At 47.1% G+C, this 121,485-nt stretch overlaps 5 protein-coding genes across 5 annotated transcripts; 2 read left to right on the top strand and 3 right to left on the bottom strand.

Annotated features, from left to right (window-relative positions):
• The first annotated feature begins 2,803 nt into the window (after positions 1–2,803).
• Positions 2,804–30,339, top strand: LOC132567408 (uncharacterized). Its single transcript, XM_060233082.1, has 9 exons — positions 2,804–4,051; positions 6,908–7,452; positions 12,994–13,187; positions 13,500–13,639; positions 14,553–14,795; positions 17,546–17,577; positions 28,173–28,423; positions 29,491–29,546; positions 30,298–30,339. The coding sequence occupies exons 1-9, from the start codon at positions 2,804–2,806 to the stop codon at positions 30,337–30,339; spliced, it is 2,751 nt and encodes a 916-aa protein (XP_060089065.1).
• An 18,745-nt stretch (positions 30,340–49,084) lies between these two features.
• On the bottom strand, positions 49,085–55,052 carry LOC132567407 (bone morphogenetic protein 2-like). Its single transcript, XM_060233081.1, has 5 exons — positions 54,761–55,052; positions 52,495–52,634; positions 51,073–51,195; positions 50,764–50,962; positions 49,085–49,494 (listed from the first exon to the last, which is right to left on the bottom strand). The coding sequence occupies exons 1-5, from the start codon at positions 55,050–55,052 to the stop codon at positions 49,085–49,087; spliced, it is 1,164 nt and encodes a 387-aa protein (XP_060089064.1).
• Positions 55,053–60,756: 5,704 nt separating this feature from the next.
• Positions 60,757–81,339, bottom strand: LOC132567065 (uncharacterized). The gene is made up of 7 exons (XM_060232664.1): positions 81,269–81,339; positions 73,381–73,476; positions 70,236–70,378; positions 68,211–68,478; positions 66,401–66,582; positions 64,781–64,839; positions 60,757–61,051 (listed from the first exon to the last, which is right to left on the bottom strand). Exons 1-7 carry the CDS (start codon positions 81,321–81,323, stop codon positions 60,901–60,903), a joined length of 954 nt encoding a protein of 317 aa, XP_060088647.1. The 5' UTR covers positions 81,324–81,339; the 3' UTR covers positions 60,757–60,900.
• A 3,636-nt stretch (positions 81,340–84,975) lies between these two features.
• Positions 84,976–90,624, bottom strand: POLE4 (DNA polymerase epsilon 4, accessory subunit). The gene is made up of 4 exons (XM_060232665.1): positions 90,077–90,624; positions 89,196–89,280; positions 86,974–87,015; positions 84,976–85,231 (listed from the first exon to the last, which is right to left on the bottom strand). The coding sequence occupies exons 1-4, from the start codon at positions 90,308–90,310 to the stop codon at positions 85,218–85,220; spliced, it is 375 nt and encodes a 124-aa protein (XP_060088648.1). The 5' UTR covers positions 90,311–90,624; the 3' UTR covers positions 84,976–85,217.
• Positions 90,625–93,261: 2,637 nt separating this feature from the next.
• LOC132567062 (excitatory amino acid transporter 5-like) lies at positions 93,262–118,603 on the top strand. The gene is made up of 11 exons (XM_060232661.1): positions 93,262–93,533; positions 101,742–101,821; positions 106,553–106,765; positions 108,069–108,111; positions 109,771–109,993; positions 110,407–110,506; positions 112,011–112,244; positions 115,264–115,458; positions 115,870–116,004; positions 118,248–118,347; positions 118,467–118,603. The coding sequence occupies exons 1-11, from the start codon at positions 93,327–93,329 to the stop codon at positions 118,599–118,601; spliced, it is 1,665 nt and encodes a 554-aa protein (XP_060088644.1). The 5' UTR covers positions 93,262–93,326; the 3' UTR covers positions 118,602–118,603.
• The last annotated feature ends 2,882 nt before the right edge of the window (positions 118,604–121,485 follow it).

Genomic DNA, 121,485 nt, shown 5'->3' with positions numbered 1-121,485 from the left:
GGATGGAAGAGAGGTGGTAGATCAAGAAGGAATAAAAAGAGAATTCTTTAAGTATTATGCCAAGTTATTTAAAGGCGTTAAAATAAGGAAAGAAAAGATGGATGAGTAGATCAAGAAGGAGAACTGAGAACAAGGCCAGGGAAAAAGAAAATTATAAGGGAGATTACAATATTACAAACACAAATGAGACATTTGTTAAATAAAGAACTGGAATGGAATCTGAAAAGATTGCAGAAATCTTTTGAGGGATTTATAGTCTGTAGTCTGCAACAAATAAAGCGCTTGGTGGAGAATGACATTAAAACAAGGAATAAGAAAAGCAAACAGAAATGGAAAAAGTTCTGCTTGGAGACAACGAAAAATTAATTTCAAAATTATATAAATTACTTTTAAAATGGTCTACGGAAGATGAAGTAGTGAAATCTCAAATGATTAAGTGGCAATTAATGTAAATAAAGAAATACAGATGGAAACTTGGGAACATTTGTGGTAGAACTCTGAAGCTTTCGATGTGTCATAGTATTAAAGAGAACTGTTTTAAAATGATGTATAGATGGCACATGACTCCTAAGAAATTGGCAAAGATGAATAATAAGATGCCAGACAGATGTTGGAAATGTAAAAAACATGAAGGTTCTTTCTACCATATGTGGTGGACTTGTGAAAGAGCAAAAAAGTATTGGCAGATGTTTCAACAAGAAATTTCTAGGATCCTGGGATATGAATTTAAGAAAGTTGCAGAGACTTTTCTGTTGGGATTACAAATGGAAAAATTTCCAAAAGAAGATAGAACTATAATTTGGTGCTTGCTTTCAGCTGCTAGGACATTATATGCGCAGTTGTGGAAGCAACAAAAAATACCAGAGAAATGGGATTGGATTGTAAAAAGTTATGACATGGAGTGAAATGGACAAATTAACAAGAATTTTAAGAGAATATGATTTAGAAGTTTTTAAGATGGAGTGGGAAAAGTTCAGAAGATATGTGGAAAAAGAGTGGAAAATAAAAGGACATTGGACAATTTTTGATAATGATTAAGTCTTAGAAAAGAGAAGAATATTAATTTTTGTTTTTATTAGTTAAGGGTACCTTTAAACATTAGTAGTTTAAGTAAATAACACCGGCGGGGGTCAAGTAACGGTGGGAGGGGTGGGTAGAAAGTAATATATGGGATAGATAAAAAGTTATTAATGATGCAAGAAATATAATTTGTTACCATATGTTACCAAATAAAATTGTTTTAATTAAAAAGAAAGGCATGGAGGCAAACTGCCTTTTCTACAGGGCTTCTCTCCAGCAGCTCATATTTAGGGGTATACTGCCTCTGGCCAGAGATGTTCTATCTTGTATAATACAGATCAGGTCACAATCAACTTAATGTGACTCCAACTAGGGGCTTTCAAGGCAGGTAAGAAGCAGAGGTGGTTCACCACTGCCTTCCTCTGTAGAGCCTTCCTTGGTGGTTTCCCCATCAAAGTACTGACCCTGATTAACTTCCAGGATCTGATGAGATCAGGCTACAGTGCCAGGGTGCCTTGCCTTCCTCTTGTATAATAGCCATTGATATTTCCCAGTGAATCCCCTTCTAAAGGCATATAATAGATCTGGGCTAGCCAAACTTGCTTAATGGAATACATGTCAGAGGTTTGAGAGCCACAAGAGATGAACATCAGATGTTTAGGGGAGAGAAGGAGGAAAGAAAGGAGCTGGGAAGAGAGACGGAGAAGTGGAAAGAAAACACCTTTAAATGCATTATCCAAGCTGCTAGCTGCCTTGGCTAGGAGAAATGATTTAAAGAGGCAAATGCCTTTTCCAAGCCAGCCGACAGGGTGGTGGGGACTTCGAGAGCCACACAATATGTGTGAAAGAGCCACATGTGGCTCCCGAGCCACAGTTTGGCTGCCTCTGATATAGATAATATAAAAATATAAAATGTTCAGGCAAATATAAAAAGTTTAGGAGTTACAAAGTAGGTTACAATGATGCATTAGTTTACTGGTCTAAATCAAATTGGTGAGAAAGTATGTAGAAGAAAAAGAAGATGAAGATATTGGATTTACATCCCGCCCTCCACTCTGAATCTCAGAGTCTCAGAGTGGCTCACAATCTCCTTTATCTCTCTCCCCCACAACAGACACCGTGTGAGGTGGGTGGGGCTGGAGAGGGCTCTCACAGCAGCTGCCCTTTCAAGGACAATCTCTGCCAGAGCTATGGCTGACCCAAGGCCATTCCAGCAGCTGCAAGTGAAGGAGTGGGGAATCAAACCCGGTTCTCCGAGATAAGAGTCCGCACACTTAACCACTACACCAAACTGGCATGTAGGGTTCCCGGAGATATTGTCATCTCATAAAACACTCAGATCCGTACTCCTCGGCCAACCTTTTTAACCACTTGGGGTTCTCCTGCTATACAAAATGCTTCATTCTCTCTTTCTTCCCATCCTGGTTTCCGAGCTTGTGCACTGATGGCAAAGACAGGAGGGTCAGAGACACAAGGAAGGCTGTACCTTCAGAAATAGCTCGTTGAGAAAAGGTTAACTCTATAATCTTATTAACGTTTTAAGAAGCTGCAGTCCGGTCGCTTCCAGTCTCACTATCATAAGTTCCATGGCTCGGTTTGAGAAGAAGCTGACTTTCAGGCATTTGGAAGGTGACTCGGTATGTACCCACCGGCCTTTACAGAGCTGCTGAAATTCTTCTCCGTGAACACACAATTCATGGGAACAGAATAGAGACTCTCCTGAACTCGCAACACAACCGGTGGCAGCAGCAGCAGAGGAACTGTTGGGCAAGCAGCTGTAGGTATGATGAGACTCAAGAGGCGCTTGAGTCTCTCAGCCAACTTGAAAATCGGGGAGTGCCACAAATGCTGCCAGACCGCCAAGGAGGAAGAAGCGTACATCCCCTTCGCACAGGAAAATCTGGTGAAGAAATGGGGTTCAATGACCGACATATATGATAGGAAGCAGGACAGAAACAATGTCCCATCTCGGCGAAACCAATTTGTCCTCAACCTCAACGTTGGGGGGAAATGTTTCCAGATCTCCTGTAAGATGGCTGCTAAGTACCCCAAAACGAGGATCGGCCAGCTGGCCCTCTCCAAGGACCTCACAAAGAAGCTGGAACTTTGCGACGACTATTCGGTGCTGAAGAACGAATACTTCTTCGACCGTGACCCACTCCTGTTCTACCACGTCTTCCACTTCTACCGCAGTGGAATGCTGTGGATCAAGGACGAGCTCTGTCCGGCCAACTTTGTTGACGAGATCGAGTACTGGGGCATCAAGATGAAATACGCTCAGAAGTGCTGCCGAATCCTCTTTGAGGAGAAACAGGACGAGCTGAACGAATATCTCAAAGTCCAACGGGAGCTGGAAGCAGAGGCGGAGCCGGTGAAAAAGGGAGAACACTTTGACGGCAAATGTATGGGCGATTTCCGCAGGGCCGTCTGGAACCTGATCGAGAACCCCTACTCCTCCATCCCTGCCAAGATCATTGCTGTCATGTCCAGCTTCTTCGTCCTTATCTCCATTGTCGGGATGACGCTGAGCACCGTCGAGGAGATGCAGCACAAGACCAGCAAGAACTGCTTGGAGCGCCTGGAGGCCACCTGCGCCATCTTTTTCACCTTGGAGTACCTCATGCGCATCATTTCGACTTCCACCCTCCAGCAGTTCCTGCGGGCGGCGTTCAGTGCCATCGACATGGTGGCCATCCTGCCCTTCTACATCCAGATGTTCTTAGAGAACCTGGGCGAGGGGGACATGGACTACCACGAGGAGTTGCACAAGATGCGCAGCATGGGCAAGCTGGGGAAAGTCCTCAAGCTGATCAAGTTGATGCGCATCTTCCGCATCCTCAAGCTGGCCCGCCACTCCACCGGCCTGCGGGCCTTTGGCTTCACCGTCCGGCAGTGCTACCAGCAAGTCTGCTGCCTCCTCCTCTTCATCGCCATGGGCGTCTTCACATTCTCTGCCCTGATGCATTCAGTGGAACATGACGTCCCTGGCACTGACTTCACCAGCATCCCCAATGCCTGGTGGTGGGCAGCAGTAAGTCACTATCCCCTCCCTTTTTCTATAGAGTATTGGCTGATCTATCCCTGTATTTTGTCCTGTGACTGACAGCGGCTTTCCAGGCACTTGAGCAGAGAAGGGCGTTTCCCTACACTTCCCCCTCAAGATCCTTTAACTGGAGGGGCTGCCAGGAACTCAACTTAGGCCCACCTACCTTCATTGGGTAATGGATCTCTGACCCACTTCTCTCAAAATGAACCATATGTGTCCAAATACAAAGTTAGATTGAGAGTCAGTGTGGTGAGAGCCAGTTTAATGTAGTAGTTAAGAGTGGAGGTTATCTGGAGAACTGGCTTTGATTCCCCACTCCTCCACATGAACCAGCTGGGTGACCTTGGGTTGGTCACAGTTCTCTCAGAGCTGTTCTCTCAAGAGCAGTTTCTGTCAGAGCTCTCACAGCTCCACCTACCTCACAGAGTGTCTGTTGTAGGGCGTGGAAGGGAAGGAGATTGTAAACTGCTCTGAGACTCAGGGTGAATTTTGAAGGGTAGGGTATAACAACTTCTTCTTCTTTTCCTTTTCCTTCTTGTCTTTTTCTCCACCACCATTAGTCTATTTAGCCCAAATTGGAAGCATCCTTTCCAAAGTCTTAGAAAGGTCTTGTCCCACATCTGTAACGGGTGAACTTTTTGTCTGGAAGTTTCTGTAGATTGAACCCAAGGCATTCTGGGCGACGGCTGTTATCTATTGGCATAGGGTTGCCAAGTTCAACTCAGAAAATATCTGGGGACTTTGGCGGTGGAGCCAGGAGACTTTCACATTCCCTAAAATAAATAAATAAATAAAAATACAGCAGTGCAGTTCCCCTGAATACAGTCCTCATTTCCTCATCCCCCAAGCAGCTGCACTGTCCCCACCTGCCTCTCTCTCTCTCACATACACACACAAAGCAGCCAAAATAAACAGTTTGCAATCCCACACTTCTGAGATCTTACAGGGGCAATTTACTCACAGAGTTGTTGAATGTAACCATCTGCTGAATATTCAACCAAGTTCTTCAGACTAACACAGGGAAACCCAAGGGTTCTAGTTTACTCTTTACTCTCTATTTTACTGAGCAAACAACTTCTGAAAGGAATGGTAAAACAAATCCTCTGTTTGCTGTGCTGCTTTCCCTTCCTTTCTAGCAGTTCACTGGGAGCAGCCATGTCGCTCCACTGGCTTGCCCTGCCTCCATTCAGCCTTGCACATATAGATTTAAAGGCACCCACACCTTCTAAAAAGCAAGCAGTTTCCAAGCTTCTTCTAGCCTTCCAAAGTGGAAAGGCACATGGTAGCTGTTGGGGCAGGGCTTCCCCCTGCTGGCCAGCTGACTGGGAGTGGGAAGGAGCCTGCAAACGAGGAGATCCCCCACTGGGACCTCGGGATTGGGAAGCCTATGACATGCTCCCCAAGGGCTCCGCATCTTCACAGTTGTGCTTGTAATATGCCAATATGATATATGGGGAATGCATGTCTGGGGAAAATGCTGTGAGGTTTCCCCCCACTTCCGATTCCTTATCAACAAAAGCTGGAAAATGGATTTAATAAATCAGCTAGTTCAGGCCTGTCCTGAATGCAATTGGCCCCATGTGTGCCATGTGGTTTGGGGAGGGAAACAAATTGTTGCAGGAATCCCCTGTCTGGGTATGGAGGGAGGGAAGAGCCAGCCCTTTTAGAGTGTATCTGATGCTTTGCATGTGTGGGAAGGGGCATGGGTGAATCATGACACAGCTAGGAGGAACTAACATTGGGTGAGGGACCTCAGGCAGTGTTCCCTCTAAGCTGGGTTAGTGTGAGCTAGCTCACAGTTTTTTAGCCCCCGGCTCACACATTTTTGTCTTAGCTCAGGAAAAATGGCCCCAGAACCAACACATTTATGCAGTAGCTCACAACTTTAATGCCAGTAGCTCACAAAGCAGAACTTTTGCTCACAAAACTCCACAGCTTTGAGGGAACATGGCTCACAAAGCAGAGCTTTTGCTCACAAGACTCCACAGCTTAGAGGGAGTATTGACCCCAGGTAGAGGATGGTGTCCTAGTGGAGCTTCTGGAGATTTTGGGTTAGTCACTAGCCTATCAGGATGCTCCACTCATATGGGCTTGATTCAACCATGTTCTGCTAAGGTACTTACTAAGAACGGATAAGCAACATTCATGGTAGAGGTGGAGAAGCCTGTGGTTAGCCGTGGTGGTTAAATGGAATCTGCATGTTCAGAGGCAGTCTACTACTTTTTTCTTTTTCTTTTTTTTTGCCAATTGCTGAGCTACAAGTGACAGGGGATGGCTGTTCGCTTCAAACTTTGCTTGTGGTTTTTCCTGGCAACATCTGGTTGATACCCATTGGAAAGAGGAGGCTGGATGAGACAGGCCCACCCTGGTCTTATCTAGTATGGCTCTTCTTAATACTAATTCAGAAGGGTGTATTCTAGGGGACCCAATGTGATACCTATGGGCACCATGGCCCCCTCCAAGGCCTTTCCTGGCACCTGCCAAAAGCTTTTAAAAAGTGAGCAACGACAGGTGGGGCATTTGCACAGCAAGACTTCTGGCTGGCTGTGGACATTAAAATGCATCCTGTTAAACAGAGCTTCTGCCTGAAATGTTGAAGAGGTGCTGTTAGAGTTATATAAAACCCCTCTCCCTGACATTTTGTGGTTTGCTCTGCCTCCCATGACAGCCATTTTGTGATTGGCTCCGCCTCCTGAGGCAGCCATTTTGTGATTGTGCCCACCGCTGTGCATCAGTGATGGCTGCAAGCTTAACAAAGTTGAGGATTCCTGGTTTATTCTTTAGGCCCAAACAAGAAAGCAGATGGAGCCCTCATTTTGTCCTCCTCTTCCCCCCTCTCAGGTCAGCCTCTCCACTGTGGGCTATGGAGACACAGTGCCAGACACAGTGCTGGGAAGGATGGTGGCCTTTGCATGCATCTCCTTTGGCATCATCCTCAATGGGATGCCCATCTCCATTCTCTACAACAAGTTCTCTGACTATTACGCCAAGCTCAAGGCCCACGAGTACCAGGCCGCCATCTCGCTCAAGCTCTCCCGGAAGCTCCACCTGAAGCGAAGAGCTCGGCGGAAATTCCTGGAGTGTTGCTGCCCGGAGGACTACCTCACCTGTCAACCAGCAGCAGGTCACCCCAGCGGCCAACATTCCACACCGCAGCTTGGCCATCCGGGACACCCTGTTATCCACCAACCACGGCACAGTCACCAGTCGCTACATGCTGTTCCTCACTCCCCCTGTCCTCATGGCTACCGTGATATCCACTACCCTGCCCACTGCCGGGGTCATCATGCCCACCTGGAACGTCCTCTCTCGCACCTATCACAATTGGGCCATCCCACCCATGACACTCTTATCCACCCACTGTTGCAAGCCAGACAATCTGGCCAGTAGTCCATAACTGTCAGTTTCTCAGTGGTGATAGTTCTCTGATGTCTCAGGCGGAGAGAGGCCTTTCCTGTCTCTGCTGTCTGGGAATCTGTCACTGGAGACTGAAGCTGGGGGTATTCTGGGTGCAAAGAAACTGACTCTAAAGAGAAGAGAACAGCAGGAGATTTTGCCTTAGGAAGAGGTGAAGGTGTCTTCTGCTCTGGGGTGTGATTGGGTGAAGCTCACCAAGGTTTTGGGCAGAATAAAGTATTCACTGTCTCCTAAAAATTCAAGTTCCTTTCAAGCAGAAAGGAATCACACCTGAGCAGGGCTTTTTTTTTATAGCAGGAACCCAAAGGAACGCAATTCCGGCTGGCTTGGCATCAGAGGCTGTGGCCTAATATGCAAATGAGTTCCCGCTGGGCTTTTTCCACAGAAAAAGCTCTGTGTGAAACAATGGTGATGTCAGGGGTATGTGGCCTAATATATAAATGAGCTCCTGCTGGGCTTTTTCTACAAAAAAAGCCCTGTACCTGAGCAGTCTTGGGGTAACCAACTTCCAGGTGGGATCTGGAGATCTGCTTTTACAACAGTTCTCCAGTCTCCAGAGTTCCCCTGGAGCAAATAGCTATCTTGGAGGGTGGACTCTATGGCACTGCACCATGCTAGGGTCCCTCCTCTTCCAAAAGCCTAACTTCTGCAGGCTTCACCCCCAATCTCCAGGTATTTCCCATAAGGAGACTGGCAAGCCTACAAACATGGTGGAAGTCAAGACCCTATATTAACTATGCTGCAGATGAATTTTTGGTGGGGCAAAAGAAGCCAAATTAGATAATATTAATTTTGATATTTCATAATCTCCTCCCCACAAAAAAAAAAATTGAGAGGAAACTCCAAAGATTTTTCTGTTTTTGATCTAGGGCAATTTTTCTCTTTTGGAATGAATAAAGAGCTTTGTAAGGAAAGATTTTAGCTGCTCAGAATATGTATGATAAATATTTTTATATAAGATTTGAGAGAATAACTCACATGTTTACTGTAGACATTTCAGAAAAATATATTGTTTACATGTGACTAATTTTATGTACAGTTAATAATCTACAATGTGTATAATGATCATACATTATCAAAGAGTTCCATTTTTAGTCTTATAAAAGATTATTTCCAAACATGCTGCTAGTTTTACTGTGACTGTATGGGGGTATTTCTCCAACTAATATATCTTTTCTGTTTACTACCAAATGTGCATTTTCTAATTTTCAATATTTACTTTTTTCTGCCTCTCAGATGACAAAATGAAAATATATGTGCTAAGGTAGCACAAGGGGCAGTGGTTTGTTGTTCTCTGAGGGATTCGATTTGTTCAGTTTTGTGTGGAAAATATCACATCCTTGCAGCTATCTTGAAGCTTCAGGTTCCATAATCCTGAGCTTCTTTCTAGCAGGTGTGTTAGCTCAGGAAATCTCCCTTATTTGGCTGAATCACAGCTTAACAACAACCATATATCCTGTGATCACTGTTCCCTCTAAGCTGAGTTATGTGAGCTAGCTCACAGTTTTTTTTAGCCTCCAACTCATAAATTTATGTCTTAGCTCAGGAAAAATGGCCCCAGAGCAAACTAATTTATGCAGTAGCTTACAACTTTAATGCCAGTAGCTCACAAAGTAGAATTTTTTTCTCACGTCTCCACAGCTTAGAGGTAGTATTCCCTGTGGTTTCAACAGCACTACAACAGCAAATTAAATAAACAATCAAAATCTATAGTTATCATAGATAGTATAATCACAATGAAATTAGACAGAAGTTCAGGGTTTCACTCAACATATGAATTGTTCAAAAACAAAGAAACAAGATTCGTCCTTCCCATGATGTATACATCACAGAACAATAAAAAAGCTAAATGTAGTCCCCTGTGTAAGCACCAGTCATTTTCAACTCTGGGGTGACGTTGCCTTCACAATGTTTTCACGGCAGAGAGGACCACTAATCACACTTAGGACTCTATCCTCATTAGGTACTACAGAAAGTCCATTGATATCAAATTGGAATCTTTCCTTTTGAATGCTGACATGTTTCCTAGATAATTTCCATGTTTCGAAGAGGAACCTTCTTCTAAGCAGATTCCACAATTTCTAAATCAACCAACAATGTCACTATTTCTTGAAAGAAAATCCCAAAGTTTCAAATCAGCTATGTCAATATTTCTCATAAGATGAGGCAACACTTCACGTGATAAAGAAACTGGTTTACAGCTCTGCAATCTCCATGACAGAAAATGCCTATGATTGAAAAGTCCCCGGCTGTCACAGGCTGGGACCAGGCCAGGCGAAGTCCAGGGTCAGTCCAAGGTCTGTAGCTGGGTAGCAAGGAGGGTCCAAAGCGCCAAAACCAAATCACCATCCAGGTATCGCAGGTCAGAGGTTCAGAAGCCAAAGTCAGGGGGTCCAGAAGCTGACGTCAGAAGCCAAAGTGGCTGCTAGAACATCAGGTAAGTGACTAGTTGCTTCCACAAAGCCTCCTCCCAAAGCCCACAGCTATATAGCCCTCTGCTGTCTGTTGCCCATTTGGGCTAATTGCTGACTCAGAGGGCAGCCAGGATCCTGCTGAGACTCAAGCACCCTCACTCCTAGAAGGGCCAGAATCCTTTCAAAACTCAGGGCTCAGGGAGCGTCTTGCTCGTGAGCGTGCCGCCCTCCTCCAATCCCTGAGGTCCTGACGGAGGCGGTCATGCACATGAGCCACCCGAGAGGGCGAGGCAGGGGGGCTTGGATCTTCTCCAGCAGGAGGCAGGGGCACTGGTGCAGGTGGCAGGGGCACAGTTTCTTCTGCAGGCTCGGCTTCTTCTGCAGGGCCCCCAGCACCCATGACACCAGCTGGCTTGGAGAAGTGATTTAAAGAGAGAGATCTCCAAGCCAGCCAATGGGGTGGTGGGGGCTTTGAGAGCCACAAAATATGTGTGAAAGAGCCACAGTTTGGCCACCCCTGCCCTCGGGCAACAAATTGGAATATTAACGTTCTTTAAAACACAATTTAATTCTCGTAGAACATTGTTTACATTGTGTGCAGGTGCATGTTTTCTCTCCTCCCCTCACTCCCAATTAATTGTCAGCTTTAGAACAACACTGAGGTGTCTGCTGGCACATTGTTCTTTGGAGCAATTCAGAGGATCGTGGCACAAAGCAGAGCATCTCTCTGTTGGGTAGCCGGAAAAGCTATACTTGGGGTAAGTAAGTAGCCCACAGGCTGGCATAGCTCTGCTGGGAAGCTCAACCAAGCCCTAGGGCATGAAGGGGTTACCAAAATGGGGTTGTTAACCTGGCTCACGCCATTCAGATTTACACACACGGACGAGGCACTCAGTTGAATGGGGGAGGAATAAGGGGAACCCTGCAAGGCAAATCAACTCCACCCGTTCTGCTCCTGCTTTACAAGAGCTGAGGTGGGCTTTTATTGTTGTTCAGTCGCACAGTCGAGTCCGACTCTTTGCGACCCCATGGACCAAGTCAAGCCAGGCCCTCCTGCCTTCCAGCATCCTCTGAAGTCAGCTCAAATTCCTGTGAGTTAAATCAGTAAATCAGGGGTCATTGTGTAGAAAAATAGGTGGTGGAGCTCATCCAGGGATTGTTATGCAGCTGCACCTATTAGTCAATGGACGAGATGGAACTCTCAGGAGGAGGAGGAGGAACTCTCAGAAAGGTTCAGGAGCTGTGCTCCTCTGAGCTCCCACTGAATCCGAGGCCTGCCAGTAATGCTGTCCGGCCATCTCATCTTTTGCCTTCTGTCTTTCCCAGTATCAGAGTCTTCTCCAGTGAGTGCTCCCTTCTCATTTGGTGGCCAAAGTATTTGAGCTTCAGCTTCAGCATCTGACCATCCAGAGAACAGCCATAGGGTCAGCCATAGCTCTCTCAAAATTGTCCTTGAAAGAGCAGCTTCTGTGAGAGCTCTCTCAGCCCCACCTATCTTACAGGGTGTCTGTTGTGGGGGAGGAAGGTAAAGGAGATATTGTGAGCTGCTCTGAGACTCTGAGATTCACAGTGAAGGGCAGGATACAAATCTTCCAAAATCTTCTTCTGTAAGCCCCTCTAGAGGCTGAGGTTAAGAATCAGTGTCTAGTCCAGAGGTGGCCAAACTCGCTTAACATAAAAGCCACATAGAATAAATGCCAGATGTTTGAGAGCCACAAGGATGGATGGAAGGAAGAAAGGCAATAGATGGGGGAAGGGAGAGGTGGAAATAAAACAGCTTTAATTTGTGGGCTTGGCTTGGAGAAGTGAATTAAATAGACAAATGCCTTCTCCAAGCCAGCCAATGGAGTGGTGGGGACTTTGAGAACTACACAATATGTGTGAATGAACCACATGTGGCTCCTGAGCCACAGTTTGGTGACTCCTGGTCTAGTCCTTCTCTTCCATCAACAACTAGAAACAGTTCCCATTGAGAAAATGGCTGCTTTGGAGACTGGACTGCATGTCCTTATGGGGTTCCTGCTCTTCCCAAACTCTGCCCTCCCCATAGGGTTGCCGGGTCCGACTCAGGAATTATCTGGGGATTTTGAGGGTGGAGCCAGGAGACTTTCGGGGATGTAGCCAGGAGCATGGTTATGACAAATATGATTGAACTCCCAAGGGAGTTCTGGTCATCACATTTAAATGGACCACATTTCTTTTAAATGCTCTATATCCATTGGAAATAATGGAGGATGATGGCACCTTCTTTGGGGCCTCACAGAATTGGACCTCCTGGTCCAATCTTTTTTAAACTTGGAGGGCTTTTTGAGGAGGGGTGCCATATGCTATGCTAAAAATTTGGTGCCTCTACTTCAAAAAGCCCCCCAGAGCCCCAGTTACCCACAGATTGATTCTCCATTATACCCTATGGGGATCGGTCTCCATAGTTTATAGTGGAGTGCCCAGCAGACATCTAGCCCCTCCTCCTTTGTGATAACCCTGAAGTGGGGGGAGGCCTTCCAAACCAGGGGGTCCCCTGCCCCCAACTGGGGATTGGCAACCCTGCCCCCCAATCTCCAAGTGTGTTCTGAACCAGAACTGGCAACGAACCCTAGGATACATCTTTTTTCCAGGATACCGAATCTCTGCAGAGCCTTTGGAGGGGCAGGCTCAAGCACATAAATTAGGAGGGGGCAAGCCTCATTTTGGGTAGGAGCTCATAGGAGCGGAGCTCCAGGACCTCTAAATTTTATTGTGCTCTTTCTCCCCCCCACCCTCTGGACACCATTGGTCAACCCCACTGTGAGAATTTTGCTTAGCTCTTAAGATCTGACAAACTTCCTAATATTGCCAAACTCCTAATATAGGAGAAATTCATCTAAAAAGTATGACCGGAGTAGGGTTTTATGATGACAATTATAATTCAAGAAGTATTTTAAGGTAGATGCTGAGCTGATATAATTTGGTACACTTTCCACTGATGTCAGGGGTGTGTGGCATATGTGAATGAGTAATGCTAACGAGTTGTGCTAATGAGAGGCGGCACCTCTTTTTCTATGAAATGACCCCTGGGAAGGGGTATCCCATCTCTTGCTTTCCTGCTTCCCGTTCTAGGCTCCAACTTGTGAAAAACCTCAAGGGGCGTTTTGTGAAGAACAAAGTGCACCCGGCCTTTGACGGCTTGGAGACTGCCGCCAGGGAAGGAGTAAGAAGTGTGGAGAAGGCAGAAAAGAGGTTTTCGCATATGAGAAACCTCCTGGGCCACTTCAGGAAGCACAAAGTGTACCCCGCCAGTGAGATGGAGGCTGGTGGGGATGGAGGGACGGGCAGATGATTCGAAAGGGCAGCACGGCTGCGCTCTGGTACTTACAAGCCACAGTTTGGCCACCTTTGGGCTAGAACATCAGACTAGGATCTGGGAGACCCAGGATTGAATCCCCATTCTGCCATGGAAGCTCTCTGGTGACTGTGTAACCTACCTCACAGTGTGGTTGTGTGGCTAAAAATGGAAGAGGAGGAGTAGAATGCCATAATCTCCTGAGAAGAAGGGTGGGGAGGTTATAAAACAGGCTGGTATTTTCTCTCACCACATTCTCAGTGGCCCTTTCTTTTCCTTTCAGCTTTCGAATGTGAAGAGGATGCTGTCCAGCCTTCTGCATTTGCAAGAGCGATAAACGTGCCTCTGACAGGACCCTTTCCTTTGGAGGGGTTTGCCCAATGGGACACCAGAGCACCCCCTGGGCTCCCATGTTCAACAGCAGTGAGAATCTTGGACTAGGGTAGAGGCCCCAGTATGGTGCCCAGGGGCACTGTGCTGCCTGCTGACACTTTTTAAAAGAAAGTTGATGTTGCCAGGTGGTCTCCTGCCCAGCAGATCTTTAGATTGAAATCTGATTGGCTGCCCTCAGCTGCCTCTACAGTGTCATCCCCTCAGCTTCGACTTCCTCTGTGGTCATGGTTGGCTTTGCCTCCCCTGGTGGCCATCTTGTGATTGCATCCACCATCCCGTGTTGGATTTTCAAATGTGCCCACAGGCTCAAAAAGGTTGGGGATCTGTAGTCTATGATCTGGGAGCCCCAGGTTCAAATTCCCATGCTGCCATGGAAGATCGCTAGGTGAACTTTAGCCAGTCACACCCTCTTATCCTGATCAACCTCATGGAGTGCTGGCTGTGAGGATAAAATGAAGGTGAAGAGAAGGATGGAAGCCATTTGTGGGCTCTCCCCTTGACAACAAAAATAAGGTATAAAATCAAATAACTAAATAATCTTCCTGGTTCTTCAGTCTGAGATGAAGCAGGATATGTCTTGGGGGATGCTAGCTGATTGCCCTTGACATGATGGATAAATTCAAGGGTGCCGGCTTATTGCAGGCCAGGGACAGAACCATTCCTCCCCAACTAAGCCTGACTCTTGCAGCTTCCAGAACCAAATGGAGAACATCTGCTTCTACTGCAAGGTTCTTCAAGAGATCAGACACTGTGTGATCTGCCCATGACCACCGATCAGCACGCCAAGGCCATTATGCTGAGTCAACACCCTTTCTAGAAGGGGACTGGGGGAATGTTAGCTGATTGCCCTTGACATGATTGATAAATTCAAGGGCACCGGCTTATTGCAGGCCAGGGGCAGAACCATTCCTCCCCAACTAAGCCTGACTCTTCCTGCTTCCAGAACCCAATGGAGAACATCTGCATGTACTTCATGATTCTTGAGGAGCTCGCCATTGACACGCTGCATGATCTGCCCACGATCACCAATCAACATGTTAAGGCCGTTATGGTGAGCCATAAACCTGATTGGAAGGGGACTGGATTTGGAACAAGTTCTGAGGAAGTCAAGCTGACAGGACCCCCACCACCACGCTCCCCCAAAATTCTTGGAGATGTGATTCATGCTTTAAGGAATTCTGTGAGGGTAGGAGCTGAGAGAAGGGAAAACAGATTAGCCCCAGTTCTATCCTCCAAAGCAGCCATTTTCTCCTGGGGAACTAGTCTTTGTGGACTGGAGGTCAGTTATCATTCCAGGAGATCACCAGGCTCCACCTGGAGATTGGCAACCCAAGTTTGGTCACCAAAACCTTTGGTTCAAGTTAGAGGGCTTTGCAGATTCTCATCCTTTTTGTGGGCACCAGGATTCAGCTCGGTGAACTCTCCTTCCTCAACCACACGATCTCACACTTCTTTCTTCTGGCCAGCAAATTCTCAACTCCCTTCACCTTTGTGAGAATCCATCCTATCCTGATCTGGATGCTTTTTTTAAAATCAGGATGCTAGAGTGAGGGCTGATTGCAGCAAGGTAAGTTCTTGTGGAGAATGTCACTCTGTCAGATATACTTGCAGGGTATCTGGGATGAGATTCTTCAACCTGGTGCCTTATTGAAACAGCTGAGATACATCTAGTCTTGCTTGGGATGCCCAAGGCAGGAAGAGCGCTGGCATTGCTCACCATTTCCATCTGCTTGTCCTGGATCCTGGAAAAAAGGATTTCTCCTTGGTTAGGTTGGACTACATTATATTTCTATTGAGTACTGCTCACCAATCAAACCCAATCAACAATACAGTGACAGCAAAAAGGGCTAGAGATTATCTTCAGTTAGGCTAGGGACTAGCGGATTATGGCAATAGACTGATATAACACTAGAGTGATCGAGCGATTCCTGATTTATAAAAAACTCCCCCCCACACACACACGCACACTCTTGGGGTGTATATTGGGGGGGGGGATGGTGGCCATTGTACGTTATGCAAGGAAAATGGAGCCAGTCTGGATTATAACTGAAAAAAATGTACATCTTCCCATCCATACAGGGTTCAAAGGCTAAAATCATTCCAAAAGATTGTTCCAAACCAGCAAGTTTGGGGTAGAGCACAGCAAAGGGAGATCACACTCACTAATAGATCTTTGGGTTTGGCACCCCATGTCAGCTGTAAAGCTGTACGTTCTGAATAAAACTTTGTTGCTCTTAAAGGTGCAACTTGACTCCTACTTTGTTCAGCTGTAAAGTATGTTTGCATTACATTTAGCTCTTCTCTTTCCCTTTGAGGATACAAGTAGCAACCCAACATGAGCAAGTAATTGTTGGGGGCAGTGCTGGATTAAACCCTGTGGAGGCCGCTAGGCAGTCAAAATCTCAGGACCTCAGAGTCAGAGCCATGGCTGGTGCATGGGAGTAGGGCGCCACCTGACCTAGCGGGTGCCGCCAAGTGCCTCCTCTCCCCACATGCAGCATGTGTGCTCCTTGAAGCCTGCCTTCCCCAATGGACAGTGCCTTTGCAGTGCACTCCTTGGAGTCTGGCAGGGATAAATTAACCAATTGTAAAAGCTGCAGAAGAGCCAATTACAGTCTCTAAAAACTGGCTCCTGTTGAAGTTGTATGCTGGCACTCATCCTTCCTACGCTACTTTAACAGAGCTATAGGGTGAGAGACAAAGCTCAGTGGTAGAGCATCTTTCTCACACGCACAAGGTCTTGTCCCTGGCACCTCCAGCTAAAAGGATCAAGTAGTAATCTCACGTTTAAAAAAAATATTAAAATTTAAAATAAAAAACTGTAAATTAAAAACGTAAATAGTTTCAAATTTCTTCATTTCTCCTATAATTCTATAGGATTTTTAATTCTGTACAATTTTTAAATTTGGGTGTGTGTGTGCTAGTGGGCGGCTTGCCTAGGGCACCAAAAACCCTAGCACCGGTCCTGGTCAGAGCACCGCCCACAGCCTCCTCTGCAGCCTGCAGGCACCTTCTCAAAAGCTCCTTTGACAAAGCTGCGGGAGAGAGGCAGAGAGAGGCAGCAGCCACACCAGGCAAGTCAGGCAAAGAGCGGCTCAGTTGCTGGCTGCGTGTGCAGGCTGGGAGGGCTGCAAGCAGGGGGGAAGCTGTGGGGGTGAGCTGGCCCGGGGCCCCTAAAGGTGTGGGGGCCCATAGGCCAGTGCCTACTTGGCCTAATTGTTAATCCAGCACAGGTTGGGGGCAGCAATCAGGGACTCTATCTGACCCACAACTCAGTGGGTGGCAGTGAGGGGGGTATGGTTTTAGTCAAGCACAGTAATTCCAATCTGTCTCTTCATAAAGGCAGCTCCAGGGCTTTTTTTGAACAGGAGCACAGTTCTGGCTGGCTTGGGGTCAGGGGTGTGGAATAATATGCAAACGAGCCCTTCCCCATATTACTGTGTTAAACTGTCAGACTAGAATATGGAGGACTCGGGTTCGAATCCCCACAATTCACAGAAGCTCGCTTCATGACCTTGGGCCAATGACACACTCACAGGCTAACCTACCTCCTAGAGTTGTTGTGAGACTAAAACTGAAGGAGAACAATATAAGCTGCTTCGGGGTCCCACTGGGGAGGAATGGCAGGGATAGAAATGGAAGTGAGTAAATACAAACGCTCACTTGAGCACCAGCCCGTAGTACCATTCGAAATTACCCTCTTTCTAACCCAATAGATGACAACGGCAAAGCTAACATCTTACTTGCACAACAGACCAGAATCTGAATTTCAAGAAAAGTGGGAGGGATTTTTTACATAAATTGATCAAAATTAGGTTGGAAAGGGGCGGCGTGGCATCGGCTCGCATGGAGGAAGACGCTTAGTAGCTCTGCTCCCTTCCTGACCATCCTGTTTTCCCATTCTAACACAGGCTAATCATCTTTTTCGATCCTTAGATTATGGGCAAGATGAACGGCAATCATCATGGGTCAGTTTCCACTAATTAAGAACATAAGAACATAAGAGAAGCCATGTTGGATCAGGCCAACGGCCCATCAAGTCCAACACTCTGTGTCACACAGTGGCAAAAAATGTTATATACACACATACACTGTGGCTAATAGCCACTGATGGACCTGTGCTCCATACACTGTGGCTAATAGCCACTGATGGACCTGTGCTCCATATTTTTATCTAAACCCCTCTTGAAGGTGGCTATACTTGTGGCCGCCACCACCTCCTGTGGCAGTGAATTCCACATGTTAATCACCCTTTGGGTGAAGAAGTACTTCCTTTTATCCGTCTTAACCTGTCTGCTCAGCAATTTCATCGAATGCCCACGAGTTCTTGTATTGTGAGAAAGGGAGAAAAGTACTTCTTTCTCTACTTTCTCCATTCCATGCATTATCTTGTAAACCTCTATCATGTCACCCCGCAGTCGACGTTTCTCCAAGCTAAAGAGTCCCAAGCGTTTCAACCTTTCTTCATAGGGAAAGTGCTCCAGCCCTTTAATCATTCTAGTTGCCCTTCTCTGCACCTTCTCTAAAGCTATAATATCCTTTTTGAGGTGCGGCGACCAGAACTGCACACAGTACTCCAAATGAGACCGCACCATCGATTTATACAGGGGCATTATGATACTGGCTGATTTGTTTTCAATTCCCTTCCTAATAATTCCCAGCATGGCATTGGCCTTTTTTATTGCAAACGCACACTGTCTTGACACTTTCAGTGAGTTATCTATCATGACCCCAAGATCTCTCTCTTGATCAGTCTCTGCCAGTTCACACCCCATCAACTTGTATTTGTAGCTGGGATTCTTAGCCCCAATGTGCATTACTTTGCACTTGGCCACATTGAACCGCATCTGCCACGTTGACGCCCACTCACCCAGCCTCAACAGATCCCTTTGGAGTTCCTCACAATCCTCTCTGGTTCTCACCACCCTGAACAATTTAGTGTCATCCGCAAACTTGGCCACTTCACTGCTCACTCCGAACTCTAAATCATTTATGAACAAGTTAAAAAGCATGGGACCCAGTACCGAGCCCTGCGGCACCCCACTGCTTACCGTCCTCCACTGCGAAGACTGCCCATTTATACTCACTCTCTGCTTCCTATTACTCAGCCAGTTTTTGATCCACAAGAGGACCTGTCCTTTTACTCCATGATTCTCAAGCTTTCTAAGGAGCCTTTGATGAGGAACTTTATCAAAAGCTTTCTGGAAGTCAAGGTAAACAACATCTATCGGGTCTCCTTTGTCCACATGTTTGTTCACCTCCTCAAAGAAATGCAACAGGTTAGTGAGGCAAGATCTTCCCTTGCAGAACCCATGCTGAGTCTTCCTCAATAACCCGTGTTCATCAATGTGCCTACTCATTCTGTCCTTGATAATGGTTTCTACCAACTTTCCCGGTATTGAAGTCAGACTGACTGGCCTGTAGTTTCCCGGATCTCCTCTGGAACCTTTTTTAAAGATGGGGGTGACATTTGCTACCTTCCAGTCCTCAGGAATGGAGGCAGATTTCAATGAAAGATTACAGATTTTTGTTAGAAGATCCACAAGTTCAACTTTGAGTTCCTTCAGAACTCTCGGATGTATGCCATCCGGACCCGGTGACTTATTAGTTTTTAATTTGTCTATCAGTTGTAGGACCTCCTCATTTGTCACCTCAATCTGACTCAGGTCTTTCAACACCCCTTCCAAAATTAGTGGTTCTGGGGCGGGCAAAAAGTTCTCGTCTTCTACAGTGAAGACGGAGGCAAAAAATTCATTTAGCTTTTCAGCCATTTCCCTATCCTCCTTCAGTAATCCTTTTACCCCATGGTCATCCAAGGGCCCCACTGCCTCCCTGGCTGGTTTCCTACTTCTAATATATTTGAAGAAAGTTTTATTGTTGGTCTTTATGTTTTTTGCAATATGCTCCTCATAGTCCCTTTTTGCCTGCCTGATCACAGTCTTGCATTTGATTTGCCACAGCCTGTGTTCCCTTTTACTAATCTCACTTGGACTGGTTTTCCACCGCTTAAAGGAGTCCTTCTTACCTTTTACAGCTTCCATTACTTTGTTTGTTAACCACGCAGGCCTTTTCTTATGCCTGTTTGTGCCTTTCCTAACTTGTGGTATGTATTTTATCTGAGCTTCTAGGATTATAGTTTTAAATAGCGTCCAAGCTTTCTCAAGGGTTTTGACCGTATGTACCTTTCCTTTCAGTTTCTTCCTCACATGCCTCCTCATCTCAGTGTATTTACCCCTTTTAAAGTTAAACGTGGTTGTGGTGGTCTTTTTGGACAACTCCCTATTTATACAAACGGTGAAATCAATAACATTATGGTCACTGCTCCCAAGCGGCGCAATCACTTTTACATCTCTCACCAAGTCTTGGGCATTACTTAGGACCAAATCCAGGATCGCCCCACCCCTGGTAGGTTCTGAGACCATCTGCTCCATAGCACAGTCATTGAGAGCATCAAGAAACTCAATCTCTTTCTCTCGACCAGAACACATATTGACCCAATCAATCTGCGGGTAGTTAAAATCACCTATTACAACACAGTTTTTACGTTTAGCCGCTATCTTTAAGCCTTCCATCATATTATAATCGTCCTCTCTCTTTTGATTTGGTGGGCGATAACAAACTCCCATAGTTAAATTTCCTTTTGGGCCCTCTATTTCAACCCAAAGCATTTCTAAAAGTGAATCTAATTCTCTGATCTCAGCCTTACTGGACCGTATATCCTCTCTGACATACAGAGCCACCCCACCTCCAACCCTTCCCTCCCTATCCTTCCGATATAGCTTATATCCAGGAATCACCGTGTCCCACTGATTCTCCTCATTCCACCAAGTTTCTGAAATTCCCACAATGTCTATGTTTTCTCCCAGCACTAAACATTCCAATTCACCAATTTTACTTTGAACACTTCTAGCATTTGCATACAAACATCTATAATTTCCCAGGCGAGCTAGGCCCGCCACCTTCCTCCTGCCGCCTCGAGACACTGGCAGACAGTCCATATTGTTTGTCACCTTCACAGTGGACAACTCCGGTCCGTTACCCGGTAGAAAAATAGCAGCTAACCCTTCATCTCTTTGAGACGAGTCCTCCCGAACCAGAGACATTTCATCTCCTGTCGGCTTTCCCCCAAGATTTAGTTTAAAAACTGCTCTGCCACCTTTTTGATTTTAAGCGCCAGCAGCCTGGTTCCATCCGGGGACAAGTGGAGACCGTCTCTTTTGTACAGCTCCCGCTTGTTCCAGAAAGCATCCCAGTGCCTAACAAACTTAAACCCTTCCTCCTTACACCATCGTCTCATCCACACATTGAGACTTCTAATTTGTGCCTGTCTCTCCTGCCCTGCACGTGGAACAGGTAGCACTTCCGAGAAGGCTACCTTGGAGGTCCTGGCCTTAAGTCTCCCGCCTAGCAGCCTAAATTTTTCCTCCAGGACCTCACGACTGCATTTCCCCACATCGTTGGTGCCAACATGCACCACGACCACAGGCTCCTCCCCAGCACTGTCTATCAGTCTATCTACTACACGCGTAATGTCCGCTACCTTCGCACCAGGCAGGCAAGTCACCATACGGTCAGTACGCGGTTTCGCCACCCGGCTGTCTACTTGCCTAATGATCGAATCACCAACTACCAATACCCCCCCTCTCCCCCTGCTCAGGGATGGTTCCTTGGCGCGAAAGGATTCCCGCTCACCGACCGAAGAAGAGGTCCCTTCTGAGGGCGCATTCCCCTTATCCTCAGCACGGTGCCCTGTTCCCTCTCGACCCTCACGCTCTCTGGCAGCAACGGGGCTGCTACGTTCAGAGCGGGGCTCATCTAATACGCCCCCGAGAGTCTTCCCCAAGTGCCTAACTGACCGTCTCTGCTTCTCCAGGGCAGTCACCTCGGCCTCAAGGGTACGAACTCGTTCCCTGAGGACCAGGAGCTCCTTGCATCGAGCACACACCCAAGACTTCTGTCCTTTGGGCAGATAGTCATACATGTGACACTCAGTGCAAAACACTGGAAAGCCCCCAACCCCCTGCTGGCATTCTATCTTCATTGTATATATATATATATATTAAAATATACAGTCCTCTTTAAATGCTGTTTAAGTGGCTCCCCTTCTGGCGGGTCAACTTACCTAAACTTACCTTATTGGGAACTTACCTTATTTGGAGAACAAGGAAGCCAGGGATCTGGGTTCCTGCTCCTTAGAGAGCCCCTAGGCAAAGAGCCACAGGCCAAGAGCCCTTTAGCTCTCGCCCTTCGGCTCGCGCCAAAGGCTCGCGCCTTTGGCAAGGCGCAGCTTAAAATGCAAAGAGGTGGAGCAGGGCACTCCTCAGCAATCACTCTCAATCAGCAGCAATCACTCTCAATCTCTTTCACCCTTAAGGCAGTCAACCAAACAAAGAGCAGTCAACCAAACAAAGAGCAGTTCCCCAGCTATCACACCTTAGAATTTTAGGCAGCCCCACAAACCTTAGAATGTAGTCCTTCAAAACTCAGAAATTCTCAGCAATTTCTCCAGCTGTCTCAGCTATCAGAGCTGCTCTGCTCTGCTCCTCCCAGACCTCTGTGAGATTCAAATGTTTTAAAGAACTTTCTTGAGTGTGGAACTCTAACTGCTAAATCCTTGGCTGTGCCAAACTCCGTTTCCAAGATGGCAACCGGCTCTGAAGATGCCTCCTTCCCAACTGACTTACTGACCATTTCGGACTTTCAAGACAAATCTGAAATTGTTTAAAAGTGATATTTTGGACAATATTAACACTATACTGAAACCTCTTTTGGACCAATTAGACTCTCTCCTAACCACTCTGTAGGAAGTGGCAGCTATGGCCAGTTTGGCTCTGCATACCGGTTTAGCTAACAAAGATGGAATGAAACAGCTTCAAATGCATGAAAAATGGGCTACTGAAAACATTTTCTTACTTGAAAACTGGTTAAGAAAGAGAAACATCAAGTTTCACGGTTTTGGGGAACAATTTGCCTGCTGAGACTGACATTGCTGGAAGAGAAGGACCAAACACTGTCTCAGCTTCAGACTCCAGAGGGAGGTTACAAGAGAGTCAGGCATACAGACGGGCAAACGGTGAGTTTTCTTCCTGTTTACACTTTCTGCTTCTGTCCCTTTAAGACTGATAACTCTCAAGGAATTGCTTCCTTCCTTCTGTTCACACTTCTGTCTTGCACACACACAAAGAAGGAGCACGTTTGCTCTCCATCTTTGGCACCGTGGGTGCAGGGATGCGCTTTGCATCTGCATCATCCTAGGCAGTTAGATCCTATTCTATCTCTCAGCTTTACTATCTAGAATGGAGTTCCTTAAAGAACTGACAAGGAGCTCTGTTTAACTCTGTTAACTGGCTAGCATGCTCAGAACTAAGAGAAGCTTTGCTGCATTTAGCCTTTGGTGCATCCTGCTACAACAGAATACATATTACTGGCTTACTATACTAGCGAATCCTCCACCAGATGACATGAATTCAGGACAGGACTAGGCTGTGGCAGGTGTCAAACAGTTTCTCCTCAAAAGATAAACAAAAACCATCTCTTTGCCAAGTCTCTGGGCACAAGCGTTTCAGAGAGGGTTTGAGATCCCATAAATTTTGTAAATTTCGGAGCAGAGAGATGTTATGCTTTATGCCACAAAGTCTTGCCTTGAAGATCCTCTGAATTGTTGCAGAGAACGATGTGCCAGCAGACACATCAGTGTTGTTCTAAAGCTGACAATGAACTGGGGGGGGGAGAGAAGAAAACATGCCCCCCCCGCACACAATGTAAACAATGTTGTACAAAAACTAAAGAAGAAGAAGACAAAGAAGACCATCGATTCATACCCTGCCCTTAACCACAGCGTGATGATGTCACTTCCCCTGCTGCAACAGTGGCAACATGGTCTAGGTCTTCCTCTTTTGCCTAGTAAGTCCCCCCTATCCACAGTTATTGCCCGGAGAGACCTGGCAACCCTGATTTTATATCCCAGTTAGGTCCCTATCCTCTCTCAGTTCCATCCCCAAATCTTCAGGAGTTTTCTATCCTGGATCTAGCAACCCTACTTCCCCCCTATTCCCAGCTGGAGGCCCTGGGTGGGGGGACCTAGCAAACCTAGATGGTGAAGTGCCTGGGCCAATACGATAAAGACTGGCTTTGTCTTCGGTTGCTCCTTTTTCTCTGCCTTCTTTCCTTTCAGAATTATTCCAAGAGCTATTTATTTATTTATTTTCTATTTATATCCCACTCTCCCTGCAAGTGGGCTCAGAGCAGCTAACAAGCCAAAGGTGGCATCGTGAAAACTGAACAATCTAACATAAAACAATATCAATATAAACCTATTCGACAATAGTAAAACCATAGTACATAAAATTAACAACTTTGGTGCTATTTCCACTGATACATAGTGTAAGAGGTAGGCGGCATTCCCATAGTTCTTTATAATTCTCCATAATTTCCAGATATGCTATTGGCCTAAGCTGATGTCTTACAGATGTGCAATGGTAGAAATTTTAAGAAAGCCGGCTTCCAGGCGGTTTGGCAGCTCTCTCCCATCTTGTTCTCAAATACATGACGAAAGGAGTTCCATGGCGGCGTTTGACGGAATGGCTGCTTAGGAATAGTGCTCTGTCCCTTCCTCTGACATCTCAGATTCCTACTATACTCCCGTGAGTCTAAAATCATCAACATTAATGGGGAAAGATAGCTGGTTAAAGATTGAACAAATTGTGGCCCAAACAAACAAGGTAGACTCTTACTTGAAGCCTGTTTCCAGTCAGGATTCATCTGCCTCTACCTCAACAGTTACTGAGGTAACTGACAAAACAACTGACAAAAACAAAAAAAAATCATCAGCATTAATGGGGAAAGATAGCTGGTTGAAGACTGAACAAATTGCGGCTGAAACAAACAAGGTAGGGTCTTACTTGAAGCCTATTTCCAGTCAGGATTCATCTGCCTCTACCTCAACAGTTACTGAGATAACTGACAGAACGGCGACTGGTTCTCCCAGAGACAAAAAATTTCCAATAACAACAGCAGACTTATCAGCAGCCTTAAACGAATTAGAAATCTCATTAAGAGACTCACTAAAAAAAGATACGGCTTCAATGTTTAAACCAAGATATGACCAGTTATACACAATGAAAAAGTCAATCTCAGATGCTAAAAAGACAGCAGACCAAGCACTAAACATCGGGCTAGCCCTTCAGGACAGCCTCCAATGATTAAAACTGGGGGAGGAGAGGCTTGAAAAAAATGCAAGATAGGTTACTAAATCTGGACAATTCTCTTTGTCAAAATAACCTCAAACTGAGAGGATTTGGGGAGCGATCAGAAGAGAACACAGATCTCCCTCTATTTCTATCACAATTGCAAGTCTCAAAAAAGGACTTGGAAAGGGATATTGTCCCAATGGTGACTAAAGCATATAGGATCGGAGCTCTAAATAAGCAGAGACTGTGGGAATCCAGTGATATCACCATCACTCTTATGGATATAGATTTAAGGGAAAAAAATCTTAGAGCTGGCAAGACAGAAAGGATACTTTACATTTGGGGGAGGGGGAGAGATCGAAATGTATCAAGATCTTCCTCCAGAAGCTATAGCCAAAAGAAGAGAGCTCAAACCAGTTACTGTGGTGGCCTGTGCTTGTGCAAGACACAGATTTGGAGATGTAAGTAAGAGCTCTAAAGGCATTTTGGCTCTATCCTTGTCCATAATGTTAGGGGAAGGGGTTTCTTCCCTTGCTAGGGGACTCTGATGGGATGGGTTGACCAGAGTTGCCAACTCCAGGTTGGTAAAATTTCTGGAGATTTTTGGAATTCCTAGATTCCGGTAGAATTGCCAGCCTCCAGGTGGTACCTAAAGATCTCCTTCCGTGACAGTTGATCTCCAGATGACCAGCATCAGTTCCCCTGGAGAAAATGGCTGCTTTGGAGGCTGGACTCTAAGTCATTAAACCCTCCGGACACGTCAAAGGGAATAGAGGCAGAAGAGTAAAGAGGAAGAACTATCTGGGAGAACTGTGTCTGATTCCCCCCGCCTCCTCCACTTGCAGCTGCTGGAATGGCCTTTGGTCAGCCAGAGCTCTCACAGAGTTGGCCTTGAAAGCACAGCTTCTGGGAGAGCTCTCAGCCCCGCCCACCTCACAGGGTGTCTGTTGTGGGGGAAGAAGATAAAGGAGATTGCAAGCTGCTCTGAGACTCGACGTGGAGGGCAGGGTATAAATCCAATTTTTCCGCCTTCTCCTCTCTCGCTCTGGAGGATGAGGCTAAGAGACAGCTTGAAGTCCAGGGGTGGCCAAACTTGCTTAACGTAAGAGCCACATAGAATAAATGCCAGATGTTTGAGAGCCACAAGACATGAATGTCTGATGTTTGAGAGCTGTAAGGATGGATGGATGGATGGATGGATGGATGGATGGATGGATGGATGGATGGATGGAGGGAGGGAGGGAGGGAGGGAGGGAGGGAGGGATGGATGGATGGATGGATGGATGGATGGATGGATGGATGGATGGATGGATGGATGGATGGATGGAAGGGAGAAGGCGATATATGGGGGACGGAGAGGTGGAAAGAAAACAACTTTGAATCCAAGCCATTCTCCCAGCCACTGGCTAGGAGAAGTGATTTAAATAGACAAATGCCTTCTCCAAGCTGGCCAGCGGGGCAGTGGGAACCTTGAGAGCCACACAATATGTGTGAAAGAACCACCTGTGGCTCCTGAGTTGCAGTTTGGCCACCCCTGGTCTAGTCCTTCTCTTCCATCAACGGCCTGCATCAGTTCCCCTGGAGAAAATGGCTGCTCAGCCCTGTCCCCTAACTGACATTCTACACTTGCATCATGGAATCATAGAGGCCAGTTCTGTGATTCTAGCGATTTTAATGGGGAAAGATAGCTGGTCAAAGACTGAACAAATTGTGGCCAAAACAAACAAGGCAGACTTTTACTTGAAGCCTATTTCCAGTCAGGATTCATCTGCCTCTACCTTGACAGTTACTGAGGTAACTGACAAAACAACTGACAGAACGGCGACTGGTTGTCCCATAGACAAGAAATTTCCAATAACAACAGCAGACTTATCAGCAGCTTTAAACAAATTAGAAATCTCATTAAGAGACTCACTAAAAGAAGATTCTGTGATTCTAGTGTAGAAAATCAGTTTGGGGATAGGGCTGAACCAGGATTAAAGGTCTAGTGCAGAACTGTAGTATGTCATAATCAATGCTCCTTCTAAGTTGTGGAGTCTTGTGAGCAGAAATTGTACTTTGTGAGCTACTAGAGTTAAAGCTGTGAGCTACTGCATAAATTAGTTTGCTCTGGGGCCATTTTTGTGAGCTAAGACAACACTGTGTGAGGCTAAAACACTGTGAGCTAGCTCACATCAGCTCAGCTTAGAGGGGATGCTGGTCGTCATATCTTCTTGGTTCCTCCTCTCCCCAAACTCTGCCCTCCCCATAAGGTTGCCAGGTCCGACTCAGGCATTACCTGGGGACTTTGGGGGTAGAGCCAGGAGCAAGGCTGTGGCAAGCAAGAATGAACTCCAAAAGGAGTTCTGGTCATCACATTTAAAGGGACCACACTTCTTTTAAATTTCTTCCCTTCACTGGAAATAATGGAGGATGGGAGCACCTTCTTTGGGGCATCACAGAATAGGACCCCCTGGTCCAACCTGTTTTAAACTTGGAGGGCTTTGTGAGGAGAGGTGTCATATGCTATGCTGAAAAATTGGTGTCTCTACCTCAAAAAAAACAGCCCCTCAGACCCCCAGTTACCCACAGATTAATTCTCCATTATACCCTATGGGGATCGGTTTCCTTAAGGTATAGTAGTCTGCCCAGCAGACATCAACCCCCTCTCCTGCTTTGTGATAACCCTGAAGTGGGGGAGGGCCTCCATACCAGGGGATCCCCTGCTCCCAACGGGGGATTGGCAACCCTACCTCCCCAGGTACCCTCTCTGCCCAAAAGAATAGCCAGGTGTGTCCTGAACAAGAACTAGCAACCAACCCTGAGATACCCCTTTTCTCAGGATACTGAATCTCTGCAGGGCTTTGCGGGGGGCAGGCTCAAGCACATATTAGGAGGGGGCAGGCCTCATTTTGGGCTGAAGCTCACAAGAGCAGAGCTTCAGAACCTCTACATTTTATAGTGCTCTTTCTTTCTCTCCCTCCCCCACAAATACTTGCTTCTGGACTCCATTGTTCACCCCACCCACCCCCTGAGAATTCTGCTGAAATCTTAAGATTCGACAAACTCCTAATATTTTTCCCTACAAAAAAGAGGGAAAATAACCCACAAATATAAAGCAGACTGATGGAAATCTTCATCATGCCACGATGGCCACATAGGAGATAGTCATTTAAAATGTATGATGGTAGTAAGGTTTTATTATGACAATTGTAATTCAAGAAGCATTTTAAGGTAGATGCTGAGCTGATATAATTTAGTACTCCTTCTGGGGATGTCAGGGGTGTGTGGCATATGCAAATGAGTTGTGCTAATGAGCTCCGGCACCTCTTTTTCTATGAAATGACCCCTGGGAAGGATTATCCCATCTCTTGCTTTCCTGCTTCCTGTTCTAGGCTCCGACCTGTGAAAAACCTCAAGGGGCGCTTCGTGAAGAACAAAGTGCACCCAGCCTTTGACTGCTTGGAGACTGACGCCAGGGAAGGAGTCAAAAGTGTTGACAAGGCTGGAAAGAGGTTTCTGCAAATGAGAAACATCCTGGGCCACTTTGGGGGGCAGAAAGTGCACCCTGCTTGTGAGGAGATGGAGGCTGGTGGGGATGGAAGGACAGGCGGATTATTTGAATGGGCAGCACGGTTGCGCTCTGGTACTTACCATCTCCCCTCATTGAGAGGCCCCGCTGAAAGCCAGTATGCCATGATGGCTAGAACAGGGGTGGCCAAACTTGCTTAATGTAAGAGCCACATAGAATAAATGTCAGATGTTTGAGAGCTGTAAGACATGAACGTCAGATGTTGGAGAAACGCCAGATGGAAAAGAGGGAGGGAGGGGAAGGAGGAAGAGAGAGAGAGAGTAGGGAAGGAAGGAAGGAAGGAAGGAAGGAAGGAAGGAAGGAAGGAAGGAAGGAAGGAAGGAAGGAGGAAAGGAAGGGAAGGGAAGGAGGAAGGGAGGGGAGGGAAGGGAAGGGAAGGAAGATGAGGAAGGAAAGGAAAGGAAGATGAGGAAGGGAGAGGTGGAAAGAAAGCAAATTTTAAGTTGAAATGAGGGAGGGACGGTGGCTCAGTGGTAGAGCATCTGCTTGGTAAGCAGAAGGTCCCAGGTTCAATCCCTGGCATCTCCAAAAAAGGGTCCAGGCAAATAGGTGTGAAAAACCTCAGCTTGAGACTTTGGAGAGCCGCTGCCAGTCTGAGTAGACAATACTGACTTTGATGGACCAAGGGTCTGATTCAGTATAAGGCAGCTTCATATGTTCATATGCTCATTCCCAAGCCGCTGGCTAGCTTGGAAGAATTTATTTAAAGAAAGTAATGCCTTCTCCAATTCGGCTGATGGCACAGTGGGGGCTTCAAGAGCCACATGATATGTGTGAAAGAGCCACATATGGCTCTCAAGCCACAGTTTGGCCACCCTTAGGCTAGAACATCAGACTAGGATCCAGGAGACCCGGGTTCAAATCCCCACTCTGCCATGGAAGCTCTCTGGTGACTGGGAGTCAGTCCCACATACTCTCACTCTCTGTGTAACCCACCTCACAGTGTGGTTGTGTGACTAAAAGGAAGAGGAGAAGTAGAATGCCAAAATCTCCTGGGAGGAAGGGCAGGGAGGTTTATAAAACAGGCTGGTATTTTCTCTTACCACATTCTCAGTGGCCCTTTCTTTTCTTTTCTTTTCTTTTCTTTTCTTTTCTTTTCTTTTCTTTTCTTTTCTTTTCAGCTTTTGATCCTGAAGAGAATGCTCCTGCTGTCCAGCCTCCTGCCTTTGGAAGACAGGTTAATGTGCCTCTGCAAAGGGGCTTCTCTGACAGAGCCCTTTCCTCTGGAGGGGTTTGCCAAATGGAACAACAGAGCACCCCTTTGGCTCCATGTTCAGCATGGTGTAGCAGTGAGAAGGTTGGAATAGGGTAGAGGTTCCCAGCATGGTGCCCAGGGGCACTGTGGTGCCTGCTGACACTTTTTTTAGAATGTGGGTGGAGCCAGGTGGTCTCCCACCCAGTAGGGCTTTAGATTGAAATCTGATTGGCTGCCCTCAGCTGCCTCTACAATGTCGTCCCTTCAGCTTTGGCTCTACCTTCCCTGGTGGCCATTTTGTGATTGCGCCCACCATCCAGTGTTGGATTTTCAAAGCTGCCCACAGGCTCAAAAAGGTTGGGGATTCATGGTCTAGCCAGGTTCAGATTCCCACACTGTCATGGAAGCTTGCTAGGTGAACTTAGGCCAGTCGCACCCTCTCATCCCGATCGACCTCACGGCTCAACGGAGTGCTGACTGTGAGGATAAAATGAAGGTGAAGAGAAGGATGGAAGCCACTTGTGGGCTCTGCCCTTGGCAACAAACGTGAGGTATAAAGTCAAATAACTAAATCACTTTCTTGGTTCTGCAGTCTGAGATGTAGCAGGATATGACCTGGGGGATGCTAGCTTATTGCCCTTGACATGATGGATAAACTCAAGGGCGCCAGCTTATTGCAGGTCAAGGACAGAACCATTCCTCCCCAACTACGCCTGACTCTTGCTGCTTCCAGAACCAAATGAAGAGCGTCTGCTTCTACTGCAAGGTTCTTTAAGAGATCACTGTAAAGACACTCTGTGGTCTGCCCATGAGCACCAATCAGCATGCCGAGGCCATTATGGTGAGTCATAAACTTGATTGGAAGGAGACTGGATATGGGACAAGTTCTGTGGAAGTCAAGCTGACAGGAACCCTCCCCTCCCTCCCCCTGCAAAAAATCCTTGGAGATGCACTTCATGCTTTAAGGAATTCTGTGAGGGGAGGAGCTAAGAGATGGGAAAACAGATCAGCCCCAGTTCTACCCTGCAAAGCAGCCATTTTCTCCAGGGAAACTGGTCTTTGTGGACTGGAGGTCAGTTATCATTCCAGGAGATCACCAGGCTCCACCTGGAGATTGATCAACAAAAAGGGATCACAGTTAATAAGATAGGCAATGAAACAAACAAACACTGTGATGTGCTGGCTTTTTATATAAAACCATTTAAAAACTTTGTAAATTATCTTTTTATACTTCATATTATAACAGAGATCCATTCTCATATTTCAATATAACAAGAAAAGTCCCATGAGCACCCAGATGTAGGCTCATTTCGTCAATGTACTTCCTCAAGAGTAATCCTTCCTAAAATTCTTCCAGGGTCACCAGCCTCTTATAACAACTCAATATAAATGCTCTTCTGCAACATCTTTGAGATCCAATTATCTCATCCTGGAATAAACCAAAATAATAACAACAAGGCATACCACAAAGCTGAATAGAAATAGATAATTCTTAAGATTTTATATTGTTGTGAAAAACTTACCACTCAATGACACTTAAGTGCATATATTTATATTTGGAGCTTAAGCCAGTCCAAACTTATTCTTTTAACCAGCTGCACAAGCCTTCTGGAGTTTGCTGGCCTTTATAGCTCTCTACAATATTTTTATTAGAAGTAAGCTGTTCTTTTAGATGGCCAATTGCTCTTCTACTCTCTATTATTATCTATTTCTTTTTAATTTCGAGCAAACCATTCTTTTGACAGCAAATTAGCTCCAACCTACTGAAGTGTATGATTTTAAGCAGGCCAGTCCTGGGCTTCTACTGAATGCAAAAACCTCTTAGAAATGAGCCTACATCCGAGTGCTCATAGGACTTTTCTTGTTCCATTGAAATATGAGAATGGACCTCTCTTATAATATGAAGTATAAAAGGATAATTTGCAAAGGTTTTAAGTGGTTTTAAATGGTTTTATTAAATATTGCTTTATTAAAAATCACAGGGTTTGTTTCTTTCATTGCCTGTCCACCTGGACATTAGCAACCTAATTTCGGTCATCAAAATCTTTGGTTCAAATTGGAGGGCTTTGCAGATTCTCATCCTGTTTGGGGGCAGCTGGATTCATCTCAGTGAACTCTCCCTCCTCAAACCACATCATCGCATGCTTTCTCTTTCCTCTGGCCAGCAAATTCTCAACTCCCTTCACCTTTGTGAGAATCCATCCTATCCTGATCTGGATGCTTTTTTAAAATCAGGATGCCGGAGCGAGGGCTGATTGCAGCAAGGTGAGTTCTTGTGGAGACTGTTGCTCTGTCAAATGTACCTGCTGGGCTTCTGGGATTCTTCCACCTGGTGCCTTATTGAAACAGCTGAGATATGTTTAGTCTTGCTGGGGATGCCCTGAACAAGGCAGGAAGAGGCAGAAAGAGCGCTGGCATTGCCAATCCTTCTGGCGCACCGTTTCTATCTGCTTGTCCTGGATCTTGCAAAAAAGGGATGTCTCCCTGGATCTTGCAAAAAAGGTTGGACTACATTATATTTCCATTGGGGATTGCTCACCAATCAAATCCAATCAACAATACAGTGACAGCAAAAAGGGCTAGAGATTATCTTCGTTTCGGCTAGGTTGTGGCAATAGACTGATATAACCCTAGAGTGATTGAGCGATTCCTGACTTTCAGTTTTCTCATTTTTTGAAAGCCAGTTGGTTACTTTAATCTCCAATGGACATATTGTCGGAAATAAGTAGTCAGCGAGAATTTGTACAGTTAGGTTTTCTTTTGTATTATTTGTGTTGTTATTGAAATAAGACAATTCAGAAAATTAATAAAAATGTGTATAAAAAAATAAATAAAAAGCTCCGCCTCCCAATCCTCTGGGGGTGTATGTATTTGGAGGGAATGGTGGCTATTCTAGGTGATGCAAGGAAAAGGAAACCAATCTGGATTAGGCCTGCAAAATGTGTAATTCCCCCAGCGCTAGCTCTAGGGCTCTTGGCGCCCCAGGCAGGCTCCCTGCCTGCCACCCTCCCACTGCCACCCCTGCCACTGCTCTCCCTCTCTCTTTCCACAGCGCTGCAATGCAGTGCCGTGCTCCATTGCACCCCCCCATCAGAGCACACCGCGCCAAAGCTGGACTCTACCAGTTTCGATGTGGGCGGTGCGCCATCTAATACTTTGAAGCACGTGCGAGAGGCTTCTCCCCAACCTCCTTCCTGGAACCAGAAGTAAGGGGGAGTGAAGCCTTCTCCCTTATGTGCTTCAAAGGATTAGATGTCGCGCCGGTCGCATCGAAGCTGGTAGGGCCCAGCCTCAGTGCGCTCCTCTGATTGCACTGAGTGGGGGGGCGGGCAAAGTGCTAGGGAAGGTGGGTGGGCGGCAGAGGGGATGTAGGCAGGTGAGCAAACTAGGCAGTTGTCATGGGCACCGGGAGGGGGGCAGCCCAATTTGTCACTCCCTCCTCCTGGCACCCTAGGCAACCACCTAGTTTGCCTAGTGGGCGAGCCAGCCCTGATCTTCCCATCCATACAGGGTTCAAAGGCTAAAATCCTTCCAAAAGATTGTTCCAAACCAGCAAGTTTGGGATAGAGCACAGCAAAGGGAGATCACACTCACTAATAAATCTTTGGGTTTGGCACCCCATGTCAGCTGTAAAGTATGTTTGAATTACATTTAGCTCTTTTATTCCCCCTTGAGGATACAAGTAGCAACTCAACATGAGCAAGTAATTGTTGAGGGCAGCAATCAGGGGCTCTCTCTGACCCACAACTCAGCGGGGGGGGCAGTGAGGGGGTATGGTTTTAGTCAAGTACAGTAATTCCAATCTGCCTCTTCACAGAGGCAGTTCCAGGGCTTTTCTTGAGCAGAGATACCGTTCCAGCTAGGTTGGGGTCAAAGGGTGTGGCCCAATATGCAAACGAGTTGCTGCTGGGCTTTTTCTACAAAAAAAAGCCCTGTGCAGCTCTACCACTGAACCACAGCCCCTTCCCCATATTATTGTATTAAAGTGTCAGACTAGAATATGGAAGACTCGAGTTTCAATCCCCAGAATTCACAGAAGCTCACTACGTGACCTTGGGCCAATCACACACTCTCAGGCTAACCTACCTCCTAGGGTTGTTGTGAAGCTAAAACTACTATTCAATGGACAAGGTGGGAATGAGGAGGTGGAACTCTCAGAAAGGTTCAGGAGCTGTGCTCCTGTGAGCTCCCGCTGAATCCAAAGCCTGACTTTAGGTATCCACTGGCTGGGGATTTTCCTGTTTTTCAGTCCCACTGGTTTTCCTCCTTCCACCTGCCTAGAAATCTTTGCAGAGTACATCTCTTACAATCCTAGCTCCCTCACAGGGGAGGGAATTCTAGCCAGTTCTTTTGGTCCTTTCAGGAAACTATGTTCAGGAGTTGGGGTCTCCCAAAAGTAGCTAAATACCTCATCATTTTTGGACATTGAATAACACAGACTGCTCTGCTTGGATTCATGTTCTCTGGTGAGTCAAGTCCAATAAACAAAACGAGAGTGAGATTTATTTGGACAAAGGGCACTCTAGCGTGGAACACCAGCAGTTCAGAGTTCTGATGCATTTACAGTGGCTTACATACTTTCCAGAACATTCCAAAATGCCCTTCCCACATATGCATTATTATACAGGTTCAGTTAACATACAGAACTTCCAATTGGCTGCTGCTGCTTCCACAAACTTGTCTTGCTTTTCAAGCCACCAGCTGTGATGACAACAGCTTTCTAAAAGAGGAGGATGAAATTGGCTCACTAAGTCCCCCCCCCGCCAACCCTCCCCCCTTCGTTTGATCTTTACCTGAGATTTTTCTTCTTCTTTTAATATGCTGGGATGTAAAATAGATCCCCTGCTGGAATGGCCTTGGGTCAGTCATAGCTCTCACAGAGTTGTCCTTGAAAGGTCAGCTTCTGTCAGAGCCCTCTCAGTCCCACCTATTTCACAGGGTGTCTGTTGTGGGGGAGTGTAGCATATGGCGTTCGCAGAACGCAACTATTTCGTTATAATGAAACCATTTCGTTATAACGATCCATCGCAACAGCATTAGTCCGCTCAAACAGCGGAGGCTACTGGGGACACCCAGATGCCTCCGCACTGAGCGCTGGTCACCCGCCAATCACAGCCTGTGGTGGGAAATATAGCTGGCCGGCATTGGACCGGCCAGCAGGGTGAATAGTTCCGGCACTGTATATATGCGGGACCCGGCCCGCGTGTTTCCAGGTTCCATCTTGTTTTGTACCATGTAAATAAACTATGTTGCCCTACGCTCGTCTCCAAGACTGGTACATTACAGGGAGGAAGGTAAAAGATATTGTGAGCCAATCTGTGATTCTGAAGGGCGGGATACAAATCCAATAGATTGAATTCTATGTCATTCTACCCTCATGGGGTTCCTCCTCTCTCTAAACTCTGTCCTCCTCATAGAGTTGCCAGGTCCAACTCAGGGATTATCTGGGGAAGTTGGGGGTAGAGCTAGGAGCAGGTTTGTGACAAGCAAGACTGCACTATGAAGGGAGTTCTGGACATCACACTTAAAGGGACTACGCTTCTTTTAAATATCTTCCCTTCTCTGGAAATAATGGAGAATGGGGGCGCCTTCTTTGGGGACTCATAAAATTGGACCCCCTAGTCCAATCTTTTTGAAACTTGTAGTGCTTTTGAGGGGAATCTAACCCAGTTCTTCTACCTAAAAAAAACCAGCCCTCCAGAGCCCCAGGTACCCACAGATCAATTTTCCTTTATAACCTAGGTCAGGGGTGTTAAACATGTGGCCCGTGGGATGGATCAGGCCCCCAGAAGGCTCCTATCAGGCCTGAGAGCGACTCACTGTTGCTTGCTTCTGTCTCCCTCTCTGGTTTCTTTCTGCATCACAGCTTGCTTTGCCAGGCTTGCTCAGTCAAGCTACAGAGCACAGTCTCTATTTTCTCCATTGGTTGACCTGCACATGAAACAATTATGTGCGAAAGATCGCAATGTCCAACCATTTCTTTTCCCTTGAGTCTTAGGCTCAAAGCATTGACTATGAGATTCCTGTAATGAATGTCAGTCAATCAAAAGTAGGTTTGCAACTCACAGACACAGACCTGAGGAACACTTGAACAGCCTACTCAAGATTGCTACAGCACAGACATGGTTTCCAGATTTTAATGCAATAATTCAGACCAAGAGGTATCAGTTATCAGAGACAGAAATAAACAAAATATTGCATTATAAGCAAGTTTTATTAAAAGTTTTTAAAGCTACCTGGCATTACATTTTATGACGCAAATGGCCTGACCCTACAAGGTCTCATTTATGTCTGATCCGGTCCCCATAGCAAGTGAGTTTGACACCCCTGCCCTACAGGGATCGGCCTCCATAGGGTATAGTGGAATGCCCAGCAGACATACATCCCCCTTCCTGCTTTCTGTTAACCTCGAAGAGGGGGAGGGCCTCCAGACCAGAGGATTGGCCACCCTACTTCTCCAGGTCCCCCCTCCCCGCCAAAAAATCTAGATATGTCCTGAACCAGAACTGGCAATCAGCCCAAGGATTCTCCTGTTTCCTGGATACTGAATCTCTGCAGAGCCTTGGAGGGGGAGCAGGCAGGCTAGAGCACATCAATGAGGAGGGGGTATCCCATCTCTGATTTATCTGCTTCCCATTGTAGGTTCCGACTTCTGAAAAACATCAAGGGGCGTTTTGTCAAAAACAAAGTGGAGCCATCCTTTGACGGCGTAGAGACTGCCGCCAAGGCAGAAATAAAAACAGTGGAAAAGCCACAAAATAGGTTTCCACAGATGAGGAGCTTCCTGGGTCGCTTAAGGAAGCGCCAAGTGCACCCTGCTGGTGAGGAGAGAGATGGAGGCGGGTGGGGATGGAGGGACTGGTGGATCATTCCAATGGGCAGCACGGCTGCCCTCTGGTATTCACTGTCTCTGCCCTCATTGAGAGGCCCCACTGAGAGCCAGCATGTCATGACAGCTAGAACAGGGGTGGCCAAACTCGCTTAACCACCTAGAGCCACCTAGAATAAATGTCAGACATTTGAGAACTGCAAGACATGAGAATGTCAGATGTTCCGCCTAACGGAAAAGAGGGAGGGAGGGAGGAAGAGAGGAAGAGAGATAGAGAGAAGGGAAGGAAGGAAATAAATGAGGGATGCAGGGATGGAAAGAAAGCAACTGTTAAGATTAAATGCATAAAAGTGATTTAAAAAGAGTAATGCCTTCTCCAAGTCGGCTGACAGCACAGTGGGGGCTTCAAGAGCCACACCATAATGTGTGAAAGAGCCTCATGTGGCTCCCAACCCACAATTTGGCCACTCCTGTGCTACAACATCAGACTAGCATCCAGAAGACCCAAGTTCAAATCCCCACTCTCCCATGGAAGCTGTCTGGTGACTGTAAATCAGTCACACATGCTCTCTATCTAACCTACCTCACAGTGTGGTTGTGTGGCTAAAAATGGAAGAGGAGGAGTAGAATGCCAAAATCTCCTGGGAGGAAGGGTGGGGAGGTTATGAAAGAGTTCCGTATTTTCTCTCACCACATTCTCAGTGGCCCTTTCTTTTCCTTTCAGCTTTCGACTGTGAAGAGGCAGTGCCTGCCGTTCAGCCTTCTGCATTTGCAAGAGCGGTAAACGTGCCTCTGACAGGACCCTTTCCTTTGGAGGGGTTTGCCCAATGGGACACCAGAGCACCCCCTGGGCTCCCATGTTCAACAGCAGTGAGAATCTTGGACTAGGGTAGAGGCCCTAGTATGGTGGTTTCCTGCCCAGTAGGGCTTTAGATTGAAATCTGATTGGCTGCCCTTAGCTTCCACTACAGTGTTGTCCCCTCAGCTTTGGCTTCCTCTGTGGTCATGGCTGGCTCTACCTTCCCCGGTGGCCATTTTGTGATTGAGCCCACCATTCAGAGTTGGATTGTCAAAGGTGCCTAAAGGCTCAAAAAGGTTGGGGATCCTGGTCTTGGGTCTGGGAGCCCCAGGTTCAAATATAAAGGCAAAGAGAAGGACAGAAGCCACTTGTGGGCTCTCCCCTTGGCAACAAAAGTGAGGTATCAATGAAGTCAATGCCTGAATCACCTTCTTGGTTCTGCATTCTGGGATGTAGCAGGATATGTTCTGGGGGATGCTAGCTGATTGCCCTTGACATGATGGATAAATTCAAGGGTGTCGGTCTTTTGCAGGCCAGGGACAGAAGCATCCCTCCCCAACTAAGCCTGACTCTTGCTTCTTTCAGAACCAAATGGAGACCATCTGTGGATACTGTACATTTCTTGATGAGCTCGCAATTAACACGCTGAGTAATCTTCCAATGATCACAAAACAACATGTTAAGGCTGTCATGGTGAGCCAGAAACCTGATTGGAAGGGGACTGGATTAGGGATAAATTCTGTGGAAGTCAAGCTGACAGGAACACCCCCCCCCCCTCAAAAAACCCCCAAAACTTTTGGAGATGTAATTCTTGCTTTAAGGAATTCTGTGAGGGGAAGTTCTAAGAGATGGGAAAACAGATCAATTGTACCCTCCAAAGCAGCCATTTTCTCCTGGGAAATGATTTTTGTGGACTGGAGTTCTGTCATAACTCCAGGAGATTGCCATGCGCCTCCAACCTGGAGATTAACCATGAGAGAAGTCACTCCAGAACTTATAACTAAACACAACCCTCAGGTTATAGTGACAAATTAACTAATACATTACAACAGTTGTGAGAAATATAATGATAACCTTCAAGTCCCTAATAAAAGTCCTTATGGAAGTCTGTCTGTCTTTTGTCCCTGAAAGGACTAGCAATAGATGTCTTCTTAGGGACACAAAGTCTCCAACAACATTCCCTCAATAACGGCTCACTCACAACAAGCCTGAGCAGTTCTTGAGAGAACGTTGTTGGAGACTTTGTGTCCCTGTGAGTTTTGCCTTGAGAATGTGATATGTATTCTCTTTTGAAACTGTGGAAGATCCCTCGTTGACAAAGGCTTTCAACCAGATGTAGCAGAAGTCAATGACCTGTCCAGGGAATTCTAATTCCAATTGAGAAATTGCACAGTGGATGCATAAATAAGAAGACATCTATTGCTAGCCCTTTCAGGAACTAGAGACAGATGGACTTCCATAAGGATTGTTATTATTTCTTTTCTTTTATTTTTTAAATTTAAAATTTTATTAAAGAAGTTTAAATAACATTTCAATAACCAACAACACGCCCCAACATGGGGTCTACGACATTGCCTTAAATGTACCGTCACATTCGTTATTGTCAGCAGAGTTTAACAAAGGAGAAAGGATCTCTCAAGAAATACATACAGATCGGGATTTCAAAAAGCTATAGATTGCATCAGGTCAAAACTAATAAATCATAAAATTCACATATTTCGCTGGCAGTTTCCCAAATATAGTGTCGGAGCTATTTACGTAATCAAGGAAGCTGAACCATTTCTGTAAAAACCAGTCTCCTGCTTTGATATTATCAAGCATAGATATGGCAGTAGTTAGCTTGTCCTGGATCAAGACGTCCCACACTTTAGTGCACCATTTCTGGAGTGGAGGGGTATCCGGGTGTTTCCAGTATGATGCCAAAGTAATTTTAGCAGCCAGCAAAAGTAAAGTAACCAATTCCTGTTTTAATGTTGACAGCAATTGATCAGGCCATAGATTTAGCAGGACCACTACAGGGGTGCAAGGGACATTAACCCCTATTATTTTTGAAATTATTTCCAGAATAGACTTCCAGAAATCAGTTACCTTGGGACAGTCCCACCAGCAGTGGAAGAATGAACCTGGAAGCCCACACCCTTTCCAACATCGGGGGTCAGCCTTCACCTTTGCCTTAAAAAGATTAAGAGGAGTCATATACCATCTTGCGAATAACTTATAATTTTGAAGACGGAAATAAAGGGATTTGGATTTAAATAAAGGCGATGTCCAAAGCTGGCTCCATTGTTCTTCATTAATTGAGATTGCACAATCTTTCTGCCAATTGTTTAGATGGGTGGAGGGGCATCTCCATGTTTTTTGGTTTAGGAGAGTATAAATCATAGAAATAACTCCTTTTATGGTGCAGTTACCTATGTTAATTAATTTCTCGACCGGGTTTAGTGGCCTGTTATGCATTACAATGGGTATTATATGATGTAATGCATGGTGTACTTGTAGGTACTGAAACCATGGGATGGTGATCTTAAATTTACTTTCTAGCTGGGAGTGGGAACACAATTTACCATTCAAAGTAATATCAGTTAACTTAAAAATATTGTTCTCCCTCCAGACTCTAAATTGAGTTTTGTCTTTTCCCGGGGGGAACCAAGATTGCCCAAGGAAGGCCATAACTGGAGATGAAGCCGGTGTAATAGTATTCCTCCATTGATCCCAGAGTTGGAGGGTAAATTTTAAAAATGGGTTTGATATTTTAAGCTCCTTTCTGTCTGCTTTCGAGGACCAAATGAATTCGTGTAGAAGTAGGCTGGGCAAGTTTGCCTTTTCAATCTGGACCCACGCAGGGAGGGCGTATGGTGATGCATAGTAAACGATGACTCTCAGTTGTGCAGCTATAAAATATTTGTCCACTAATGGGGCTGCCAGGCCTCCCATGTTACATGGTTTGGTTAGTAAGGAAAGGGCAATTCTAGGTTTGCGTTGGTTCCATAAGAAGGATGACCACTGTGACTGCCACCGAGTAAGCTCTTTTTTGGGGACATTAATTGGTAGATTTTGAAATAGAAATAGTAAGCGTGGTAGCAAGAAGGATTTGAGAAGGTCAATTTTTTCTAGTAGAGAGAAATTAAGTTTGGACCAGGCAGATATAGAAGAGGTCATGGAGTTGGCCAAAGGACCGTAGTTGGCTTGGAATAAGTCCTCGAGTTTCAATGGAATCTGGATTCCAAGATGTCTCCAAGATTTAGAAACCCACTTGAACGGTTGGGATGATTTTATAAGTAACTGTAGGCTTTCTGGAATCCTAATAGGGTAAATTTCTGATTTGGAAAGATTTATGGTGAAGCCAGAGTGCTTACCGAATTCTTCTAAGTTTGCTTTAAGATGGGTCAACGAAGAGAGAGGATTGGTTAGATAGAACACCATGTCGTCTGCGAATAGGCTTATTTTAAATTCAGATTCACCCACTCGAATGCCGGATATTTTAGGTGAAGTTCTAGTAGTGTGTGCGAAAGGCTCTACTGAGAGAGCAAACAATAATGGGGAAAGGGGACACCCCTGTCTGGTACCTCTATATAAATAAAGTTCCTCTGACCTAAATGAGTTTGTAAGAATTTGAGTTGATGGGGCACTATATATCGCCGATATAGCTTTACGGAAGTTTGGGCCAAAATTCATGAATTGGAGTAGGGTCTTTAGGTAAACAACCTCCACTTTGTCAAAGGCCTTCTCTGCGTCTAACGAAAGAATCAGAGATGGGGCCGGAGACTTTTTTGCCATATAGATCAGATTTAAAGATTTACGGATGTTATCCGTGATGGAACGGCCAGGCATGAAGCCTGCTTGGTCAGGATGGATATAGCTTGTGATGATTCTTTTTAACCGTTCCGCCAACATAGTAGAAAAATTTTTAAAGTCATGATTCAACACTGATATAGGGCGATATGAAGCAGGATTAGACTTGTCTTTGCCTAATTTGGGAATCAGAATTGTTCGTGACTCCCGCCAACTAGGGGGTAGCTGACCGTCCTTTAGGACCGTATTACAGGTCTCAAGAAGAGGAGTCAACAACGAGGTTTTAAATAATTTATAAAACTCCGAAGGGAATCCATCCCTACCAGTAGCTTTATTATTCTTGCTTTTGGAGAGAGCCGCGGTTAGCTCTGTCAAATTGAATGGTCTATCTAAAAAATCTGCATGTTCTGTTGAGAGGATTGCGTTGAAGTTAATTGATTTTAGATAGTTTTCAATGTTCTGACCATTGGGTTTACCAGATTCATAGAGCTTCTTATGATAGTCAAAAAAAACCTCTTGAAATTTCCTTAGAGGATGAGTGAAGGATTCCCCTAGTGTCTCTTATGGCATGTATGGAGTTTGTGGGATTTTTTGGGGCAATACGGAATTTCAAGTATCTAATTGATTTGGAAGTTTTTGTTAAATACCTATGTTTAAGGTAAATAGAAGACTTCTGTATGGAGGAAGATTCTAGTACTTCCAGTTGTTTTCTAGTTTGATCTAATTTTCTTAGGGTTTTATTTCCTCCATAATTTTGATGTCTATTTTGGAGTTCTGCAATGCGAGCATTTAAATCTGTAATGGTTTTCCTACGAGCCTTATTACAAGCAGATGCAATAGAAATAAAATTTCCTCTCATGACTGCTTTGAAAGCGTCCCATATGATCGTTTGAGGGGCCCCGCAGTTGGTGTTGAACTCAAAGTACGTCTGAATTTGTTGTTCTATCTTCAGACGTATGTCTTCCCTAGACAGTAAAAGCCTATTTAGAGACCAGTTAGTACCCTTTCCGTCCGTGTCTTGAGCTGACAATTCACACTCCAATAGCGAATGGTCAGAGATGTTTCTAATATCGTATTCAGCGTTTGTTATACAATTAATTAAAGATTGGGAAACAAGTATAAAGTCTATTCTTGAATAGGAGTTATGTACCGGAGAAAAGAAAGAGTAATCTCTAGTTTTTGGATGTAAAGTACGCCACGTGTCCATTAAGTTGAAGTTATTGAGAATCGTGCCCAGATTTGAAGGTGGAGAGGTCTGGCTCCGTATAGCTCTATGTTGGTTAGATTTGTCTAAGAGAGGGTCAACCACCTGATTAAGGTCTCCGCCAATTAATACATTGCCTTCCTGAAATGTGTGCAGCTCTGAGAGCGTTTCTTTAAGGAAGTCATTCTGACCAGAGTTAGGGGCATAGATTGAGGCAATTGTAGTAGGCTTCCCATCTAGTGAGCCTTTGATGAAAATGAATCTGCCCTGAGAGTCAATTTTTGTTTGAGAGCAGACGAAAGGAGTGTTTTTGGAAATTAAGATAGCTACCCCTCTTGCCTTGGAAGTACCAGGAGCCTGGAATGACTGGACAAACCACCGTGATTTGAGAACGTTGGTGTGCTTCTCCTTGATATGGGTTTCCTGCAAGCATACAATATTGAGTTTTTTCTTTTCCAAATAATTAGATATGCGTTTGCGTTTTATGGGGTTATGAAATCCTCTACAATTCCATGTAGCTATTTTGATGTGATCGGCCATGTGACACTACTATGATTCACAGGGACCAAATGCCCTGATCTTAAATAACAATTAATAAATAACTATAACTTTTAACTTAACCTATCTCCTCTCTCAGTTCTGGAGGGGTGTATTGTATACCACTAACGAAAAGGTCTCAAAAATTGTTCCCTCCCCCTTTACTAAGTTCCAACACTCTGACCCCTAAACTTAGGGTCAACCTATAAAGGGATTAACTATAAGGGTCACTACCCAGCCTTTTTAGCAAATTGATAATACAAACAAACTCAACTACCCCACTAGTGGGGAAAGGTTTCACCACCCCTTATAAAAGGAGCACAAGGGAGAAATACACAATGTACCCCCTCAGGGTGAAACTACATAACTTAACGAAGGGAGCAATAAATATTATTGATGTATAACACACAGGTTAAAATGAAACACCGTCGCCACCCCCCTGTGGTCACATACTAGAATAACAAACCAGTCTTCTTCAGCTATCTAGTATGAGCAGGAACAGCAAACCTTATGACATCACTACCATTATGTACTTTCAGAGAAAAATATACATTCAGAACTCCTATACACTTCCATAGGTGCTGAACTGGTAGGAATATAGTTATAGATACGAGAAGATGTAATTAATAAAACAGAACTAATAACACCACTCAACTAGGTAGAGTCAGTTTCTCCCACACTCCCTCTATCTTAGGGTGAGCTACCTGGCATTATGTCTCATTAGTTACATATCCAGAAGTGGTTCATCAGTGTAACTTAACAAATTGGGGTTCATTAGTTAAGTTCTTATTCACTTGTTCGTTATGACATTTTCCCCTGGTCATTGTAAGGCAGCTCTTCCCTTTTCTTTTTAGCTAATATATTTTTTAGTTAAAACTTTAACCAATGCCTACGTCACTTTACCATATACACTCACACTTCAAGTCTACCATCCACTCCCCCCTCCCCTTTTCCCTGCCTCTAACCAACACTCATCCTCCCCTCTCTATATTTATCTCAGCCATTGCTGTATCAAACTTACCCCATTCATACTAGAAGAGAAGAAGAAAAAAGAAAAGGAACCTACAAACGCACTGTTGGCACGGCTACTTAGGCACTGATAGTCTTGTTTCTGACTAGCCGGCCTCCATCAATTCCATATAAGGCACTACATAGCACGCACCCATCCATCACCCTAAAACCTCTAAGCCAAGCATACTCAGATTCAAACCTCCCTACGTCATCCATATTAGTGTCTCGCTTTCCCCTCCAGTCATCCACACATCACTCATACCCACCACTATTGAAGCCTTCTTAGATTTCAGTTGCATAGATAATAGACCACAAGGGGGCCTGCGCGATCTCTCCTTCCCGATTCTATGACGTCGCTGCTGAACGGAGCGTTAGCGGGCTTGGCGCCAAGCGCATTTATGGACCCAAAAAACATTCCAAAGACTCTGGGAAGGTTAAAGCCTCTCGGACCTCAGTCAGCAGATTCTCCAGTCGAACACCATCCACTCCAAAAAGGGCTACACACCACACACTATATCCCACCGCTCTCAGATCTTCCACCCACACACGCGCACATTTAAACTTCCCGCCATCACCCACTCCGATACCCCTCTCTTTCAGCACATCACTCTCGCACCTCTCAAACCCAGCACCGGGGAAACAGCATACAAAAAACAACAAACCGGCCATAAAAAAGCACATAGTGGAAGCAGGCAGAAATATCAGTTCGCAAAAGGAGCCCAGCGGTCCGGCAAAGGCGCCGCTGGGGTGTCTTCCTCAGATGAAACGCTAGCTGTTGTGGCGCCAAGAACAAACATATTTAACACAATGCTTTAGGCACTTAGGAGGAAATAAACACCATCTAGGATCCCAACGGTAGATTTTCTTCGGCAGCGCTTTCCCTAGCCAGGGCTTCCTCTTCTGCTGGAGACAACTTGATAGCAAGAGAGTTCAGTAATTCTTTCCCGGTCTCCACGTTGTAAGCCTTAAGCAGGGCGCCATTTTTGAATACTAGAATATCAGACGACGGGCTCCATCTGAACCTAATATTCGTGTCATGGAGTTTAGAGACGAAAGGCTTAAGTCTTCTTCTTTTTGCCAAGGCTTCAGGGGGAAGGTCCAGGAGAGTCAAAACTGTTTTACCTTTGTAGGAAAGTGCCCCGTGGAGCCTCACCTCTCTTAGAATCATGTCTCTTGTTTTTGGGAACACGAAACTTACAAGAATGTCTCGTGGTCTACCACGCTTTGCCGCTGCCATTGCACCAAGCCTTTGTGCCTTGGAAATCGCAATTGGGGGACCCTCCTCCATTTTTAGTGTTTTGGTCAGCCATTTATTAATAAAAAATAGATAATTCTGAGTCTTTTTCCTCCCCCTCTTCAATTCCTCTAAATTTGAGGTTGCCAGCCCTGTGGCGATTTTCAAGTAGGACAATCCTGTTCTCCAGTTGGGACTCATAATTTTTCATTGTTTTAATGTCTTCTTTTAAACCCAGCGCACCCTCTGCTGCTTGCTCAGCCAGTTTGGCGGTAACAGTTAGTTCCTCAGAGAGCTCTTGCACTCGAGACTGAATGGGTTTTAGAAAGTTTTCCATGGACTCAGTGAAGAACCGATGTATATCGGATTTTAAGTCTTCTAGGTCCCTCTTACTTATGGGGGCTTCCTCGTCTTCATGCCCTGATCTCGGGGAGGGAGGGTTGCCGGCAGCCATATTTGCAGCCGATCTAGTTTGAGGGGGACTGACCTTTTCTGTTGATTCTGGCTTGAAGAAGTCAGCGACAGATTTTCCTCCTTTGGAAGTTGATTTCCTTTTGCTTTTGGTTTGCATTCCCATCAGAAAGTTTTCAAAATCGAAGTCTGGTGAGTTTAATATACCGATATACAGGGGGTAGCTCGGGAGCTCCTTCAGAACACGTCTGCCATGAACCAGCGACGCTCCGCCCCCTCCCTTTCTTTTATTTTTTATATTTATTATTAATTTGTCACTATAACCTGAGGGTTGTGTTTACTTATAACCACTTGGAGACTGGCAATGCAAGTTAGGTCACCAAAGCCTTTGGTTCAAGTGGGAGGGCTTTGCAGATTCTCATCCTGTTTGGGGGCACCTCAGGGGAACTCTCCCTCCCCAGACGACAGGATCTCACGCTTTCTCTTTCCTCTGGCCAGGAAATCATCAACTCTGTTAACGTTTGTAGAAATCCATCGTACCCAGAGCTGGAAGTTTTTCTAAGATCAGGATGCGAGGGTTTATTGCAGCAAGGTAAGTTCTTGTGGAGACTGTTGGCTGCAATCTTTCCAAAAGATCTTTCCAAACCAGCAAGTTTGGGATGGAGTCCAGCAAAGGGAGATCACACTCACTAACAAATCTTCTGGTTTGGCACCCCATGGCAGCTGTACAGTCTCTTTGCATTCCATCTAGCCAGGGCTTTTTTGGTGGGAAAAGCCCAGCAGGAGCTCATTTGCATGTTAGGCCACACCCCATGACATCAAGCCAGCTGGAACTGCGTTCCTGCGTGTTCCTGCTCCATCTAGCCCTTTTCTTTCCCCTTGAGGATACAAGTAGCAACCCAACACGATGAGCAAGTAATTGTTGGGGGCAGCAATCAGGGACTCTCTGCGGCCCACCACTCAGCTGGGGGCAGTGAGGGGGTATGGGTTTTTAGTCCAGCACAGTCATTTCCACCTGCCCTTTCACAGAGGCAGCTCCAGGGCTTTTTTTGAGCAGGAACGCAGTTCCAGCTGGCTTGGGGTCTAATATGCGAATAAGTTCCTGCTGGGCTTTTTTGTAGGATAAAGCCCTGTGTGAAACAATGGTGACATCGGGGGTGTGTTGTAATGTGCAAATGAGTTCCTGTGGGCTTTTTCTACAAAAAAAGGTCTGGGCAGCTCTGCCACTGAGCCACAGCCCTTTCCCCATATTACTGTATAAGAGTGTCAGACTAGAATCTGGAAGACCTGGGTTTGAATCCCCACAATTTACAGAAGCTCACTATGTGACCTTGGGCCAATCACACGCTCTTAGGTTAACCTACCTCCTAGGGTTGTTGTGAGGCTAAAACTGAAGAAGAACGATATCAGCTGCTTCGGGGCCCCACTGGGGAGGAAAGGCAGGGATAGAAACGGAAGTGAGTAAATACAAAAGCTGACTTGAGCACCATGGGTGAAGTGGGGAAGGAGGGGAAAATAGGCAGCCTTGTAGGCTCTTCTCTTGCACTACAGAGGTTGCCCAGAAACTTAGAGTGGGGGGGGGGGGGAAGTGCAAGAGCCAGGAGAGCCACTGGAAGGAGAGACTGAATTAAAGTGGGCAATGCAAGGATCCCCTTAAGTTTCATAGCTCTTATAGGAGCTGTGGTTACTAATCTTGGTGCCAAGACAAAGAGAGATGCATAATGATACAAATGGTGGTCAATGATTTATATGGCACATGTGTTTCCTTCTTTAGCATAGATGTGGGAGACAGCCAATTGGGAGAGGACCAGACAGGACTGTGGCAGGTCTGATGCAACTGAACTGGAAGAGTTTTTTTTTCTTCTAAGGGCCAAAAAACAACCATCTTTTTGGACCAATTCTCTGGGCCCAGAATCTTTCGGATCAGTTTCAAATAGATTTCATCCCATCGCTTGATCCAAATGGAAGCAGGATGCCACAAAGCAGCGACACGCATCTACATCTGATCAGGGTAGAATTGCCAGCTGGAGGAAGGGAGGGACTTCAGTGTTGAGACCACCTTCCAGAGTGGCCGTTTTCCCCATGTGAACTGATCTCTGTTGCCTGGAGATCAGTCATAATGCAAGAAGATCTCCAGTCACTACCTGGAGGCTGGGTGCCAAACTACAAGATTATACAGGGAAGTGCAACACAGTCCCAAAAAGATATCATAACCCAAATAACGAAAAGTACTATGCATATAGAACTGTATAATGATTTTTTTAAATTATATCTCAAAACATCTCATAAGACGTGGGAACAGTGCAAATTATTTTCAGAAACATTGTCAAAGAGAAAAATACCCTACTAATTCTATAATATAGTCCACAGCCATGGGATAGTGCATTGCAACAAGGAAAACTATTTCACCAACTACCCCCCACCCCTCAGTGGGTCAGTGCTAAGAGACTGACTGAGGTCCCGATGCTAAGCCTGCTTGTTTGAGAATAAGCCTGCATTAAGTTCCTCGACCTCCAGTTGCCACATAATATGTGTGAAAGAGCCGCATGTGGCTCCTGAGCCACAGTTTGACCACCCCTGTCCTAGGTTCAATCCCTTGCTTCTCCAGTTGAAAGCACCACGCAGTAAGTGACATGAAAGACCTTCGCCTACCTGGAGAGCTACTCCAGTCCAAGTAGACAATACTGGCCTTGATGGGGACCGATGGTCTGATTAAGGTAATCATGTGCCTGTTCACTGCCTCTGTGCCTGGGGGTTCTGTAGGACTGTCCTAACTAACCGTCACTGATGCTAGTTGGGGGTAGAAAGCTCACTGAATCCAGGGGATTAGAAGCTAGCTACCCTGTAAGCACTTTCTCTGGCTTGCGAGAAGGGAAACAATACTCAACTCAAATCCTATGTCTCACAAGGTGAACTTTGGAGGTACTTTTTAAATGATAGACACTAAGACCTCCTACGCACTGGGAACTATCACTTTTGTACTTCTATGGCACACAGATATCTCCCCCTCTCCTGCTTCCCTCCTCAAAGGCTATTTTTTTTTTGGGGGGGGGGAGAATCCACACACGTTACATGGCAAGACGCTGGCTTCATCTATTTAATATTGACAGGCGATTGGCAAGATTATACACAGCAAAATGATTACATTCATACTATACAGATATTTACAGGAAGTGCAATGTACAGGGAGGTTCCAGATATAACAAATAAATATTAGCACTTTGGATATATACAGTATGGTACAATCAGAAGCGAAGGGGCTCTTTGTGAGGGGTCGCAAGGGGTCTGAAGCTCAGTCAATGATGACTGAGTTCACTCACCAAATGGAAATCAAAGTATTTTTTTTTTTTTTAAGTAAGGTCAGTTGCTGGCAGCTTTAGGAATCAAAGAGAATCAAGGAAGAAAGATCTACTGCTTACTCAGGGATCTGGTTTCTGGAGACCTGGGCCCGAAACGAATACATATAATATTTTCTCTCCAAAGGGCAGAATAAGGGCAAGGGATGAGTAGTAAAATATGGGATCCTCAAAAAATAAGGACCCAGCCCTGATCTGGATAGACCGGGCAATATGGAGGGTCTAATGATCCAAAGCCATTGATGGTCTCTTAGGAGACTCACCATCCAGCCTCTTCCCTGAGGCTTGGGGTTTGGAGGGGAGGGTAGGATAGGAGATAAGGAGGGAAGTCTCCCCTCCTAAGGAGTTCAATGACAGCCACAGCTCCCAGCCACCATGTCGTCGTACTGCTTCAAGACCACATTTTCATCGTCATCGAAATAGAGCAGATTGATGGAATAGAGTTTATCGGGCACACAGCAGGGCCCACTGACGTCCTGACTGAGCTTCAGCGCATTAATGATGGACTGGACAGTGGCGTGGTTGGTGGGCCGCATGTTCTCCCCCAGTGGGAAGGGGCAGGAACCCCTGCAGTGGAAGGCGTTGTACCCGCGGGGAGAGATGATCCAGCCGTTCCATCCGATCTCCTCAAAGTCTACCAAAAGCGGGCGTAACTGGCAAGGCAGCCGCTGCTCATCTGCTGAGCGTGGGGCCCGTGTCCTGTTGCTTTGAGGGATTCCTACTTCCACGGGAAGGGCCGGGTTCTGCAGGGCTAAATCTAAGGAAAGGAAAGATCAGAGTTAGAATCAAAGCGAAGATTGTGAACCAGCAAAGGAGTTTTTTTAGCCTGGCAAGTTGTTAATGCTCAGATACTGTAATTGTAAAATGTGGTTTTGGCGTATCCATGAGGCCAAAGTGAGGCCAGCTCTGTGGAGAAGAAGGGTAGAGATCCCAGATGTATTGAAACCCCAACCAGTGTTCCCTCTAAGCTGAGTTAGTGTGAGCTAGTTCAGTTTTTTAGCCTCTGGCTCATACATTTTTTGTCTTAGCTAAGGAAGAATGGCCCCAGAGCAGACTAATTTATGCAGCAGCTCACAACCTTCATGCTAGCAGCTCACAAAGTAGAATTTCTGCTCACAAGACTCCACAGCTTAGAGGGAAATTGGGCCTCGACCCCCCTCAAATGACAGTGTATATTACAGAATGGATTTTGCGCGTGGCCTAATATGTAGAGGAGCTCCTGCTAGAAAAAGAGCCCTGTTCACACCATCCCTAAGAACATTTTAAGCTTGCAATTCCAGAAATATTTCCCTAGGAATAAGCCTCAGTGAATAAAATAGGACTTACGTCTGAGAAAGGTGCCTAGAATCATAGAGTTGGAAAGGGCCGAGGATGACGTAGTAAGCAAGTCCATTGGAAGGATTATTAGCTGGAGAGGGGGAGAGATCTCCAGGAATTACAACTGATCCTAGGATTGCAGAGATCAGTTCCCCTGGAGAAAACGGCTGCTTTGGAGGGTGGGTTCTGTGGCCTTATTCCCCACTGAGGTCCTTGTCCTCCCCAGGCCCCATCCCCAAATTTCCAGGAATTTCCCAGTCGGAATCGGCAACCAAATCCCGAAGGCCAATAAAGATTTCTGCTTTGTCCTCAAACAATAAATGTTGACAAATCTCAGATTGTGCCCTTGATAGTAGAAAACCTTCTGTCCTTTCCTCTGTGGCCCATAGCGAGGATGCACATTCATCCCACATTCCACGTAACGTCTGGTTTTCTGCATTCTCCCCAGTGTTTTTATTTGCTATGTGCTTTTAGAGTAATGTAGCCAGGGCTTTTTTGAGCAGGAATGCACAGGAACACAGTTCCAGCTGGCTTGGCACCAGGGAGTGTGGCCTAATATACAAATGAGTTCCTGCTGGGCTTTTTCCACCAAAAAAGAAGCCCTGATTGTAGCCATTCACTCCAGATTTAAAAACAGGTGGCTTCCATTTTGCTGCTAATGGGCAGGGGATTACACCTGAAGACGGATGGCAAAAGACACCCCCCTCACCTGAAAAAGGGCTTGTGGGCAACGCTGCTCCCCGCCGTCCATCATCGGTGAACAAAACCAGCATTGGTTTCTTGCTCTCGTGGTGATCTCGTCCAGAAGCAAACTGCACAGCGCCGGGTTCCAGCACTGCTCCGCCAAGACCCTGCACAGTCACCAGCAAGCCGTGGTTGCTGCTTTCCTCTTCTGTCCAGTCGCGAACCTGGAATGCCACATGAAGCTGGTGATGTTTGCCTAAAAATGACCACCGGCTCAATGATCTTTTTGCAGTCCTTACAACAGCCCTATAAGGCAGGCTATCAATCAACTCACCGCTTGTGTGATGCTGAAGACTTCCCAGCCATATCCATGCACAGCAAGTAATCTGGCAGAGAGCAGTTTCTTTCCCTCTGGGGAGTCCAGGTTCTGCTGGTCCAGGACTTGGTACACGCTAACCTAGAAGAGAATGAGTCCAGGGCTAAGTAACCAACATCCCAAATGGACCATTATTGTGATCAATACTCCCTCTAAGCTGTAGGGTCTTGTGAGCAAAAATTCTACTTTGGGAGCTGCTGGCTTTAAAGCTGTGAGCTACTGCATAAATTAGCTTGCTCTGGGGCCATTTTTCCTTGAGCTAAGACAAAAATGTGTGAGCTGGAGACTAAAAAACTGTGAGTTAGCTCACACTAACTAAGCTTAGAGGGAACACTGATTGTGATACTTTGAAAATCTGAGGTCAGAGTCATTAGCTCAAGTAAATACACAGCTTTTGGCTGCAATATCTCATTAATGACTTGGGTAGGTTCAGGCCTCATTTTGGGCAGGAGCTTACACCTCTAAATTTTATTGTGTTTTCTTTCTTAACCCCCCCCTCCCCCAATTTTTTTTTTTTGCTTCTAAGTGCTATTGTTCAAAGCCCTTGTGAGAATTTTGCTGAATTCTAACATTTGACAAACTTTCTAATATTTTTCCGTCCAAAAAAATAAAAGTGGGGGGGGGGGAATTAATCAAAACATATAAAGCAGATGGAAATCTTCATCATTCCACTGTGGCCACACAGAAGAAAGTCATTTCAAAAGTATGATGGGAGTAAGGTTTGATGATGACAATTATAATTCAAGAAGCATTTTAAGGCAGATGCTGAGTTGATATAATTTAGTACACCTTCTGGTGATGTCAGGAGTGCGTGGCATATGCAAATGAGTTGTGCTAATGAACCAGGAGACAGGAGGGGTGGAGCCAAGATCAAGGCTGTGACAAACATCATTGAACTCCAAAGGGAGTTCTGGCCATCACATTTAAAGGGACGGCACACCTTTTCAATGCCTTCCTTCCATAGGAAATAATGAAGGATAGGGGCACCTTCTTTTGGGGCTCATAGAATTGGACCCCCGGGTCCAATCTTTTTGAAACTTGGTGGATATTTTGGGGAGAGGCACTAGATGCTATACTGAAAATTTGGTGCCTCTACCCCAAAAAACAGCTCCCCCCAGAGCCCCAGATACCCACGGATCAATTCTCCATGATCTTCTATGGGAATAAATCGCCATAGGGAATAATAGAGTCCCCAGCAGACATTTCCCTCCCCTCCCCCCGCTTTCTGACGACCCTGAAGCGGGGGGAGGGCCTCCAAACCGGGGGATCCCCTGCCCCACCTGGGGATTGGCAACCCTACTCATACAGGATAAATCGTAACAGAACCCTTTCCCAAGTGGCTAGACCTCATGAAGGCAGGCTGAAGGCGAGCATTTTTACCTGGCAGAAGTGATGCCTGCTGAGGGGCCCATTGCTCGGCCTGCCCCGCAATTTGAACAGGTGCAGTTCAGCTGTCAGCACCTGCTCGTTCTTGGCAACGCTGGACAGGATGAACAGGAAATGCATCTGGCTGCTGTGGACTGCAATGCAAAGCAGTCGTGGTTATTGGTGTGAACTGGTACTTTCTCATGGCCCTTTTTTAATTTTTGTATTTATTTATTTAGTTTATTCAGTTTTTAGCCCACCCTTCCCGTAGAACAGGCTCAGGGCCGGTTACATCGTAAAAACAATCAACAATTAAAAACAATTAATATTTATAAAATCTCAAATTACAGAATAACAATAGAGACTAACATGGCAAATTCTGTCTCACAGACATGACCTATTGTCCAGGTCCAGCAGGTTCTACAGCACTGAGATGGAATGAAAGGGGGGAGGCCAATAACAAGTGACGTCCGCTGCCTCAGCTGAAAGCCTGGCGAAAGAGCTCTGTTTTACAGGCCTTGCGGAATTGAAGTAAATCCTGCAGGGCCCGGATCTCCAGGGGGAGTTCATTCCACCAGGCAGGGGCCAGGGCTGAAAAGGACTACAAATTTTTGGCCTACAAATTCCTTTAGCCAGAAGGAGGAGGAGGAAGAAGAGGAAGAAGAAGAGGAGGAGATTGGATTTATACCACACCCTTCGCTCCGAGTCTCAGAGCAGTTTACAATCTCCTTCCCCTCCGCACAACAGTCACTCTGTAAGTGGGGCTGAGAGCTCTGACAGAAACTGCTCTTGAGATAACAGCTCCGAGAGAAATGTGACTAACAACTCTGTTGTCCGGAGATCGGCTGTAAAAGTGGGAGATTTCCAGGCTCCACCAGGAGGTTGGCACCTGATAAGATAAAATGACTGGAGGACATTCAATCCCAGCCTTAATCTGTTCCTCCCAGACGTTTTCACAGCCTGTGGATTTTGAAAGAAAAGGCACTTCTCTTAAAAGTCAGTCCAGGAAGGAGGTTAATATATGTGGCAGCCTTCTCAATCAACATTCCTCAGGGCTTTCTAGACTGCTCTGAGGGCAGCTCTCAGACTGGGAATTCTCATGTCTGAATCGATCCACCCACCCGCCCACCATGGTATATCTAAAAATGCATAGATAAATGCCTACACAAACTTTGGCTAGCTCGGTCACACAGCACAGATGTTCCTGCAGAAAGAACTGAAAATGGGATTCAAATGGATTGCTTCCTTATGCAGTCCAGAATTGCAGCCTGAAATCAGATCTGAATAGGGTTGCCACTTGCCAGGTCTGGGTTGGAAAACACCTGGAGATATTGGGAGTGGATCTGGGAGAGGGCGGGTTTGAGGAGGAAAGGGGCTCAGCACGGTACAATGTCACAGAGCCCACCCTTCAAAGCAGCCATTTTCTCCGGGGGAGCTGATCTCTGCCAGCTGGAGATCAGTTGTAAAAGTGGGAGATCTCCAGGCCCCACCTGGAGGCTGGCAAGCCTGAAGCCCCTAAGAGTCTTGAGGCTACTGGAAGGCACTATGGAGTCAGAAACTAAAGTCTGATCCAGCAGGCTCAGCATCCTGTCTTTGACTGTAGCAACCCACATGTCCCCCAGGAAAGCCAAACAGGATATTTCTTTAGTTATTTGTTTAGTTTAGCATTGGCTCTTTCCCATACTTCCTCCCACAGAATTGATCTTCAGAGTTTGAGATATATTGCCTCTGAATGTGGAGGCTCAGGTTTTTTTAGCCACTGAACAATCTTCCCACCCCCAGCAATGCATTTATAACGGACTCATTCTTAGATTGCAAGTCACAAATCTCCCTTAAGTCAGCCCCAAGACTGAGCGCTTTTCGTTTTTACATTTAAAAGTTATATGGGGATATAAACAACAAGACGCAGCATTCGCAACAATGGAAATAAGATATTTGAAATTCACCATTTGAAATTCACCATTCCATTACCTCACGAAGAGTGCCCGTTTGTCAATACATTTGTTAGACTAAACCAGGGGTGGCCAAACTTGCTTAATATAAAAGATGCACAAAATACATGTCAGGTGTTTGAGAGACGCAAGATATGAATGTAAGATGTATGAGAGCAGGACGTGAGGGAGCGAGGGGTGGAATATGGTGAATAAATAAAATAAAATCAATGAAACAAGGAGGACTTTCTCTGGTAGGCTCTTCCCCCTCCTTTGGGCTGCCCAAGAAAGCATAATTTGCAACCAGCCTCTCATCTCTACGCTGTCCCTGCCAGAGTGGCGATACTCACATTTGTCCAAAAAGCTGCGCACCGTGTTCCCTTCCAAGATATCTGGGTCTTTGGTGACCCCATCAGCCCCAGCCACCGTGTTGTAGAGATCCACCATGTACTGAGGGGGCTCTTTGATCCCATGAGGGGACTGGGGGATGTCCATAATGCCGAAGACTTGCAAGAGTCTCTTGAGGGCCTCCGCTCGCTGGTCCTCAGAGCTGCCCGCTGCCAGGTGGGCCTGGGAGGGTCGGGCGGAGCAGGCTGGCACCCAGGCGAGGAGGAAACACAGCAGAAGTCGAGAAAGGGCCATGGCTCTTGTTTCCCTCAGGTTCCTCCACACCGACTCAACTCTCCCTGCCTGACAGCTAAATTTATAGCCAAAACAGCACTGAAATGAGGGGAACCAAGTAGGCCTTAACTCCCCCTCCCCCAAGAAACAATCAGGAAGGGTAAAGAGAGCTAATTGTGGCGCTAACTAGGTGCTAAATGGGTCCCGTTAGGGCCAGTCCACAAGCTGGAGGGCTCTTGTGTATTTACTGCCCCCCCTCCCCATGGCAAAGAACTGAAGAACCTGGGGCTGACAGGAAGGAGAGGGGGATTTGGCAGGTGTCCGCCCCCTCCGACATACGCCAGGTTTATTCGGTGGCAATGGATTGCAAAGAGTGCTGTTTGCCCTCCTTAGGAGGCTAACGGGCTTCTAATGGCGGGCCTAATGGGGCAAACAGGAGACGTTTTTGCAGGGGCGAATAAAGCGGATTGAGACAAATGGCAGGAGGCAGGGCAGCCCCCAAGGAATCAACATCCAAGAAGCCCACTGGAGCACCAGGTACTTTGGAGGAGAACACCACAGAAATTCCTGATCTTCCAGCCCCCTCAATCCTGCAAGATTACAATAACTCTTTTGCAGGAGAGTTATTGTAATCTTGAGATGCCATGCTGGATCAGGCCAATGTCCCATTCAGTCCAACGCTCCGTGCTATACAGTGGCCAAAGCCCAGGTGCCATCAGGAGGTCCACCAGTGGGGCTAGAACTCCAGAAGCCCTCCCACTGTTGCCCCCTGCAAACGCCAAGAATACAAAGCGTCACTGCCCCGAGTGTTCCACCTATACCTTGTAGCTAATAGCTACTGATGAACCTCCGCTTCACGTGTTTACCCAATGTTACACACAGACAAACAAATAACAAATATATTTTAAAAAAGGAAAAGGTTTTTTTTCACCAATACATCTTACTAAGAGCAGAAAGGTAAGGGGGGCAGGATCACTTCATATCTCAGAAGCTAAACAGGGTTTATTCTTGGATGGGAGATCGCCAAAGAAAGGCGATCAGTTGCCTTGAAAGCCCCTTTCTGGGGTTGCCATAAATTCCTTGTGACTTGACAATACTTACGTGCATAAGAGCAAAAAAAAAAAAAATACATAATATCTGCATGGGAGATATTTATTAGAGCAACATGAAGATACTCTTATTTTTGTTCATTTTTGAGATGGAACAAGGGCACATTGGAGCATTATGTTTTCACAAAAAGTGTGTGTGTGTTGCTAGCTGGCTGGTCGTATCCACCAACATTTCACAAATGCAAACTGTCTGCCTCCCTGCCCCCATTTTCTCCTGACTGAAAGCTCTGTTCTATCTGCTATATATGGTATTGATTGATTTTGGAAACAGGAACTAAGAAGGTGTTGACGATCCCAAATTCAAAAGGTACCTTGCCAGCCTCTGAAATGCACAGGGGTTCGATGTGCTGGATCTTTGCATGCATACGTGTGTGCACAAGAAACAAGATCGATCCACTCTCATCCCACCCCACCATTCCAAGATTTAGATTCCAGGGAAGGAGAATATCAGCAACATCCCTGACAGCATGCACATAAAAGCTTATACCAGAGGTGGCAAAACTGTGGCTCAAAAGCCACGTGTGGCTCTTTCACACATTGTATGGCTCTCGAAGCCCTCACCACCCCATTGGCTGGCTTAGAGAAGGCATTTCTCTCTTTAAATCACTTTGCCAAGCCAGCTGGCAGCTTGGAAAATGCAGATAAAGTTAAAGTTGCTTTCTTTCCACCTCTCCCTCCCCATCTATTTTCCTTCCTTCCTTCCTTCCTTCCTTCCTTCCTTCCTTCCTTCCTTCCTTCCTTCCTTCCTTCCTTCCTTCCTTCCTTCCTTCCTTCCTTCCTTCCTTCCTTCCTTCCTTCCCTCCCTTCCTCCCTCCTCCTTCCTTCCTTCCTTCCTTCCTTCCTTCCTTCCTTCCTTCCTTCCTTCCTCCCTCCCTCCTCCTTCCTTCCTTCCTTCCTTCCCTCCCTCCCTCCCTCCCTCCCTCCCTCCCTCCCTCCCTCCTTCCTTCCTTCCTTCCTTCCTTCCTTCCTTCCTTCCTTCCTTCCTTCCTTCCTTCCTTCCTTCCTTCCTTCCTTCCTTCCTCTCTCAAACATCTGACATTCATGTTTTGCTGCTCTCAGACTTCTTACATTTATTCTATGTGACTCTTACGTTAAACAAGTTTGGCCATCCCTGACTTATACCTGGAATAAAATGTGTTGGTTCTCAAGGTGCCATTGGACTCAGACTTTGCTCTAACAAAATTTTAGTGAGGCATTCCAAAAAGGCAATAAAAAAAATCAGCAGTGGTTTTTCAGGCATTCTAGGGATTCTAGAGGTGTAACCTGAGGCAATAGAGCTTTTGCCATAAGGATAAGGAGGTGACTGTAATCTTGAAAAATGTCAGCCTGAGCCATGGGAAATCTTGGGTAGGCAGAGCCAAGAGGAGTGTTTGAAGCACTTTTGGATGGAGTATGTCAACAACCCTCCACAGCCAGTGTGGTATAGTGGCTAGAGTGATGGAGAGAGAGTGTGTGTCTGTGTGCAAAGAGCCATCAAGTCACAGCTGACTTAAAGTGACCCTGTAGGGTTTTCAAGGCAAGACACATTCGGAGTTGGTTTGCCATTGCCTGCCTCGCGTCACAGACCTGGTATTCCTTGGTGGTCTCCCATCCAAATATTGACCAGGGTCGACCCTGATTAGCTTTTGATATTTGAAAAAAAAAAAATCCAAGACACAGCTGGAGTAGAAGAATAAGATCTGAGAAACTCAGGTTCAAATCCCCATGCTGCCATGAAAGCTTGCTGCGTGACTTCAAGTGACTCTTAGCTTAACCTTACCTCATGGGGTTGTTGCAAGGATAAAATGGAAGTGGGCCCCACTAAGACTGAAAGGTAGGCTACAAATGAAGGAAGTACATTTTAAAAATTAAGATGCTTTAAATGGACAGACTGATTCCAAACATCAAGCTCTTTCCATTCAAACAACTGAAAAGTTGATTTTCAAAAAAAGCTTCCAAGGTGGGGAGGTTTCAGGTGGGGTGGCGGGACACGATCCCCTGGCATCAGTCTGGCCCTGCCAAAACTCTCTGCATTGGCCCAGAGGTAAAGCCCACTGTGTTCTGCAGCTCTAACCTGATTAAATATAAAAGGGGTTCCCCTCCCACTTTTTTGAGCCTGCAGTTTGGAGGCTCTCTCCCCGCTTCAGAGTTATCAGAAAGCAGGGTGGGAGGGGGAGGGAAATGTCTGCTGAGCACTCCATTATTCCCTATGGAGACTGATTCCCATAGGGAATAATGGAGAATTGATACTCCACGGGTTTCTGGGGCTCTGGGGGGGGCTGTTTTTTGAGGTAGAGGCACCAAATTTGCAGTATAGCATCCAGTGCCTCTCCCCAGAATACCCCCCAAGTTTCAAAAAGATTGGACCAGGGGGCCCAGTTCTTTGAGCCCCCAAAGAAGGTGCCCCTATCCTTATTTTATATGGAAGATATTTAAAAAGGTGTGCGGTCCCTTTAAATGTGATGGCCAGAACTCCCTTTGGAGTTCAATTATTCTTGTCAATTATTCTTGCCCTTTCTCCTGGCTCCACCCCCAAAGTCCCCAGATATTTCTTGAATTGGACTTGGAAACCCTAGGGCCTGGAGATCTCCCGCTTTTACAGCTGATCTCCAGCTGGCAGAGATCAGCTCCCCTGGAAAAAATGGCTGCTTTGAAGGGTGGACTCTAGGGCATTGTACCCTGCTAAGGCCCCTCCCCTCCTCAAACCCCACCCTATCCTAAATCCACCCCCAAAGTCTCCAGGTATTTTCCAACCCAGACCCGGCAACTTTAGCCTGCAGGCACCTTTGGAATTCTGACACGGGAGAGTGCAGCTACAAAATGGCTGCCAGAAAATGGTTGCTGCAGGAGGTGCAGCCAGCGATAAAATGGCTGCCATGGCTTACCTCATGCAGTAATGGCAGCTGCTGCCAAAGCAATTTTTTAAAAAAATTCATAGCCAGTCAAATCTCCAGCAGTAAGTCAGAAGCCTTGCTGGGTAAAAGTCCTACCTGCCCCTACCCACTTTCTAAAATGCCTCTTCAGATGTCACACTTGCAAGCCTGGATTGAGAAGAGAGTGCGCAAATGGCCACTCCAGCTTTAGAAAGCATATGATAACAGATGGACAGTTTGAGCTGCCCCGGGGACAGGAGGCAGGTGGATCAAAAAAGGTTGTCCACATGCACACATCTGTCTGCCGTCCCCGTCCCGCCCCCTCTCTGAGTTGCCTCTGGCTTGCCGGGAGCCGGCTCAAAAAGGCAGCACTTTCAAAGTGGTGTCTTTTCACTAGGGCGCCTCCCCAGCCGTCTGGAAGGCCAGGAAGCACTCAGGGAGTGCCAGGGGAGCTGCGGGTGGAGTGTGTGAGCACTCCAGACGCTCCCTGGGGTGCCTGCAGCTCGTCCCTCTCCTGAGTGCTGCCGGGACACTCCCAGGTGCTCTATTACCGGCCGGCTTTCTTCCAGGCCAGCTTGATGCCGCCCTGAGCTGGACATCTGATTTCAGCCTATGAGTCTCATACTGGTGTGCGATGCAACAGCTGGAGACTTCCATTGCCAAAAGTCGTGCCAGGGGTGCCAGGAAAAGTTTTGGCAGGTGCTGTGGCGCCCATGGGCATTGGGCACTACACTGGAGACACCTGAGATATAGGATTGTCCTGACCTCCAAGTTTGTCTCCACCTGCAGTTTGTCTCCCAACTAGTACATGGCAGAGGTAGGGAATAGAGCTGCCAATTTCCAACTAGTGGCTGGAGATTCCCTGGAATTACAACTGGCCTCTGGACTCGAAAGACCAGCTGCCCTGGAGAAAATGGCTGCCTTGGAAGGTAGTTCCCAGGGCTCACTATGTAGCAGCAGCTCCTTTGCATATTAGGCCATGTCCCCCTGATGTAACCAATCCTCCAAGAGCTTAAAGGGCTGTTCTTACAGGGCCAACTTGGCTACATCAGAGGGGTGTGGCCTAATATGCAAAAAAGTTCTTGCAACAAAATGAGCTGTGTGTAGATTCTATAGCATTATACCCCATTGAAGTTTCTTCCCTTCCCAAACCCTGCCCTTTCCAGGCTCCTCCCCAAAATCTCCAGGAATGTTCCCACCTGAAGTTGGCAACCAGTTTGGTGTAGTGGTTAAATGTGTGGACTCTTATCTGGGAGAACCGGGTTTGATTCCCCACTCCTCCACATACAGCTGCTGGAATGGCCTTGGGTCAGCCAGAGTTCTTGTAGGAGTTGTCCTTGAAAGGGCAGCTGCTGTGAGAGCCTTTCAGCCCCACCCACCTCAAAGGGTGTCTGTTGTGGGGGGAGAAGATATAGGAGATTGTAAGCTGCTTTGAGTCTCTGATTCAGAGAGAAGGGTGGGGTATAAATCTGCAATTCTTCTACTGGTGACTAAGGTTGCCAATCTCCAGGTAGGACCTGGAGATCTCCCACTATTACAACTGATTTACATGTTTCAGAGATCAGCTCCCCAGGAGAAAATGGCTGCTTAGGAGGGTGGGCCCTATGGCATTGTACCCTGCTGAAGTTCCTCTCCTCCCCAAACGTTGGTCTTCCCAGTCTCCACTCCCCAAATTTCCAGATATTTCCCAAACCAAAACTGGAAACCCTATGAAGGACCCTGGATGTCTCTTCCGAGAAGAAATAGTTCCGATTTGTGCAGTTCTTTCTTTCAAAATATATTTTTATTTACACAATCGCCATGGTCTCTCATTTACATATCGTACACGTTGCTCCCTCCCTCGGCTTGCAGTCTGTACCCCCGTTTCAGTTGCAAGATTCCAGTTTCTGGGAAGACAAAAATGCCTCTTCAGACATCGCACTTGCAGGCCTGGATTGAGAAGACAGTGCGCAGCTGGCCACTCCGGCTTCGGAAAGTATGAGTCTCATACTGCCGTGGGATGCAACGGGTGAAGACGCCCTCTGTCAAAAATAGGCACTTGTCCGGAGCGTGGGAATCCCTGAGTTGGAAAAGAAGAGAATGCAGCGTTGGTTGGCTTGCAAACTAATCCCATCCTTGTCTCAGTTATGAATACAATAAATAGTTTTGCCAAGCGGCTTTCTTCCATCTGAACTACAGGGATAACATCATCCTACCTTACTGGGTTGTTGTGTTGTCCTACCTTACTGGGTTGTTGTGTTGTCCTACCTTACTGGGTTGTTGTGTTGTCCTACCTTACTGGGTTGTTGTGTTGTCCTACTTTACAGGGTTGTTGTGTGTCGCCCTACATTATATAGCTGTTGTAAGAACTATAAAGCTAATTAAATGTTTGGCGCAATGGTTTGACGTAGCGTTCAGGCGGCTTCATGTGTTCCTGTGACTTCTAATGTATGCAGAGGTTTTTTTTTTTTACTGGCATTCTTTTTTCTGCTCAACGTGTGCATCTGAATGAAAAATTCCGGCCTACCCCACAAGGCTCCATACAAGCAAATCCTGAATTGGGTGACCAAACTGGGGCTCGGGAGCCACATGTGGTTCTTTCGCACATATTGTGTGACTCTTGAAGCCCCCACTGCCTCGTTGGCTGGCTTGGAGAAGGCATTTCTCTCTTTAAATCACTTCTTCAAGCCAAGCCAGCTGGCAGTTTGGAGAATGCATTTGAAGTAAGTTGCTTTCTTTCCACCTCTCCCCATCTATTTGCTTTCCTTCCTCCCTCCCTCCCTCCCTCCCTTCCTTCCTATCTTGCAGCTCTCAAACATCTGATGTTCTCAAACATCTGATGTTCATGTTTATGTCTTGCAGGTCCACCATTCAGGAGGTTACGCTGCCTATAGACATGGAGAAGAAAACTTGGTTTGATCCTTCAGGGTTATTCTTATGGATAAACCTACCTACATCCCACCATCACCAAACAGAACCTTCATATTCAGGGGCAGTCTACCTCTGAATGCCTCCAGCTTGGGAGGGCGTAGACCTCGGTAGCTCCTTTATCCCTGGCTTTGTGCCCCTCCAATATTGGCAAAGGGATAAATCCAGCACTGGATATCTGCTCTACGGCACCAGGTGGGCAGAGCGGCTGGGAATGAACTTAACTCTCACAGTCTTTCTCCAGGTGCATTTTCGAATGTCACAGGTACTTGAGGCTTTTCTATGCTGGTCTGTCACTTGGGGTGGGGAAGAAGGAGGGACACCGGGAGAAAGATCAACACCCAATACACAACCGTTTGCAAATAATAGGGGAATGATGTTAACATCCTCCTACTCTGTGTGTGTGTGTGCGCATGTGCATGTGGGGACAGGACCTCCGACATTCATACTTTTCCTCCTAAAAATACAATTTTCTGGCATATACACTGGAAATGCATTTTGGCCCACGAAGCAGTGGTTGTGTGTCTTCTATACATAACTACATCTAATTAACTACATCTAAAAAAGCCCCATGGTGCAGAGTGGTAAAGCTGCAGTACTGTAGTCAGAGCCCTCTGCTCATGACCTGAGTTCGATCCCCAGTGGAAGCAGGGTTTTCAGGTAGCCAGCTCCAGGTTGACTCAGCCTTCCATCCTTCCGAGGTCGGTCAAATGAGTATCCAGCTTGCTGGGGGGAAAGTTTAGATGACTGGGGAAAGCAATGGCAAACCACCCCATAAAAAGTCTGCCATGAAAATACGTCACCCCAGAGTCAAAAACGACTGGTGCTTGCACAGGGGACTTCCTTTACCTTTAACTACATCTAATCGTGCACCCTTTTTTATTGTCCAGAGGAAGATGGCAGAAAGTGCCATTAAGTTGAAGCCACAGGGTTTTGAAGGCAAGGGACAAATGGAGGAGGGTTTGTCGTTGCCTTTCTCTGCACAGCCACCCTGGATTTCCTTAATGGTCTCCCATCCAAATACTAACCACAGTTAACCCAGCTTAGCTTTCAAGATCTAATGGGGTAAAAGGACAAGTCCTCTTGTGGATCAAAAACTGGCTAATTAATAGGAAGCGGAGAGTGAGTATAAATGGGCAATTTTTGCAGTGGAGGGTGGTAAGCAGTAGGGTACCACAGGGCGCAGTACTGGGTCTGATGCTTTTTTAACTTGTTCATTAATTATTTGGAGTTGGGAGTAAGCTGTGAAGTGGCTAAGTTTGTGGATGACACTGAATTGTTCAGGGCGGTGAGAACCAGAGAGGCACTCCAAAGGGATCTGTCGAGGCTGGGCAAGTGGGCAGCAACATGGCAAATGAGGTTCAACATGGCCAAGTGCAAAGTAATGTATGTTGGGGCCAAAAATCCCAACTATAAATCTTATGAGGCTAGTCTGGGCCATAAAGGTCACAGTGGTGGTGGGGTCACTTCATTTTATACCCCAGCTTATGTAGTTTTCCTCTCCTTCGTTGTATTCTCTCAACAATCACTAGGGCTGTGTCACATCCAAGTTGAGAAATACCTGGAGATTCGGAGTGTGGAGCCTGAGGGCGGCAAGTGTTAGGGAGGGGAGGGACGTCAGTGGGGTGCCATCCCAGAGCATCCACTTTTGAAAGAGGCCATTTTCTCTGGGGGAACTGATCTCTTGTCTCCTGGAGATCAGTTGTAATAGTGGGGGATCTCCAGCCACCACTTGGGAGGCTGGCAATCTTATAAAAAGGCAAAAAAATGCGATTGGCCCAAGGTCGCCCAGCAAGTTTCATTGATACAGTGAGGATTTGAACTGGGGTCTCTCAGATCCTAGCTCTCTGTCCTTCTCTGCTTTAACAGCCAGCATTTTGAAACTAGTTTCGCATCCACTTAAACCAAGGGTGGCCAAACTGCGGCTCATGTGGTTCTTTCATACATATCGTGTGGTTCTTGAAGCCCCCACCATCCTGTCGGCTGACATGGAGGAGGCATTTCTCTCTTTAAATCACTTCTCCAAGCCAAGCCAGCTAGCAGCTCAGAGAATGCATTTAAGTTAAAGTTGCTTTCTCCCTCCCTCCCTCCCTCCCTCCCTCCCTCCCTCCCTCCCTCCCTTCCTTCCTTCCTTCCTTCCTTCCTTCCTTCCTTCCTTCCTTCCTTCCTTCCTTCCTTCCTTCCTTCCTTCCTTCCTTCCTTCCTTCCTTCCAGAAGTATAATACAAAATAAGTTCTCAGTTGACTCCTTGTTCAGGATACTCTTTGTAGGGGGTCTTGGCACCCTAAGAAGTGAAGAATGAACTTAACTAGACATTGGGATTTTTCCCCCTTTCGGTGGCATTCATGTTTGTATTGCTATGGAGACTTTTGGGCTTATGCACATACATAATAGGGGAACGATGTAATTTGTAACTTTGTTTTCACATATATAGAACATTTGGATAAACAGCACATTGAGATTAATATTAATAACAACTTCTGCAGTTTGTATTTTGTTATTTGGGGTTATGATGCTGGTTGTATTTTTCTTGTAACCTCCAGGTGGCACCTGAAAATCTCCCACTATTACAATTGATCTCCAGGCAACCAAAATCAGTTCTCTGGGAGAAAATGGCTGCTTTGGAGGGTGGACTCAATGGCATTAGACCCTGTTGAGGCCCCTCCTCTCCACAAGCCCCATCCTCTCCAGGCTGTACCCCAAAAATCTCCAGGATTTTCCCACCCCAGAGCTGGCAACCCTTGGAACTGATCTCTGTTGTCTGGAGATCTGTTGTGGTTCTGAGAAAACTTCAGGTCTCACCAGGAAAGTGACAACCCATCCTACACTCTCCTCCCACCCTATCCTGTCTGCATCATGTGGCCAGAGCAGCTGTACATACCTCAGCAGGCAACGTTTCCCTGAGACGCATCCCCCCAAGCACCGGCCAACATCGATTTCCTGTAAGATTTGCAAGACAAAGAGCAGGAAAGGAATGACTGGCGGTTCCCCACTGGGCAAGACAGCTGGAAATCAGAGGAACATCCCCCCCCCCATCTGTGTTTTGGTCAAGCATTTTGCAGACAGAATAATTTCAGCTGAATGGGGAAGCAGCAGATGATTCTGGTGTTGAGGCAATAGCTGAATCAAATTTGGTTGATAACGATTCCGAATAGGATCACCACATATAAAGCGCATGCGGTCATGGTCAGCGCAGAAATCCGGTTGCCTTTTATCGGTTAATGAAATCAGGAAATCCAATTTGTGCTGTACAATAGCAGATGTTTGCATGTAATAATAATAATAATAATAAATTTATTTTTGTATCCCGCCCTCCCCCGCCAAAGGCAGGCTCAGGGCGGCTAACAAGGCATGGTAAGTACCATGGTTACAATAAAATACAATCATTACTATAAACAGTTAAAATAGATTACCGGTAAGTTACATTCATAAGTTAAACTAAAAATTAGATACCAAAGTAAACCATTGTGATTTATCAATTAAGGTGCTACAATTCAGAGTATGTATAGGATGGCTAGCTGTCATATCCCGGGCTTCATCCTAAAAGCAAGCTGAAAGAGGGCGGTTTTGCAAGCCCTGCGAAACTGATTTAGGTCTCGCAGGGCTCGCACCTCCTCTGGTAGTTGATTCCACCATTGGGGAGCCATTGTTGAGAAGGCTTGCTCCCTCGTTGATGTACTTAGGAAGTGGTTTGTATACTTTCAGAGGATAGCTTTGTTGGTCTTGGGATTGCCACCCTCCAGGTAGGGCCTGGAGATCTCCCAGAATTAGAACAACAGAGATTAGGTCCCCTGGAGAAAATGGCTGCTTTGGAGGGTGGTCCATATAGCATTGTACCCCAACTAGGAATAAGGCCTGTTGTGAAGGAAAACACAACGGGCTCTAGAAAGAGGTCTTCTCCACAAACCTTCTTGTTCCCTTCACGGGCTCCACCCCCCACCCCAAATCTCCAGGTATTTCTCAACCCACAGTTGGCAACCCTAGTTGGTCTCCAGTAGAACAGCTAGATTCAAGTCCAGTAGCACTTTTCAGACCCACAAGATTTTCGGGATATCAGCTTTCGAGAGGCAAAGCTCCTTTCTATTGCTGTTTGCCTTGTTTTTCCTGGAATTTTCAGGCATTTCTTATGTACACTGCGTTATATTTTTCTTGTTTTGGCAGCAGTGAGGAGGATTATGTTAAAAGAATGCTGTGGTGGTTGTTAGGGTTGCCAGCTCTGGGTTGGGAAATAGTTGGAGATTTGGGGGGTGGAGCTTTGGGAGAGTGTGCTTTGAGGAGGGGAGGGACCTCAGCGGAGCATAACGCCATAGAGTCCACCCTCCAAAGCAGCCATTTTCTCCAGGGGAACTGATCTTGGTTGTCTGGAGATCGACAGTAACAGCAGGTGACCTCCAGGCACCAGCAGGAGGTTGGCACCCTTCATTGTTGTTAAGTTGTGATATATTTGCTGTTTATGGTGAAATTTTATGTTAAAAAAAGGCAGATGGTGACCAGAGCTGACCTTCAGGTGCTCCTGCCTTTCCCCGGCGGAGTTGAGCAGGACTTCAAAGTAATATTCCCGATGGGAGACCCGGTAGCAAGACTCTCTCAGCTCACAGCTCTCCAGTGTTTGGACCACGTCATTCCCGTTGGGACTCTTCAGCAGAACCATGTCAAAATGTGTGGGCACGCAGACCAGCCCGTCTGAAAAGACATCCAGGGAGACTTTTTCCTCACCATCCCAAGCAATGAGGGGTTCTGGCTTGTTCTAGGTAGGGCTGCCCAGGGCTTCTTTTGTAGCAGGAACTCCTTTGCATATTAGGCAAGTGACTGGCAGGGCACAGGGGGTGGGTAGGGTTGCCAGCTCCAGGTTGGGGAAACTCCTGGAGATTTCAGGATGGAGCCTGGGGAGGACAGTGACCTCAGTGGGGTACAGTGCCAAACAATACTCCCTCTAAGCTGCGGAGTCTTGTGAGCAAAAATTCTATTTTGTGAGCTACTGACATCAAAATTATGAGCTACTGAATAAATCAGTGTGCTCTGGGGCCATTTTCCTTGAGCTAAGACAAAAATGTGTGAGCTGGAGAGCTAGTTCACACTAACTCAGCTTGAAGGGAACACTGATGCCAAAGAGGCCCACCCTCCAAAGCATCCGTTTTTTTGGCAGGGGAACTGATCTCTTCGATGGGCTAAGTAGGAACCCTGTAGCACCTTTAAAGGTGCCCCTGGACTCCTACTTTGTTCTGTTGCTTCAGATCAACACGGCTACCCGTCCGGATCTATGTCGATGGGCTGTAATTCTGGGAGATCCCCAGGTCCTACCTGGAGGCTGGCGCCCCTGTTTCCAGCTGACAAAGATCAGTTCACCAGGAGAAAATGGCTGCTATAGTGTGGTGGGACACTGTACCCTATTGAAGCCCCTCCCAAAATCCTGCCCTCCTCAGGCTCCACCCCCCCCCCCCCAAATCTTCAGGAATTTCTCTACTTGGAGCTGGCAACCTTGTGGGTAGAAATACTTCCTTGTTGCCCCTAATGCCAGGCTCCTTGGCATTAGGCTCCTTGTGGGTAGAAATACTTCCTTGTTGCCCCAAATGCCGGGAATGCCCTGCAGAGAGCACTTGCCAAAGGGAGCAAAGATCTCTGTGGCACCAAGAGGGCATAATGAGAAGGGTCCAAAGGTAGCAAACCGCATGACCACAAAAGACCCCCCATCTAGAGGTGTCAATCCCCAGGTGGGGGCAGGGGATCCCCAGGTCTGGAGCCCCCCCTCCCCCCCGCTTCAGGGTCATCAGAAAGCAGCGGGGCTGGGGGGGGGGAGGGAAATGTCTGCTGGGCACTCGATGATTCCCTGTGGAGACTGATTCCCATAGGGGATAATGGAGAACTGATCTCTGGGGCTCTGAGGGGGCTGTTTTTTGAGGTAGATGCACCAAATTTGTAGCATAGATTCCAGTACCTCTCCTCCAAACACCCTCCAAGTTTCAAAAGGATTGGACCAGGACGTCCAATTCTATGAGCCCCCAAAATAAGGTGCCCCTATCCTTCATTATTTTCCAATGGAGTGAAGGCATTTAAAAGATGTGCAGTCCCTTTAAACGGGATGGCCAGAACACCCTTCGGCATGCAGTCATGCTTGTCACACCCTTGCTCTTGGCTCCACCCCCAAAGTCCCCAGATATTTCTTGAACTGGACTTGGCAACCCTAACCCCACCCTGAAAAAGCCAATTCGTTTGAGAAACTGATCCCAACACCCGCCTTGTGCTCTTGCTCATGAACATTTCCCTGTGCTTGACAAAATGCCACCTAGCCAGGTCTCCTCAAGGTCGGGTACCTTCAGAATGCGGTGGAATGGAGCACTTGCCGACATCTATGGTCTTCTCCAGCGGGGAGTCTGGGAAGAAGGTTTTAAGGGACGGCAACCGGAGACACTCAGCTGGGCTTGGACTGCAGTGGCAGCCCTCTATCACCTCCACTTGCCGGAGGCCAGAGAGAAGAAGCACGTTCTCCAACCGGATGCTGCTGGGCTCACAGTGGTAGTCCAGCGGGCAAGAACGTTCAGCCTTGTTAGACGGCGGCGTTTCCAAGAACCGATCCTGAAACTGCATGCAGTCACAGAGGAAGAAACAAGGTGAGAATGTGAGTTTCTGAGGTCAGACTCATGGACGATAGGTAAAGCAATGGCTGAAGCCATGCTAAGCAAAGGAAACCTCCATGTTGCCCTGACCAGGATAGCCCAGCAGGGAAGCTAACCAGAGTCAGCTCTGGCAAGGGCTTGGATGGGAGACCTCCTTGGAATACCAGCAGGCCGGAGGATGGGGCAGGCTTTATTTAGCAGGCTTTATATACTCCACGCCTCCCGTAGGGGTCAGTCACTAGAGGTCACCATGACTTCCAGGTGCACACACACAAATACAAAAATACAATACCCGCCCCCCCAAAGGGAACCTCCATATCCAGTGGCCACGAAACTTCAAAACCCAGAAACTAGGGGAGAGGATACAGCATAGAGGCTATACAAGTCTCTATGCCCTGTTTGTTGTCCCTCCAGGGGTTCTGATTTATCACTGTGTGAAACAGAAGGCTGATCGAGATGGACCACTGGTCTGATCCAGCAGTTTTCTTGGAAGAATATAGCCATTCGGCAAACTCAGATTAGCATCTATGACACCAGGTGTTTAAGAAGAGCTTCTCTGGATAAAAAGCTAGGGCAGGTCTTAGAGGACCACATGAAGGGCCCATCTATTCCAGCGTTTTATTTCCAACAGATGCTGGCCAGATATTTGCAGGGAGCCAACAAGTGAGTCATGAAGGCCACAGCCTCCCCTTTCATTTATCCCCCAGCGTCTGCTATTCAGAGGTAGACTGCCTCTGAACATAGACGTTCTGTGGCTAAGAGCTTCTGGCCAGACTAAATGCTCCCCCCTCAGCAATTATAAGGTTCATATGATTACTTTATTCAAAACAAATCTGCCCCTGTTCCTTAGGTAAGATCAGGGCTTCTTTTGAGCAGGAACGCAGAGGAATTCAGTTCCGGCTGGCTGGACATCAGGGGGTGTGACCTGATATGTTAAAGCCCAGCAGGAACTTATTTGCGTATTAGGCCACACCCCCTGATGCCAAGCTAGCCAGAACTGAGTTTCTGTGCATTCTCTCTCTCTTTCTCTCTCTGTGTGTGGTAGGAAAAGGCCTGTGTAAAAAATGGTGATGTCAGGGCCTAATATGCAAATAAGCTCCTGCTGGGTTTTTTCTACAAAAAAAGCCCTAGGCAAGATTGACACAATTGCAGATATCCTTCTGGAGTGTCCTTTGTTTGCTAATCTCAGGTGTTATATTTCACTATTTTTGCATATCTATTTGCTGACAGGGATCTGAAAGAACTCTAGCAGCTGCAAAAACACTTTTTTTTACTCCTTTTGTCTATTTGGTGATAAATGACCAATAACAACTATTCACTGTTCAAGATCGATGTATTCTAGAGCTTTAAGCAGATAAAAGGAAAGGAACAGCTACAGGATTCTCTTCCTCCTCCATGAATTTGTGTATTTCCTCTTCATACTAATGATTATTGCTGTTTCTTCCAGCAGTGAGTTCCACAATGTCTGCCCTAAATCTACCGTCAGGTAATTTTAGTAGATCCACGGTGATTTCAGAGTTCTACCACCCCATGCCTCATCTGTTTCCTACCTGAAAAAGGAAGCAGATATGGATCTGGCCCTCTCTCTTGTTAGAAGTTTCAGAGAGAAGGGATTAAAAACTTGACTCTCTTGTATCCCACCATCAATGTTTCTCCACTGTACCCCCAATAGAATGATATTCCGTGTGGGCTATGTTTGTGAACAGAACCTGTCATCCTTACCTTCTTAGTTTTAAGGAATTCCAGCATAGAGGATGGTCTGGAGAGGCCAAGGACTCCCGCAATGTAGGATGTCATCCTCTGGGAACCCCCACAATGGGTCCGGCACGTGCCAACATCAATGCTCGCCGGACTACCAGAGACATCTGGCGGGGGGGGGGGGTGAAGGGCAGATGCAGAAAGCAATTTTGTAATTTTAGCAAAGCTCACAGATGCTGTCAAAAATGACATTCTCCCTGCTTCCTCTAGGGCCTCAAAGAGAAAAGAAGAAGAATTGAATTTATTTCCCACCCTATACTCTGAATCTCAGAGTGGTCACAATCTCCTTTTACCTCCCCCACCCCCCACAACAGACACCCTGTGTGATGGGTGGAGCTGAGAGAGTTCTTACAGCAGCTGCCCTTTAAGGACAACTATGAGAGTTATGGCTGACCCGAGGCCATTCCAGCAGCTGCAAGTGGAGGAGTGGGGAATCAAACCCGGTTCTCCCAGATAAGAGTCCGCACACTTAACCACTGCACCAAACAGATGTCAAGTAAGCCCTGCAATCATTTTAAGACTAGAGGCAGAACTTGGCAGACACTCAGGATTCAACTCAGACTTTCTCTTGGAGGCCCAGTCCTCTCCCTCTGCAAGCGGGGAAAATGTTAAACCTAATGGGACTATCGCCTCCTCGTTGATTCCTAGTTTTCCCTAAATACCATCATTTGGGTTAGAAAGAATTTCATTCCTATATGTATTTCTTACAGAAAGGATGAGATGTACAGAGGGAGAGGAGATTGGGGAAACAATCAGGTGACCCCTACAGATCAGGAGAAGAAAGGAAGGGCGTAAACTGAGGATGCATTGTTGACTTCACTGAACACTAATTAAGCCCATGGAGCTTGCAAGCAAAGCTGCATCGAATGCAAGGACAAGTGACTCTGGGTGAAGCGCAGTGCAAGATTCCATTCCGTGGCTTAAGTTAAGCTTTGCTAGAGATCAGCTGTCAGCATTAAAGCTTTAGAATTCGTAACCGCAATTGACCCACGGACTGCCCTCTGCAACTAAACGGAACCTCCAGGTTGGAAGACAGTCTACCTTTGATTGCAAGATGTTGGAACAAACAGGTAAGGGCTGTTTGCCTTTTGCTTTGCTGGGGCGGGGAGCTTCCCTGAAAGATGATGGTGGCGTTGATGCTATGTTGCCTCAACATGCTGCATTTGCCCCCACCCCCGGATTTCCTAGTCGTTATTTTTAACCATCCCCCTACAAGTAGGGGAAGTGGCCGATCTTTCAGTGGGATAGCTGAGGAAGTAACACAGAAACACCCCTTAATGGGGAGGTTCATTGTGGCCAGGGAAGGTGTGAGACTGCCTGCAATCCTGCAGAAACAAGAGGTGGGGGTTGAGATTAGGAAGGGAAGAGGAAATCGGAGATGATCTGTTGAGAGCCATGTAGGCAAACATTCCGATTTGGAGGAGTGTGTGCGCAAAAGCATGAGCGGGGGACTCCCATTGCACCAGGTGGGGGTCATGCGTAGAGATCTTGTGCAAGGCTAGGACACAGCAGCGTCAAAAGTTCATGCTGGGTAAGGTCGCTTGCAGAGAGCTGCCAAAATGACTCTCTTCTCACCTCAGCTAAGAATGAAATTTGACTTTTCCCTGGTGTTTGCAGTATGATTGCCAACCTCTGTCTAGGCGGCGGCGATAACAAGTCCTTCCACGTTCAAAGGCAAGACTTTGGGGAAATTGTAATTTAACCGCGCGCAAAGAATTGAAATCTTGCCGTGCTCCGATAAAAGTTGTTGAAAGCTGGTCAAAGCTTCTAGCGAAACAAAGGAATACAAAGTACTGCCTCGTCGCGGTGTGCTTAATACATTTGGCATTGAAACTATTCAGATACACTACAGGGTCTCCTCAGGAGCAACTGGACTGAGGATTCCTTTGAATGTGGAAGGACCTGTTAGCGTCTACGTGGGACTGTTTATCATGAACTTTCAAAGACTATGTCCTTCCTTTGTTTTCACTTTAGGTGTTCTGTATATCAGGATATGTTTATAAGATGGTTTGTCTGAGAGTGTTTTGAATGTTATAGAAGTTTGTTTTGTAAGTTTATATAAGTGTATTATTGCTTCTTTGGAGGCTGGTTATCACGGAACCTTTGGGCTTTCTCCTGTCACCAGCCTGGAGGTTGGCAACCCAAGAAGGTGGACTTAACCCACTGAGATCCCTCCCTCCCCGAGCTCCACCCCCACAAATCTCCAGGTGTTTTCCATCCCAGAGTTGACAATCGTATGAGTAAATAGGGTTGCCAAGTCCAATTCAAGAAAAATCTGGGGACTTTGGGAGTGGAGCCAGGAGACTTTGGGGGTGGAGCCAAGATCAAGGGTGTGAAAAGCATTACTGAACTCCAAAGGGCCATCATATTTAAAGGGACCACACAGCTTTTTAAATGCCTTCCTTCCATAGGAAATAATGAAGGATAGGGGCTCCTACTTTTGGGGCTCATAAACTTGGACCCCCTGGTCCAATCACTTTGAAACTTGGGGGTGGTATTTTGGGGAGAGGTACTAGATGCTATACTGAAAGTTTGATGCCCCTACCTCAAAATACAACCCCATCCAGAGCCCCAGATACCCACAGATCAATTCTCCATTATTTCCTATGGGAATAAGTCTCCATAGGGAATCATAGAGTTCCCAGCAGACATTTCCCTCTCTTCCCCTTGCTTTTTGATGACCCTGAAGTGGGGGGGAGGGCCTCCAAACCAGGGGATTCCCTGCCCCCACCAGGGGATTGGCAACTCTATGAGTAAATATTAAAAAAATCAAAAGCTAGCAACACAATAATTTAATGGGATCACAGCGATCAGAGGACTGGCTGTTGAGTTCTGAAGCTGTCCAGCTTGTGGCAAATGGTAGGAATGGGACTATCTTAGAAGTAACGTTAGCATCTAAAAAGGGATGCCCCGGGAATGTCCCTTGCGCAAGGCAGGATTTTCCTCCCGATTCTAATCGAAAGGAAACTACAGATATTGAGGCTGCACAAACTAGGCAGTCTTCACACCCAGATTCAGAAGGAGATTTCGTGTTCTGTGTATCTTGCAACGGCAAATGTAATTCAGCACAGGCTTTTGACATCAAAACTGGCCTCTCGTCTTGACTCACCCTGTCCGATGTAGACGTGCTTTGTTTGGCGCTTGCAGCATCCTCGCTGGGCAAAGAGGTTCCGCCCTTCTTGTGATCGGCCAGCGGACGCCACGGCTGGGGGGGGAAGAGGGACAGATTTCAGCGCTTGCAGCGTCGGGTACATTGCAGAGAATGTCAAAGACAAAGGGACAGACGTACGCGTACAGTAAGAGGTTCATAAAATTAAGTGCGGGTTGGAGAACACAGTGAGAAATTAGATTCAGGTGGGCAGCTGTGTTGGTTTGAAGCAGTAGAACAAAGTTTTGAGTCCAGGGGCGCCTTTAAGATCAACAGGGTTTTATTCAAGGGATAAGCTCTCGTGTACATGAGCATTTCCTCAGATACCGTAAAATGGAATTGACCAGTCCATACACATAAGGCAGAGGTTGAACAGTAAATTGGCATACAACTTAATGAAGATGTTTTAACAGATGCAAATTGCATGAACTAATCTATTTCATTGTATCTGAATAGGGTTGCCAAGTCCAATTCAGGAAGTATCTGGGATCTTGGGGGTGGAGCCAGGAAACTTTGGGGGTGGAGCCAGGAGACACTGGGATGGAGCCAGGAGCAAGGGTGTGATACGCATAACTGAACTCCAAAGGGAGTACTGGCCATCCCATTTAAAGGGACAGCACACCTCTTAAATGCCTTCCCTCCATTGGAAATAATGAAGGATAGGGGCATCTTCTTTGGGGGCTCATAGAATTGGACCCCCTGGTCCAATCCTTTTGAAACTTGGAGGCTGTTTTGAGGAGAGGCATTGGATGCTATACTGAAAATGTGATGCCTCTACCTCAAGGAACAGCCCCCCCCCCCAGAGCTCCAGATACCCCTGGATCAATTCTCCATTATACCCTTTAGGAATCGGTCTCCTTAGAGAATAACGGAATGCCCAGCAGACATTTCCCTCCACCCCCGCCCCACTTTCTGATGATCCTGAAGCGGGGGGAGGGTCTCCAAACCAGGGGAACCCCTGCCCCCACCTGGGGATTGGCAACCCTATATCTGAGGAAGTGTGCGTGCACACAAAAGCTCATACCTTACATAAAACATCGTCGGTCTAGATGCCACTGGACTCCAACTTTGTTCTATGGTGAGAAATTGTTTGTTTCCCCTGCGTGACTAGAATTCAGGGTCAGCCAATGCAAGGGATTGGCAGAAGAGACAAAACAAAACACTTGTTCACACAAGATGTCATTTCCTTACGGAACTCTCTGACACAAGATGCCGCAGTGGCTATCAGCACGGGTGACTTTCAGAGATAAACTCATGGAGGAGGCCTATTAGTGATTACGACGGCCAAATGGAACTTCCACATTCAGAGGCAGCATACCTTTAAGTACCAGTTTATTCCAAAAGGGAGGCGTTCCCATCATCCTGGCTGGCAGATTACAAACAGGACACGGGACCATATGAATCCTTGGTTGGATCCTGTAGGGTTCTTTTTATGAATTGACACTGGCTGCAAAAACATTCTGTGCCTCTTAGGAATTTGAAAGACTCTTCTAGCTCTATTTTTGAAGCAGGGAGGGAATAATAATAGACCTGGCTGGGATAGCCCAGGCTAGTTTTCATCTCCTCCGATCTGGGAAGTTAAGCAAGGTCAGTCCCGGTTAAGGACTGGGATGGGAGATCACCAAGGAAATCTACAGAGGTAGGCAATGGCAAACCATCTCTGAAAATGTCTTGCCTTAAAAACCCCACAGGGTCACCGCAAATCAGCTGTTACTTGACAATAAAAAGGTAAAGGTAGTCCCCCTGTGCAAGCACCAGTCGTTTCTGATTCTGGGGTGATGTTGCTTTCACAACATTTTCACAGCAGACTTTTTTTACGGGGTGGTTTGCTATTGCCTTCCCCAGTCATCTACGCTTTCCCTCCAGCAAGCTGGGTACTCATTTTACCGACCTTGGAAGGATGAAAGGCTGAGTCAACCTCGAGCTGGCTACCTGAACCCAGCTTCCGCCGGGATTGAACTCAGGTTGTGAGTAGGGATGTGCATTCGGTTTAGCCGAACCGAATCAACCGCCGAATCACCCCTGTATACGGAATAGGGGGGGGTTTTTGCGGGGGAGGGGTTGGAAAAGTTCCTGTATTGTTAAAAGTTTTTTACTGTTTTAAAAAGATTCTGTGTTTGATTTGTTGCTGCTGTGTTGTGCTGCTGTTGTTCCTTTTCTCTTCTAGTTCTGATTCTTGGGGTGGTGGGGGTGCTGTTTGGCCTAATTGTCATTGTTTAAATGGCCACTTTTTTAACAGTTGAGTTTGTGTTGGCCTTCTGTTTGAATCTATTCTCTATTGCTGCAGGTTTTGCCTGATCGGTGACGTCAGCACACGCTGGAACTCCACCTGTGCCATGCTGGAGCGCATGGTGGAGCAGAGAGCAGCCCTGGATGCCTTTGTCTCTGAGATGAGGGTCTTTCGGGATGAGAACCATCTCACCCAAGAGGATTGGGTGGTCATTTCTCAGACTGTGGAGGTTCTTGGGCCCTTCAAGACCCACACAGAAATGCTCTCATCTGACACGGTGAGCATCGCACTGGTCGTCCCCTGGTCCAGATGGCCCGTGAGGACCTGGCCTCATTTCTAGTGCCAGGTCAAGGCTGTGCAGATGTTCTTCCAGCAGTGCGCACCCTGGTTGTTAGGCTGCAGGAAGGGCTTGAGGCCCGCTTTCAGACTTTCACCCAGGATAAGGTCTACATGATGGCAACCATGTTAGACCCGCGCCTTAAGGGCACAGTCGCCGAACGGGCCAACGAGCTCAATCGCTGGCAAGACAAGCTCTCCCAGAAGGTCGAGTGTTCCAGAGTCAGGGCAGGCCCAGTGCCGGTAGTTGAGGAGGAGGGGGGTGGAAGCAGCTCATCTGCCACTTCCACTGCTGTTGTTCAACCCCAACCTCCCCAGCTAGGCAGTGTTTCCCACCAGACTCACGCCACGAAGAGTCCTGAGGTGACACTCATCGGGGGGGGGTCATTGGCCCCTCTAGGAGCGGTAGGGCACCGAGAGCGAAGACGGGTGCTGCGATGGTGAGGGACTATCTTTTGGAGCCCCTCGAGCCGCAGGAAGCGACTCCTTTGGACTACTGGGTCACGAAGGAGGAGATCTGGCCGGCCCTCTCCTCCGTGGCCAAGGCATTCCTCTCATGCCCACCGACGAGCGTGCAGAGTGAGCGCGTCTTTTCACATATGGGCAACATTGTCTGCCCACATCGCAATCACCTGCAACCCTGGACAGTTGAGCAGTTGGTCTTCCTGAAGGTCAACTTGCCTCTGTTCGGCTCCCCGAATGTAGACTTTGAGAGTGAATGAAATGAGCACCTACTTGTGCATGTATCCTCTCTTGGCCCGTGCTTGGAAGGTGGTTGTAAAACGCTCCTCCACTAAAAATAGTCTAGAGTCCAAAGACAGCCCAAAAACTCACTCACAAACTGATTGGCAGTGCATCCCCCCACCCCACCCCTCATCCCTCCCCAAACCAAAAGTGAATGCTGGTTTAAAAACTGCAAACCGATCCAAATTTCCCCAGTCCCCCATCCACACATGCCTAATGTGGAGAAACGCCATTTTAGTCAATGTTGGTGCTTCTTTGGGAAGGAACATGAAACTGCGAAGCAGGCTTCGGCCTAGCCTTCCCCTCACTCCCCCCTCCCTTCCAGAGCCAAACCAACAACACTAGGGGGAAAGTCTCCTAGAGAGGCAGGAAGTTCTTTTGTTCTTGGCATGTGCTAGGAGGAGGAGTTTTCAGTTCTCAGCTGCAGCTCGAAGGAAGAGGTTGCCAGTGTGGGAGCTCCTGCCTGTGCATGCGGCCTATTCAAGAAAATGAGGCCTCCAGGCAGTAAGACCAAGTAAGTCATCCAAAAAGGCAGGGCGTGTTTAGATCAGGGACAGCAGGACGCGTTTAAAACCACATTTTGTTTGTCATGCTGTTTGCTGCACGGGTGCTGTGCTGTGCTAATTTTTTAAATGCAACTGTTTTTGTATTTTTTTTCTTTCCCTTTCTTTTTCTCTTTTAAATAAACACGCTGTGTTAAGAAGGGGACCCCAGGGAAGGGGGAAGGCATGCAGTTGGATAAGGTGCCAATCCTCCAGGGGTGCACCAAAGAAGTGCTGAGGTCTCTGTGAAACCCAAGTGCAGGGTGGCAGAGGACCTTGAGGCCTGGCCTCATAGCTGGAGAGGGGGATTGGGAGTCCTGTTCCTCTCAATCTGAACCCCTAGACTGAGCAGGTGGTGGCAGCGAGCCCAAGGGGCAGGAGGAGAAATAGCTCCCTCCAGGAGTTGGCGACTCCATAGGGAGCAGACGGGACCGGGTCTGAAGGCAGAATCGGGCCGGTTCCGTCACACCTAATAATACTGAAAGGGCCATTGCAGCCCCCAACTGAAACTGACAGCACCCACAGGCCCAGCCCGGATAACCCAGGTTTTTTTTTCAGGGGAAGGAGGAAGAAAGAAGGAAGTGCCAGTGATGACGACAGGCAGCCAGCAGCCATGCCAATGCTGAGGTCCCTCTGATGGGACAGTGATGCTGGTGTGTTGCTGAGCTGAAAGAGAAGGAATGGTTGCCTTCCTCTCACACAATCTGAGGCCCTCCCAGTGATCTTCCTCATTTGGGGTGCAATTCTGGCTCGCCTCCTCGTGGTGCACCCTGGGTAACGCAAAAGAGCCTGGACCAGCCAACCATCCATCACTCAAGGTAAGTCAAAATGCTTCTTGCTTTGTGTCAGATACAGAATGATGTGGAGCTAGGTGTGGTGGTCCACCACTTGTCTTGTTTGAGAGTTGTGTTGTTTGGGGCAGGGCTGGAGAGCTGGCATCTGTAGATTGTGTGTTCTGTGGCAGGGAAGCTGGCACCTGGGTGAGAGACCCAGAGCCAGCATGCTTGTTGTGCTTGGCCAGCTCTCCCCGTGTTGTTTGGGGCAGGGCTGGAGAGCTGGCATCTGTAGATTGTGTGTTCTGTGGCAGGGAAGCTGGCACCTGGGTGAGAAACCCAGAACCGGCATGCTTGTTGTGGTTGGCCAGCTCTCCCCATGTTGTTTGGGGCAGGGCTGGAGAGCTGGCATCTGGGTTTGCTACAGCCTTGTCTGCAGAGCAGACCTTGAGCAGATTGTGTTTTGTGTGGCAGTGATGTTGGCAACTGGGTTTATATTGGTTCCAGGCCTGCAGGGTTCATAGAGTAGATAGAGGGATGTAGTGCATTTGGGTCCTATAGAGATTCTCTGGTGTGAAGTTAGGTTTGGCTTTGGGTGCCCCAGGAATTGGAACCCCTGGTCCAATTTTTTTTTTTGGCCTTGTGGGTTTTGTGTGGGACAGTGCCCTGAAGCTGCACAGCAGTGTGAGGGGCTCTCCTCAAAACCTCTTGCTCCCCAGAGCCACTCTTCCCACGACAATTACAGTGAGAAAGTGGCTCTAATTGTTTTTTTCTCACCATTGGGAGCAATGTTCCTTTTGGGGTGCCCGCTGATGGGTGCAGTCTTTTTGGGCCTGGGGGGTTTCATGCTGGGGAGTCCTCTGAAGCTGCCCTGCAGTTCTGGGGCCTCTCCCTCAAACTCCCCTCTGGCCAGAGCCACTTTCCCCACAGCAATTGTAGTGGAGGAAGTGGCTAATTGGGCTTTCCCCATCATTGTTGGCAATGGACCTTTTGGGGAACCCAAAGACAGGGATCCCCTGGCCTAATCTTTTTGGGACTTGGGGGTTTTGTAGGGGAGAGTCCCCTGCGGGTTCCCTGCAGTTTTTGGGGCTCTCCCTCAAACCCCCTGCCCCCCCAGTAGCCTCTAATAATGCCCTGTTGCCGTTGATTTCAGTGGCCCATAGGGTATAATGGTGGAATAGGGGCATCCTCTTTGGGTGCCCCTGGAATGGGATCCCCTGGGCCAATCTTTTTGGGACTTGGGGGGTTTGTAGGGGAGAGTCCCCTGCAAATTTGGGGGCTCTCCCTCAAACTCCCTCCCCTCCAGGCGGCTTCAAATATACCCTATTTGCCATTGATTTCAATGGCCCATAGGGTATAATGGGGCCGTATATTTGGAAATAGAAGATATTGGATTTATATCCCACCCTCCACTCCGAAGAGTCTCAGAGCGGCTCACAATCTCCTTTACCTTCCTCCCCCACAACAGACACCCTGTGAGGTGGGTGGGGCTGGAGAGGGCTCTCACAGCAGCTGCCCTTTCAAGGACAACCTCTGCCAGAGCTATGGCTGACCCAAGGCCATGCTAGCAGGTGCAAGTGGAGCAGTGGGGAATCAAACCCGGTTCTCCCAGATAAGAATCCGCACACTTAACCACTACACCAAACTGGCTCTCCGTGCATCTAACGTATATGAGGCTATTCTGACTACGGATTTCAGAAATATATAGGATTCCGTAGTATTCCCTCCCCCCATATACTTCCGAATCCATGTACTTCTGATTTTTTTTTTTTGCACATCCCTAGTTGTGAGCAGAGCTTAGGACTGCAGTACTGCAAGTTTACCACTCTGTGCCACAGGGCTCTTTACTTGACAGTAGTTTCTATCAATATTCCCTCTAAGCTGTAGAATCTTGTGAGCAAAAATTCTGTTTTGTGAGCCACTGGCATTAAAGCTGTGAGTTACTGCATGAATTAGCTTGCTCTGGGGCCATATTTTCCTGAGCTAAGACAAAAATGTGGGAGCTGGAGGCTAAAAACTGTGAGCTAACTCACACTAACTCTGCTTAGAGGGAACACTGGTTTCTACTACCATCAGGGAATTAATAATAACTTTAAAAAATACCCTCTTGCATGCAAATTGGCATGAAAACATCCAACTTGCTAGGTCAGCAAGTCAAAACAATTGCTCCATTGTTTCCCGGCAAACACCTGAAGGATGAACAGTGAAAACTTAACCTGTTGAATCTCTGCCTTTGAGGCAGCTCTTAAAAGCACAGAATCATTCTAATAATCATTCTAATAATAATAACAATCAATCATAGAAGTAAGTCCATCTAAAAAAATATAATACAAACATTAAAGTCCCCTCTTAATCAAATTGGTATCCAGAGGAGGACATAAAACAATGTTATATAGACCACAGCATTCCAAATTTATTTAGAGAGTCCCTCTTAAATTAATCGTCACTACAGGTAAACCCCCCCTCCCATTTTAAATCTTCATTATTAGAATGGTACATAGATATTTATATTGTTATTATTGCAATTTAGATACTAAGCTATTTCAGCACTTTATTTAGTAAATGCACATATACAGTAAATATTCAATTTAATTTATTGTTACGTAGTTCTTTTTTGCATGCTTAACTACTGCCCACCAGCTATATGTAGCACTGCTCACTGTACCCCGTTCCTTTGTCTGATGAAGTGTGCATGCATACGAAAGCCTACATTCTGAATAAAACTTTCTTGGTCTTAAAGGTGCTGCTGGACTCCCACCATGTTCTATTGCTTCTGACCAACACGGCTGCCCACCTGGATCTAATTCTTACATGGTAATTCAAACAAGTTTACTTCAAAATGCAGAGATACACACAGAATCATATACAGAATACAGGCAAGATCAAACCCACCCAGTCACCAAAAGAAACCCCCCCCTAAAGAAACCCAGATTACAAACAGTAATCAAGTAACACAAACTAATGCCAAACCGGCATGCATTGCTTATTTGAACCAAAACCCTAACCCTCAAACATTAGACCTCTGTTTTAAATACCTCCTCCCATCCAAATTATAGGTGACTTTATCTAATTCTATCTTGTTACATTCCAAACCTGAGTTGAGCAGAAGGAACTTCCCATTTTAACTTTTCTCCTCCACCCTGTGTCAAATCCAGTGACCTCAGTGGCCTGCTAATGGTTTGTGAAGCCCTTAACTGCCCACGGTTCAAGGCAAGAAACCTCACCAGGAAAAGTGGAGATCCAGAAAAGCCAGAGGAACATCATCATCATCAACACCATACCTGGAGCTTCGTTGCTGCCAATTCAGAGGCACCGCTTTGCTATTTATACCCCAAAGCAGCTTGCCAAGTAGCCAAATGGCCTTTGCATGTTACTGCCAAGTGGTCTGCTCCAGCGGCACCTTGTCTGGATGGAGGGGCCATTCTGATCTTCAAAGCCTTCTTTAGAGGATCCAAGCGTCTGTGTGTCAGGGAGGGGGCATTTCTTCTGCTTTGTTAACCAACCCTTGAAGCTTAATTAAGTTCACAAGCTGCTTTCAAGTGGGTCATTTGGGAGGGGGGGGGACCATTAATGCTTTGAGCCCCTCATCCCAGCCCCCTTCCTTTAAAAAAAACAAAACCTGGTGAGATAACTGCGCTTGGCTCCAGAAGCCCTATCAGGCTGAAAGCATCTCTTTGATAGGCAAAAATAATTACAAGGGGAAAGCTGATGGGTCTGGAAAGACATCCCATCGTACTTGGAAAATAAGCCTCGCTGAACTCAAGAGAGACTTTTTGTTTTGACAGCTGACTTAGGGCGACTCCTTTGGGCTTTCAAGAGAAGGGATATTCAGAGATGGTTGGCCATTATCTGCCTCAAGCCACTGTTATTCCTTGGTGGTCTCCCATCCAAGTACTAGCCGGGGTCAACCCTGCTTAGCTTCTGAGATCTGACGAGATTGGGCTTGCCTGGGCTATCCTGGTCAGGACCAGAGAGACTTACTGCCAAGTAAAGAGGCGTCAAAGTGTGCCACATAAAACGTTTTGGGGACTGGGAGTACAAAGAGAGCAACAGAATTCCCAGAAGCAGTGTTCCCTCTAAGCTGAGTTAGTGTGAGCTAAAAAGGTAAAGGTTTGGTCCCTGTGCAAGCACCAAGTCATTACTGGCCCATGGGATGACCGTCACATCATGACGTTTTCATGGCAGACTTTTTTTACAGGGTCGTTTGCCGTTGCCTTCCCCAGTCATCTACACTTTCCCTCCAGCAAGCTGGGTACTCATTTTACCGACCTCAGAAGAATGGAAGGCTGAGTCAACCTTCAGCCAGCTACCTGAACCCAGCTTCCGCCGGGATTGAACTCAAGTTGTGAGCAGAGAGCTTTGACTGCAGTACTGCAGCTTTACCACTCTGCGCCACGGGGCTCTTACAGCTAGCTCACTGTCTTTTAGCCTCCGGCTCACACATTTTTGTCTCGGCTCAAGGAAAAATGGCCCCGGAGGAAACTAATCTACGCAGTAGCTCACAGCTTTAATGCCCGTGGCCCAAAAAGCAAAATTTTTGCTCACAAGACTCTGTACCTTAGAGGGAGTATTGCTTGCAAGCGGGAACACTGGAGCAACTTAAAAATGGGCTTTTCTCTGTGCTAAATTAATGACACAAATGAAGCCATGTGTAGGGAAGCGTACCCAAAGTTTATTTTAACTTGTGAAGCTGGACATATGTGGGAAACAAGTTATTTGGTTCAATAAGGAGTCAGGCTGTCTCTTAAAAAGGAAGATAAGAAAAATACCTTTCTATGCCATTTACTTTTCCTTTGTTCTTGACCTTCTTTCTCAATTACTTAGCCTTCCATCCTCATTTACATCTTCCCTTCCAGCCATTAGACTTCCTTACCTACTTTGTACTGTCTGCTTCCTTATACTCTTGAATTCAGCAGGAGCTCACAGAAGCATAGCTCCTAAACCTAACGGCTCCCCTCCTCCTCCCCATCTACCTACCTTGTCCACTGAATAGTAGGTGCAGCTGCATAACAATCTCTGGATTAGGAAAGCAGCCAGCCAGCCAGCCACCAGGGGCTTTGCCACACACCCAGCAGCCCTCATTATCCCCTGGAGAAGCCCACACCACCTTTTCTCCACTTCTTATGTGATTTTGGGTGGCAGGTGGCTTGCTGGCCTTTTGACAGGGGGTGGGTGGCCAAGGAGAGCCCCAGGTGAGCGAGGCCTGCTTGGGCTGACTGGATCTCTAGCCAGCTCAAGCAGGTCTCACTTGCCTGGGGTTCTCCTTTCTTGCGTCAGGTTGCTTTTGGCTGGTGGGGGGCGGCATATGCTAATGAGCTCCACCATCTATTTTTCTACAAAATGACCCCTGCTTATACTTTAAAAGTTTGAGTAAATATGCTGGGGAGGAACAGGACCGGCTACCTTGTGGAATGGTAAAAAGGTAAAGATAAAGGTAGTCCCCTGTGCAAGTATCAGTTGTTTCCGACTCTGGGGTGACGTTGCTTTCACAACGTTTTCATGGCAGACTTTTTACGGGGTGGTTTGCCATTGCCTTTCCCAGTCATCTACACTTCCCCCCCAGCAAGCTGGGTACTCATTTTCCAACCTCGGAAGGATGGAAGGCTGAGTCAACCTTCAGCCAGCTACCTGAACCCAGCTTCTGCTAGGATCGAACTCACGTTGTGAGCAGAGAAGCTCAGATTGCAGTACTGCAGCTTTACCACCCTGTACCACAGGGCTCTTTCTTGGGATCTCTTTGCCTTAGTCTAAATCAGGGGTGTCAAACTCATTTGTTGTGAGGGATGGATCTGACATAAATGAGACTTTGTCAGGCCAGTCCATGTTGGGCCAGGCCAAGCGTGTACCTATTTAAGATTAGGTAGCAGAGATATCAACTTTACAAAGGACACAGACAAACACAATTATTATTTTTTAAAATCCCTACAATAAAACATGCTTAAAACATTAGAACTCTTTGGTCTTAAAGGTGCTTTCTTTGCATCTCTTCCATGGGATCCAGGGAACTGGGCAAAGGAAGCTCTGGCTCTTTTCTTCCTTCCCCAGGGGACCAGGAGGGGGAGGAGCCTCAACCAATAGAGGGAAGAGAGGCTTGGCTCAGTAGCTCTGCTATGGGATTGAGAGAACCTGGAAAAGCAAGCTCTGCCTCCCCCCCTTCCTCCTTGAGAGGAGCCTCAGCCAATGGATAAAACAGAAGTTTTGCTCTGTAGCTCCTGTGCTATTGAGCAAGCCTTGCAAAGCAAGTTGTTATGCAGAAGGAACCAAGAGAGGGGGAGAAGGAAGCAGATGACCAGCCAGTTGCTCAGGGGCCTGATAGCTCTTCGGAGGCCTGCTTTGGCCCCTGGGCTGCAGGTTTGACACCCCTGGTCTAAATGAACCTACTTGTTCAGGAGAGAACCTGCTCCAAAGCGTGACAATCTGCTATCCTGTTCGGAGCCTTCTCTGAAGGGATGCCCTAAAAAGCACAGGCCAAATCTGTCTGAAATCAGCAGCCTGTCCCTCCTTTTAGGCAATAGTTTTTCGCAGGCTCTGATACAAAGGCAAATTTGGATAGGCAGAGAAGCTGGGGGGGAACGGGGGCACCACCCAATCCCACTGATAAGGAAACAAAGCAGGCAAGAGAGAGGACCATACAGCGCTCGTGGATTCTCGCTGAAACATTTTATGGGAACCTCCTATGACTGAAGAAGGAATTCTATTGTGTAAATAGATGGCTGTATTTACAGCTTCCCCCCAGCAGGGGTCAGGCAAGTTAGCTTGTTATGAGTAGGCATCTTGCTATTGCTAGAAGGGTTGTTTTAGGTGTTCTATAGCTCAGTTTTGCTGAGCCTGGGCTTTACCCAACAGTTGTATGATGCTCTATCCCCTCTTGTTCCTGGAGAACCACTGACTGGGGACAGCTCTGATGCAAAATCAAAATACAACACAAACGTAACGGGGGAAAAATGTGTGTATTGAAAGTGCATAAACTTTGTACAAACCACTATAGTATACTGGGGAAAAGTTTCCCATTTCATGCTTAAACCTGGGGAAAGCTTCCCATTTCAGGACTACTTTGGACCCAGTGGGCTGGCAGACAGACACGGATCTTCTGCCTTCTCAAAGGGTATCGTCCCTCCGACTCTTCAGCTCAGCCAGGTTCTTTTTCCTTCCAGAGACTGCCCTTTGCTCTCTTCAGTCCAGCGTACCTAGCTCCCGGAAAGAAAGCACACCTTGAGACACATTTGCTGGTCTGAGTATAATCAAAGGATCAACACAGCCTTTTGGTTTTATGGCATATGCGACCTGTGCCCACAGTGGGAAGAACAAAGTAGAAGCCAAGGTTCACCTTTAAGACCAACAAAGTTTTATTCAGAGTGTAAGCTTTTGTGTGCTCGAAGCACACCATCAGACCTGACTCCTCATCTGATGAAGTGTGCTTAGAGCACACGAAAGCTTACATTCTGAATAAAACATTGTTGGTCTTAAAGGTGACACTTGACTCCTACTTTGTTCTACTGCTTCAGACCAACACTGCTGCCCACTTGGATCTATCCACAGTGGGAAGAGACGGCTGCATTCTGAGCTGGCTTGACAGACTGCACCACTTCAGCTGCAGGTAGTAACTGCCTTTTGTGAAAGCTCCAGTATATTTTTAAAACCCCATGCAATCAGAAAACTCATTCTATTAGAAGCATTCCAGTCCCCCCAGTTGTTGCTATCCTTCATTTTTCCATTTGGAGGGAGAATCCAAAAAAGCCACACACTGTCCCCAGTCTGAAATGCTGAGTGCTCTGCTGTACTATCTTAGAAATGTACTGTTTACTAGCCTTCTAAGTGCTAATGAGGTCTTCAATTCATTCTGCCTGGTGTGTGTGGGATTGCAGAGTTCAAATATGTGTAAGATCATGTCTGGGAGAGGGCCTGAATTAGAGCCCACATCCCCCATGCCTCTTCTCCCATGGCGAAACCTACATCAGGAGGCAGCAGGAAACAAGTAGGAAAAGACAAACATCAGGGAAAGAAATATGCCTGTCAGAGTCCCTGCAACTAACTAGCATTTCCTCAGGCAAGTATACACATTTGCATCCAAGTGAAACAGCCTTATAGCGAATCAAACCGTTGGTTGGCCAAGGTCAGTATTGTCTACTTAGATTAGCAGCTGCTCTCCAGGATGTCAGGCAGAGCTCTTTCACGTCATCTCTTACCTGATCCTTTTAAGTGGAGATGCCAGGGATAGAACCTGGGACCTCCTGCATGCCAAACAGATGCTTTACCTCTCAGCCACAGCCCCTCCCCTTCGGCTTCCCTCAAGAGCCTGCTTCCTTTTAAAAAGGCCGCTTCAGGCAGTTTAACAAAATCATCAGAGGCCTCCTAAGATCGCCGTCTACCACCTTCCCCCCTCCCCACACCCATTCTTACTGGATCTGCCTATGCTGTTGATTGCTACTTTAATGAGTCTGACTGCCTTTTTTTTTTTGAAAAAAAATCAGACCAACTTCCAGCTGCTTCTAAAAGACGCCAGAGAATATGGAAGAGAAATAGTTCAACGGAATAAAATCCCACGTCAACTTTCTGCAGCTTTTTTGAGCCTGACTGTGATTTATTTATTTAGATTTTCAAACCGCCCGTCCCTGTAGAGCAGGGCTCAGGGTGGTGTGCATCAGTGTAAACACAGATACACGCGTGCAATAAAATCATATTTCAAATCCCTACCATATCACAGCAGCAATGCGGCTGCCCTCTATTTTTTAATATTTCAAATGGACACATCCCCCGAGGCAAAGCTGCCCGCCCCCTTGACATCTGTCCCAAGCGGGTCTCGCTAGCTTAAGCGAAGACCTTTGCCGTAAGAGCAGCCTCAGCTTCCCTAATCTGAAGTCTAAGTTGATTCCGTTCCAGTCGGCTATTCCGATGCAAAATACCGAATAGACGTTAGCCAGTGTCGTACCTTCCAGAAAGGCAAATTCATCTATTGCTTCGATGGCATTGTCTGCAACAGAAAAAAAAATGACCAGAAGGAGCAGGGGAGAGAGGGAGAAGGGAAAAAAATATTTATTTATTTATTTATGATTTATATCCCGCCCTTTCCACCAAGGTGGCTCAGGGCGGCTCACAACAGGTAGTCAAACATAAAATTAAATTGGTATTTAAATATATAAACATTTAAAACCTTAAAAACATTAAGCATTACAACAGTATGTATAGCAAGAATCTGGTAGAGCTACATTTAATTTCCTATGTCAGTTAGGTGTAAGCTAGCCGGAAGAGGGTTGTCTTACAGGCCCTGCAGAACTGAATAAGGTCCCGCAGGGCCCTCACCTTCTCCGGCAGCTGGTTCCACCACACAGGGGCCATAACAGAGAAGGCCCTGTCCCTAGTAGATTTTAGGTGGGCTTCTTTTGGCCCGGGGATAGCGAGAAGATTTTGGGTTCCGATCTCAGTACTCTCTGGGGAACTGCTGCCTGACACACTGCGAAGGTAGCTAAGGCTAAGTACTAGCTGGAGAATCAGATCGTAGCTAGGTAAGTTCTAGCCACCTAGTTCAAATCGACTTGAAATCTGAACCCAGCTTCTCCCTACCCAACGGTTTTACCAGATCCCTTATTTTTACTTTATTTAACTTATTGCAACCCACCCCTACGCCTTGCAGCACAGGGGAGGCTGAGTTAGAAGTCCAACTAAATAAATAAATAAAGTGTAATAAAACGAATGAAATGTAGTGGAAGGGTGGTCAGACTATGATCTTTCTCCCCAATGGAGACTCAAAAGCAGCTTACGTAATTCTTCTCTGCTACATCCTTATCCTCACAACAACCTTGTGAGGGAGGTTAGGCTGCAGGAGTGTGACTGGCCCAAGGTCATCCAGGGAGCTTCCATATCACAAATGGGGATTCGAACCTGGGTCTCCCAAATACAAGTCCGACACTCTTAAACACTGCACTACACTGCCTTGCAACTGCACACAACCTCTCAAGCATCTGGCACCATATGTTTTTTTTATAGACCCCCTTCTCTGTGCCTTGTCTACCCCCGTCCCTTACCTCCTGCGTACATCCTTTCTTCAACAGTGCAATTCCAAGCAGAGAATCCTACTAAAGTCTGCTCAGCAGGACTTACTCCCAGGAAAGTGTTCTCAGGATTGCACTGTAAGTCTCTGCTCACCATTCCCAACTCCTCCACTTGCAGCTGCTGGAATGGCCTTGGTTCAGCCATAGCTATCGCAGGAGTTGTCCTTGAAAGGGCAGCTGCTGTGAGAGCCCTCTCAGCCCCACCCCCCTCACAGGGTGTCTGTTGTGTTGTGGGGAGAGAAGACATGGGAGATTGTAAGCCGCTCTGAGTCTCTGATTCAGGGAGAAGGGCGGGGTATAAATCTGCAATTCTTCTTCTTCTTCTACGTGCGATGCCTCCTGCAGTTATTCTGCATCCAAAGGTCTAAGCTTGCCCACCCTTCCACTACAGCCAGTTTGGTGTAGTGGTTAAGTGCGTGGACTCTTATCTGGGAGAACCTGGGTTTGATTCCCCACTCCTCTACTTACAGCTGCTGGAATGGCCTTGGGTCAGCCATAACTCTCATAGGAGTTGCTCTTGAAAGGGCAGCTGCTGTGAGAGACCTCTCAGCCCCACCCACCTCACAGGGTGTCTGTTGTGGGGGGATAAGATATAGGAGATTGTAAACCACTCTGAGCCACTGGTTCAGAGAGAAGGGCGGTCTTCTTCTTCTTCTTCATTTCATTTATTTTATTACACTTTATTTATTTAGTTAGTTGTACTTCTAACCCAACCTCCCCTGTGCTGCAAGCTTTTCTTCTGCTAGGGGTAAAGTGCAGATGACTGGGGAAGGCAATGGCAAACCACCCCATAAAAGAAGTCTGCCACGAAAACGCCGTGATGCGACGTCACCACAGAGTTGGAAACGACTGGTGCTTGCACAGGGGACTACCTTTTTACTTTTTAAAATGTCTGCTTCTAATGCTGACGCATTCAATGAGCAGCCGTAAGAATTCCATACACTCCGATTGCAGCGACAGCTCAGAACTGTCCCCTGGCGATCCTGCCTTCAGCCTATGGGGTCATCAAGGAAATATAGTCATCTGCCAAAACTTATTTGCAAAAAGGATGCAATGCGCAGAGCTGTAACAGCACTGCAGATGAGGAGGATATGCTTCCCACCTAGATCTTTCCTCTGTAGGGTTTTCCTTTTTCCTTGCTGGGCATAGATGTAGGCATCTTTTGCAATCGTTTCCACAAACAACTCCTGGAGGAGAGATTAGGGAGCAGAGGGAAAGGCACTTTGTCAGTAACATCAGTTTGGTGATGACTTCCAAGCCCCATCTAGCGCTCAGGAAGAACTCCAGTCATACCAAATCCTTCGGGATGGTTAGTAGGGTTGCCAGCCTCCAGGTGGGGCCTGGGGATCTCCTGCTTTTACAACTGAACTCCAGCTGCAAAAATCAGCTCCCCTGGAGAAAATGACTGCTTTGAACGATGGACTCTATGACATTACCCTGCTGAGGCCCCTCCCCTCCCCAAACCCCGCCCTCTCCTGGATCCACCCCCAAAGTCTCCAGGGATTTTCCAACACAGACCTGGCAACCATACTGGCTAACCAAAGAGTTCTGAGGGGGTACTTAAGTCCCCAGGAACGCAGTGCTACTTCAACTTACCACTACCGGGCTGTTGTTCATCACGCAACAGACAGACCTCATTTATAACCCACCTTGGAATTCCAGCAGCATTAATAATTATTTTTCCTTGGAATTCCAGCAGCATTAATTATTATTAGCAATAATGGTAACCACAACTATGCCAATTACTAATTGTTATAAACTATGCTTAACAATAATTATTGCTGGAAATTATTAACGATTAGCAATGCATATTTATTAACGTTAATAATACACGAGCGCCAACCTAAAGCTGTCTCCCCCCCCCCCCCGCAACAAACGGGAGTCCTATCCAATCACCAGGCTCCGTAGCCCCGCCCACTACCATTAAATCGGCCACAAGCGCGAGCCTCAGCGCAGGCTACGTCACAGGCCCCGCCCTCTCACCGTGGCGCGCGCCAAGATGAAAACGGCTTCTTGGCTGGCGAGCGTGACGTCGGGGTCCGCCTTGACCAGCGCCTTCACCCGCGCTAACGGGAGCCGAGCTGGCCGGGCCGCGCTCAAAGGTGCCGAAGCCAAGGCGGCGGAAGTTGGAGCTGAGGACTCAGGGTCCTCCGCCGGCGGCGGTGCCGCTGAGGAAGCTACCGGCGGCGCTCCGTCGGCTCCCGCCATCGCCGCCATCTTGGGCTGCCGTTGTTAGTGCGCCTGCGCGTTAGCCCGGCTGTCAATCAGAGGGACAGTTCCCGCCCTTCTTCCGAGGCCACGCCTGGTCGTTCTCCACGTGCTCTCAAATAGGTTTTGTTGACGGCGAATTAGCGGGACGGTAGTGTTTATTTTCAGTGTGGATTATGTGATAGTTTGGGTTTGTATTTAGTATTCTTGTCACACGACTTAATTGGAGATATTGGACGATGCTAGGATACAGACGAAGCTAAGCATTGCTTTTAATAACAAGAAAATCCAATTACTCATGTTATTTGTTGAGCTGGTCCACACCGAATTGCAAAAGCAGACACCATTTCATGCTGTTTATTAAGCCAAGTCAGAATAAACAGGCGACAATGTGCAAGCTTTTGAGTTCTCCAGACTCTTTATTGGCTGGATGTTTAAAGGGAGGAAGTAAAGAAGAAAAGAAAGGCTTTGGTCTTGAGACATTCCCTCCACCCCCCGCCTTCATTTGTAGAGCTACTGTGCACTTTGGGTGCAGGAATTGATGTCTGATTGTTAAGGTTGCCAGTCCCCAGGTGGGAGCAGGGGATCCCGGGTTTAGAGGCCCTCTCCTTGCTTCAGGGTCATCAGAAAGTGAGGGGTGGAGTAATGTCTGCTGGGCACTTATTCCCTATGGAGACTGATTCCCATAGGGTATAAGGGAAAATTGATTTGTTATCTGGGGCTCTGACGGAGATGTTTTTTCAGGTAGATACACCAAATTTGCTGCACAGCTTCTGGTAGCTCTCCTCAAAACACCTTCCAAGTTTCAAAAGTATTGGGCCAGGGGGTCCAATTCTATGACCGCCCCCAAAAGTGCCCCGTCCTTCATTATTTTCAATGGAGGGAAGGCATTTAAAAGGTGTGTGGTCCCTTTAAATGTGATGGCCAGCACTCCCTTTGGAGTTCAGTTATGTTTGTCACAACCTTTCTCCTGGCTCCACCCCAATGTCTCCTGGCTGCACCCCCAAAGTCCCCAGATATTTTTTGAACTGGACTTGGCAACCCTACTGGATGTCCTCTAGGTCAGTGGTCCCCAACCTTTTTGGCCCCGGGGACCAGCTCCAGGGCCAACCCGCCAGCCGCAGCCATAGAGTTGGCCGGGTGGGGGGACCCAATTCGGCCTGCCCCCCCCGGCGCCTCCTTCCTGTTTTCCTCCCCCATTTTCCTCTTCTCTCCTCCCCCCCCAAGCAGCCTCGCTACCTCTTAAAGGTGCAACTTGACTCCTACTTTGTTCTGCTTCAGACCAACACGGCTGCCCACCTGGATCTATCCTCCCCACCCCCCCCCACCCCCAGTTTTCCTCCTTCACTCCCCGTGCAGCCTTGCCACCTCTTCCCCCGTCTTTTCAACATTTTAAGCCTGGGGAGGACAGGAAGGGAAGAGAAGGAGGTGACAGAGGAGGAGGCAGGCACGCCGCAGCTGCAGAGCCCAGGGCAGGCGACGGGCGGCAGCAGCGTCAAGCGATGCTGCTGCAGTGGTTTTCCCCGGCTGATCGGTGGGAGGGGGGGGGGGCAAAGGAAGAAGGAGGAACCGGGAAAGGAGGAGCTGCTGTGTGTGGGGGGGGCGACGAGGTTGCGCGGTCCATGAAAACAGGCCGTGGCCCAGTACTGGTCCCCGGCCCGGGGGGTTGGGGACCCCTGCTCTAGGTGTTCTGGATAGACAAAGGAAGCTTGGAAACATAACTGAAAATATAAGAACCAGCAGTTTATCAAATGTCTGTTATTTCCCCGCCATCTTTCCACCAGTTTGCTTAATAGGGTATGTATGGTCTTCCCTCTTCGCCCTGCTGTTCTCACAACAGCTCTTCGAGGAAGCCAGGGTGAGAGGAAGTGACTCGCCCAAGGTCAGGGGTCTTTATGGCTGAGCAGAGATTTGAATTTGGATCCCACCATATCCTAGTCTGACACGTTAACCACAGTTGGAGTGCCAAAAATGACTGAGAAGGCTTACAGTGAGATGAAAGTTCTTGTCTGGGGTTCAGTTTCAGCTCTGGAGCCTGTTTACAGACAACATAAAACAATCATAGAGGCTACCTCTGATGATGTACAGGCTGCTTGCATTGGATAGATGAGAGCTGATATAGCAGGATGGTGGTAATGGGAAGTATGTTGGAGTTAGACCAGGAAGAACCTGAGGCCAGATCCCCACTATGGGCCAAACCAGATATGCATGAAGAGTTCTGTAATCAGAGTTCTAAGTGATTTTTTAAAAACCTTGACCGATAATAAAACCAACATAGTGGTGGCAGATGGCTCTGAAACAATGTTGTTTTAATCTGGCCAGACAGTCGGATTTCCAGTGGCTCATCAGGAGCCTTGCCGGGCAAGAGCCCTAGCTGGCTGTCTGCTTACTAAAAACGCTTAGGCTGTGATCGCACACGCTAAATAATGCACTTTCAATGTACTTTCCAACTGGATTTTGCCAGTTCACACAGTAAAATCCAGTTGGAACGTGCATTGAAAGTGGAATGAAAGTACATTATTTAGTGTGTGTGATCGCAGCCTTAGTGGGCATCAGGAAAGGTGTTGGCGGGTACCACGTTGAGGACCCATTCTGTGTTACTACCACTGTTTTACAGATGGTGAGCTGTGACTTTCCAGAGGCCACCGGGGTCTTCCCAGATCATGTAGCTCATTCTCCAAGCAACTAGTTTATATACCGGCTCCCATCAGCTTTCCTACTAAATCTGTTAGTCTTTACAGTGCCACAAGCTGATTCTTGATTGGGTTTCATAGCAACGTACCTTGGGCTTGAATGACGTCATCTGAGATGTCATTTCCCATTAAGCTTAAAGGCATTCAGATGGCTGCTGGCTTGCCTCTCGGTAGAGATTATTAGGGAGAGAAAGATAGCGTCTCTATGCCTTCTGCCTTCAGACGTGCTCCAATCCCACAGCGAGGCATGATCCGGCCGTACCGGAATTTCCCTCAATGAAGCCCAACGGCCTCCAGAACTTCAGCCTTGCCACTGTGCTCTCCTGTTCAGGATGGATTGTCATGGGACACTGAAGGGCACCATGTGGGACAGCATGAAGGAATCTTTCTTGAGTCCATTGTCTGTGGCCTTCTCGAAAGTCCGGAAGGCACTCCAGGTGTTCTGGAACAAAAATGGCCTTTTGACACTTTCTTTGTTTTCAGTGGTCTCCGGTTGCCTCTTGGGCTTCCTACTGAGGACGCTGGAGTTAACTGATCTGGTAAGTGACCAAAATGCACTAACCACACAGGATGGTGAAGAAGAGGTTTCTGTGAAGTGAGGGCTATCCCCAGCGGAGGCTGAGAGCCGAACATCTAAAATGGGGAGTGGAGTGGCTTCTGGCAGAAAACTTGCCCATAGTCCCTGGAGTGTTGGGAATCTGGGCATGATTTCTCTTGTGCTGAAGGGACAATATTCTGTGTATGCTCAGAGGCACTTTATGTCTTCCAGTGTCTGCAGTATTAATACAAAGCTTGCAGGAAAGTAGTGGCAACCCTCTGCTTACTTATTTGAAAAGATTTAAACATCATTTACGAATCAAGATGGGTAGCCGTGTTAGTCTGTCTGTCTAGCAGCAGAAAAGTTAAAAAAAAAAAAACAGTAGAAAAGAGTGAGTCCAGCAGCACCTTAAAGGATCACAGCTGACCTGAAGGATCTGAAGAAGTGAGCCTACCGCGAATGTTGTTAGTCTTTAAGGTGTTACTGGTCTCTTACTCTTTTCTACCATTTCCAAAGTTAAACGGGATTTTAATTTTCTTGGCTGGAGAACCTCTGTTGTTTGCACTCGCCAGGCTGCTCTTCAGCTCCCCCTTAGCTTCTTTCCAGTTCACTGTGTGGGAGCTGTCTTTTGGGGGTCTTATGGCCAGACCTTGAATTCAGCAGGAGCTCACAGGAGCACAGCTCCTGAACCTTTCCGATGCCCCCCCTCCTCCCCACCTACCTTGTCCATTGAATAGTAGGTGCAGCTGCATAACAATTCCTGGATTAGGAGAGCGGGCAGCCAGTCAGCTACCAGGAGTTATTCTCCCCACCCCCCTCAGCCCTCATTAACCCCTGGAGAAGCTCACACCACCCTTTCTCCACTTATGTGATTTTGGGCGGCAGGTGGCATGCTGACCTTTTGACTGGGGGGGGGCAGCCAAGGAGAGCCTCAGGTGAGTGAGGCCTGCTTGGGCTGGTGGGATCTCCAGCAGCCCAAGCAGGCCTCACTGGTCCAGGGCTCTCCTTTATTGCGTCGGGTTGCTTTTGGCTGGTGTGTGTGTGTGTGGGGGGTGGCATATGCTAATGAGGTATGCTAATAAGCTCCACCAACTATTTTTCTACAAAACGAACCCTGCTTAGGGCCTTGGCACTGGCTTGCATCAATCCATCTTGTTTGTGTTCCATAATTGAACATACTCCAACCCCCTTCTTGCAGCCTGTAACTTCTTGTTTTCTTGGAGGCGAGTCCCAGTGAAATCAGTAGAATTTGTTTCTCAGAAGAAAAAAAAAAGTTGGGATCAGGCTGTGAGATGTCCTTTCCTCCTCCTTTGCCTGGTAGAAGAATTCTATTTCCATCCAGAAGAGTAAGAGCCAAGGGATTTGTGATCTTCCATCACTGTCACATTAAGAGAAGTTTTGGCTGTCTAAACAGCCGTCGTTGATTAGGAGCCTCATCTCCTGTTTTGCGAAGGTCAGGGGGGCTTATTCATTTATTAGGCTTATATTGTGCCCCATCCCAAAAATGGGCTCAAGGTGGCTCATGGCAATTAAAGTATAAATAAAATAACAATAACATATAACAGTTGTGGCCAAACTTGCTTAACGTAAGAGTCACATAAAATAAACAGATGTTTGAGAGCCGCAAGACATGAATGTCAGGTGCTTGAGAGCCACAAGGCAGGCAGGAAGGACAGAAGGAAGGAAAATAGAGGGGGGGAGGGAGAGGTGGAAAGAAAACAACTTTAACTCTAAATGCGTCCTCCAAGCCCCCGGTTGGCTTGGCTTGATTTAAAGAGGCAAATGCTTTCTCCAAGCTGGCCAACAGGGCAGTGGGGGCTTTGAGAGTCACACAATATGTGAAAGAGCCACATGTGGTTCCCGAGCCACAGTTTGGCCACCCCTGAACATATAATAACCGAGTTAAAACAATCAAGCAATCAAAGAAACAATCAAAGACAAAAGCTGCAGGGCAGCCCATAACACCTCTTGCAGGATTAGTCCAGTGATGTATTTCCGTGGGCAGGGGAGGCAAAGATGGATTGAATTTCCCCTGCCTCAGCCAAAGGCCTGGTGGAACAGCTCTGTTTTAGAGGCCCCGTGGAACAAGTTTCGTTGATGACCTCTGTCTAAATGTTGATGACCTCTGTCTAAATGCTGATGACCTCTGTCTAAATGTGGACAAAGATTAGGCTTCCCTGTTGCTCCTATTGGATTTATCTGCTGCCTTGGCACAGTGGACCATGCCATCTTGTTGCGGTGCCAGGAGGCAGGAGGAGGCACGGGGGGGGGGGGGCGGTATGCGTTGGGACTGGTTCAAATCATTCCTCCCAGTCCAGACCCAAAAGAATTGCCACTGGAGACCAGTTATCCTGTGGGATCTAAGGATGCCAGCCTCCAGGTGGGCCCTAAGGATCCCTCCAGAATTACAGCTGATTACACTACAGAGATCACGTCCCCAAAAATAGATGTTTGGAGGGCGGACTCTGTGGCATTGCACCCCACTGATGTCCCTGTCCTTCCCAGGTTCCGTCCCCAAACCTCTGGGAGTTTCCCAACCTGGTTTTGGCAACCTATCCCCTGCTGGTGGCCATGGGAAGCCTGGCAACCCCAGTGGGATTCATCCTGTGGTGACCCACAGGGCACCGTCCTATTGCCATGCTTTTCACTCGATAGGTAAAAAGCCCCTCAGGCCAAATCATTCATAGTTCTGGGTTAGTCTGTCGTCAATGCTCTTCCCTCCATCCTTGTCTCCTGGTGATGCAGTAGAGGTCCCAAACCCGCTGCCTGGCAGCTGTGGTAAAATGGCAGAGAGTGAACAAAATTGAAATTAAACCCTGGAAAGACTGAAGTTATACTGGTTGGAAAGGAAAAGGTCTTGGAACAGCATTATGCTCCCCACTTTTTGATGGGATTCACCTTTGGCGTCTCAATGAAGAGCCTTGGGGTTATACTGGACCCAGCATTATTGCGGGGGGAGCAAGTTAACGCAGTGGCAAAAAAGGCTTTCTTCCAATTCAGCTTTGTTTAAAAAAAAAGCCTTTTACGTTGAGAAGGCTGGCCTAGTCACCTGAAGACTAGACTATTGTAATGCATTCTTACACTGGTTTCCCCTTCAAAATCGATATGGAAGTTCCTATTGGTGCAGAATGCTAGGCTGTTATCTAGAGCTGTATGGAGCCTGCATATTGCTCCTATTCTGCTGTCACTCCACTGGCTGCCCATCGGTTACTGGGCTCAATTTAAAGTATTGGCTATCTCATACATAAATTGTGAGCCCTTTAAGACCAACAAAAGCTGGAGTCCCATGGTGCAGAGTGGTAAAGCTGCAGTACTGCAGTCCAAACTCTGCTCACGACCTGAGTTTGATCCCGGTGGAAGCTGGGTTCAGATAGCCGGCTCAAGGTCGACTCAGCCTTCCATCCTTCCAAGGTCGGTAAAAGGAGTACCCAGCTTGCTGGGGGGGAAATGTAGATGACTGGGGAAGGCAATGGCAAACCACCCCGTGAAAATGTCATAATGCGACGTCACCCCAGAGTCGGAAATTACTGGTGCTTGCACAGGGGACTATCGTTACCTTTTTTATCTCATACATGGCCTTGGACTCTCATATCTGCAAGACAATCTCACCTCCCTACACTTCACTGCGACAGCTTCACGCATCTGGGCAGGGCCTACCATAAATGGTGCTAACCATAAATGGGCAAAATCAACAACTTCCCGTACTCATGCCTTGTCAGTTGTGCTCCCCACCCTGTGGACTGGCCTGCCTGCGGAAGTCAGGAAGGCTCCTGTTCTCCTGGCTTTCTTCAAACTATGCAAAACTGAATTATTTAAGAGGGCTTTTCTACACAAGCAACAGGGTAGCCCTGTACAAAATGCTTTATAATATTACTTGGATAACTTATTAGGGACTGTGGTCTATGTTACTGTGTATAGTTGGCTGTAAATTGGATCATATGTGTCATGCTTTGCCTCAGTTCTGTTTTCTAGACTTCTGGTTGATTTCTGCAACCCCAAATCCTATTTCACTGCTTATCGAATGTCCCACTTTACTGATTGTATTGACTGGCTCTTTGTAATCCACCTTGAGGCTCAGTGAGAAAGACAGACTATAAATAATGTGAATAAATAAAAACGATTCATGCAGTGAAGCCGTGCGTCGTCTCTGCCAAGGTTTCGAGCAGTTGTTTCCGTTATTTTCCTCAGTATCAAAGCTGGGTGTACAAGCAGAGCTGGCTACTGAACCGTGGCAAGTTTGTGCCTTTCTAGGAGGGGTAGGGCCGTGGCTCATTGGCAGAGCACCTGCTTTACACAGACGAAGGTGCCAGGTTGAGTCTCTAGTTTAATGCTCAGGTAATAGGTGAAATGGAAGACCTTGGTCTGAGACCCTGACAGCCAGTCAGAGCAGACAGCAACTGATCTTGATAGACCAAGTACGAGGCAGCTTCCTGGGCCCGTCCAAGGTTCCGTGCTCCTCAACCCCAACGGCAGTGTGCGACCATGGAACCCTCTCTCTGAACAGTTTCTCTATTGAATTTCAATGTTTACCAGTTCAGAAGAGCAGCAAGATGGGTTTGGGGGAAGATCTGTGAAGGGCTGAGTTGGTGAAATGAGAAATGTTTGGGGGCTGTGAATATAACTACAGTCCCAGATAGATCCACATGGGCAGCAGTGTTCCCTCTAAGCTGATAGATCCAAGCGGGCAGCCGTATTGGGCTGAAGCAGTAGAACAAGGTAGGAGTTGTTGCACCTTTAAGACCAACAAAATTTTACTCAGAATGTAAGCTTTCGTGTGTACACGCATACTTCTTCAGACGAACAATCAGGTACAGTGAGCAGAGCTACATATAGCTGGCAGGCAGTGGTTTAGAATGCAAAATGGTACAAATTTAAGATCCAACGACAGAATAGTAACAAATAGAGCAAACCTTTGATCTGGGTAGCACGAGCATGAGAAACCAATAAAACAATAACATGTCAAAATGTGAGAATGTCAGCTAATCACGCTATTGTTCATAAGCCCGGGTCAAAATGTGGGCACCTCCCTCTCAAGTCCCTCCCATCCAACCAACTCACCTTCCAGCTTGCAATATATACATAGTTTGCCGCTAGAAGAAAAACACAGCAAAATATAGTGGAAGATGGGCCCAGCACATGCAATGAGACACAGCCAACGCCCCCCACCTGAGCATGTCAAAACAGCCCCTCTAAGCTGAGTTAGTGTGAGCTAGCTTGCAGATTTTTTAGCTTCCCGCCTAAACATTTTTGTCTTAGCTCAAGAAGGATGACCCCGGAGCACAATCATTTATGCAGTAGCTCACAACTTTCATACCAGTCGCTCACAAAGTAGATTTTTTGCTCACAAGACTCTGCCGCTTTGAGGGAACATTGGTGGGCAGCCATGTTGGTCTGAAGCAGTGGAACAAATTGTGACTCCAGTGGCATCTTTAAGACCAACAGAAGTTTAGCTAAGGTATGAGGTTTCGTGTGCAAGCACTCTTCCTCAGATACATAGAAATGGAAGTTAATTCATATATATCAGCAGATGTCTCTACATAGACTAAAAACAATCTAAGTTAATAGGTCACAATGTGTTTGGATTTAATCACATTAAAATAGACCAATAAATATGTAATAGTAGGAGACTAATGCATAAGAGAATCTTAATTGTTAAAAGTAATTGTGACTCTGCTATTATGCTCCATTTGTCTCACGGCAGAGGCTCAATTACTCTTAACAATTAAGAAAGATACTTTTAGACATTAGTGTCCTACGTTGACATGTTTATTGCTCCACTGTTTCCCCTGTAATTAAATCCAAACATATTGTGAGCTATAAACTTAGTTTGTTTTTGCTATTTAGTCTTTGCAAATGTCAAAACATTGTCAATACAATTTCCTGCTCACGTATATAGAGGCATCCAGCTATATACATGAAACGTTAAGAACATAAGAGAAGCCATGTTGGATCAGGCCAACGGACCATCAAGTCCAACACTCTGTGTCACACAGTGGCAAAAAATTTTATATACACACATACAATGTGGCTAATAGCCACTGATGGACCTGTGCTCCATATTTTTATCTAAACCCTTCTTGAAGGTGGCTATACTTGTGGCCGCCACCACCTCCTGTGGCAGTGAATTCCACATGTTAATCACCCTTTGGGTGAAGAAGTACTTCCTTTTATCCGTTTTAACCTGTCTGCTCAGCAATTTCATCGAATGCCGACGAGTTCTTGTATTGTGAGAAAGGGGGAAAAGTACTTCTTTCTCTACTTTCTCTTCTTTCTCTACTTTCTCCATCCCACGCATTATCTCGTAAACCTCTATCATGTCACCCCGTTAACTTCCATAGCTGTGTATCTGAGGAAGAGTGCCTGCACACGAAAGCTCATACCTTGAGTAAACTTTTGTTGGTCTTAAAGGTGCCACTGGACTCAAAACTTGTCCTACAGTCCCAGATAGTTTGAGCTGCTCACTTTACCACCACTTTCTTCCACATATTTGTCACCACCCACTGAGATTAGCAGAAGACTCTTCTTTTCTGAGGGGTGATTGGTGGGAATTTGAAGCAGGGTCTTCTTGGTTGCTGCCCCATCTTTTTGGAACTCCCACTCAGGGAAAACTTCCACTCACCTATCTCCATTTCATTAAAACTTGGCTGTTGGGGGTGAACTTTTAGCTTTTGTTTTTGTATTATATCGCTTATTTTCCCCTGTAGTGTGTATTTTTATATTTTTATTTATTGAACAAGACTCTGTATACAGAGTTTCATAATAGTTACAATAATGATAATTAGGGCCACATGGCGAGCTACGCCTCTTCCCTCCCCATGCTTCAGCCTGCCGAAGTCCTCAGGAAGGCTGCTAGAGGCGCGGCCGCCCTGCCATGGCCAGCCACCACTTATGTCTGGATTGGGCTGCCTGTCTCTTAATCTGACAATTAAACGTGCATCTATTTGCATGTGAACAAAGCAGTCATTTGAAGAAAAGCATTTGAACTGTGTTGGGACAACACAGATATGATTTGCTCAGTGCGTGCAAGGTACCGTACGTTTATCTTGCTTTGTGATTAACGAAATGCCACAATTAAACAATATAAAGCGTGTTTTGAACACAAAACAGTACAGTGAACCAGCAAGGCCAAATGAAACAGTGAGACTTTTTTATGGTGGGAAATACCTGCAGATTTGTAGACTCATTTTTACAACCAGCGGTCTAACAAATTCCATCTTTCATCGAGGATAGTGATGATTTTATAAATAAAGTGGAGGGTGGAATACTACCCCATAATGCTGTTCTCTGTACTTTTGATGTTTTCTCCTTGTATACTAATACTCCGTTGGAGGAAGCACGTTTAGTGGTAGAGACGGTATTGGAGAAACGTCCCAATTCGAATCCTCCCACTTCTTTTTTGTTACAACTGATTGATATTGTTTTTGAAAAAAATTATTTTAGATTCCAAGAGGACTTTTTCTATCAGATACATGGTGTTTCAATGGTTTGCAATTCCCAGGTGGGGGCAGGTGATCCCCCGGTTTGCAGGCCTTCCCCCCGCTTCAGCATCATCAGAAAGCGGGGGGAGGGGGAGATAACTGCTGGGCTCTCCATTATTCCCTATTGAGACTGATTCCCATAGGGTATAAGGGAAAATTGATCTGTGGTTATCTGGGGCTCTGGTGGGGCTGTTTTTTCAGGTAGATGCACCAATTTGCATCTTGCATAGCATCTGGTAGCTCTCCTCAAAACACCCTCCAAGTTTCAAAAGGATTGGACCAGGGGGTCCTATTCTATGAGCCCCCAAAGAAGGTTCTCCTATCCATTATTTCCAATGGAGGGAAGGCATTTAAAAGGTGTGTGATCCCTTTAAATGTGATGGCCAGAACTCCCTTTGGGGTTCAATTATGCTCGTCACAACCTTGCTCCTGGCTCCACCCCTAAGTCTCCTGGCTCCACCCCAAATTCCCCAGATATTTCTTAACTTGGACCTGGCAACCCTAAGGGCAGGGTTTGGGACCCTCAGCAGTGTATAATGCCACAAAGTCGTCCTTCCAAAGCAGCGAGGTGGATTGATCTCTGTTTCCTGGAGATCAGTTCCCAGGAGATCTCCAGCCACCACCTGGAGGTTGGCAACCCTATAAAATGCCCTGGCTGTGTTTGGTTTTTTTGTAGCCTTTTTCATTTCTTCTCTATGGTCTGACTTGTCTGCTTTCCTCCTCTCCTCCAGGAGAAGCAGTACTTCTCTTTCCCCGGAGAGTTGCTGATGAGGATGTTAAAGATGCTAATTTTGCCTCTGATCACCTCCAGGTAAGAGCAGGGAGGCTGGGGAGGAGACAGGCATCTGCTGCCCAGAAGGGTTCACTCATCTTTCAGCTGATGCTGATGGGGTAGGGGGGGGAGTTTGCCTTCCAGGGACCAAGATCTATTGCAAAAGGGTCATTTCTGCTTGCAGTGTCACAATTAAGCAGGGACAGTAAAGGACATGGTAGAGTAAAGGACATGTTACCCTGAGGGAAGAAAACTTTGAAATCTCACATGAGGTTATGTGCATCTTTTTGTTTTTCTGCAGATTAAATTCTGTTCTGAAGAAGCAAGCACAAAAGCTCCTACCCTACCACAAACTTTGTTAGTCTTTAAAGTCCTACCGGACTCTTACTCTTTTCTGCTGCTGCAGAAAAACCAATCATGCCGTTTTTAGAAAAATGACATACATAGAGAGAGAGAGATGTGGGCAAGAGGTCTCTCCAAGCCGCAATAGCTTAATGGAGCCTCTGTGGGAAGTGCTCCTACGATTTTCACCTAATCTGCCTTCAATCTTTTGTTCCATGGTCCTAGCAGATTAAAGGATTGATATATAGCTCATGGACCTACGACTCTGCCTTCTATGGAGCCAGGCCTTTGGTCAGGCTAACTCCAGCTAAGGTTGCCAACCCATAGGGAATAAAAAGAACCGGTCCAATTTCGTTTCAGGTGTGGACCACCGTTCTTCTAGGGACCATCTTCCATATTCATAGGTTCAGTAGACTTGTGATGCTACAACAGTTCTTGGCTTCCTCTGGTTTTTTATATTAATTCATGTGGAACGCTATTGCCAGTTTCTATCTATCAATGTAGCGGTTGTGTAACCACAGTGGGGACACAACCGCTACACTGATAGATAGAAATTGGCAGTGGCGTTCCACATGAATTTAATATAAAAAAACAGAGGAAGCCAAGAATTGTTGTAGCACCACAAGTCTACTGAACCTATGAATATGGAAGATGGTCGCTAGAAGAAGGGTGGTCCACACCTGAAACGAAATTGGACCGGTTCTTTTTATCGTTAGACTAGATTGAGAAGGGATTAAGATTTATGGACAGTAGCTACGTTGTGCGCAGGATGGTTATCTAACTGCATTTTTGTATTTTAAAATTATTATGAATTGTTGTGATTATACATTATACCAGGGGTGTCAAACATACGGCCTGGGGGCCGAATCTGGCCCCCGGAGAGCTCCTATCAGGCCCCCAAGCGACTGGCTGTCATCTGCTTCCTTCTCCCTCTCTCTTGCTTCCTTCTGCATCTCAGCTTGCTTTGCGAGGCTTGCTCAAGCGCACAGGAGCAACAGAACCAAGCCTCTCTTTCTTCTGTTGGCTGAGGCTCCTCCCCCTCCTGGTCCCCTGGGGAAGGAAGGAAAGAGCCAGAGCTTCCTTTGCCCAGTTCACAAAGAAATACAAAGAAAACACCTTCCAGGCCAACGAGTGCTAATGCTTTAAGCATGCTTTATTTTAATTTTTGTAAACAAACAGTCATGTTTGTCTGTGTTCTTTAAGAAGTTTATATCTCTGCCACTTAATCTTAAATCAGTACACACATGTCCTGGCCTGACACAGCCCAACCTGACAAAGTCTCATTTATGTCAGATCCAGCCCTCATAACGAATGAATTTGACACCCCCGTATTATACTGAGGAACAGTTTTGTTAATGGAGAGAGATTTTTGTTGTTTATCTCGGCCGCCGAATGGGGCCAGGAAATCTCTGCTATTATAATTGATCTTCAGATGACAGAGACGAGTTCCCCCGGAGAAAATGGCCGCTTTGGAGGGTGGACTCTCTGACCCTGTGCCCCACTGAGGCCCCTCTCCTTCCCAACCCCGCCCTCCCCAATCTCTTGCCAGGCAAATCCCTGAATATGGTTGACAGATGTAGTCTGGGAGCCCTGTTCTTCACAGGCATGTGCAGGGCCCCATTTGGATCAGGACTGCAGCATGCGTGACGAAGAGGATAGCATCTTCCCACCTGCGCCATTTCCCCCAATCTGAAATAGCTCAGCACGGGGAGGGGGCGGGGGTTAACCCTTTCTCCCTGTACACTGCTGCCCCAGATCAAATCCTGCCTGGGAGTCAACTTCCAAGCACAGAACATCCAGACCGCATCTGGTCAACAGGTGCTGGGCAGACATGGAGGGGACACAAGAACTTTGTAATGTATAGTTGGGTATTTGGTGGCTATGAGTTTGAGCTTTCTATCCAAATTGTTTTAGCTGTCGAGGGGAGGTTGCTTCACTCCTAGCAGGGTTTACTTCCAGTCTCAGAGTTTACTTCCACCTTCTAGGCAGTGTGCAACCCTCTCCTGCTTCCTTTCATTAACCACTGTGTCAGTTCTCCTTTCATGGAATCACTCACGTGGCGCAGAATGTGCAGCTGGAGATTAGAGCTTGCTAAAAGGCGGAGGATTTCCTCAGCACATCATTGATTTGAGCACCTTTGGCTCAACTGTTGCTCTGGCTGGCATGGTGCTCTTCGGAAAGCGGCAGTCAGTGCTGGGCTTCCAAAGGATACTTGCTGGACGAGAGGGCCTCCTGTCCCTGTTTCTTTATTGCAAGGCTGGTCAAACTGCGGCTCTTTCACACATATTGAAGCCCCCACTGCCCCATTGGCTAGCTTGGAGAAGGTATTTGTCTCTTCATATCCCTTCTCCAAGCCAAGCCAGCCATCAGCTTGGAGAATGCATTTAAAATTAAAGTTCCTTTCTTTCCACCTCTCCCTCCCTCCATCTATTTGTCTGCCTTCCTTCCTTCCTGTCTTGTGGCTCACAAACATCTGACATTCATGTCTTGCGGATCTCAAGCATCTAACATTTATTTATTTATTTATTTATTTTATTCGATTTATATCCCGCCCTACCCCACCGAGGTGGGCTCAGGGCGGCTTACAACATAAAAACCAACAGAATCCATTTAAATACATTCATGATAGATTAATAATTATAATTATACAATAAAATATATAAAATACATATAAAATACATAAAAACACATAAAACTTACTACAATATGTACTATGCTAACCTTCCTTAAATCAATTCTTCAATATTCCAGTATTAAATAATCTGGTGTTATAGATTGGAGTGTTCAGGCATTCTGATAGCAATTAATTATATGCCAGCCGGAAGAGGACTGTTTTGCAGTCTGTGTGGCTCTTACGTTGAGCAAGTTTAGCCACTCCCGATTTATTTCGTGATTCAACCTGTTGGCGGGCGTTTGCTTCATCTCTGAGAAATTCTAAATGTGGATGTAAAGGCCGAGCGTACAAGATTACAGGCTTACCAACTCAAAAGGAGTTCCTGGTGATTTTGGGGTGGAGCTTCGGGATGGTGAAGTTTGGGGAAAGGGAGAGACCTCAGCTGGGGTTGCCAGCCTCCAGGTGGTAGCTGGAGATCTCCCACCTGCTGGTGAAAATGGAGAAAATGCCTGCTTTGGAAGGTGGACTCTATAGCATTATACCCTGTTGAAATCTGGCAACACTAGGGTATGAGGCCATAGAATCCATGCTCCAAAGCAGCCATTTTCCTCCCATCTCCGCAGTCTGGGGATCACCTGTAATTCCAGCTCTACCTGGAAGCTGGCAACCCTGATTTACAATAGCAAATGGAAAGCAAGTAGATGTTTTCAGTCCCTCCAGTTTGTGGTCATCCTGGTAGGGAAGGCACTGCACTTCTTTAAAGGACTTGGCCGGATGCCCCTCCATAAGGAAGAAGCTCCAGAATCCCAGGTGGTCCTAGGATCTGGCCATCCTAGTCCAGGGCATTTGAAAACAGGCCCTCTGCAGCTGAATGTCAATACCACAAACAGATATGAATGGAATAAAAAGACAGATCGGCCTATTTTGCCAAAGCAGTATGATCAGCTGAGGTGTCCGGTATACTGTAAACGTAATTTTTTTGCAGAACGAGCCTCAGCTTCAGACCTATAGACATCCAAAGGAGCAGAGATGGTGCAGACAGAGGTGGGGAATTTGGTGGTCCTGTCTTGATTGGCTGGACAAACTAGAACGTGGAAAGGATTGCGCTAAAGCAGGGCTGACCAAACTTGCTTAACATAAGAGCCGCAGCAAATAAAGTCAGATGTTTGGGGAGGGACGGTGGCTCAGTGGTAGAGCATCTGCTTGGTAAGCAGAAGGTCCCAGGTTCAATCTCCGGTATCTCCAACTAAAAAGGATCCAGGCAAGTAGGCGTGCAAAACTTCAGCTTGAGACCCTCGAGAGCAGCTGCCAGTCTGAGTTGACAATACTGACTTTGATGGACCGAGGGTCTGGTTCAGTAGAAGGCAGCTTCATATGTCCGTATGTTTGAGAGCCCCAAGATGTGAACATCAGATGTTTGAGAGCAGGAAGGAAGACAGGCAAATAGATTGGGGCAGGGGCGGAGAGGATGGAGGGAGAGGCAGAAAGAAAGCAACTTTAACTTTAAACGCATTCTACAAGCCGCCAGCTGGCTTGGCTCAGAGAAGTGATTTAAAGAGACAAATGCCTTCTCAAGCTGGCAAACGGAGCAGTGGGGGTTTAGAGAACCACACAATAAGTGTGAAAGAGCCACATGTGGCTCCCGAGACATGGCCTGGCCACCCGTGTGCCAGAGGTTCTCATGACAAGGGACAGTCACCTGCCTTTGCCAGTGGTCGGAGGAGGCCCCAGCTAAGGCAACCCCCCACGAAGGTAGCAGGTTTGGCTTCGGTCAGAGGGTGTAGCAATCAAACCCCCCTTCTTTCTCCCATCAGCTTGATGTCCGGCCTGGCCACCATGGACGCCAGAGTTTGTGGGAAGATGGGGATCATCACCCTCACATACTACCTCTGGACGACCTTCCTGGCTGTCACCACTGGGATCATCCTGGTGACCAGCATCCACCCGGGGGCTGCTGCCCAGAAGGAGGAGTACACGGTCAGCAAGGTGGTGCTCAGCTCGGCAGATGCTTTGCTGGACCTTATCAGGTATTGGCCTTCTCCTTCTCTCTGGCTTTGTCGTGTCGAATGCTGTCCGCATGCCCCGGAGTCCTTTCAATACATTTCAGATAGCTAAAGAACAAAGCCTTGACCTGGGAGACCCAGACTAGCCCGATCTCATCAGATCTTGGAAGCTTAAGCAGGGTCAGCCCTGATTAGCGTGCGGGTGGGAAACGACTAAGGAATGCCAGGGTCACCATGCAGAGGCAGGCGACGGCAAACCACCTCTATATGTCTCTGGCCTTGAAAACAACGGAGTTGCTTGAAGTCAGCTGTGACTTGAAGCATCTCTCTCTCTCTTTGACCAATTTCCACTCACCTTACGCCACTCTCGCGTTCGTTTTCTCAGCGCAGCTTCCTTCCGAGTTCACACTATCCGCCCCGGGGCTGCAGCAAGCGTTGGCGTTTTTGCGCAGCAAACAGAAACTGCCAAAACCCCGACAGCAAGCCAGCTGGAACTGCGTTCCTGCTCAAAAAAAGCCCTGTTTGGGTGTTTAGTATATTTTATCAAAAATCTACCATATATCACTGGGACATAGGTGATATGTCAAACAACATATATACAGAAGGGAAGCTGTACAATGACCCAAACATCTGTATTTCAGTAAATGACCCAACGGACAGTCGACCATTATGCAATCTGTTTTGGAAACCGCTGTCCTTTTTCAAGGATCCAAATATATTCAGCTCTTCTGGTCATGCAACTTGAATAAGGTTTTCCATTTTCTTGAGGTCTGCCATTAGATTGAAGCATGTTATATGTATGTGCTCACCCCAGAGGCTTCGGCGGGGAGGGCGGGGTATAAATACAAATTTATTATTATTATTAAAACATTAAACTTCTAACATATGTAGAAATTGGAATGCTTAGGCCAAATTTCTGTAACCAGTCAACTTCACAGACTCCTCTCTCAATTGAACGTTGCGTTCTACTCTTCTCTCAGTTGAATATTGCGTTTTAAATAACATCTGTTAAAAACACAAATCAATATATTGGACATTCCTATAATTTTATTGAAGTATTTATTATGTTTTTGGTAAGTGGTATTAGAACATATAGCTGCTTGCAGCACATTTCACGTGAGGTTGTGTGTTTAGTGTTGTTCTGTGTCCACCGTGGTCCCCTTAATTATGCCATTTTAAGATTACAGCAGCTATATTCTATTTAGGATGTGAACTGCTCTGCTCAGTAGGGAGGGGAAATCAGAGGGAATGTTGCTCCGCACTTTGCTTTCCGATTTGCATCCCCCAGTCCTCTCCTTCATGTTCTGCTTATTTTTGTCTCCCACAGAAATATGTTTCCTTCCAACCTCATTGAGGCTTCTTTCCAGCAGGTGAGTCTCTGGTCCAAAACTCTTCTCAGCAAAGCTTGGGCAGGGAAATGTCGCTGCTGCTCTCTCCATGCAAGCTCGTCTCTGTCCTCTTCAGGGGTCTGGGTTTTGTCCTCCAGTTTGGTGTAGTGGTTAAGTGTGCAGACTCTTATCTGGGAGAACTGGGTTTGATTCCCACTCCTCCACTTACAGGTGCTGGAACGACCTTGGGTTAGCCATAGCTATCGCAGGAGTTGTCCTTGAAAGGGCAGCTGCTGTGAGAGCCCTCTCACCCCCACCCACCTCACGGGGTGTCTGTTGTGAGGGGAGAAGATATAGGAGATTGTAAGCCACTCTGAGACTGATAGAGAGAAGGGTGGGGTATAAATCTGCAGTCTTCTTCTTGGAGCAAACAGCAGGTTGGGTAGAGCATGAATTTAAATTGGGAGAATAATACAGGGAGAGAGAGGGAGACACAATTAAATGCTGCCTCCTTCAGCAGGAAGTGGCCCCGTGGTGCAAAGTGGTAAAGCAGCAGTACTGCAGTACTGTGGTCTGAACTCTCTGCTCTCTCAACCTGAGTTCGATTCCAGCGGAAGCTGGATTTAGGTAGCCGGCTCAAGGTTGACTCAGCCTTCCATCCTTCCGAGATCGGTGAAATGAGTACCCAGCTTGCTGGGGGGAAAGCGTAGATGACTGTGGAAGGCAATGGCAAACCACCCTGTAAAAAGTCTGCCATGAAAACTTTGTGTAAGCAACGTCACCCCAGAGTCGGAAATGACTGGTGCTTGCACAGGGGACCTTTGCTTTCTTTCAGCAGGGCTGCTGCAATTGAATTGGCTGGAACCAATGTTCCCTCTAAGCTGCAGAGTCTTGTGAGCAAAAATTCTGCTTTGTGAGCTACTGGCATTAAAGTTGTGAGCTACAGCATAAATTAATGTGCTCTGGGGCCATTTTTCCTGAGCTAAGACAAAAATGTGTGAGTTGGAGGCTCAAAATCTGTGCGCTAGCGCACACTAACTCAGAGGGAACACTGGCTGGGACTGTATATTATTTTTTTTAAGCACCAGGAGATTTGATTTATATGGGCTGTGGCTCAGTGGCAGAGCATCTGCTTGGCATGCAGAAGGTCCAGGCAGGCCTCATCTTGGGCAGGAGCTCACAGGAGTGGAGCTCCAGAAGCTTTAAATTTTATTGTGCTCTTTCTTACCACCCTCCCCCCCCCAAAAAAAACCCTGGCTTCTAGACTCCCTTCATATAAGAAGGGAGTCTAGAAGTTCAAACCCCTTATAAGAATTTTGCTGGACTGTTTAGATTTGGCAAAACTTTCTAATATTTTCCCCCACAAAAAAAGGAAAATAACCAAAACATATAAAGCAGACAGACAGAAATCTTCCTCATGCCACTGTGGCCACAAAGGAGACAGTATTTTAAAAATTATGAGGGGAGTAAGGTTTTATTGTGACAGTTGTAATTCCAGAAGCATTTTAAGGTAGATACTGAGCTGATAGAATTTAGTCCACCTTCTGGCGATGTTGCACAAATGAGCTCCGGCACCTCCTTTTCTACAGAACGACTGCTGCTCAGGGTCAATCCCTGGCATCTCCAGTTAAAGGACCAGGCAGCAGGTGATGTGAAAAAGACCTCTGCCTGAGACCGCTCCGCTCTCTGCTTTAATTCTAGTACCGAACAGTCGTCGTCCCAGTAATGAAGGCCTCTGGATTCCCAAAGGTCCCGCTGAAGTCTCTGAGTTACGTGTATTTTGCGCCGGATGCCGAAAACCCCAAGATCCAGCGCCCCGTGCTGCTTGAGATCACGCCGTCTCCGGAAATGACCTACAGGACTGTTCCTGGCACCAACAGTGAGATGAACGTATTAGGAATCGTGATCTTCTCAGCCACGATCGGTACGTGGCAAAGCCTTCTGTGTAGGTTTCTGTGGAATTGGGATTGGAGGTTGTGTCATTTTGCCACCCCCTCAGTCAAGGCTGTTGACCAGAGTTAACCTGTTTGCCCTTTGTCTAGCCAGCAGTGGCTAAGTGCTCTCACACAGCATCTGGTTTCCTTGAAGAGAAGCGTTCTCCCAAGGCAGCACAGATTGGCAGAACCTCTTTTGCTGGTCTGTCCCCCTTAGGGCTGCCAGCTGTGGATTGGGAAATATCTGGAGATTTTGGGGGTGGGGTCTGAGGAGGGGGGGTTTGGGAAGGGGAGGGACTTCAGTGGGGTATAACGCCGTATTCCACCTTCCACAGCAGCCTTGGGTCAGTCACAGCTCTCTCTCAGAGCCACCTTTGTAACTCGTGGCTGCCTCTCTCTGCAGGCCTCCTCCTGGGAAAGATGGGGGATCGTGGGATCCCCCTCATCAACGTGTGCCAGTGTCTGAACGAGGCGGTGATGAAGATCGTCTCCGTGGCTGTCTGGTAAGCTGAGCTCTCCCTTGCAATGATGACTGGATGCTGCCACCAGATCAGTAATGCACACTAGTTGTAGATTCCACCCCTCCCCCCCCCGTCCTTTCCTTTATCCAGCTGAAGTTTGGAACTTCTGGAGAAGGAGCCTCTCTGGGTAACTCCTCTCAGTGTACAGCAAGAGCCTTAGAACAGGGGTGGCCAAATTTGCTTAACATAAGAGCCACTTAGAATAAACATCTGATGTTTCAGAGCTGCAAAACAGGAAGGTAGGTGAGGGGAGGTGGAAAGAAAGCAACTTTAACTGGCTGGCTTGGCTTGGAAAAGTGATATAAAGAGAGAAATGTCTTCTACAAGCCAGCTGATGGGGCAGTGGGGGCTTAAAGAGCTGCACAATATGTGCGAAAGAGCCACATGTGGCTCCCAAGCCACAGTTTGGCCACTCCTGCTTTAGAAGCACTTACGGGCTTCTAGTGCTGCTAGAGAGGAAGGGTAGAGATTCCAAGATGGATGCTTAGGTCCCATTCAGCAACCAATTGGGGAAGGTTTCCCATGAACCAGTGAAGTTGCTTTTGATTGGTCTGTCCATCTCTGTACTGCCTGCTCTGACAGGCAGAGAGGGGTCTTCTCTCACCATGTTCCTTTTAACCAGAGATACAGGAACTGCACCTCTGCTCCACTTTTTTCTTCCTCGCTTTGGTGTTGTATGAGACCATGACTGGAGCTGTGTTGTCTGCTCCCCCTGGCAGAAGCCCTCTTTCTTGTTCCCAGATCCCTCCAACTAAGCCATCTAGTGCCCCAGAAGAATAAGTGAAATGAGGCCTCAGCTAGCCTGCCTCTGACAAGAACGGGGGCTAAAAGTATCAACTACTGTCAGCCTCCTGGTGGCTCTTCCATGCCCAGCATCTCATTTGATGGCTTTCCCCAGGCTCCACCTTCTCCAGATTTCACCTAAGCTCTGTCCACTGGTCACTTGTAGGCCAGAACCCGGAATCTCTTCCATCCCTTCCATCCCACACTGTCAGGATCTGTGTAGATCTCATCAACTCAGCCTTTGATTTGAATCAAATAAGGACTTTATTGAAAAGATACATGTTCACAGCAAGACCTTTCTTGTTAGAACTGACCTCATAGGGTAGGGCCAGAAACTTACTCTCTAGGTATGGCAGTTAATGACATTAGCAACTCAAGGCTCGCAAAAGCGGTGGCAAAGTATTTGAATTAATATGTGCTCAGTCCACACACACACCCTGTAGTCACTCAGAGTCTTTTCTTTGAAAATGAAACTCCATGCTGTTCTCTCCAGCAGTTCAGATAAGTTCCTGCATCTCAATGCCAAATATATATGTGAACGCATATATCCAGTATCAGTAATCAGCATTGGAAATTGGCTGACATAAAATCACCGGTGAGAACTTTTTCTTGACATACAGACCATGGGATGGAGTTCCCTCATGGTAGGCTCCCCATCTCCTGACTCCACACAACAAGGGCTGGGTCATCTCGCACTTTACAGGTACTTCCCTTTCGGCATTGTCTTTCTAATCGCTGGGAAGATCTTGGAGATGGACGACCCCATCATGATCGGGAGGAAGCTGGGCCTCTACGCCATGACGGTGGTGACGGGGCTGGCGATCCATGGCTTTGTCTTCTTGCCCATCCTGTTTGCAGTCATCACCAGGAAAAACCCCTTCCCCTTCATCCGGGGGATGCTGCAGGCCCTGCTGATTGCTCTGGCCACCTCCTCCAGGTAAGGAAGGCAAGGAGATCCGATGTGCCGCTTAACAGGGGCTAGACACTACAGGCAACACAGAAAGGTCTGCGGCGCAGCTCACATGGTGCTGAGAGCCCACACGGCATAGCGGTTAAGAATGTCAAGACCGGGTCTCAGGATAACTGGGTTTGAATTTCCACCCTGCTGTGGAAGTTCGCCGGATAACCACCATGTTCTCTCAGACTAAACCACCTCACAAGGAAGATAAAATGGAGGAGATGAGAATGATGCCATAACAGGTCCCCACAGAGGAGGAAACTAGGATATGCTGGTTGTCACACAGCAGGGGACTAGGAAGGGCCTTCTACTGGCTGCCACCATTCCAGTAGGGGTCTGTCTCAGAGGGCTCAGAGCATCCACCGCATCTCCCTTATTAACCAATACCTTTTAACCAACAACGAGACGTGAGGAACCAGCCAGTTTAACAGTAACGCCAATGGTTTATTTATAGTGCTCAAACAATAAGTGGGTAATAAAAGATTTTTAGCGCAACAGTGAATAAAGAAACAGTAAAGGTGGGTGTAAATAAATAAAGACCCTGCCAAGTCTGACTAGTTCACTGCCTCTATTGCCAAAAACCTTCTTAGGGTGAAGGATCCACCCTCCCCCCCTCCGGCTGCCTTTTCTCCTCCAGAGAACAAACCTTTCTCTGCAGCTGGGCCTTTTATTCTTTCCTCCCAGGTCCCATCCCACTTTGGGCAAGTTTTCCCCCCACAACCTCTTCACCCATTCTGAGGGACAGAAGCAATCCTGCGAGATGGAGGCCTGCCAGCAACTCCAGTGTAGGCTTCTTCCTGCCCTCTAGGCCTCAGACGATGACAGTAGTGGAAAGTACTATCAAGTCTCAGCTGATTAGTGGTGACCAAGGAGGGTTTTCAAGGCCAGAAATGTTTGAAGGTGGTTTGCCGTTGCCTGCCTCTGCATTGTGACCTGGACTTCCCTGGGGAGTCTCCCATACAGATACCAACCCGAGCTCAACCTGCTTAGCTTCCGAGATCTGTTGAGATCAGGCTAGCTTGGCCCATCCAGGTCGGGGATAGGCAAAAAACAATAAGCACTTGCTGTTGGAACTATAACATTACCTGCTGAGAACCAATTTTCCCACTGCTGAAATGTGAGACATCTTTCCCCAAATGCATCACATTGCAGAGGTCATTAGTGGCAACAGAGTGGAAGGCAAGCGGGTCTGAACCCCTGTGAGGTGCCGGAAGTTCCCCTGGGCAAGCCTTGGTGGCCCATTTCCAGGCATAACAGTGCTGAAAGAGGTCCATGGCTATCTGACCCAGTTGAGCTCATCTGAGGATCTCTGATTATTAGTCTTATTAGTTATTACTTAGTTGATGGCCAGGGTGTGTTTGGATTTTCCAAAAATTAAATATTGTGGGCCATTCCTACCGTATCTGTGTCATAGTGGCAGCTTCACTCTTCTGCCTTGGCATTGTCCAGCAGCGACACAGTGATTGCAGTTAAGGCAAGAGCACACCCCCATGGTCTGGTTTTCTCTACCCTCAGAGGTAGAGCATCTGCTTGGCATGCAGAAGGTCCCAGGTTCAATCCCTGACCTCTTCAGTTAAAAGGACCAGGCAGCAGGTGTTGTTAAGGCATGTCAGACTAACCTGATCTCTTTTTTTTTTTAAGTCATGTCAGACTAACCTGATCTCTTTTTTTTTTAGAAAGTGACTACTTTGCTGGATCAGGGGATTGCTGTAGACATAGTTGATCTTGTTTTCAGTAAGGCTTTTGATAAGGTTCCACATACTATCGTTGACAAGTTGGTAAAATGTGGTTTGGATCCTGTTACCATTAGATGGATCTGTAGCTGGTTGACGGATGGCACCCAAAGAGTGCTTGTGAATGGTTCCTCATCTTCTTGGAGAGGAGTGACAAGAGGAGTACCCCAAGGATCTGTCCTGGGACCTGTTTTGTTCAACATCTTTATAAATTATTTGGATGAAGGAATAGACAGAATGCTTATTAAATCTGCAAATGATACTAAATTGGGAGGGGTTGCAAACACAGAAGAAGACAGAAACAGGATACAGGATGACCGTGACAGGCTGGAAAACTGGGCTAAAACCAATAAAATGAATTTTAACAGGGATAAATGTAAAGTTCTGTATTGAGGTAGGAAAAACCCAATGCATGGTTCTAGGATAGGGGAGACTTGTCTTAGCAGTAGTATGTGCGAAAAGGATCTAGGGGTCTTAGTGGATCATACGTGAACATGAGTCAACAGTGTGATGCAGTGGCTAAAAAGGCAAATGCAATTTTGGGCTGTATCAACAGAAGTATAGCGTCCAGATCATGTGAAGTGATGGTATCACTTTACTCTGTTCTGGTAAGACCTCATCTGGAGTATTGTGTTCAGTTTTGGGCACCACATTTTAAGTATATAGACAAGCTGGAACGGGTCCAGAGGAGGGCGACAAAGATGATGGAGACCAAGTCCTATGAAGAAAGGTTGAAGAAGCTGGGGATGTTTAGCCTGGAGAGGAGGAGGCTGTGATAGGACCATCTTCAAGTACCTGAAGGGCTGGCATATAGAGGATGGTGTGGAATTGTTTTCTGTGACCCCAGAAGGTAGGACCAGAACCAATGGGTTGAAATTAAATCAAAAGAGTTTCGGGCTCAACATTAGGAAGAACTTCCTGACCGTTAGAGCGGTTCCTCAGTGGAAAAGGCTTCCTCAGGAGGTGGTGGTCTCTCCTTCTTTGGAGGTTTTTAAACAGAGGCTAGATGTCCATCTGACAGCAATGCAGATCCTGTGAATTTGGGGGAAGGTATTTGTGAGTTTCCTGCATTGTGCAGGGGGCTGGATTCGATGACCGTGGAGGTCCCTTCCAACTATGATTCTAAGGCCACCATCTGAGACCCCGGAGAGCCGTTGTCAGTCTAAGTAGATGAGACTGATTGTGATGGACCAAAGGTCTGATTCAGTGTAAGGCAGCTTCAGGTATGCATTAGCCACCTAACAGGAGTCGCCTTCCCCTCCCAGCTCAGCCACGCTGCCCATCACCTTGAAGTGTCTACTTGAAAACAATGGAATCGACAGGCGGGTGGCCAGGTTTGTCCTCCCGGTCGGTGCCACCATCAACATGGATGGGACGGCCCTCTACGAGGCGGTGGCCGCCATCTTCATTGCCCAGGTCAACGAATTCGACTTGGACTTGGGTCAGATCATAACCATCAGGTGAGCCCATTCTCCTTTCCCTGGGGTGTGTACACTGAAGCGGGATACTTTGAAAAGAAAGGGGGTTGCCCTTTTTTTTTTGAATGAGGGCATTGTGAAAAGGCAACTAGACATATTTGTGTCAAGTGAACCTCTCTCTGTGTGTGGCTGACTTCTGGCGACCCCTATTTCAGAGAGGTGGCTTTGATATTGCCTGCCTTTGCATCCCGGCCCTGGTATTCCTTGGAGGTCTTCCCTCCAGGTATTTGCCAGCATTGGCCCTGCTTAGCTTCTGAAATCCAATGAGATCAGGCTTGTCTAATTTTTGACTACTGTTGAAGTTGGAGGGATGCTCGGCCGTCCCTTAACTACAACGGAGAGGAACGAACATCCCCTCTGACAGGGATGGCCTTCTGCCTTCTCTTCCTGCAGCATCACAGCCACAGCAGCGAGCATCGGGGCAGCCGGCATCCCCCAGTCGGGGCTCGTCACGATGGTGATTGTGCTCACCTCCGTGGGCCTTCCCACTGAAGACATCACCCTGATCATTGCGGTCGACTGGGCTTTGTGAGTGGATCCACGCATCCCTTGTTTCTTCAGCACATCACCCTAACATCCCGTCAAGTTTGCTGATGTAGCTTTGGGAAGGGGGGCAGCAGAAGGCTGGACTTCAGGCAGGTGCTCTTCCCCACTCTGCTCTAGGTTTCTTGCTAGGAGCAGCAGTCACAGAATCAAGGAGCTGGAAGGGGCCATAACGGGCCATCTAGTCCAGCCCCCTGCTAAATTCAGGATCAGCATAGCAGGGGTGGCCAATGGTAGCTCTCCAGATGTTTTTTTGCCTACAACTCCCATCAGCCTCAGTCATTGGCCATGCTGGCTGGGGCTGATGGGAGTTGTAGGTAAAAAACATCTGGAGAGCTACCGTTGGGCACCCCTGGCATAGATCATCCCTGACAAGTGTTTGTCAAGCCGCTGCTTAAAGACTGCCAGTGAGGGGGTGCTCCCCGCCTCCTGAGGTAGCTGACTCCACTGTTGAACAGTTCTTCCTGTAAAGGGTTTTTTCCTAATATCCAGGTGGTACCTTCCCACCCTTAATTTAGACCCATTCTTGCGAGTCTTCTCCTCTGCTGCCAACAGGAACAGCTCCCTGCCCTTCTCTAACTGACAGCCCTTCAGATACTTAAGCCATCATGTCCCCCTCACAACCTCCTCTTCTCCAGACTGAACATTCTCAAGTCCCTCAGCCTCTCCTGAGAGGGTTTGGTCTCCAGGCCCCTGATCATTCTCATCGCTCTTCTCTGCACATTCAGACTATCTCCTTTTTCTCCCCATTTCTCTGCATAGTGGTGACCTGACCTGGTACCCAAAATATCAGGCGTGCTATCAGGTCAGCAGTGTCCAGGTGTTGGGTTAACTGGTATAGTTAGTCCAGTACCTACTAGTTAGCAGAGTGCTTTAAAGCTACACGCACTCAGGAGTGTCTTTGCACCAGATTACCAAGTTTACAACGTTACACGGAGCAACTGCTTCAGTTTAAAGACTAATAATAGTTGCTTTGTTTTGGAACTACAATCTAGATAGGAAAGCTTAGAGGTAGGATAGGAAACTAGTCTAACTTACTAAGGATGGATGCAGATGGTGAGAGAGCCATCCGCATCATGGTGCCACGAGACCAGCGTGTCCCCCCTCTTGGTGTGTAGAAAGAGAAGTATGTTACGGGAGAGAACAAAACGGAAGGAAGGAGAATCAATTTCCCAGAGATCTGTCGAGGGCTTTTTTTGGAGCAGGAACTCCTTTGCATATTAGGCCACACCCCCTGATGTAGCCCATCCTCCAAGAGCTTACAAAAAAGCTCTTGGAGGATGGGCTACATCAGGGGTGTGTGGCCTAATATGCAAAGGAGTTCCTGCCTCAAAAATAACCCTGGATCTATCCGTCTACTTCAAAGGGACAATGGCAGAAAAGAAAACACAGGAAAGAAGCTTAATCTGACTTTCTAGCTGTCTTAACTCTCTTGCCACATAATTGGGAGGCAGGGGATAGCATCCAATGCTTCACTTCCAACACCAGCTGCATACCCCTACTCAGGCCACACACCCCTGATGTAGCCAATCCTCCAAGAGCTTACAGGGCTCTTAGTACAGGGCCTACAGGAGGACTGGCTACATCAGGAGGTGTGGCCTAATATGCAAAGGAGTTCCTGCTACAAAAAAAGCCATGCCCCTACTCCTGATTCTTGGAGCTAGCAGGAGGTCTCTGTGTTTAACTTCTAATGCTCGGAGAGCAGCATCCAAAACTGTTTGGTCTAACCCACCCAAGTAAAACAAAGACCCTTAGAAAGAAGGAGAAAATTCCCCAAAAATGACCTCTAGTAGCAGAGGATGATGATGATATTGGATTTATATCCCGCCCTATACTCAGAGCTGTCACAATCTCCTCTGCCTTCTTCCCCCACAATAGACACCCTGTGAGGTGGGTGGGGCTGAGAGAACTCTCCCAGAAGCTGCCCTTTTAAGGACAACTCCTCCGATAGCTATGGCTGACCCAAGGCCATTCCAGCAGCTGCAAGTGGAGGAGTGGGGAATCAAACCCGGTTCTCCCAGATAAGAGTCCGCACACTTAACCACTGCACCAAACTGGCTCTCCCCGGATGATCCCCTCATTCCCGAAGTTGTATTGACTCAGGGCACCTTTGACCATTTAGAGGGGAGATGTGAAATTTCCTCTTTGGGCATTGTGGAGAAATGGGGAAGCATCACTGAACACCTATGGGGGCATCTGACTGGTCCTCTTTGTCCTCCATCTCCCAGGGATCGATTGCGCACCATGACCAACGTCCTGGGCGACGCTCTGGCAGCAGGAATCATAGCCCACATCTGCCAGGAAGATTTTGCTCCAAGGGCAGCCAATGTACGAAAAAGGAGGGGGGCGGGACTTACACGTGAACGCAGAAGCCAGGTGCGGGTGGGGCGGGCAGCAGGACTCCGTCTGTTAATCTTCCTTGCCAACTCCCCCCTCCCCCCAAACAGGACTCCAGGAGCAGCCAAGAGAAGCCGGTCCTGGCCGAGGCGATCGTGACCTGTCCCAAAGACCACGTGCTGCAGATCATCGAAGAGGTCTTACTGGAGCGGACGGGCATCAATTACAGCATCTGCCAGGTGTGAGGGCAGGGAAGGAGTCGGGATCGGCGCACGGGCGTCGCAGCTGCCGGAGCCTCTGAACATCTGACCGCGCAAGGGCCTCATCGTGCACAAAGGGCAGGGGAGAGAGATACTCATTTGGGGAGCAGTGCCAAGTGCCACAGAAGCAAGGGAGCCCGCCTCCTCCGGGGATCAAGGCAAAGCTGTCTGGCCGGTGTCTTACAACCCAGCTGTGATGGGAAACCAGCGTCTGTGGTCCAAAATGGAAGAACGTTCCAAGGGCATGTTTGATTGGTTTCTCAGCATTTCAGGAATTAGACTGTAATAAGCTCCTTATGGTAAAATAGGACCAACAACCACTGATGAGGAATATTTGGAGGTCACTTAAGTATTGGTAAAAGTCACATGGGGGTGAGAGTTGATCCCGCAGGGGCCAGCTTTGTGGCAGGACCATCTTTTTTCTGGCCGCCTTTCATTTTTTCCTTGATTTTTTTTTAAAAAACATTTTATAGCAACATTTTTGCATTCTCTGAGATTTCATAACTGTGCTCACAGTTCTGAAATCCCAGTTTCTCTTCACCGCACAAACCAAGACCTCCCCTTGGCTTTCCGGCAGCACCAGCTCACCAGGATCGTTGTTTTTGCACACACCCAGTCTGACAGCCAGGGGGCGTGCCAGTGCACTGATTCTCTAATGCAGGCTGCAAGGCTTTCCAGTGGCATGATGTGTTCAGTCAAGACCAGGAGGGAGCAGATAAGCATTCCAGAGATTCTGTGGTCCAGGGAAGCAGAAGATGTCAAATGGGGTTGGGAAGACTACAGAGATGCAAGGGAATAAAGAGGGATGTCGTAGGCATGAATGTTTCTCAATACACAAAGCTGCTTTATACCAAGCCAGAGTGTTTATACATCTAGCTCAGGGGTCCTCAAACTTTTTAAATAGGGGTCCAGTTCACTGTCCCTCAGACTGTTGGAGGGCCGGACTGCCGTTACTGTACAAGGCCGCGGGCCGTCAGTTTTCCGTCTTCTGCATCTCTCTCCCTTCCCCACACCACACACCCCGGCCTGGGAACTCACCTCACCTCGGTATCACCTCACACTCTGTCTCCGCCGCCTCAGCCCAGTGCCGGAAGTGTGTGTTGCTAACGCGAGTCTAGGTCGAACGTCACTTCCGGTCTGATTTTGCCATAACCCGGCGGGCCGCATCTGGCCCGCGGGCCGTAGTTTGAGGACCCCTGATCTAGCTCGTTGTGGTCAGTTCTGACAGGCAGTAGCTTTCTGGAGGGGTTGGCAGAGAGGGGTCTTTCCTAGCCCTTCAAACCAGGGATTGGACCCAGGCCCTTCTGCTTGCAAGTCAGGTGCTCTGCCACTGAGCTGTGGCACCTTCCCTCCACCAGCGGCCGAGTGTGTGAAGAGCGCCTGGGGCGAGGTGGGGGAAGAAGGGTCTTTGAGATGTGCAGAAAGAGGTGGGGTTGGGGGTGGGTGGGCTACCCAGCAAAGACTCACCTGGTGAGGCCGGACAAGGCCTGAGCCCAGCAGCAGGACTCCCTGGGTGCAGCACAGTGGGACCACCAGGGGGCAGGAGGGGGCAGCTGTGGTAGCCTCTGCAAGAGGGCAGCTTTGGCATTCTGTCTCAGGGAAGCTCAAACATCGTGGAGGTAGTAGGCGAGCCAGGATGGGAACGCCATGGTTCCCTGGACCACAGCCGTTCCTAGGCAGGGCATGCCTGTGTAGAGTAGGGAACAGAAGAGGAGGGCGGAGCTTTACTCAAGGGCCAGAGGCTATCAAAGGAGAAGAAATAGGGTTACCAGCTCAGGGTCGGGAAATACCTGGAGATTTTGGAGGTGGAGCCTGAGGAGGGTGGAGTTTGGGGGGGGCCTTCAATGGGGTATAATGCCATAGAGTCCACATCCCATTTTCTCCAAGTTGTCAAGCATGCGGGTTCAATGACGAGTCGAAGTTGATACAAAGACTACGTTTATTGATAGACCGATACTTTGGTGTAACAGGTTCTTGCGAGTAATGCTGCCAATACATTGATACAGTACTTTTAAGGCTTACTTCAAAGGGATTCCAAGGGATGGGGTTGCAGGGTGGCATTCACACATAAACTATCATAAATGTCTACATTCCCATAGTGTTATCAGGACTGTGTCCTTGCTTTCCCCAGATGGCTTGTACCCCCTTACAGGAATGTATGGGAAGGTGCTGATTACTTGGTTTCAGTTCTCACTACTTCTAATTATAAGCCATAAAGCAAGACGAGGGTGTGGGGGGGGGGGGGGGAAGGGAAAGAATAACAAACTTAACAAAGTTGGATCCTCCATGATACTTCACAGTCCAGTTTAGGCAGGACCCTAAAACAATCAATTATCAATGGAATTTCACCATGCTTGACACAAGTGAACAGATCTCTTTTGCCTGGAGATCCGTAGTAATCCCAGGAGATCCCCAGCCACCCCCTGGAGCTTGGAGAAATGAGAGAAGTCACTCTAGTGATTCTTAGAAAAACACAATAGGGACACAATTACTAATATATTGTAACAATAGGCAAATACTAAGGAAAAACAAGTCCTCAGTAAAAGTCCATGTAAATTGGTTCCTGAAGAACTTGACGAGGACTTCTTGATGTGATAAATTCCTTCAGCATAAACAGCAGACATTCCTTGGAATTTCCTGAATGGGTCGTCAACTTCTGCTGTACCTGTTTCAATCTTTATCAGTAGGGGATATTCCACTGTGTTTACAGATAGCCAATAGCATCAACTCTAAGTAAGCGAAACTCATAGGGACACGAAGTCTCCAAACACTGTCAATAATGGCTCACGCTCCAAGATGGCTCAGTATATTAGTAATTGTGTCCCTATAACCTTAGAGTTGTGTTATTCTGAGAACTGCCTGGAGCTTG

Source organism: Heteronotia binoei, chromosome 2, assembly GCF_032191835.1.
Source record: "Heteronotia binoei isolate CCM8104 ecotype False Entrance Well chromosome 2, APGP_CSIRO_Hbin_v1, whole genome shotgun sequence".
In the NCBI taxonomy this organism is placed as follows: domain Eukaryota; kingdom Metazoa; phylum Chordata; class Lepidosauria; order Squamata; family Gekkonidae; genus Heteronotia; species Heteronotia binoei.
This window is presented reverse-complemented; position numbering and strand designations above follow the sequence as displayed.

What these genes read in the sequence shown, in the direction of transcription:
- LOC132567408 (XM_060233082.1), top strand. Translation starts at nt 2,804, where the DNA reads ATGATGAGACTCAAGAGGCGCTTGAGTCTCTCAGCCAACTTGAAAATC. An exon ending in ATGCCTGGTGGTGGGCAGCA is followed by an intron (nt 4,052 to 6,907) that starts GTAAGTCACTAT and finishes CCCCCCTCTCAG; the next exon opens with GTCAGCCTCTCCACTGTGGG. An exon ending in CTTTAAGGAATTCTGTGAGG is followed by an intron (nt 14,796 to 17,545) that starts GTAGGAGCTGAG and finishes TTCGATCCTTAG; the next exon opens with ATTATGGGCAAGATGAACGG.
- LOC132567407 (XM_060233081.1), bottom strand. Translation starts at nt 55,052, where the DNA reads ATGGCCCTTTCTCGACTTCTGCTGTGTTTCCTCCTCGCCTGGGTGCCA. An exon ending in GCAGGCATCACTTCTGCCAG is followed by an intron (nt 51,196 to 52,494) that starts GTAAAAATGCTC and finishes ATTCTCTTCTAG; the next exon opens with GTTAGCGTGTACCAAGTCCT. An exon ending in GCCCACAAGCCCTTTTTCAG is followed by an intron (nt 49,495 to 50,763) that starts GTGAGGGGGGTG and finishes TCCTTTCCTTAG; the next exon opens with ATTTAGCCCTGCAGAACCCG.
- LOC132567065 (XM_060232664.1), bottom strand. Translation starts at nt 81,323, where the DNA reads ATGGTGTTGATGATGATGATGTTCCTCTGGCTTTTCTGGATCTCCACT. An exon ending in CATTCCACCGCATTCTGAAG is followed by an intron (nt 66,583 to 68,210) that starts GTACCCGACCTT and finishes ATGTCTTTTCAG; the next exon opens with ACGGGCTGGTCTGCGTGCCC. An exon ending in AAAGGCAGGAGCACCTGAAG is followed by an intron (nt 64,840 to 66,400) that starts GTCAGCTCTGGT and finishes CAAATCTTACAG; the next exon opens with GAAATCGATGTTGGCCGGTG.
- POLE4 (XM_060232665.1), bottom strand. Translation starts at nt 90,310, where the DNA reads ATGGCGGCGATGGCGGGAGCCGACGGAGCGCCGCCGGTAGCTTCCTCA. An exon ending in TCATCTTGGCGCGCGCCACG is followed by an intron (nt 89,281 to 90,076) that starts GTGAGAGGGCGG and finishes TCTCTCCTCCAG; the next exon opens with GAGTTGTTTGTGGAAACGAT. An exon ending in CCTACAGAGGAAAGATCTAG is followed by an intron (nt 87,016 to 89,195) that starts GTGGGAAGCATA and finishes TTTCTGTTGCAG; the next exon opens with ACAATGCCATCGAAGCAATA.
- LOC132567062 (XM_060232661.1), top strand. Translation starts at nt 93,327, where the DNA reads ATGGATTGTCATGGGACACTGAAGGGCACCATGTGGGACAGCATGAAG. An exon ending in ATCGTCTCCGTGGCTGTCTG is followed by an intron (nt 110,507 to 112,010) that starts GTAAGCTGAGCT and finishes CGCACTTTACAG; the next exon opens with GTACTTCCCTTTCGGCATTG. An exon ending in GCTCTGGCCACCTCCTCCAG is followed by an intron (nt 112,245 to 115,263) that starts GTAAGGAAGGCA and finishes TTCCCCTCCCAG; the next exon opens with CTCAGCCACGCTGCCCATCA.